Here is a 121,137-nt window from a genome sequence, read left to right as displayed (position 1 = left end):
AAATCGGCTGAGAGGCAGCGCTGTGTGCTCCAGGTCCTAACTGGCCTCCAGCTCAGTCTCTGCAGTGCCCCTGAGAGGAGCCCTGCTCATTGTGTTGTGCTCCGCTGAGAAGGGCCCTGCAGAGCCTCTGAGTTGTCCAGAAAGGAGGTTCTCAGTGCTGCATCGCCAGGGCCTGTGCCCCAGAGCCGCAGATTTCTATGCCAGCTCTACCGCCTGAGGCTGGGCTACATCTTCCAGAAGAGCAAGGCATCCAGAGATCCTCAGAGATCCACTGCTGGGTGGGCACGTGCTCAGGAAGCAGAAGGAGCGCTGAGCACTCAGAGGACCTCCAGAGAGGCCACCCCATGCTGCTGAGTGTGGGGGACATGAAAGGAGAAAGGGTTGGAGAGACACAGGAAGCAGGTGCAGATCTCCCCGGTTCCCCTCAACCTGCCTCTGGGAAGGGACTCTGCAGCATCCCTGGACCCCTCCCTGTGGCTCGGAGGTCAGACATCACTCTGTGTCCCATGAGAAGCTCACTCCATCTCCTCGTGCCACGTCCAGAGGATGAGATCCCTGGGTCCCTAGGGCCTGATCTCCTGCCGGAGACCTTCAGGCACTGGCTCCCCACCTGCCCCGGCCCTGTTGGAGGGAGGTCTCCTTCATCGTCATCTGCTCTGACCTTACACAGAGGAAAAGGAAAGGGTCTCCCCGGGCCAGAGGCCAGCTGTGCATCTGCTGCAGGGTGGATCAGGCCCGGGAAGGCCTGGTGCTCTCCTGGAAGAGGCGGGAGGCCTCTGCTTTGCTGTTCCAGGAATCCACTGCAGGAAAGAGCCATCCTCTGCCAGCGCAAGCTCATTAAATGGCTTCTGCCGTATTAATATTTTGTTTCTGCTTAATGGAGGTTACGGTGCATGGGAGAAGGTAAGTGTGGAGGGCAAGGGCTCAGTGCAGAATCTCCATGGGAATGGCAGCTGGGTCTCCAATTGGTGACTAGCTCCCTGGCACCCACCCCCGCACCCTCTTTATGAGACTCGGGTGGGCAGCACCCCACTCAGCAGCCCGCAGGTCGCAGCCTGGGAGGTCGCCGGCTGCGGAGCCCGGCCCACCAGCCTGCCCAGGGCCTTCCCTCCACATCTCCAGGGGTTTCACCAAGTCAGCAGGAAAGCACTGAGTAGAGAGATTTCCTGTGAGCAGAGAGCATGTCTGCTCAGCGACTTTTTCAAAGAGGGGAAAGAGGACTTCTGCCAGGTAGCAGCAGGCTCTGCAGGGCCCACCAGGCCAGGGCAGGACTCCGTGAGGAGCAGGAGCATCCCTGGGAGCTCCCGGGAGGCTGACCACGGCCTGGGAATCAGGACTTTCCGCGGTGCTGCTGGGGTCCAACAACCCCCAGATGAAGGGGCTCCAGGCCACCGGGTCCTGAGTGGCCTTCCCAGAGGAAGCCAGCGAGCAGGACCCAGAGCAGACCAGGAGGCCAGGGAAGGCCAGAGGCTGAGAGGAAAATCTGGTGTTTCTGGCCAGGGGGACACATCTTCCCCCCAGAATATTTCAGCTTCATAGCCTCTATAAATGTTCTCTTTTCACATTCTGGGGTGCTGGGGCTGCTGCTTCAACATATGATCTGGGGGAGACACAACTCAGCCCAGTATTGTCAGGCTCCTTTGTGAGACTTGCTTCCCTGCCTGGTGGCACTCTGGGTCCCATCCCGGCTCTCCTCTCTGCCCACTCGTGCCCTCTCCAGACCTCTCAGCCACCTACTCAAGCATGTGGTCAGGGTTGTCGGGAGACTTCTCAAGCTCCACGCCTTCAACACCAAAGTGAACCCTGGTCCTGAAAGCTGTGCGTCGGCTCCTGAGTCTGTGTTCTGCCTCTCCGTGGATTTAGTTAAGAGTTCACCCACCCTCCATGTACCCACCCCAGCAGTATTTACCAAGCTCTGGGTCTGGACTGCCTTTACACACAGAGCTCCCAGCAGAAGGGGAATGTCAGGTTTGAATTAAATAATCTCATGGACCAAGGGGAAATGTCACCAGCAGCACCACCAAGAGACAGAGAACAGACCCACAGGGCACAAGTCTGGGGAGCCTGGCTAGGACACTTTCCAAGGGACTGGGGATAGTGTGGGAAGGACTGGGGAGCCACAGGAGCACGAGGGAGGGTGTCTGCTGAGGACGTGGCTGGCTTTGTCTGCTAAGGACTAGGGTTCTCCACTGTGGTGAGTACCCAAGAGCCGTCCTTCAGCTTGGAAGAGTGGTGACTGGGTCAGGGGGACAGAGACCAGCCTGGAACAAACCCAGGGAAGTGGGAAGAGCTCTCCCAGGAGGCACACCTTCGTGGGGCGGGGCGGAGGGGCAGCCAGGTGGAGCTGAGGTCAGGATGGTCCTGAACTGCACTCACCTGTCCTTAACAGGTGAAGAGAGGCCGTGTCTGGGAGCCGCCCACCCCTCCACCCAGCCACCTGTTGCTGCAGCCTGAGTCCCTCCTGGGCAGTGCCCTGGTTGCAGAGAGCTCTTTCCCGCCTCACTGCCCTTCATGGGACATCCTCAGCAACAGCTGGCCACTGCAGGGCTATTAGGGCCCAGCTCCCTTGCCTCCAGAGCAATCCAGGACATCTGCTGTCCGGTCTGGAGCTTTGTTGGCCACTGACTGCACTCCTCACAGTGCTGACCCTGATACCACTGCTCCCAGGCCACCCTCCCCATGTCACTAGGCCAGGGCTCCTCTGCAAGGGACACTCTGGTCCTCTGTTCTCTTTGGTACACAGGGCCTTCCTTGCCTTGAGGAACAACAGGAAGGCTGGACTCAGTGCTCCCTGGACCCCCTTCCCCTCCTCATAGCGACTCCCTGTGCAGCTCATGGGCAGCTTGCCGAGGGACCACAGCACTGCAGATCTCTGAACCTGCACACGGTGGCTAGAGGTGCCAACAGCGCTCGGCCTGCCTTCTGACCCTTGGGCCTGCTGTAGTCGAGTGCATCCTGCAGCCACAGCCCTCCTCCACTTCTGCCATTCCCTCTGCCTATGACAGGCAGTTTTGATGCATGAGGGCTGAAAAAAATGATTCTCTTGAATGTGCCAAAATGAAATGAAGAAAGATTATTAACCTGCATGAGAAAATTCAAGCTTCACAAGTTGAGGTGGCTTCAAGGAAACAACCTAAGAGTGAAGGATAGGGCAATCAGTCAGCAATTAGGATTTGGAGCAAGCCTTCAATAATGAGAAGTATATCATCCACACCTCTCATCCTGGGAGAACTGAACAGCCATCACATGCCCCAGACCACCTAGGTAAGAACGTGGCTCAGAAACGTTGGTTTTATTGGGAATTCAAAACTTATTGCTGCTGGGCATGGTGGCACACGCCTGTAATCCCAGCAACTCAGGAGGCTGAGGCAGGAGGATCACAAGTTCAAATCAGCCTCAGCAACTTAATGAGATCCTGTCTAAAATTAAAAAAAAATTTAAAAGGGATTGGGGATGTGATTCAGTGGTTAAACACTCCTGGTTTCAATCCTTGGTACACACACAAAATAGTTATTGTTATCCTGAGGGTAGATTGTCAGACCCACTCTTTGTAGGTACTTATTTCCTTGTTGACAGATTCTATGTGTGCTTGATTGTTGTAATTGTTTTTTGACATCTGCCTATTTGATTACAAGGGGAATTGTACAGGGTCATGACTGTTCATGCCTAATATCTACCTTGGCATAGGTAGGTGCTTAATAAACATTGGGCTGGGTGAATTGGTTGGATGAGTGTATACATGGATAGAAGGGTACATGAATGAGAGGGTATACTGATGGATTAGTGGATGAATGTAAGATGGATAGAAGAATGATGGAAAAATGGTTGGTGGGATAGATGGATGGATGGATAGATGGATGGATGGATGGATGATATGTAGATGGGTAAATGAAAACATAGCTGGGTGGATGGATAGAAGAATACATGTATGTAGATGCCCTCTTAACTTTTGAAAAGTGACTAGTGAGACAAACTGTCAGCATGCGCACACACGAATTATCCACACTCTGGGGATTAGGGGCACTAAGCTTCTATATACCGGATATGATCACTGCTATAATCTAACACCTAACTAAAGACAGTCTTACTTTTGGATGGTCTCCTATCCAAAATAAACCCATTTGCCATAACTATGGATTATTTCTTTCTCATTCCTTCAGGGGACCAACATGATATATGTTTGATGAGTTTGACAACCTGGGCTTTGCTCTGATGACTTTGGCCATGGTTGGAAGATGGTCTTACATATCAGTCCCCCCATCACTGGATTCCTTTTCTGTTTAGACATGGTTACTCTCCTTCAGGTGCCAACTGTGAGCTCTACCAAGCTGACCTCCTGAACACTCAGGCTGGGAAGCACTTACTTTATACTAGTATTTTGTCTGTCCTTACCAAGAACTGACTTTGCCAGACACCTTACTAGATGTTTCATCCCGAAGGAGTCCTTGTCTCCAAGTCACAATGGCCTGTGCATGTCAGTTGTGAAAACTGTGGCCTGCATAGATCAAACCTTCTTGAATAGATGTAGACAGATAAATGGAGAGTTGGAATCCTCATCAGTCTGATGCCAAGCCAGTTCACTAGGCTTAATTAATCTACCACCAGCCAAGGGAAATGGATGCTAATTCACTGGGCAGTTGCTTTGTTAAGTCTAAGCACTAGAAAGAAAAGAAAGACTCGCTTTGTGAAACTAGTTTCGGGACACAGTGGTGTACGTGACCTGTGCAAGCTATACAAGACACAACTAGTGATTCTGCTCCAACACACAGAGGAGAGGTCACACTCCTATCCACCAGGCTGTGGGTCTACTGCAGGGTCTGACCAAGGGCTTGCTCCTGCCCCACTTCACATTGCTCTTGGAACACACTTAGCTCTGCTGACAATGCCAGGTGCTAGCTCCCCAGGTCCCTCTCCAGTCAGACAGCCTCAGGGACAGGAGAGTGGCATGTTCACTTCATTTCTACCACCTGTGGACTCCCCAAGGGCACACCCTGGCTCCTGGGGAGACCAGGGGGAGAGAACACCCAGAATCTGTCATTTCAGTTCATCCACCATCAGCAGTTTGGGGAAACTGAGTCATCTCCTATTATGTCAGTTCCACTTGAAAGAAGACGGAATACCAACCTGGAGAGGTCACTGCCACCGTGACATGAAATACCATATTAGAAATCACAGTATAAGCCAGATGTGAGGGCACCCCCTGTAAGCCCAGCAACTCAGGATGCTGAGGCCCAGGGCTGCAAGTTGAAGGCCAGCCTCAGCAACTTAGCAAGACCCTGCTTCAAAATAAAAAATTAAAAGGGTGGTGATGTGGCTCAGTGGTCCAGCACTCCTGGATTCAATTCTCAGTACCAAAAAACATACTGCATTATGAGTTCTGGAGTAAAAAGTGGTGCATTATTGTGAACTTGGCTTAGCAGTGTGTCACATCACAACTTCTACTCTCCCTCACCAGGAGCACAACCTGTTAACTCTAGGGGTTACAGAGAGAAGAAGCAGAGACGTGCCGCCTGTCCAGAGCTCCACAGATTTGCAGGCCCAGTGTCTACGTACACTCCCTTTAAACCAGGTGGTCCTGGCACCGGAGAGCAGCCTGCTGCCCAGCGTCAGGTTCAGTCCCTGCTCCATGGGCCTCCTCCTTTGAAACTGGTGCTGGGGGCTCTGCTGAGGTCCACAACCCAGATCCCACAGTCAGCATATAGATAAGGACTCTGGACATTGTTACTCACAATTCAGGTTCAAGCACAGCACAGTGAGCAGCACTTCCACCCAGCAGGATTGCTAGACCTGAAGGGCTGGATGAACTGTCGGTTCCTGGAAGGTCAGGAACCTCATGTGCGGGAGGGAGTGCACAAGTTACAGCTGCTTTGGAACACACCTGTGCATTTCCTCACCTATGAACACGGAGTTAGCTACTGTGTGACCCAGCAGTTCTCCCAGACACGTTCCATGAGGTGTGAAAACACATGCACACACACTGCCACACGGATGTTTATAGCACCATTATTCCAAAAGGTGGAAACGACCAAAAGTTTGTTATTTGACAGGTGAATAAAGAATGTGTCAGACCAGGCAGTGGGATCTCATTTGGCCACAAAATGAAATGAAGAACTGACATCTGCCTCGATGTGGATGAGCTCTGAGAACACGTTAAGCAGGAGAAGCCGGTTATAAGAGCCTGTAGCACAGTATGCTGTGGTTCAGAGAAACCCCTGGAGCAGGTGTTATAGAGACATGAAGCACTGTGGTGGCTGCCGGAGCAGGGTGCAGGCACTCTGCCCCACTGGAAGTGATGACAAAGTGGATGGGATTTCTTCCTGAGGAAATTAGATTCTAAAACTGGCAGTGCTGTGGGTTGTGCATCACCATGGAATGCCAAAGCCCACTGAACTGCACTCTATATGGGTCAACGACATGTTGTTTTGGGACTTGAATCTCGACTACGCTGCTTTTGCAAAACCCCACTCACCCAAAGCCGCACACACCAGAGTTCTTGTCTCAAGCCTCATGAGGGTTTTCAACCCCCACCCCAGCTTGTCAGAAGTAATGGTTGAGAGGAGAGCCATTAAGATGATGATAATTAAGTTAAGCTGTCTATAATTGCTGTGACTGGATGATGCTAGATTGAAACAGGCTGTGTATTCAATTGTATATAGACCCCTGCTGTCCGCCTGGGCGCCAGGCGGGTCTGGGTCTTCTGTGAGCCTGATAAAGGTCTGTAGGACAGACATGTCCTGGCCAGGTCAGTCACTGTGTGACCCTCCCCAAACTCAGGCTCTGGATTAGAGGGGAGCTGAGCCTTTAGAGTGCACTTACTGTAGAACCCTCACCCCCAAGCCAGGGTGGGCATGTGGGGCCACCAACAGCCACCAGGACCCTCTGTCCCACATGCTGTTATCAAGAGCAGCAGCATCCAAGGGAGGATTAAGCTAGGTCCAAAGTCCTGGGGAAACCAGTCAGCACACTCCAGGCTGACCGCTTCCCTTCTGTGTGATGGATTGTGTTCACTGACGCAGGGAGCCCCCAAGGAGGGAGCAGATAAACGGAGTCCTAAGGAGCCCTGGAAAACACCACAGTACTGAAGACACACGGCACGACCACAGGCCACCGATTCCTTTGAGGACAGGAATGGAGTCAAAGCTGAAGTCTCTGGGAACACCTGGCTGAGCAGGGCTGGCCTTGGCCAGACATCAAAGCCAGCATCCGATGAAGGGTGCTCAGGACCACCCTCAGATGAGGCCCCACGCTCCTGTAAAAGGGTGCTCTGGGTGGTCCTGCGCTCCTGTGGAAAGGTGCTCAGGACCACCCTCGGGCACCGCCCCACACTCCTGTGGAAGGGTGCTCTGGATGGTCCTGCACTCCTTTGGAAGGGTGCTTAGTACCAACCTAGGACGCCACTCCACGCTCCTGTGGAAGGGTGCTCCGGGACCTCCCTTGGATGCCGCCCCACACGTGCCTTTTGCAGGAGGGCAAGGAGAAAGACTGGGAGTTGAGGACAGGGTTAGCGCTGTCAGCAGCTCGACTGCACTGGGGAGGGCGCAGGTGGCATCGGAGGCAGACAGGCATCCTGGGTGTCGCTGGAGCACCCTTTCCTTACGGAGGAGCACACTTTCTGATAATTATTTCCTTTCTATCCAGGATGCAGTGATGGCCTGTGGTGAGCTAGGGTCTGTACACCGTGAAGCTCTGGGTTCTACTCTCCTGGGAGGAGCTGGCTCCACGCAGGAGTCTCCCTGTCTGATGTGCTTCGCCCTTGCCTACCTGGGTGGGGGCTGCAGTCTTCTTGGAGGGACTCGGGACTTGTATTTCTGAACCTTCACTAGTTTCTTTCTCTTTTTCCAACTCATCTTTCCTTAAATTAGCGTTTCTCTGTTGGTTTGAACAATCACAGCAGATGTTCATTGAACGCTGATAAACACTCAGGTCTGGTGCCGTCTTTCAGGGTTCTTGGTCAGGTTCCTCCTGAAGCCCGTCCTGTTCTCGCCCCCTCCGGCTCATGTGCTAATCACTTTTCTGTCTCCTCTGTGCCTCTTCGAAGGTAGGTAGGTTGGGAGCCTGGGAATCCTGCTGCACAGGACAGCTGCTGACCTGAGGTTTCCATCCTGTTCTGCAGGGATTACAAGCTAAGGCACCAGAGTATCTGACGGATTTAATTCTGGCATGAAAACAGTTCATGGTAGAAAACTGACATTTCAGATCTGCAAGTGATTTTGAGACTCATTTAAGACAGGTGTGTCATTTTTAAAGGGAAAGCATGACTTTGGACAGTTAGGAACAGGATGTGGCCCAGTTCCTGCTCTTGGAATAAAGGCCAGGGAGTGGGTGGGGGGCTTGAAGGGCCCCTCCCACCCCAGCCCCTCCTCCTCAGGATGTGACCCTGTTGGGAAAAGAGGCAGCGCAGCTGGAGTCATTTTGAACCGAGGCCATCCTGGAATAGGGGCCTCTGGTGCACACTCCTGAGGGCCAGTCCTGGGGAACAGTGAGGACCGTGCCCTCCCCCTGAATACTGAGCCCAGTCTGTCTCCCTCTTCCTGCCCTCCAGAGCTACTAGGAAGAGCTTTCTCCCTTCCCTCACTAGGACGAGACCTTTGGCCTCTATTTTTCCGCAGAAGAACTACTTTCTCTCTGCAGTCCTCCAACACTGAATCTCCCCCTCCCCCTCCCACCACACTGCAGCTCAGGGTGTCTGTCTGACCTAAATCGCCCTCTTCCCATGTCTCCGCGGTGACAGTTGCTACAGCCTTGACACGGGATAGGTTAAGATGACTCACACAGTTTTTCATTTAACCAGAAAATATCGACGAAATAAATCACATAAAATGGGTCCGGAGTGGCTGTCCCAGGCTGCTCCCACTCTGGACTGGCTGCGGCCACAGTGGAATGCCAGCGACTGTGAACCTTTTATGATTAACACTTAATATTTGTATTTTTCTTTCTATTTTATTTCTCTTTTTATTAGTGTCTCTATTTTCCAGCTGACTCAGTTATTAGTCTTAATTACTTAGCATATAGCATATTTTGGAATGATAAACATGAGTCCTTAAAGTTTGTTTTTATTTGTTTATTCATTTTTTTTTTTTACAGAGGATTGAACCAGGGGTGCTTAACCACTGAACCACATTCCCAACCATTTTTACTTTTTGAGACAGAGTCTCACTATGTTTCTTAAGGTCTTCCTGGCCTCAAAGTAGCAATCCTCCTGCCTCAGGATTATAGGCATGTGCCAATGCATCTGGCTTGTTTTGTTTTTCTTTAAAGGCTGCTTTAAATATTTTGTATTCCTTGAATTTTCATGCAAATTTTAGAATCATTTTGGCAATTTCTGCAAAAAATGGGATCTGGGATATTAATAGGTATTGTGTTGACTATGCGGGTCCATTTTGGACATATTGTCATCTTAACGATGCTGAGTCTTCTGATCTATGATCAAATGACATTTTCATTCATAAAGGCTTCCTCAAATTAATTCAACAGTTATAATCTTCAGAGTATAAGTTTTATAATTATTTTGTTAAGTTTATTTTTAATGATTTTGTTCTTTTCAATAGTAGTGTGAATAGAATTGTTTTCTTAATTTCTTGATTTTTGTTGATGTGTGTAGAAATATAATTGATTTTGTATGTTGATTTCATCAAACATCTTTATTCTGATGAATTTTTAGCTGTTTTCTTGGGATTACATACATATAATTAAGCAAGGTAAAAATAGATAGACTGCTACTGTACCCCCTTCTCGTCCAGATTTTCCTGTACTGTCAGGTGACCTTGGCCAGACCTCCAGTACAAGGTGATAGGAGCTGGGAAGCCCAGATGCACTGAAGTCATTCCTGATGTAGGTAGAAAGCACACACGATTTTATATTTAAGCATGACGCTAATTGTCTACCTTTACAGATGCCCATTACAAAGTTGACCTGCACATGAGGTACATAATGAAGTACAATGCTAGTTGTGAGCTCTTACCCAGGACAGTTAACAAATGGCTTTGTTCCTGGCGTAGGTAGCAAGTACTCAGTATATCATAATTATGTGTGATGCTAGTCGTGAGCTGTTACAGATGCCCTTTACCCAGTTGAGTTGCTCCTGATTTCCGCAGAACCTACTCAGCTTTTCATAATTAAGTATTATGTTAGTTGTGAGTTTGGACAGATACCCTTTACCAAGTTGAGTGATTCCTGATGTTAGTAGGAAGGACTCGATCCTTCATACTTAAGAAGGTGCTAGTGATAAGCTTCACAGATGTTCTTCACCAAGTCAGCTGCTCCTGAGGTTTCAAGAAAATACTCAGTCTCACGATTATGCCAGGTTCCTGAGAACCTTTACAGATGCCCTTTACCACCATGAGTTGTATCTGATGTTAGCAGAAAGTACTGTTCCGTAATTAGCTAAGATGGGTGTTGTCACCTTTTAGAAATGCCCATGACCAGGCTAAGCTGTTCCTGAAGTTACCAGACAGTGCTCAGTCTCTCTGACCTGTGTACAGTGCTAGTCTGAGATATCGCAGGGTTGCTTCTCCAAGGTGTGTGGCTGCTGGTGTGAGAAGGAGCACTTGTCCTGCATCATTAGGAGTGAGGCTGCCAGGGGGCTCTTGGTATTCCCTATTTCACTGGCTCCTGGTATCCGTGGAAGGAACTCAGGCTTTCATAATGACGTGGGAGGCTAGTCGTGAGTCAGCAGAGGCTCAGTCTTCATAACTAAGGATCTGGCCCTTGGCGCCCTCAGAAACTCTTTCCCCTTGCCCCCTTGAGACCCTCCTGATGTTGGAAGAAAGCAGTCTGCCTTACATCACGCCGTCCCTGTGACCTTGACAGCTGCCATGTAGGAACTCGAGTGACTCCTGATTTACTAAAAAGCAGTTGTTTGTTACCACGAATGATGCTAGTTGAGCGCTTTCACACATGCCTTCACCAAGTTTGAGCAAGTCCCTGCCAAGCCCCTGGGTAAGTCCTCTGTCACGGAGGGGGAGCATTTTGTTATACTTCCCATCTGTTTTGTAAGCACGTCTCACGTGTCCTTTGCTCTATTGATAGGATGCATTAGAGCGTTATGTGTACGCGTGTTGAGACTGTCTTGTGTCCCAGGATCCCACATGGTGGTTGGGCACGAGCCTTTAGCGTGTTCTGCCTTGGTTGGCTGTGAAGGATTTTCACTCCATAGTGCAGACAGCGTTTGTTTTCACCTTACAAATCGGCACAAGTGGGACGAGAGGAGGTCATCCCAGCCCGGTGTGTCACAGGTGGGAACGGCGGCCTGACTGGAGCCCATGTTCCACATGACCACTCTCTGGAACATGCCAAGTTCAGGGGACACATTTGCTTGATGCCACTGCAGATTCTAAATCAGGATCAGCATGTTGTGTATCCCATGGTCTCCCAAGGGTTCTGTTTTCTCCTATGGCAGATCATTTTCTCAACTGATGTCTTTGGGAAAAAAAATGTAAAATTGTTTACTAAAAATCTAATATGCTAGTCTAATGGAGTTTCTGCCCAGCTGCCACAGGTGATCATTTCACACAGTACGCATGTGGGAAAATTCCACGTGAACATCCTAAATGTGTCTAATTTTTGCTTGACAGTGACACCTCAGGCAAGTGGGAGACTGGGAATCATGCTGCGAAGCTACACATAAAACCAGGCGCCCCTGGCCCCCGTGCGCCAGCCAGGGCGCCTGTGGAGAGAGGCTGGAGTAGGCCCTGACACTGCCGGTGCTTGACTCTGAGTAAAACTTTTCAATAAAACTCGTGTTTGGCTTTATTTCAAATAGGCCAATTTCGTATTTTTCTTAAATTCCCTTAGCATCTGGCACAGTGCTGTGTATAAATTAATCTGATTAAAATTTTCAAATTGATATGAAATTAATCTATAATTTCTAAAACAGCGTACAAATGTGAGCCACAAGTGATGAAGATGCTATTAACACCTAGTACACGTGTGTCAAGTTTCAGGACTGACCATTTGTTTTTCCAGCTCTTCCCATCTAAGGGTCACATTGATGAGGATGTTGGAACGCACGTTGGGTTGGGTGTGATCCTTGATGGAGGATTGTGATGAAGTGTGACAGGGACGGCTTGTCACTCATTGACCCAAAAGGCCAGGCTGCGGGTAAAGCTCCGTGCAGGACGAGTACTGAATCCCAGCTCACAGCAGTGCAAGCCTGTTCTCAGATGAGCTCCCCACACTAGGGTGAACACTTGGCTTGGGGCCCCAGTGCTTCCAGTTCAGGGAGGCCCTCCCCCACTGCTGTGTGTCCACTCACTGGCCACATCATGGCTCATGATGACAGTCACTCCAGACACTGCATCTGGGCAGGAAGGAGGGCCCAGGCGTGCTGACCCCTAAGCCAGAAGGAGGCCAGAGCCTGTGCAACCACATCCATCGGCCTCCTCTTGGATCTGCTTGCCCAGGACCGCCCAGATGCCCAGCCTGGGCCCTTCAGTAGAGGGGACTGAGAAGACCAGGGATGGCTTAAATCAGGGTGGACAGACACAGCTAGCAAAACCAGGAAGACGAGGGCAGGACGCTGGGTAGATAGCCCAGAGTGACACCTCAGAAACAAGGATGAGCCCAGCCTTGGGGGACAACCTGTGAGTGGCATGGAGCTGGCCTTGACTGAGTCCTGTGTCCAGGGGCCAAGCCAGTTACCAGTGTGGCTGCCACCTAGACTCCTCCCTTCGCCTGTTCCTGCCCTGACCTTTCTGACTGCTGGAGTTGTTCAGAAGCTGCCAGAGTTGAGCCTGCCTTCTTCTGACAAGAGTGCAATAGCTCAGCTTCAGCCATCAGGAACAGCATCCACACTACCATGGAACAGAAACAGCTAGACCTGTGAGTGGGCACCGCTGTCCTGCCCTCTCTCCCTGGCTGCCACCCAGTGACTCTCTCCTGGTGGGAAATGAAACCCTGAGGCTGCCCAGGAGCAGGCTCTTCCTGAAAGCTGGCTGCTGCCACGTCTCACCCTTGGTGCACTCTCCAGCTGGGAGCTCTCTGCCTTGGGCTGCAGGCTTTTGTCCCCGAATCCTCGGGCCATTCTGAGTACCTGCTCTGCAGAGGTCCCTGATGGCCATGTGGCACTCGATGCCTCTTCTGATGCTCCCAGAAACCCCATGACGTGGTGCCCCCACCCCAGGTGGATGAGGAAACTGAGGCCATGAACCTCGTGCAGGAGGCGATGTGGGGTGAGGACTCAGTCCCGCCTCTGCCTCCATCTTCAACCGCAACGGCCATCTCCAGGGCCTTCTCCCAGCGCCTGTTTCTGCCCTGCGCGAGCTCTCCTCTGGGTGCCTGGGAAGGTAGTGCTCGCCGTCCATTCTCAAGCTGCAGCTTAGTGTACATGTATAAACCCCAAGAGTCTTTGCACAAAGTTCAAGGAATAATGCTCGATTATTCCACCCAGGAAGCCGGCAGCACCAGGGTCAAGAAAGAGAATCCAAGCAGCCCCCAGCCACCCACTCGCCCTGCACATTTCCTGTGGCTTCTTTTGGTTTGAAGGCAGCCGCCAGGCCCATTTCTGAAAGAACAGAGCCCTTAATACACATCTGTGAACAGGAAGTCCTGGGTCGGCGCCGCTGCCCCTCTCGCTGCTTCACTGTGAACATCTCATTGTGACATTCCTCCTAGTCCCTGTGTGTCCCCCTCCGCGGCAGTTAGCTGTAGAGTGACCCCAGCCAGGTCTACCTCTTCTACTTTGGAAGGAGGGTGGTGGAGTGCAATTTTGTTCTAATAAGTTCAGTTCTCTTATGACTACTCTCCTCCTTCCTGTGGGAGCCGGTGCCTGGTTCTGAGAATTTGCTGAGTTCGTAGGTGCATAGTTCCCTGTGCATACTGCAGGCTTTCCAACGTGTGTTCTGATTGTCCCAGCAGGGTTGTAGCACTTACTCCATCTGCTGTGTAGTGTGGCATGTTATGAAGGCCCCTGCTTATCTGTCCACTGTGCTTTCTGAGTCTGGTGCCCCTGCGTGCCCACTTCTCGTGCACACATGAAAGTAATCGGCAATGCCCGTGGTTTCCTGCAGCAGCCACACAACCTTCGACTCGTGAGAGCCTCCACCGACCCAGAGCCATACCACCTGCTTTGAAGGAGATGTACGTCCCATTTGTTGCACACGCTCACCAAGGACCCGGGAGGCAAGCTGCTGTGGGGTCACCAGCAGGGACACTGGCCCCGAGTGTGCAAGCTGTCACTTAGTTTTTAACACTTCTTAGTTTCTTAACATGAAGAATGCTTCATAAGTTACTAAATCAATGCATGAGTTAGCATGTCTCCACATAAATATGGTACATATACTTTGTGGATGCTCCATAAGGGCTCTTTAATATGATTAGACTGCTAATTCTTAGTTTATTAAATTTGGTCATTGCAAATTTATGTTGTTCTTGATAAACAAGTAGAGGTTTTATATTGCTGTCCCCGGTCTCCCTACTAACCCAGCTACAACAATGATTCTTTAAATTAATAAATAGTGACTACATTATGTGTTGGTGTCCCAGGGCTGTTGTGACAAAGTGCCGCAGACTACGTGGCATCTGTTAACTCAGTCTGCATGCCGGAGGCCCAAAGTTGGGGTCTGCAGGGCCGTGCTCCCTCCAAGTGCACAGGATTTTAAGATCTTTGCCTCTCACAAGGTTCTGGTGGTCTGGTGTTTCACAACACTGGTCCCTATGTGTGTCATTACAGGTTGTTTTCTTTCTGTGTCTTTGTTTTCTCTGATTTTGTAAAGACACCACTCATACTGGATCAGGTTTTTTTTTGAACTTTTTCATCTGTCTCTTAGGAAGTCTTTAGTAAGTCCTTAGTAGACACAGATAGGGAATATATTTTTAATTTTCATTTTTATTTTCCTAGTTTTAGTGGCATTTTACAGTCATATGAATGGTCCTGTGCAGAGCATCCTGCTCTTATTTTATAGGTATGATATAAGTTTTAGAATTCTGATTTTCTTTCCCTTTTTGCAGTATCTCCCTTTCCTCCATACTCAATTCTTTTATTTGTCTCAATTACATTTTTCCTTTCCGATGTTAAGTGACCCCTATTTATATGTGTGAACGATGTGGGAGCACACAGACTGGGAGCTCACAGTGTGTGGGTGAGCTGGGTAGATGGCTGGACGTTATTACAGATTGGTCAGGCTGAGCAGCCATTTCATCTCAGGACCTTGAATGCCCAAGGGTGAAATTGGGATGATGTAGTTTCACAGAGATTAACACTCCAGCTTCTGCTCGGTACAGGGATCCTAGGAACTGAATAGTTAATCGTCTTATGAGCTGTCATAATATCATATTCAAAGACAACCTTGTTCTCAGCCTCTCATCTCGCCTCCTTGTAATATCATGACATAAACCCATGTCTATGCTCTAGATTGTGGACAGGCCTCTGGGAATGTGATTATGGCAGTTATGCGCCTTCTGCATGAGGCAATGCACCTGTTTTTCTCATTACCCAGCATTATTAATGATTCCAATGATTTCTTCAAGCTTCACCGGAGCTGTTTGGCAGACTCTCTTTCATATCACCCTATGCAGATATTTTCCTTATATTGCCTTCTCTGTTAATAAATCATGACTTCTTCATACACAGGTCCCATTTATCATTCGTTGTTATGGATTTATAGACTTTTAAATCTCCCACTATTTTAGGAAGCATAAAGTGCAAAGGTATGTTGTCAGTCCCCAGCGTCAACCAGAAGACAATCGCATTATTATTCTGTTTCATTTTTCAATGTGAAGTATCTGTTTCCTTTCTATTGGTTCACTGTGATAATATGTGTTGGAGGGGTTCCTTGTTATAGATTCGTACATGCCCACAACATGACTCAGTTCATTTTATTCCCCATCACTTCCATTCATTCCCCTCCTCCTGCTCTGCATTTGGCCTTTTCCACTTAACATAAAAAGTTCCATCTGTTTTCCTGCCTGCGACATACTTTGTTTTTCTTTAAGGCTGAATAAAACTCCATTGTGTATACAAATACCACATTCTCTTTAGCTGTTTATAGGTGCCAGGCCTGGCTTCATACTGTGACCCTTGTGCACTGTGCTGCTATAGCCAGGGGTGGACATTCGTGGCTGCAGTTTGGCAACTTTAAGTCTCTCGGGGAAATCCTGAGGAATGGTAGAGCTGGGTCATGTGGTGGCTGCATTCCTGGATGTGCGAGGAACCCCCACCGTCTTTTCCACTGTGATCATATAAATGACAGCCCCACCAATCGTGTATCAGTGTAACTTTCCCCCACGTCCTCATCAGCAATTACTGTTATTTGTATTTTTGATGATTTCCATTCTCAATGCAGGGAGATGACATCAAAATGTAGTTTGATTTGCATTTTTCTGACAACTAACGATGTTGGATGTTTTAAAATTTATTGGTTGGCCGTTTTTAATTCTCCTTTTCAGAAATGTCTGTTAGTTCACTTGCTCACTTGTTTTTTTTTTTCTTTAGTGTTGTTGTGGACTTCTTTATATATACTGGATGTTAATCCTCAGTTGGAAGAGAAGCTAGCAAAGCTTTCTTCCATTCTGATCTTAAATTTTTTATCTTTTGTATAAAAATTAAACTTTTTCATCTGTCTCTAAGGAAGTCTTTAGTAAGTCCTTTGAAGACACAGATAGGGAATAGATTGTACTTTTCTTGGCTGGGCTGAAGTTTTTAAATTTGATGATATCTCTTTTATTAGTTCATAATAAATTAACCCCAACAATTCATTAATCCCAATAATTTATTGATTATTTCCTGAGTTCTAGGAGTGTTATCCAGGAGGTCATTGCCCACCCCTACGTGTTGGAGGGTCGACCTCTGGTTTCGTGCAAAGCTTCTGTTGTGGTTCTGAGATCATTGACCCACTTGAGTTGATCTGTGTGGAGGCTGAGAGAGAGTGTTCTAGTTATTCTTCAGTGTGGATATACAGTTTTCTGGTGTGGGCATTTGAGCTCAGGCTTTATCACTGAGCTATGCCCTCAGTCAGGGATTTTAAACTGTTTTTCTTTAGGTGTTTTGTTTGTTTGTTTGTTTTGTGGCCTCAACATGTGGTGTGAGGGAGGAGCTGCATCTTATTCATTTGTTTTATTTCAAATAATTCCAATTTCAACAGGAGAAATTATTGAACAATGAATTTTTACCCAATTATACGTGAAACGATTTTTTAAAAAAATATATGTTGCATTCTGTTTCAGATTTCTGTCTCTTAAAAATGTCATTGTTATCATTTTTGATATTAAACTTACACATATTTTCACAAATTTGCAAAATATAACAAAGTACCTAAGAAAACCAGAAACTGGCATCTGTTCATGATGCCTGGTGTCTGTAATGCGTGTGTGCTCCACTTCAGCTGGACACTGGCATTGCTGTGAGTGCTGAAGAGCCCCACTTAGCCACTTCAGGTCACATGGTGAACCTTGCTCTTGGGCTAGATTTTCTTTTACAGTGTGCCTGGTCACTGCTTATGAGGATTTGATCTTACAAATATGCCAGAATTCATTTCTGCAAGTGGTTTCCAACACTGGGCATCACGTCAATTTTAAGTTGTCTCTTTCCAGTTTCTGACCTGCTCCTGCGTTCACTCTGGGATCCTCGGTGTCTGTGGATTAGCCCTTCTCTTCTGTCACTGAGCATGCTCTGTCATCGCTGCTTCCTTCCACGCTCTGGAATCTGGCCAGTTCCTGGCCAGTGGGCTCCGTGTTCCACCCATCTCATGGCAGCTCTGGACGATGCCCCACAGCCCCAGGCTGGCCCTGCACTCTTCAGGCCCCTGACCAGGGTCTCCGCCCTCAGCCTTTGGAGTGGACATGGCCTCCTCCAGGCATCTCTGCCAGGTAGCTCCTCCTCCTGTACCACATCGTCACTTGGGCTCCCAGATCCTCAGATGTCACCTTCTAGACGAGGGTTGCCCTGACCACTCAGACGCTCGAATCCTTTCTCAATGTTCCTAATCCACTTTTGCCCAACTTTTTTTTTCCGGTAGCAGTTTCAGCGTCAAACAGACCATGTAACTCATTTCTGTCTCCACCTGCCTTTTCCCTGTCCTCTATCCCCTCAGAACGGGACCTCCAGGAGGACAGAGTCACCCTGTGCCTGGGCCTACTTTCACAGCGTGTGACACACAACAGGCCTCAACACCGTTGTGAATGAGTGAGGCCCATTCGTTCTTTTTCTAAAACGCCCTGTTTTATCCTTGTGTTCCTTTGTCCCTTGCTGATGACCTTCCATGGGTCCTTGGCAGGGGATGAGTGCAGGCTCCTGGACCCTGCAGGGGGCAGGGAAGGATCTGGCTCAGGGAGCCCAGGTGGCAGGAGGGGCTGGTCACTGAGACAGCGGCAGGAGCAGGGCAGGGGTCATGCCGGGGACTGTCCTGGAGCCTCCATGCGCAGTCCTCGCGTTCTCCTGGAAGGTGTAGAGGAAGGTGCAGGATGGAGCTCTGTAGTCAGGTGGGAGCGTCCTGAGTTTCCTTCGCTGCTCTGTGGAGGGCCACTGGGGGGGAGAGGGAGCAGGGGTGGGGACCCCTCTAAGGAGCCCCTGTGCAGGGGGGTGCTCAGGTCCAGGAAGGGGCCTCAGCAGCAAGACCCCAAGGCAAAGAAGTGTGCCCCTTGGCAGCGTGGCCCCCAGGACTGAAGGATCAAGGCTCTGTGCATCATTGCACAGGAGGAAGGCAGAGGCTGAGGCCTGGCTCCTGGTCTCTGATCTGAGGGTGCGTTCAGCAGCGTGTTCCTGTGTGCATGCAGGAGGTCAGAGTCAGGAGTGCAGTGACTTCCAACCCACGTGTCTGAAGGCTTGGGCTGCTCAGGTGGAGCTCCTTGAGGATGCTCAGAGGGTCTGGAACTGTGACAGCCTCTGGAACAGAGATGGACGCTGAGGTGTGCAGCCTGTGAGTGGGGCTTGAAGTGCTGGGCAAACCTGAGAACCTAGGGAAGGGAGAGGGGATGGGGAGAAGACCCCCCAGAGGAGAGTCTGGAATGGAATGGAGACAGCCAGCAAAGAGGGAGCCAGCAGAGGCAGCCCTGGGAGCAGGGGCAGCCCACCGGCTCCTCCCAGGATGTGAGGCCCGTGGCCTGGAGGGTAGCTCTGGAAGTGATGGCCAGGAGCCATGACTTGACATTCCTTAAGGACAAGGTCGGCAAGCGGGATGGAGAGTTAGAAGGGGTCTGCGGTCCTGCTCTGGGCTCTGAAGAGGAGCGTGCATCCCAGAAGTGGAGCTCCATGAGGGCCCGGCAGCTCCTCTGGACAGCACCTGGAGAGATGCCCAGGAAGCCACAGGGGGCTGTCCCTGCTCTCTGAAGCTCCTTCCACACTCATGCCCTTAGACTGTGGCCCTTCACAGACCTCATCAAGGTGGACGAGTCACCTGTCACGTGAGAGGTTCTTTTGGTACAGATGCCCTCCAGAGGGTCAGCCTAGGCCGTGGTGCCTCAGCTTGCTGCAGGTGGCACTGGTACAGGGACACTCTCTGTGCAGTCTTGGTCTGGAGGGGCTGTTGAAGACAGCACATGGGGGCCATGGGAGTGCAGCTGTTTTGCCATGGGGACAAGAGTCCAAGGAGCTGCTCTCTGACGTTCTTGATAAGCTCGAGGAGCACGGAGCACTCTCTCCTGGCAGGTCAGCCAGGGTGGTGTGGCTTGGAGGTGGTGGCGGCTGCCCTGTCACCCCCTGCTGCCTGAATCCCATCATGGCCAGGGGGTGACGAGGAGGTGCTGCGCTCCCTGTTCTGCTGTTCCCCGTGCTGCTGTCACTGCACTCAGTGCTGGCTCCCTACTCTATCACTGCACTCAATGCTGGCTCCCTACTCTGCCACTGCACTCAGTGCTGGCTCCCTACACTGCCACTGCACTCAGTGCTGGCTCTCTACTCTGTCACTGCGCTCTGTGCTGGCTCCCTCCACTGCCACTGTACTTGGTGCTGGCTCCCTCCACTGCCACTGTGCTTGGTGCTGGCTCCCTACTCTGCCACTGCACTTGGTGCTGGCTCCCTATCTGTCACTGCACTCAGTGCTGGCTCTGTGCGCTGTCACTGTGCTTGGTGCTGGCTCTCTTCTCTGTGGACCTGGAATGCAATGGTGTCACCCATGTCAGAGTTGGGCCGACAGAGCCCTGAAGGGAGAGCCTGGGCCTCCTGAGCTGGGAGAGTGCAGCTGGACAAGGGACTAATGGGCACTGAACACACCCAGGAACCCTTTGCGCTACCTGGAGAGAGCCCAGCTGACCTCACACACAAGTGGATGACCCTGTGCGAGAGGACAGCACTGTAGGGAGAGGTGGCCGAGTCCCCAGATTCCTGCTGGTGGTGGGACGGGCACTCAAGTGGGGCAGTCTGGCCAGGTCTACCCGGTTTGCCCCTTTGTGTTGAAGAGCGTGCCAGTGTGCACACTGTAACCCACTTTGCCTGCACACCTGTCACAGCCACCTGCCTCTAGCAGACCCGCACTCCTACTCATTCTGGAAACTGTCGCTCTTTGCAACATGACTGGTCAGCTCCCGTCCAGACTCCCCAGCTGATTTTAGCAAGACGGTCTCCCCTCAGCATGTCCGCCTGATGAGTGGCGCTCATGGCCGCCTGTCATTAGCAGGAGCTTCCTGACTCTGGTGTCCCTGGCATGATGCAGAGGGAGTGGGCACTTCAGATCCACATGACAGACGACCTGCTCGCTCAGGTGCGCCTGTGTTTCCTCCGCTGACAGCAATGTCACAATTCCTGCTTCTTGTCTGAATATTAATTAGTATTTAAGACTCATTAAGCTGGTTTTAGTGATTTATTTCATCCTGTAATTAGATATTATAATTAGATTATATCTATCATATTTTCAACTTTCCTTTAATAAGAAATTGTTCAATATGTAAAGATAAAAATTTATCAAATTATAACACATCATTTGAGCTAGATAAAAATCCAGTTTTGCAATAGTTGAATAATAGCATAATGACAGTTTGGAGTTTTGTTTTTATGGGAATGTGTATTTTCTAGGTGGTGAGTTGTCCCAGGCATTGTGGAACCTTTCCAAGTGACAACTGTCCCTGGAACTAAGCCTGACCTTCAGAAGTGGGAGGACTCTGGTGCCATACCCAGCAGCACCTCTTAACTCTCCCGTCCTGAGACTCCCCGTGGGAACTGGCCTAAAGGGTATGTGTGGCAAGTGGGAATGAGGACCAACGGCAGTCCCAGGTCCTGTGTTGCAGTGCAGTGGCATCCACACCCGGGTGAACCAGTTCCAAAGGCAGATGCAAAGAGCAGTTACTCTCTCTTACTAGGTACTTTAAAGTTTTAAATAATTTTTACAAGGAAACCACCCATGTGTAATCAACAAAACTGTAATCCTTGGCATAAATATGGAATATCATTAGTTTTAATTCAAGCATGGCAGATTTGAAAAACAAATAGAAGTGTAAAATGGAAGGATAAGCCAAGAGAAAATACTTAAAACGGGAAAAATTTTAATAACTCCACAAAAGATTATCCAAATGGCCAGTGAACATATATTCAAGCTCATTATTACTACTCAAGGAAATACAAATTAAAACCACAAGATACCATTACATACACACATATGACAGAACTTAATAATTGAAAATATGTATAAAGAGCAACATGATCTTTTATGTATTCTAGTAGCAGTGAAATCTGTACTAGTTTGGAAAACTGCTTAGTATTATTTCTTAAACTTGAAGATATACATACTTGATGACAAAACATTTTTATCCCTGAATATGTACTACAGAGTAATTAACTGCATAAGTGTACCAAGAGACATGCACAAGAATAAAATTATGTCATTTGCAAGTGTAATGTTGGAACTAGAAAATATCATGCTAAATGATATAAACCAATTCCAAGAAACCAAAGGCTGAATGTATTCTCTGATAAATGGATGCTGATCCACAGTGGGAGTGGGGGTAGGGAAGAATGAAGGGCCTTTGGATAGTGCAAAGGAGAGTGAGGGGAGGGTGAGGCATTGAGGATGGGAAGGACATTACAATTAAACAGATACTATTAGCTTATATACATGTATAATTACAGTACTGGTGTGACTCAGCACCATGTACAACCAGAGGAATGAGAATGTATGCTCCATTTGTGTACATTGTGTCAAAATGAATTCTGCTTTACTGTCATGTAAAACCAGTTAGGACAAAAAAAAAACCCACAGTACCTGGCACATAGTAGGTGTTCAATAAATATTGTTAAAATAATTTACACAAAAGAATGTTCATAATAGCAAGTTTTATCAGTAATAGAAAAACATTGTTGGGCTGGGGTTGTGGCTCACTTGTAGAGTTCTCACCTAGCAAGTGTGAGGCTCTGGGTTTGATCCTCAGCACCACATAAAAATAAAATATAATAAAAGCAAAAAAAAAATTCAACCATAAAAAAATAAATTACGTCTTATGCAGAAAACTGGAAGAAAATTTAGTACAACAAACACCATTATCAGTGATGCTTACATACATAACTTTGAGAGATGACAATATTCTTTTTTATATATGTACCACATTTTGTTTATCTGCTCATCTATTGACGAATTCTTGGGATTCCTTCCACCTTTTGGCTACCTTGCACATCTCATTCCCTAAGGATTAGTGGTGTTAAGTACCTTTTTGGCCCTTTTTTTGAAAAAATATCTATGTAAGTCCTGTGCCCATTCTCTAACCAGAATTTTTAAATAATTTATAAATAGAAATTCTTTATACATTCAGGACATGTATTGGAGACATGATTTCCATGATACTATTTAGTATTTTAATACTAATTAGTACTCATTCAAAATAAGTTCAGTTTCCTGATACTTTGGAATGAGAATCATAAGAAATAAGGCTGGACTAGTGTGACTTAAGGTTATCACTTTCTTTAGGAATATAAAACACAATATCAGAGTAGATTTAAGCCGCTGTTTTAATTTAAAGTGGCTATCTACTTCAGTGACAAGAAAAATCTATTTGTGAACTTAGTATTTAAATAGTTTTTGAATTTTGTTTCCCCAAAGCACATACATTATATGGTCAGATGGAAAAACATTTATATAATGAGAAATTGTTAGATATCATACATACACAGTTGCCTAAAATTTATTTTCAAATATATTGCTGAATTGCTGTTAGTGATAGCAGTATTTTAAAGTTCTTTTTGTAGAAAACATTTTTCTTTTTTGCACTTTACAAATCGGTCCCCTCACATGGTTGATTATAAATCTTGTTTTTCATTTTTTCCTCATATTAATTCATATGAACTACTCTTTATAAAGATGAATTTTAGTTTTTAAAACATTCTTCAATCATTAATAGGAAGAAGAAAATAATCTCATTTCCCAATTCACAAATTCTTTATGATATAATTTTACATTCACATGAAAATATCATTCTGTCCTTCATTGCTAAAGACATATGTACTCTCTGACTTCAGCAAATTTAGAGAAAGTATTGTTTCCTTTTTTTAGGAGGTCTCTAGTTTAAAGCTTCAGGGGAAGGTGTATTGTTACACCTCCTAAACCTTTTAGGCACATTCTTCACTTCTCTGTGCTTTACTTCCTTTATTTGTGCCATGTTTATGATAAAAAGGCTTATCTTACAGGGATGTAATAAAGATTAATAAGATAATACATGAGAGAACATGGACAGAGAAATACAAAATAGTAATCTTTCTTTGGTTTAATATCTAATTTTTAAGTGTTTATAAAATATGTCATTTATTTTAGTAAATTCTGCCAGGTTTTTTTTGGGGGGGGTACTTCCCATGTGTAGGAACTCTAGTAAAAATCAATAGAAAAACTATATTTTAAGGTGTTTACATTTTAATGAAGAACACTGAATTACAATATAAGTGGTTAATACAAGTAATATTATGAGACCACCATGGTAGATCTCACTAAATCTGCATAGAGCAATCAGATAAAAATTCATGTGAATTTGTTGGATGAATAATGATTTACCTAGTTAAGTGTGTTTGACCTTAGTTATTTGAATAAGTCATGAAAGATAAATACTGAAGAACTATTTATATTGCAAATTGAAATGGGAGAATGTAGTAAAATTCTGACTAGATCTTATAATGGGGAAAAATATCCTAAAAATGTTACTGGGAATACTGACAGAACTGGAATATGAAATGTAGATTAGGTAATAGATTTTATCAATATCTAATTTCCTGAAATGTATCACTGTACTGAGCTTCTGCAAAAAAAAAGATAAAAGAAAGTAAGGAAGGAAGAAAAGAAAGAAAGAAAATACTTATTCTAAAATATACCACTGAAATATTAAAGGAGTCAATATCAAATATCAAATATTTGAAAATTTGTGATACATTTGATTTTTTCATGTATTCCAAAAATGATCTCAAAAGCAATCAGAAATATTTCCTGTTCTTCTCCAAGGAACTGGAAAGTGTCAAAAACTACTCTTAAAAGGAGTAAAATGGTGCACAAGAATGATGAAGTTTGTGGCAAAATGTTAAAAACAAATTACTGACCAAATATATAGGAGTTTATGTGTTATTTATGCAACTTTTCTGTGAATGTGCTGTCGCTTCAAAAGAAAAAAAATAGAGAAAAGGCTTACTTGGAATACAAGTTCATTAAGAGCCATTGTAAATATCCTAAAGGCTAAGTTCATTGGGTATTTAGCAAAGCCAACACTTAGAAAGCATCTGGAGCCCATGAAAGAGTATGATTAATTTGTAAGTGGAGGCTCGGCCTCGCTCAGTGGCGCCATGAGAGGAAAAGTTTGCAGGAGCGCTGCGGGGCCTCGCGCGACCTGACGCCCGCTCCCTCTGCGGCGCCTGGTCATGCCCAGGCCAGAGCGCCCGGCGGCGTCCTGGCCCCGAGCCTCCTCCTCCGACCCCAAGGGTCGCCTGGGGGAAACACCTTGGGGTTCCTCAGGCGGGTGGAGGAGCAAGGGTCCCAGGAAGACCCACGGTTAGTGCGGAGGGTCGGGGCGCGGTTAGTGCGGAGGGTCGGGGCGCGTGGCGGGGCGCTCCGGAGGGCAGGCCCCGCGTGGCCCTGGCCCCCGCCCCCCGCGCCCTCACCCCCCCCCCGCGCCCTCACCCCCCCCCGCGCCCTCACCCCCCCTCCGCGCGGCCCTCGCCCCTCCCCCGCCCCCCCCGCCCCCCCCCCGCGCGGCCCTCGGCCCCCCCCCCGCGGCCCTCGCCCCCCCCCGCTCCCCCCGCCCCTCCCCCGCGGCCCCCGCCCCCCCCCCCCCCGCGGGCGCCCCGCTACCCCCATTGCGCAGGCCCGGCCGCCCCAGCGCGCATGCCCTGGGCTCGGGAGCGCTGCTGGCCCCCAGCCGCCCCTGTGATCCTGTTGGCTGCTGTCAGGTCCCAGCCGCCACTGGCTGCACCGCTTGGACCTCTTGCGGCCGGGCGGTGAGTTTCCTGCGTGAGCAGCGGCGGGGGCGTTCTCCCGCGCAGGGGCGGGCGACGTTCCGCGCCCCCACTTTGCTGCGACCTTTGCGGGCTCGCCGGCGGGTGCGGGCGGTAAGCGTCTGCGCGGGGCGGAGGGACGCCGTGCTGCGGGAGGGAGAGCTCCGTGTCAATTTTTTTCTGGCACCAACCGCGGCCGGAGTCTGTGGCGCGTGGGCGGTGAGCGCGGGGACCCCAGCGTGGCAGAGCCATGGATGGACCGGATCGGGGCCTTGGACTCTGCAAAAAGCTGCGGTCACAGTCGCAGCGAGACCGGGAGATGCGCTCCCGGGTCCGTCTGGGGGTTGGCTCGTCGGGCGGTGGGGCCGGCTGGACTCCGGCGCCCTCGCTGGCTTTGTCGTCGGGCTCCTAGGAGGAAGACAATGGGAAGCCCCTGTCCTCCGCCTGGTCCTGCCCAGACCCCCGCGGAGGAAGCGGAGCGAGTCCACCTTGGCCAAAGAGGACATCATCAATGGGTTTGCCAGGACCAGCTTTGTCCCTTTTGAAGGGCTGGAGGTAAGCGCCCCCTCCCCCACGTCTGCCTTTACGCACAAAAATTGGAAAAAAATGGTTTCTGTGTTCCTTCCAGAAACAGCACTGTTACTTGCACTTGGCTTCTGCTCCTAACTTTGCTACTCTGTATGTATTTAACCCTAAGCAAACTTCATAATCTTTTGTACCTCATTTTATTTTATTTTTTTTTAAAGAGAGAGTGAGAGAGGGGGACAGAGAGAGAGAGAGAATTTTAACATTTATTTATTTTTTTCTTAGTTCTTGGCGGACACAACATCTTTGTTGGTATGTGGTGCTGCTGAGGATCGAACCCCGGGCCGCACGCATGCTAGGCGAGCGCGCTACCGCTTGAGCCACATCCCCAGCCCCTGTACCTCATTTTAAAGGTGTTGAATGTATAGATTGCTACTACACCTTCCAGCAGTGGAAGTATGTGATTTTACAGATGACTGAATGCTCTGAATAAGATTAAGAAAGCTTTTTTTTTTTTTTTTTTACAGTGTCTACAGGTCAATCCAAAGTGCTGTAAGTGTCCTCAGCTCTTAGGTTGTTTGGTATCATTGAAAACTATAGTATGGAGTTGTTTTTTAAAATAGGCTCAAATTTTCACTTGTCTTAGTGTTTCACTTTGACTTGTAGTGATACCTACTTAGAACTTTAGGGAAGATGGGTTAACTAGTGCAGAGGATGACAAGATGTCTGGAAAAATCATTATTTGAAATACTCTCCAGATAAATAAATAAATATTCTCCCAGTATTAGGGATTGAACTTAAGGGTGCTCTTCACTGAGCTACATCCCCAGCCCTTGTAAGAATTGCTTTATTTTGAGGCATGGTCTTGCTACATTGCCCAAGTTGGCCTTGAATTTGTGATCCTCCTGCCTCAGCCTCCTCCATAGCTAGGATTGCAGGCATGTGCCACCATGCTTGGCACTCTGGTTATATTATTTATTGTGCTGCCATATGAATTTTCCACCTGTTCTTCTAACTAAACTTAATTGTGTGTATGTTTATATATTTATCTATTAGGGGATTCTATCTTAAAATGAAATAGCGGCATAAAAAGGAAAAACCACAAGTATTACAGAAAGTCTTTAAATAGATATTGGTTTTAGTTTTACCATGTATAACCTGTGTATCTTTGTGCAATTTATTCAAATCTCTGATCACCTGGCTCCTTGGATGTGAATTCGAGTGATAACATTGCTTATATTTCTTTATATCTATAGAGTAAATTCTGGCATTACTCAAATAAGAAGGGCTTAGAATTATAACTGTTGATAACTCCTTCAAAAAGATGTTCCAAGAAGTAAAATGGGCCTATGAAAAATTCTTTAAACATAAAGTTCTATCCACCTGTTCATCATTATTAATTGTTACTATTGTTAGGCTTTTCATGTAGAATGCATGCTACTTAATTAATATTTGGATTATCAGATATGAGTTTTAATTTGTGGAATATAGTTTTTCTTTAATGCTATCAAGACATATTGCATTAATATTTATTGGTACTATCTTTCCCTTCCTAGAGAAGTCCCTACATTATCATGATTTATTTAATTTATTGAACATTTATTTTAAATAAACATTTAAGAATGTATATTTGCTATGCTCTGCTTTAGCTATATCAAATTTTGACACACAGTGCTTTGTTTTCAATGTCATTGAAATTACATTGTGATTTGCTATAAAACCCTTGTTTTTTGTAAAAGAATGCTTTTGAAATTTATTCCTGTCCTAATTTTTTTTAATTTGCAATTGGTTTGTTGACAAAACCAGGTCATTTGTTTTATAGTTTGTCTTACTCAAAATTTTGGTAATGTATCCTTGTCACATGTTTCTTTGTCCCCTCTATTTCCTGAAATTTGACTATTAAATCTAGAGCCTTAATCAGGTTTTAGTGACACATCTCTGGCAAGAATATAGTAGCCAGGCATGGTGTAACTTGCCTGTAGTTTCAGCTATGCTGGACGCTGAGGTACGAGGATTGGTTGAGCCCAGGAGTCAGCCTGTACAACACAGGGAGACTCTGCCTCCAAAAAAATAGAGAAAAAAGAAAGAAAACTTCATAGGTATTATTTTTGTGTTACCATTAACTGACAGTAACATGTTATCATCTTTTCTAATGTTAGCCATCAACAATTATTGTCTGCATCTTAAACAGTAATTGATAAAGGACAAGAGTGTATGTAAACATTACTTTTAACTGTTTGTTGAGATATTTCTATAAAACAAACGCACTCATATCAGCAATTTGACTCCCCAGATCAAATTCAGTCAGAAGAGGTCATATGAAAATGGGATAATTTCTTTCTCTTTACTGGATGTTTTTTTTTTTAAATAATGGACTTGTTCTCTAGCATGAACATGATGAAGCGTTCTTTTCTTAGTATCATTATGAAAGCACAGAATGAAACTTATGTGATTGTTTCAATTATGGAATCATGACACCAAATTTGTTCAGATTTTTGCATTAGAAACCATCCTGAGTCCTTCTAACATAAACTCCAATATATTTTCATAGTTTTCTTAATTGTTTCAAGATCATCTTGTGCATTTTTATTACTATTATTATTATCAATATATATTATAAAAGTATTGGGTTTTACTCTGACATTTCCATATATACATGTATGATATTTTGATCATGTCTACCCTCCATTCTACTTTCTCTTGCTCTTTGCCCACCCCCCAGTATCCTTCCCCCTTCCCAATAATTTTTTTTCTACTTCAATTCATCTCCTTCCCACTTTTTACCCTTTGAAAAAACACTAAGGAATGGTCTATTTGGATTTTTTTTTTTTGTGGTGGTGGTGGGGAGGGGGGAACTAGGGATTGAAGCCAGGGGTACTTAGCCATTGACATCCCCTATTTATTTTTACTTTGAGACAGGGTCTCACTCAGTTGATAGGGCCTTGCTTAGTTGCTGAGGCTGGCCTTGAACTTTTGGTGCTCCTACTTCAGCCTCCCAAACTGCTGGGATTACAGGTATGCACCACTATGCCCAGCTCTAGTTGGATTTTATGGTAAATCTATTTTTAGTTTTTTGAAGAATCTGTAAACGGTTTTCCATACCAGCTATACTAATTTACATTTTCATCAACAGTTTATACAGATTCATATTTTTTCCACATTTCAACTAGCATTTGTTATTTTATTTTTTGCTTTTGCTTTGGTTTGTTTATTTATATGACAAGAGCCATTCTGAATAGGGTGACAGGAATCTCCATGTAGTTTTTTGTGATTTATTAAGGCTAAAGATATTATTTTTACATATATTTGTTGTCTTGTATTTGTATTCTTTTGAGAAATGTCTGTTCAGATCATTGGTCCAGTTACTGATTGGAATATTTGTTCTTTCTGAAGATTAATTCTCTGTCAGATGAATAGCTGGCAAAGATTTTTCCCCATTCTATAGATTTTCTCTTCACTCTCTTGGTGGTTTCCTTTGCTGTGCAGCAGAGTTTTGATTTATTGTAATCCTATTTGTCAATTGTTGCTTTTGTTTCCTGAGATATCAAAGTACTATTCAGGAAATCATTGCATGTTCCAGTATTTTGAAGTGTTTCCTATATGTTTTCTTCCAGTAGTTTCAAAGTCTTAAATTAAGATTTTGATCCATTTTGAGTTGATTTTTCTTCAGGGTGATTGAAATCTAGTTTCAGTCATCTGCATGTGGATATCCAGTTGTCTTAGTACCATTTGTTGAAAAGGCTTTTCTCCAGTATATGACTTTTGGAACTTTATTGAGGTCAGCTGTCTGAAGATACATGGGTTTATTTCTGGGTCCTCAATTCATTTATATATATATATATATATATATATATATATATATATAGAGAGAGAGAGAGAGAGAGAGAGAGAGAGAGAGAGATTGTAATGAAAATTGTATTATCTGTAAATAGGGAGATATATCTTATTTATGTTTATATTCTTTTTTAATATTTATTTTTTTAGTTGTAGTTTTACATAATACCTTTATTTTAATGTGGTAGTGAGGATCAAACCCAGGGCCTCACATTTGTGCTAGGCAAGTACTTTGCTGCTAAGCCATAACTCCAGCCCCTTTATATTCTTTTTTTTTGTATCCATGGATATCTGTTTTTATGTCTATACCAGGTTTTTTTTAATTAAATAGCTCTGTAGTATACTTTATTTATTTGCTTGTTTAGTCATTTGTTTATTTAATTTTAGCATTACAATTCTTAATACACCTTTATACCATAATTTATCATATTTTTGATTGTATATAAGGTATGTTGACACCAAATTCACATCTCATATTTTGTATACTGATGAGGGTCTCTATAGTATATTTTAAAATAAAGGATTACAATGCCTACATCCTTAGTCCTTTTGCTCAGAATGATTTTGATTATTTGTGGTCTTTGTTCATTCCAGATGAATTTTAGGATTTTTTTTCTATTTCTGTGAAGAACTGTGAAAGATGTCATTGGTATTTTGATTGTGATTGCATTGAATCCATAGATCACTTTCAGTACTATGGCTGTCTTAACAATATTAATTCTTCCAATCCATGAACATGGAGGATCTTTACATCTTCTACTCTCTAATCTCTTTCTTCACTACTTTCCAATTTTCACTGTAGTAATCTTTCGACTCCTTGTTCAAGAAACACTGATTTCTTTCTCAGTCCATTCATTACTGATATATAGAAAAGCTATTGATTTTTGTATATTGATATTGTATCCCTACTACTTTGCTGAATTTATTTATCAGTTTTGAGTCCTTTGGTGGAATCTTCAGGATTTTCTCAGAATATAATTGTATTATCTGCAAATAGAGATAATTCAACTTCCTCCTCTCATATTTATGTCACTTTAAATATTTTTCTTACCTAATTGCTCTGGCTAAAATTTCAAGCAATGTACTGAATGAAAAGGTTGAGAATAGATACTCTATTTCCTGATTTTAGAGGAAATGCTTTCAGTTTTTCCCCATTCAGAATGATGATGGATATAGTTTTATCATATATAGCTTTTATCATAATAAGGTATCTTCTTTCTATATCTAATTATTCAGAACTTAATCATGAAGGACTGTTGAATTTTACCAAGGACTTTTTCTGCATCTATTGAGATGATCATGTGATGTTTATTCTTGATTCTATTTATGTGCTGTATGCTGTATTACATTTATTGATTCATATATATTGAGCCATCATTGCATCCTAGGAATGAAACCAACTTGATCATGATATATGCTCTTTTTAATGGGCTGTTGAATTCCATTTGAAAGTATTTTATTGAGGATATATATTATCTATGTTCATCAGGGACATTGGTCTATAGTTTTTTGTTGTTGTTGTTGTATCCTCATCAAGTTTTGGTAACTGGGTGATATATTGCAGAATGAGTTTGAAAGGGTTTCTTTCCATTTTAATTCATGGAATAGTTTGAGGAGCATTGGTGGTCGTTCTTTAAAAATCTGGTAAAAATTCATCAATGAATCTGTCTGGTTCTTAAACTTTTTTGTTGGGAAACTATTTATTACTGCTTCAATCTCATTGCTTATTATTGATCTATTTAGATTTTTTAATGTCCTATTGGTTCGATTATGGTAGGTCATCTGGGCCCAGAAATTTGTTAATTTTTTCTAGAATTTCCAGTGTATTGGTATATAGTTTTACTCAATATTGCTAATGATCCTATGAATTTCAGTGATATGTGTCATATTATCCTTTTTTCATCTCTTTATTTGTTTGGTTTTTTTTTTTTGGTTTTTTAGTAGCTAAGTATTTCTCAATTTTGTTTATCTTTTCAAAGAACCACCTTTTAGTTTAATTGATCCTTTCTATTCTTGTATAAAATAAGTGGTTTTTATTTTGAAATTGCATATAGACACTGTCTTTTTCTTATAAGACTGCAAGTGCTCCTGCAACCCCTCTAATAAATAAGCACCACCCAACTTTTTTGAGGTCCAATGCTATTTCCAAACCACATGTTTCAAACATCCTGCCATCGGATGCACCCAAGAGGAGGTGTGCTCCACTGCCTCCAATGGCAGCATCTCAGAGTGCCCCTCAGGATCTTACAAACATACAGGAGAGGCCAGCTTCTTGTGTGCTGAAATCCACAAGTGTGGAGGAGACTGATAAGGTGGGTAGATTTGTTTTGTTTTACAGGATGAGACAAGGTTACGTAACTTAGACCCCCAAGAAAGTTAGTAACAGTTATTAATAAGTACTTAACTAAAATTGGTACTGGGAAAAGATTATATGTAGTTTGATGCAATGAAGAATAAGTTGCTATTTTAAGGAGCTTTTTTTTTTCAAGCAAATAGCTGGTCTATAAACATTAAGTCTTACTTAATGCATATATTACAGATGAAAATGCTTATTTTCAAATGAAAATGTTTTTAAACAACAGTCTTTGTGCTAATTCATGGGCTTCTAATTTGTATGTCTTCTTTACCTAATTTTGAGATTCTGCAGAGGAAATACTGGTGTGTACCTAAAATCAATACTCTATTTTTTAAAATGAGCCTTTTAATAGAACATATTGTGATTACCTTTATGTGTTCTTATGTTCAAAGCATTGTTCTATGTGTACCTTTTCCTTTAAATTTTATTTTTATTCTTTTTCTTTATTGTCTTATTTTTACTCCCCCAATTATTATTGGTTCCCTTTAATCCTAAATTTGGGAATCTATTAGCAAACAGCTTTTTATGACTAAGCAATCTGAACATTCTTGCTTTATTCATGTGGAAGGTAGATGATTTTTCAAGTAAATGTGATTGAACATAAGATGATGTATTATGTTGCTTGTAATCACACAATGATTTTAATGACTTTGAGAGCAATTTTTATTTTGAAGTATTCAATACAACAGGTGGTCTTCTCATATATGGTTGAAGGATTTTATTTCCTCCTCAGAAATTTAGTAAATTCTAGCCTCAAGAAATGAACTCTTCCCATCACCTAATATGCATTTGGGTACTTTCTTAATTTAAAAAAAAAACCCAGCAACTTGATTATAGTTTTTTTTTTGTAAACTATCATGTGTGTCTTTAGAACATAGCAATTTGAATAGAAACACATCTTTAAAGAAATGCTTAATGAAGTTGTTACTTAGAAAATCAACTCTCTTATTTCTATTAAGACGTCTAATTTAATGTTTGTGGTGTAAAATCTCATAAATCAAGAATTTTTTTCTGTGATGGAGTCATTTTTCTGACAAACTTTTCCAGAGTTACTGCTTGGTAGTTGAGTGAAGCTTTGCAAAAAAGGTGATCATTGAGTTCAGTCTTGAAATGAGTGTGGGAGTCCATCGGTCAGGTGGAGGACCCTGTCCAGAGATTCAGTTCCTGAATACAATAGCTTGCCTGGGTGTGTGCAAGGATCAGATTGAACCAGCAAGGAAATCTAGAACCAAGTTAGGGTCAGAGACTTCATTTTGTGCTTGTAGCTTCTTTGCATTTCTTCATAGCAAAAGCATTTTCAGGGTTTTTTTATACTTGTATTTACCCTAAAATTACATCCTAAGTGTGTAAGTTATTATACTCTCAAGTAGTTACCAAAGCATCTTTTTCTGTATATAGAAATCATCATAGCCCCTGCTTATAAATCTTTCTTCTGGATTTCCTCATTTAATCCATTCCAGTGAAGTTCCTTTGTACTTGGATCCCCAGGAGGTCTAGGTTGTCTCTTAAAATTCTGGACTGTGCTACCAGTGACCTTACTGAAAGCTATTTCTTTTGATTCTCGCCCTCTGCTCTATGACCACTTGGTGCCCTCTGTTAAGTAATCTTTTTTTAGTATGTTGCCTTTGGCAAACTACACATCTTTATACAATTTTTGATTATTTTTTCTTTTGATCTGGACATCTGGATAGTTCTTTGGTGTATTGTTCAGCAGAACCCAGAATTTTATTTGTTTTTCCCTAGAGAAGCTGAAGAACCATTTTTTATTTATTCATTACAAAAGTGCATGTATGCACACACGTGAATTCTTGGTTTGCCTAGGCATCTTAGTGCCTTTTCCTTACATTCCTGGCCATATTTGATGTGAATAGTCACCCTTTGGTCCTGATTTTTTATCTTCTGCTGCATCTCACTGTGTACCTCCGTACCTTGCACAGATCCAGGAGGAGTCAGTTTTTGTTGTTGTTGTTTTTTTTTAGATGGGGATTGAACCAGTGATGCTTTATCACTGAGCAACATCAAAAGGTCTTTTATTTTTAATTTTGAGACAGAGTCTCGCTAAGTTGTTGAGGCTGGCTTTGGACTTGCAGTCTTCCTGCCTGAGTCCCTGGGATTACAGGTGTATACCATGGTACCCTGCTAGGAACCAACTTCTTATACTTTAACCACATCCCATTTTTATTTTCCTTGTTGTCACTCTTTTACCCATTGTCTGAATTGGAGATACCTGAATTCATGATTCACTATGTTCACTCTACTCTTTAAGAGGCAGCACATCTGTTCTTTTGTTAAATCCATGGGCTGATAATTTTCACTATGTGATTTTAATAGTGTCCCCCTAGGTCCAGGTCTTAAATAAATGAAGTCATATTTAAACTAGTGTTTTGTGGATGTACTTATGGGTGTAGAGATGAGAGCATCTTAATTTTAAGTTAGACCCAAATCCACAGGTGAGTATGCCAATGATGAGTCCACAGAGAGGGCACATAAGGTGAAGACAAAGCAAAGGTGATGTCATGCTGCTGCATGCAGCTAAGGAGCACCAGCAGCCAGCAGAAGCCATGGGATCATGGCCTTTCCAACTCCTTGATTTCCTTGATTTCAGATTTCTGGCCTTAGAAACCATGAAAGAAGAACTTTGGGTTGATCTAAGCTACTCAGTCATGGTAATTTGTTATAGCAGTTATAGGAAACCAATATATCAGTAACTCCAATTGTAACTCCAATCCTGGTATTCTTCTGGTTGTACCTTGACCTCACTGTTACTTAGTGACTCATTACACGAATAAATCAACATATTTAAAACCAAAATCATTTTTTCCCTCCTAGACTGAAAAGCTAAAGATCATTTTTTAGTTTTTTCCTTATTCTTTCACATCTACTTAGAAACCAATTCTTCACATAGTCACCCTTCATAATGTCCTCCATTTCCTTTGCTGAAGTAATTCCTAGGAAAATACAGGCAGAGTAAGGTGAGAAATAGTATTGAACTTATCCTCAGGATGCTCTAAATGGAGCAAGCTGCCACATTTCTATTTGTTAATTATCATTTCCCAGTTCAGAAACCTCAGTTTGCTGTGATTGATTTTCTGGGTCTCAAGTTTCTTTACAGACTGATCATAACTTTTAAACTTTTAATCCTCATCATTTTCAGGATGCTTTTAACTCTGACCACAAGATTTGACTTACTATCTCTCATGTGAAATCCTGCTTCCTTTCCTTTCATAATTGAATGGCCCGATTGCAGGTACAAAAGTGCATGTATGCACACACATGAATTCTTGGTTGCCTAGGCATCTCAGTGTCTTTTCCTTACATTCATTCCTACTATCCCATTCAGTGGATCCTGTTTTTTTTTTTTTTTAACTTAATGAAGAATTTTTTTTTCAGATTTTATCATAGAATACTTTTTACTTTCTCTTAACATGTCTCCCTGTGCCTTTTTATTTTTTTATGTATATGTTTAGGTAGCATGTTCATATATTACATAATGCTAAAGATAAAAAGGGGAATACAGTGAGAATCATCATTTTCTGCTTTGTCCTCAACTAAATTCTTCTGCCCAAGGCAACCAATATTGACAGTTCAAGTCCCTTTCAAGAGCTAATGAATGTATGCAAATTCAAGTCAATACTCATACTACCTATTGTTCTTTTCCCTTGGTCATGTGCTACCTATACCATGTTATTCCTCACTTTTGGTACTTAATGATTCATTTTGGATATCCTTATTAGAACATAGAGGGCTTCCCTTGTTTAAAGATTGAATAATATTACATTGATGGATATAACAGGATTTACTTACCCTGTCATCTAAAGATAAATATTAGGGTTAAATTGTTATTGTTTAAAGCGTAAAGCTCTGTTAAATTTTCCTTTTGTCCTCTTCCAGCTATAGGGCAGGAATTGTATTCTCCAGCAAAATCCTAAAACACTGTAGGTATTCAAGAGAATTGGTGGTATAGTACAGAGAATTGACAAACATTAATAAGTAGAGCTTCCACATATCCAAGTATATTATATACAATGAGAATTTGTCATATCACAAAATTTTAGTATTTATTTCAGTTTTGTATTTGTTGAATTTTCTGAAACACTTGGGTAACATAGGTTGCTTATATTTAGTTTTATGGTAACTGGACCACGTGGCTTTTAGAAATTTATAGAAAATCCAGAATTTTGACAACCTTATATTTTAAAATCAAGGATGAACACCTAAAACATTATATTATATATTACACTGTGCATATAAATATAATTAACCATTGGATTGACATTACTTATATACAGACATTCAGAAAATTCAGCAAAGCATATCAATTACTTAGTTTACTGATTACTTGCTGAGGCTGGTCTTGAACTTGCAATTCTCCTGCCTCAGCCCCCTGAGTTACTAGGATTACAGATGCCACCACTCCTGGCTGAACTTTGAATTTTAACAAGTCACTATTTTATGTGATTGAAAGTACAGGCATGTTGGGGAAAATGTAACTGGAAGAAAAAATATTTGTACAAATCTGTTCTTAAGTATGCAGAGAATTTTAGATACACTTATGTCCTATGATTTTCATTGTCTGTGATGCAAAATAAGCTACAAGGGTGCACTGTTTAACAGAAGTACAGTGTTGCAATCTTTTCCATTTTTTTTCTTCCAAACTATACTAAAGCAGAAAGCAAATATTGGAAATATTTATGTGATATTAGAAATACAAATGCTTACTTTGTATGAGTAAAGTGACAGAAAATAAGTAAGAGAGATAAATACCAGTAATGTCTGACAGTGATTTATAATTAGCAGTTTTATCCATTTTGAGCTTTGAGTTCATTTTAGTGTTCTTTTAAAGTCACTAATACTATGTTTCCCACAATCAAGGCTTACCAATAAGTTAGTTCAACTGTATCTTGAAAAAAATTGTCAAACATATCTCTTATATATTTTTTTGGCTGCCCGTATTTAATAATTTGCCTAATTCCTCTAAGACATTTCTCAATATCGACAAATTAAGATATTTGGATTGTGTTTTTAGAAATTATACTGAAATTATTCACATTACAGGCTGTTGATTTTCTGAGCTGATTTTGGAAACTGATTGTGCAGTTTCCAAAAAGAATTCATAAAAGTTTAAAATTAGTAAAATAGTCTAAATTTTTCTTGGAATAGGTCTGTACCTAAAATTTTCCCCATTTAAGACTGTATTTTATAGAATATATATTTCACTGTCAATTTCATGTCCTTAAATTTTTCTGTACTTTTTTCCCATTATTTCAGGCTTCATGTCATTTTCCCTATAAAGGTGGAGATATTCCTATCTACAAAAATGTTCATTTGAAAAGAAAAACTTTCCAATTAGAATTTTTCTGGCAGTTTTTAATGGAACTTTTGGGGCATTTTGTGCTTCTAATGATTCAAAATGTCAATTCTGTGACAAAATATAAAATATTTGACTCATTCTCTTATTTATGCAAACCATATCCCATGCATTAGTATAGAAAATATATACAGTTGTATATAGTAAGACCAACATGTGTGAAACAGGAAGTCAGAAATGCAGTGACTTGACTTAAATTGAAAGTGACTTATAATTCTGGAACTAAAACTAAGTTCAGAAATCTAGTTTCTGCACTGTATGTGCAGAAACTAGATTTATTACATTAGAAGAAGAGGTAAAAAAGTTGAATTTGTGGATAATCTTGACTCAGAATTCATAGAACCTTTGGGAGAATTTTTCATTTGACATATTTGGTGTGTCTTTGCGGCTTAGAGCTATGTGTACACAACACCCACCAGCTTTTCCACTGACCACTAACATGATATGCCATTTTCTTGGGATATTGAGTTGTGACTGAAAACACAGTCAGAATAATCTCTAGTGGATATTTCATTTTGTCTCCTTTTGCATTCTGCTACAAACACTCAAAGATTGAGCAATTGAGACTTTTGACATCTAGTATTATGCAAGTGAAATTTAATACCTAGAGTATTCATTTTTAATAAGTAACTTAATTTTTTCAAAATATGTGCTGTCTTCATCTTTTACTCACTTTTATATCAATGGCTTACAAGCAGATGATGTATCTGCTTGTATGAGTAGGTATATATTTGTTTTCATTTTACTTAATTGATTTTAATCCTACTTTTCAACAGAGTAATTAAGGTTGTACTCTTCTATATATAAAGTTTGTATTTGTAGTCTTTAAGAAATATACTGTTTTTTAATCCAGATCATCGGGTAACATTTTATTTTCCCCTCCACTCTCCTCTTATCATATGGAAAGTGGACCACACACATCATTCTACAATTGCCTAGGAACAGTGGTTACCATGGCATTTGCAGTTTGATACATCAAATACAGCTGTCTGTACTTCCAAAAATATGACTGGTTTCAGTAGAGAAATGCACTGGCACAATATATTTAATCTTTCCCAGATATAAAGCATATTTTGTTATTGTGGTTTTCATAAGGTTCATTTCAAGGGTCAGAATAACAAAAGCAATGGTGAATGCTTATATTATTGACTATTAATATTACATATCAAGTTTAAAGAATATTACCCAGTTAATGTCCACAATAACCCTCTGTATCACTACTTTTTAGTTTTCTGCCCAGTTTACTTCTGACCGAAATGTAAAAAAAAAAACTATGCTTATTATAAATTTAAATTTTAGATAAAAATATTATTCAAAGAACAATGGGTTGTGGGATTAATGTGGATTTCTCTTCCTTATCTATTAATATGCAAAAAAGTTGTTTCTCTCTAAAATTGCACAAGATATTCATAAAACCATATTGAAAACCATCAGTGTTAGGAGGCTTTCTTGACCAATCCTTATGGTTCAAAGTTCGCTTAGCCTGTCTGCCATGGGAGAGATTCACCTTTCAGTGGTAATTGGTTTGTGATAACAGAGGCCAGGGCAGAGAGAAGTGGGCATCTTTCCTAGAATGATGGTGATAAGCTTATAGAGGTGGGGCACTGTCTGGAATGAAGCCAGCTATACATCTTTGGTGCATTTTTTGGAATCAACTGAATTGGCCCCAGTTTGTTTACCTGTTGGTGTTGCATATTCCCCTACCCTGTCCCTAGAAAGACTTCTGCTAAAATGATAACAGAAGACTAGAGTTAACACCATTCCCTATCTTTAAGCTTGATCATGGGTTCTGCGCTCTTCTGGTTCATCCTGTCTTTTCCCCACAAGATATACTATTGAGAGAGGCCCTCATCTTTGGTCTTTAACAAAATGTAATAAGCAAAGGTTTCTCAATAACAAGAATTGGTTGTATGCTATCACACAAAATTGTAGGGCTTATGAAATGAAAGTGCATGTTGTTCAAGAGAAGTGTAAAAACATTTTCAGGTCATAACACAAGTTGAAAAATTTGTAATTTATTTCTTCTTTGCATAGAGAAGGGCTGGAAAAAAGAAGTATATTGTGGCAGAACAGGAATTGTCGTGGTTTGGAGTATGGTTACATTCTATTCTTGGGCCTATGATTTTTTTTTTTGTCCTTGTCATTTTCTTTTCCATCATCATCTTCATTGAATTTCTCTGTGGCTTGGTTTTCTTCTCTGTAGAATAAGGTTTTGTAACTGTGTTCATCAAAGTGTCTTCCAGCTCTAGTATTGTAAAATTATTTTGATCCTTTTATTGTCTTTTAAAATTGGATGAAAGGGCTTTGTTGTGGGAAGCTTTGATCAGTGGTAATGAGATGGTGATGCCTACTTCAACTCTGTGAGGATTTATGAAACCTAAACTACAGAAACAACTTAAGACATTGAATAATGGACATCTTTCTCCCTGGACTCCTGAAGGACCACGTGGGTATCACTAAAAAGTGCTCAAAGACTTAGTTTCATGAAGATGTGTTCAAGTTAATGAAGTTGCTTAGATATTCAAGTTAATGAACTTTAATATTTCATACTATCTCATAGTATTTACAAGGAATATATAGCTGGCAAAGAATAATGTTGATCTGTACCTTAAAATATATATATATATAATTTATAATAATTTTACAGGATTTCTTAGGTTCTCTCTATTTACCCCGATCCTCCCCACATGTGAAAATAATATTGTAAACAGATAATAAAAAAACTCCTAATAGATACATTAAATAACATTATTAAAATTAGGCTACTGTTTATATGCCTTAATTGATTTTTTTCTTTTTGTGTTCTTTTCTAGAATGCATTGATTCCAGTGACCCACATCTTATGATTCACCTAATGATTAATAAGTGACCTAGTAACTAGTGCAAAGCTAGTCCTCAGCTAGTCATCAGTCTTTTGAACATTATTTAATTCTGTTTTCAACTTTTATTTAGTTTCATTTGAACCAGTGAATTTTGATTTGGATGAGAATTGTGGGACATTAACGATCTGGCCTGGTTTTCAACCTGACGTTGCCCTTTTTGCTAGAGGATTCTGTTTTTTCCTTGTAGTGTTTCCCTTTTCACAGAGCACACGGTTTGGTGATGTGTGTTTCTATTACAGGTGCAGTGGTCACTAATGGCAGACAGACTTATCAGTAGCTTTAACTAAATTAAATAATTGAATATCTCTAATGATTAACCATAACAGTTTCTCCTGGTAAATAGAAACCTATTTTCTCATATTGTAAACCCTTTAGACTTAAAATAATTAAATTTTAACCACTGTTAAATATATATGTATGTATGTATGTGTGTATATATATATATATATATATATATATATATATATATATATATATATATACACACACACATATATAATTTGACCAAAGGAAATGTATCCTGGTTATAAAAGGTAAACATTTATAAATTATTCTTTAATTAATTCTTCATGTAAACTTCACCTGTTAGATTGTTCAGATTTATATACTCTAATGCATATTCACGTACTCATCCCCAGCATTTAACAAACTAGTGTTAATTATTTAACTTTTATTAAAGTCCTTCATGGTATGATGAAATAACTTGAGGTGATTAAAGGTGGAGAATTTTAGAACAGCGAATTCGGCTTATGCAGCAGACTAAGCACAGGTTCCTGAATATTGAACACTGTTGGGTTTTAAAGTTGATCATAACTGAGATTGATTCCAATAGGACCCCCAATTTCACTTTCACCAAAGAGAAAGGCAGTCATAAATATTTCCTTTTTTAAATATCCATACTTTTCACTTTAACCTTAATAACTATCATGTTTTTATTTTGTTTACGGAATACATTCACATGTCATGTAATAACAGCTGATAAATATGGAACATGTACTGTGTACTAGGCACCATTTTATATATGCTGAGATCATTTAAGGATCACAGCACCTTTTAACATAGATATGGTTACTTTTTATAGATGAGGAGACTGAAGGTCACAGAGACAGTAAATGACACATTTCTTGGTTCTCCCCCTAGTGTTGACCCCATAGTCCATTTTGGGGATCACCATTATGGTGAGCTATCTTCCAACATAAAAAAAAAAAAAAACTTCTATGAACCTCCCTCTGGTTCACACTAGGTGATTGAATTCTGATCAGTGCAAAAGTACAGTTACTTGGAGACTATTGGAAGCACATCCTGAAGGACACAGGAGAATATATTCTAAATGGAAACTTGTGTATTACTTAAAGAACTGTCGTAATTTAGGAAGTCTACTTTCTTGGCTACAATCTAACCAAGAAGTACTAAAGGGTTTTAATGTAAATACTCCATTTTTCCTGCAGACTTTCACCCAAGAAGAGGATATGTTCAGTAGATACAGACCATCTTTTCCTCAAGACCAAGTACTCCTCCAGGTTTTCTTAGTAGTGATATTTTAGTCAACCTCAAAAAACTTCAAATTTGACTTTTAGTAACTTTGTTTGGCTGTTACCTTGGCTGACTGAAGCTCTTTTCTGAGAGTCTCTTTTTATAAAAACAACTAACCTCTTCTGTATCCCATAGGACGACTGAAAATATAAAGCTATTTTTAAATGCTATTACTGGTGTTACATCTCAAAATTTACATTTCTATTATTAATCTTGTGTTGATTAACTAATCTCACAATTCTTATTAATTCAGAACTCCTGCTTTTGGATCATCTTATACTAATTGTTACATTTATATTTTGTCTCTTTATTTAGCAAGTTTTCACTATTAATTATAAGATGGAATCTAGTTATGACAGGCACAAGTTCTACCTCATATCAATTAGTAAGAATCATGTCTCTCCTAATGTCCTTGTTCTGAGGGTCTGTGGTTCAAACTGCAACTCTAGAAATGTACGCCAATTTATACCAGTGTTTTGTAGAATGACTATAACATATATGCTTCCCAAGGTATCCATAGCTTTGCATTCCCTCAATTGTCTTCATAAATGCTATTTATTTATTCTGACAAGTTTTAAATTCCTTGTTCATAGAAATATACATATTCTGTACAAAAATGCTAGCTTATTTTAGGATCTCTAGACTGATAAATATATGAATATGTGGGTATTCTGTATTTGAGTTATGGATATGTTTACATGAATTTGTGAGTATAAAAATTCCTCTATTTTTAAAATTTCTATGCTGTCTGCTTTACTGTATTATGAAAGTCTTTAGCTCTTAAACACTATTGTCTGTGAAGTTCATATCATGACTGCTTTTAGCATGTAATAGGTGAGATTCATAAGTGACAGTGATTGAGAATATGGCCTAAGGTGGAAGTATTTTTATTATATACCTCATGAAAGCAATCAGTCAAAACATGAGAAAGATGAAACTAAGGAGGAAGATCAAAGATGTCATTCCTTGGTGTGCTTTTACTGCATTGTTACTAATAAACCAGGTCTGCAGTGATAGTGATGCTTGAATAAGGCTAAACTGAAGTCAGTTTCTCAAGAAATAACATCTTTAGATTTTTAGAGAAATATTTTAAAATGTTCTTTTAGCATTTAACCACTCCTTGAGTTTCTCTGAATTTGCTAATACTATGAGAGATCAAGTGAAAGTTTCAGACCACAGAGGCATTATAATCTACTCAAATCAGTATTTACTGCTAATTCCTCACTATGTTCTATATCATCTCTTTATTACTGAGGATCCTTCTCTTGAATTATTTTAGAGGTCTGTTGGGGATCCATCCCATGACCTCCCAGTGGGGGATGATCACGATAGTTAATTAGAATTGACTTTAGTGGTTCAGAATCAAAATATGAGTTTGAGTGGCAGGTTTTCTTTTCTTGCTAGATTATTAGAGGTTTGAGTTCTGAAAGAAGGAACAGCGTAATATGATGGCAAGGGCTAGCTATAACTATATATCAACTGATATGGTAGAAGTTTAATATTTGGGGGGATGATGAGATCACCAGCCACCTTATCTCTCCTTCCTTAAGAGGAATTATGAATGAGGGGTTTGTATAGTATAGAATCTGCCATGTAGGCTTGTGTTTCTGTCTCTGTAGTGATCCATCGTTGTCTTTAGTATCTCACACAGTTGGCAATGATGATAGTTTTTAAATCATTTTTTTTCTTTTGGGGCAGGTTTTTTTCCTCTGGCAGAAGTATTAGAAAGTTATGAAATAGTAAATTCGTCACTTTTTTCTGGATGTGTAGCAAAGCACAAAGACAGGGAACTTCTTATGTATTGGACTATTTTGCTTGGATGTACATACATGGTCCTGTAAGAGTGGAATGACCCAAATTTACACAAACATCTAGTCCACGTTTATCAAGACTTCTTACCCATGAAGAAGAAAATACAGAATTCATTTTCCACTCACTTAAATATTTATTGAGAAACTTCTGTATGCCAAACAATTGTTCCAGAATTACAGCAATGAGCAAAATAGAAAAACAAGTTCCTGCCCTTATAGCCAATTTCAGTGGAAGCAGATAATAAACCAGTAAATAAGCCAAAAGCTGTTAAAGGCTTATAGTAAAAAAGTAAAGCTTGGAAATGGGATAGAAAATTTTGGAGTCAGGGAGGAAGGCATTGAAAGGTGACATGTGAGAAATAACCAGAAGGAAATGAGGGAGAGAAACATTAAGCTATCAGAAGGAAGAATGTTCTAGGTATAGGAACAGCCAGGGTAGCCATCCCAGGAACTCTCCAGGCACCATGAGAGGCAGCAAAAAAGCCATTGTGACTGGAGTGAGCTATTCTGTCCTTGCAGATGGTCAGAGACATATAGGAACCAGGACATCAATTAAAAGGACTTAGATTTTCTGTGCCAATTGGGAAAATACTAGAAGGTTTTGAACAAAACATCCTAAAGTAACTTACACACTTTAACAGGATCTTTTCTTCCTGCTATGTTGAGGAAAGACAGTAGACATTCAGTGTACAAGCAGAGCCCTGTTAGAGTGTTGTCAATGATTCAGACTCTATGGTAGAAGTCAAGCTGATGCTCAGTGTCTTTTAAGGGAGGAGCCAACAGGGTAGATTTGTTATGGATGATGAGAGAGGAAATGACAGCAAATAGAAAAATGACTTGCTCTTTGCTGAGATAAAGACCATGAGAAGTACAGGGTTTGGGTAGAAGGAAGAAAAGGAATGACTGCTAAGATTTCAGGTTTAGACGTGCTAAGTTGAAGTGGCCTTGCCGTGGAGACCAAAACAGGTCATCAGATGGAGTAGACATGAGTTTACAATCATCAGCATGTATATAAAACTTACAGGTAACAAATCATCAAGAAAGTGTGAGTATAGATATTAACAAGAATATGGCCAGAGTTCTGGTGACACCAATGTTGGTCAGAAGATGAAAACTAATGCACCAAAAAAGCAGAGCAACCAGAGTATGGATCTGTTGAGAGTGAGAAATGTGGTGTTCTGGGTAAGAAAAAGCACTGCAGAAGGGAGGTCATGTGTGTTTATTGCTGCTAACAGGTCCAAAAAAAAAGAGTTCTGAGAGAAATGACCACTGATTTATTTGTGGTCAAGGTCATTGGTGATTTTGATAGGAAAAGTGTTAATGGGTCAAGGGTTGGTAAAAATTTAATTGGGAAACTCAAGTGGGAAAAGAGAAATTGCAGAAATAAAGTATGAACAATTCTAAGTTTTGTTATAAGTCAAAGAGCAAAGATGGTGTGGCAGTTGGCCAGGAGGCATCAATCTGCCTGAGGAGGCAGGATAGTCCTAGGTTCTGCAGACATTCACCTGCCAGGAATGTGAGCAGTAGCCACTTGTAGTCTGTGACCTCAAGGACCTTATCTTGGGCAAATATAAATTCTTGAAACATTTTCCACTGATACACTGGTGCTAAAAAGAGATAGATTAACTAAGACAGCTATTAGTGTACCAGTACTCTTCTCCTTTTAAAACCTTACTTTACATTCAATAATTTCTCTGATTCTTCTGTAAAAGTTAGTTTTTAACTGTATTTCTCAAAAGCCTTTTAAATTTCAATTTGTTATTTTCATATTTGTCCCCTGTCCTAGTCTAAGTTAATTGGGGAGGGATATATTTTATTTTTCCTTATATTTTACCTTACTTCTGCACAGATTTTCTTTGTTCCAAAACTATTTTTTTTAATAAATTACTATTGTGCTTCATTTTGGTAGATGATGGATTTGTTTTAAAGATCAGTGTCTTCATAAGGTTTGCAATTAATTTCTATTCATAGGATTGTGTTTGGTGGTTTTGTTTTTTACAGAGGCCCTGTGAAGCAAGCATAGTGAGAACAGGCTCACTGCGGCTCAGTAGCTCCTCCATTGGGGAACTTCATCTTTGAGGAGAACAAAGTGAAAAGCACCTTCCCCACCCTCCAAAGCAGCTCAGCATTCAAGTGATGGAAATGGCCAAGTGACTGGTAATGTTACTTTTCCACATTAACACTTTCATTTGTATTATGTTCTGCTTAATACAAACAGAAATGATATGTTTGTCTTTTTATTAAATAATGATATTTAGGATTTATAAATAGTCCCTGATTATTCTCACTTGACTACTTTCTATGAATCTGCAACACAAAATAAAATGACAAAATTATATGGCTTCATTATCCGAAAATGAGCAGATTGTAATTTGTAAACTTATTTAGAAAACATTGCCACTCCAGGATTGACTTATATAGTGAGAGAAATGAATCTAAGTGGAATTTTGTCATTTCACAGTTGGGTAGTAAAATGACTTTTAGCAAGGTCAAGGCTCAATTCTTTCTGGATTATATATAAAAAAGCTACAGTGAAGCTGTAAAGGTGCTTTATGTATGAGGCTTGTTTATAAATTGTGTTGTTCCTTTCAGCCCTGCAGTTAGTAGATGGGATTCCTCCAGACAGTGCTTTGGAAACAAGCTCTCCTGAGGGGCCATCCAGCCCAGGTATGACACCTTGACTCCACTCTGTGTCAGTACTGAAAAAGAATTTCCATGACAGTTGAGGAATAGATTTAATTAGAATGCTCTATGAAAGAGATCAGATTCTTTGACCTCATTTCCCAAATTTATTTCATGAAATGAATTCTCCTTCCCTTACTCCCCCCAGGAGTAGGGATTAGAGTCTAAAACTGGCACAAAATCAACATTTCAGTTCTGGAATTATACCTGGAGGACTTTCCCTGTTTGGTCTCTTGTTTTTCCTTATTCAATGTCAGGTTGACATTTGTTAACCTCCTTCCCAAGAGTACTGACACATCATAGTTAGAAACGTTTAGTATGTTTTGGGAAAAAAATTTACATTAAAATATAAGCATAGTTTTTTAAGCAATGCTTCTAGGTATAGATTCAATGACCAGGTATCCTACTGTCATGGTAAAAATTTGTTACCCTGAAAATACTTTCTATTATATAACTTGCATTATCAGTTCTCCTCAAATAAGTAACTGAACTAAATTTTATTAAAAGCATGTGCACTATGATAAAATTTTATGTGCATTTTGACTTATATGTTCAATTATCAATATTAAATTTGCATATATACTGGTATATATTGTTTATAGGATATATTCTTCATCCCCATGTTTACCAAATTTGTAATCACATGACTCACATTTTACTTATGCCTGTATCAACATGTGGTTTTATATATGCTTTCATACATAATTTCACAGTATATTCTTATGAATATTGATATTTCCCAATTCACATATTCATTCTTACACTAAAACCCTAACACAATCCAAAATTTTATATTGACCTTTATGTTACTTCTATAAGAAAGGCAAATTTTACTTCAATCCTTGTACACCAATAAGAATTTTAAAGTGTATTTTGACTTTTATTTTCAATGATCAATATTAAATTCACATACATATCACTGTATATAATTTATAGGGTATATCCTTGAAACTCCCTATTTACAAAATGTCTCATCATATGATTCATATAACAGTCTCCCTAATGTCATACCATGCATGTTTTTTATGTATTTTTAACATATTTTCACACATTCATCTTATGAATACAGATATTTCCCAGTATACATGTCCATTCTTTAACCCTAATCCTAACTCAAACCAAATTTTTTATTATCTTTACATTACCTTTCTATCTAAATCCAGTTTGACTTGAATCCATGTTTTCCAATAAATTTTAAATTGTATTTTGACTTCTATTTTAATTGTTTAATGATAAATATGCATCTATACTAATATATGTAATTTATAGGTTATATCCTCACCTCCACTTATATACAACATGTATAATCACATTACTCATATTGTATTCTTCTCTGTGTTATAACATGTATATTTATATATGTTTCAGTACATTTTTAATGTAAATACTTAGGACTGTTCATATTTTCACATACACATGTTAATCTTTAACCCTACCACTAACTCAAACCAAAATTTCATATTAACCCTAACCTTACCTCTACATATTAACCAATTTTACATAAATCCATGTGATCAGGTGTATATGTACCTGTGAGTGCTAGCTGTGCTTACTGGTTCAGATATGTACGTGTGTGTATGTATATATACATATATATATCTGACAGGAGACCTCAGCAGTCTTGTGCAGCCAAGCAATTGCATCATCACTACCAGGTCCCTGGATTGGCACCGGCAGGTTTCCATGTTTGGCCAGAGTTATTTAGTGCTGAGCACCGCATTGGCCAGAACTCCAGTCCTCCCAGAAGTTGAAGCCAGGAGGGCTGTGAGAACTACCTTGGCTCCAAACAGCAAAAGTTGTGCATGGACCCCAACCTCAAGCGCTACTGCAGGGGAGCGGGGGTACGACACAACATTCCTGCACTGCCTCCTATACTGTGGCCCAGACAAGGAACCGGCACCCTACGCCACCTCCTGGGCAAGTTCTGCAGCGCCCCCTCCTGCAACACAAGCCATCCTCCCCATCTTCCCGGGAACTCTACTTCCCGCTCGCCCTCCCTGCACATCATGTGGCCCCACCCCTATATTGTTGGGCACAGCCCTGCCCTCAACTCATAAGTGAATGCATGATGCGCACACGAACGAATGCAAGACGCGGTCATGCTCCACGCGCACATGCATGCACACACACACGCACGCACGCATGCACAGACGCACTGCTAACTACTTCTGTGCAGTGGGTTTCCTGCGGCCTAGAAGTTTCAGGCAGATGGTGGAGAAGCGCGTGTCTTCAAGTAGCTGAGGACCTACCTTTGCAAGGCTGCCTGGCCTGCTCTGCTCCTGGCCAAGAAGCTTTGTCGCCCTCTGGGATGAAGTCCCTTCTAGCTTTCAACTTTGCGGTTCCTGGTGAGGATGTGAGGCTTCCCACAAAGGCAGCCTGGCACTCACCACTGTGCTCCTGTTGGACATTGTGCATCCCAGTGGAGAGCCTCAGGTAGAGAGGGCACCAGTGTGTCCAGCAGTTTGTGGGGTGCAGCACTGGCTGGAGCGGCGTCATGGGACCAGAGCTGGGTAAGTAATGCATGAGGAGGAGGCAGAGTGTGTCTCTCTCCCTGTAAGGTGGTTCATGGATGCGCGGACCCTGCTGAGTCCTATATGGGATAGGAACCTTGCTGGATAGTTCTTAGGGAACCAGAAGCAGGGTGGGGTACGAGGTGGGAGGGGTAGAGGTGGGTGAGGTAGGAGCTCCGTGGGGTAGGAGCTGGGTGGGATAGTGCAGGGGAGGGTGTGCTCTGTGCTATCCATGGGAGGCAGTGACTGAAGGGGTGACCATGCTGAGGCTTGTGGGGGAAGGGTCCTGGCTGGAGATCTTAGGGGACCCGAGCTGGGTGGGGTAGTGTCTGGGGAGAAGGCGCACTGTGCCTGTTGTTGCTAGACATTACCTTGTAACATTCCTGGGCAAAGTCCCACCCTCAACACACAGGCGAGTGCGTGAGGCACACAAGCTTGGGCGGGCATATTGCAAGCTGTTTCTGTGCTCTGAGTTTCCAGGCATCCAGAAGTGGCCAGTAGACAGTGGAGAAGCATGTTCCTCAAGTACCTGAGATCCTTCCTGCTGAAACTGGGAGCAGAGCCAAGGTAGGGAGACCTCCAGTGTCCTCAGCAATGTGTTGTGTATGGCCCTGGCTGGAGAGGTGTTGGGGGACCAGACTGGATGGGGTAGGTGCTAGGTGTGGTAGTGTGTGACGAGGGGGCACACTGTTTCTGTAAAGTGTTGCCTGGAGAGGAAGCTCATGCTGAGGCCTTTGGGGGCACCGCCCTGGCTGAAGAGGCTTCAGGGGAACGGAGCTGGGTGAGGTAGTTGGTGGGGAGGGGCACACTGTGTTTGTATCTGTGAGGAGATGCCTGGAGGGGGCGCTCTTGCTGAGGCCTGTGGGTACAAGGCCCTCACTGGGGAGGTGTTAGGGCACCAGGAACTGGATGGGGTAGTACATGGGGAGGGTACTTGCTGAGCCTGTCACTGCAATGCAATGCCTACAGTGGGTGCTTGTGCTGAGGCTTGTGGGGGTGCAGTCCTGGCTGGAGAGTTATTGGGAGACCAGAGTGAATGGGGTGGAGCTTGGTGGGGTAGGAACTTTTGTGGGGAGAGGTGCACTGTGCCTGTTCTTGCTAGGGGTTAGCTGGAGGGGGCAGTTTTCCTGAGGTTTGTAGGGGCACAACCCTGGCTGGAGAGGTCTTAGGGGACCAGAGCTGGGTGAGGTAGTACCTTGGGAGGGCTGAACTGTTTTTATAACTGTGAGGTAGGGCCTGGGAACATCCCAGCACATATTCCCGCCATTGACACACATGTGCATGCAGTTTGCACACATTCACTGATTCATGCAGGAACTTATTCCAAACTGCATCTGCACAGTGGATTTCTGGGCAGCCTAAAAGTATACTGCAGATTGTGGAGAAGCTAGGGCCTTCAAATCACAGAGATCCTTTCTACTGATGGCTGCCTGGGCTGCTCCAGTCTTGCCCCTAGACTATGTCACCCTCTGGGAAGGTGTCCTTGCCGTCCTTTCTCATTTATGGTTCCTGGTGAGGATGTTGGGCCTCCCACAGGGGCAGCATGGCCCTCACCACCACCTCCTGTTGGTCCTTGTGGACTTATGAGGACAGTCTCAGGTAGTGAGGACTCCAGTGTCCCCAGTGGTATGTGGCATATGGCCCTGGGTGGAGAGGTTTTAGGGGACCGGAGCTGGGTGGTGAAGGAGTTTGGTGGGTAATGTGTGGTGATGGGGCACACTGTGCCTGTCTCTGCGAGGCAGTTACTTGAGGGGGCGCTCATGCTGAGGTCTGGAGGGGGCGCACAGCCCTGGCTGGAGAGGCATTGGGGATTGGAGCTAGATGAGTTAGAGCTGGGTGGGGTAGTGTGTGTGGAGGGGGCATGCTGTGCTGGCCCCTTGAGAGGGGCCTCTTTCTGAGGCCTGTGGGGGTTGGACCCTTGCAGGAGAGGTGTCCTGGGACCAGAGGCTAGGTGGGTTAGTGTGTGGGGAGGGGGCACTCAGTGCCTGTGGCTGCAAGGTGATGACTGGAGCAGACACAGGTGGTGAGGCCTCTGGGGGCGCCACCCTGGCTGGAGAGGTGCAGAGGGACTGGCAGCTATGTGGGGTAGTGGCTGCCTGCTCTGAGTGAGTGCCTGGAGGGGGCATTAGTGCTAAGGCCTGTTGAGGTGGGGAAGTGTGGCATAGGAGTTAGTGTGCTGTTCCTGGGTGCTCTTGACATGAGCTGAGTGGGTGTGGCAGAGGTTGCAGGGCAGTGGGGCAGAGGCACTTGGGTGCTGTTCCTGGGTGCTCCTGGAGGCAGCTGAGTTTGTGTGGTAGAGGTTTTAGGGCTGGTACCTGGCTTCAATAGTGGGGCCTTGTTGGGGGAGTAAGTGTGAAGGGAAACTTTGGTTGGGGGCTAACCTGAATGGGGGGATGTTGAAGGGAGAAAGAGGAACACCTGGTTTAAATGGGAGTATGCATGTATCATTTTTAAAGTTGTGCATATGGTGTATCATTTTAAAAGCTGTGTTCTAAACTTTATCTGCCAGTGTTTTCTTTTGTTTGTCCCCCCAAAAGAGTAAATTACAAGTTTTCAGTGTAAGTCTATTCTCTACATTCTGTACATATAATTTATGTGTTTTTCTTGTACCTTTTATTTTATTACAATTAGGTGATTTGTAATGATTCATTGTTTATATATCAATGACTTTCATATTTTAAATCAATCATTTTTATGGAAACCATTTTTGTAAGTCCTCATTTACTTTGCTTTTTAGTTCACTATTTCCCAGTAAGTACAATTACTCATCCATTGGCATTTCCCTTTTTGCTGTGCAAAGTATTTCATTCTGAAATACTTTGATGTGTATTTTGTCCAGTGTGTCTTACTCAAGCTTCATGGAAATTTAATTATCAGTTGTTTTTGTCTGATATTCTTAACTTCCACTCATTTACTGGCATATGTCATCACTTTGTTCTTCTTTAAAACTGAGTAATATTCCATTGTGCATATTGACCACATTTTCTTTATCTGTTCGTCTGTTGAAGGACACCTAGGTTGGTTCCATAGTAAAACTCTTTTGTGAGTTGAGCTACTTTATAGCATTGATGTGGCTGCATCACTGTAGTTTGCTGATTTTAAGTCTATTGGAAATAGACTGAGAAGTGGGATAGCTGGGTCAACTGATGGTTTCATTCCAAGTTTTCTGAGGAATCTCCATACTGCTTTCCATGATGATTACATCAATTTGCAGTCCAACCAGCAATCTATGAGTGTGTCTTTTCCCCCACATCCTCACCAACATTTATTTTTGCATATGCAGTAAGTTAGGAGAAACCAGAATGACAACACTTTACCTTCTCAATCAAACAGCATCATGCTGAATGATCAAAGTTCAACATTAACTGTACTTGACAACAGATGTTAAGTTTCCCACCCCCTACTCCATGAAATAAGTATCATCTGTCCAATTCTTGTAGAAATGTTTTGCCTAAAACAGATCATGAGGAGGCAATCAGAAACATTCAAATTCTGCAGAACAACTGTTCAGGACACTTCCACAATGTCAGTGCTGTATAAAAAATGTCAGAAAACCATTATAGATTACAGGATTCTAAAGAAAAATGACAACAAAATGCAACATGTGATCCTTGATCATATCCTGTATATTTAAAAAATCCAGCTATAATGGATTTAGGAAAATTTGAATATGGAATATATACCTTGATAGTAGTTTCATATCAATATCAAATTTCCTCAAAGTGATATTAGTATGGTGGTACAAGAAAATTTTCCTATACATACCAAAATATTAAAATTGATGAATTTAGCTGAATACATATTGGTGTCATGCTAATCTTCATTTTTGCTTAACCTCATTTACATATAGAAAAGTATACAGATTATGGTGCACATTATTTTACTGTTCTTGAAACTTTCCTATAGGATTAAACATTTTAAAATAGCATTTTAATGGGAAAAAAAAACAGTGTTAGACAAAGTTCTACATAGTCTGAGTTAGTTGCACCTACCTAAGCACACATTCTAAAACTAACTTTGCTTCTACCAGATGGCTCTTCTACTTGGGGCAGTGCTCTGAGGTCAAGGTAAATTGCTTTGCCTCTTACTAGCCCTTGCCTCAAGCCTCAAAAATCTTTGGGAAGTAAAACAGTGAAACATCACAGGTCCACTATGTCTTGTGGAAGCTTTGTACCACAGACAGAATTCTCCATAGCCAAGGAGAAGAGTTACACCTAGGATTGTTTACCACATGGAGATTTTCTTAGCCAGGTGTGTGTCCCTCCTGCACCCCACTGCCCTACCTGAGGGACAGGGCTGGCAAATTTGCAGAAGTCAGGGAGGTCAAAAGCAATCCTGATTTCTTCCTTTTGAAAATTCACATGTTGGAAGTTCTCTGGTGGGCTGAGATGACCAAGTGTGGGGTCAGCTGGCAGGAAAGCACTCCAAGTAGCTCCTTCCACCTCCCTACAAGCTCCCATGGAGAGGCCAGGAGAAGCAGCATATGCAGTCAGAAAACAAAAGGACCCCATTCTTCCCCAAGTGTGGGCTCCCTGCACTGGTTGGTGTGAAAGACTGAGGGGAAGCAGGGAGTCTCCTCAGGCAGGACCCTATGGGTTTCTTCCTTCCCCTCTTTTGCCAGCACCAAGCTCCTAAAGGCAAAGAGAGCTGGAGAGAATTCTTGGGCAAACCCAGTGGGAAGTCCTGAAGGAAACAACATTTCCTGTGAACTTGCTTGTGGGGTGGCACAGTGATTAGTTAGAACTTTACAAACAGATGCGGGCATATTTGTCTTCCAAGCTGGTAAAGCAAGTTTTAGTGTAGCAGGGCTCAAAGTCATTTTCAAAGTCAAATGTTATCAGTCTATTCCCCATTTGCCAATCATACACCCATGCACTCCACTCAGAGCAAGCACATATGTTCAAATGCTCAGTTGCCTGTCTCCCCCCTCTGCCATCTCTCCATGCTTTGCCTTCCTCCCAGGTGCACAGGCTGTGGAAGTACTGACTGTGCCCAGTGAAAGACAGGAAGACGAGTCTCAAAGAACCTGGAGCTTGCTCTAATAACTTGGCTTCTCCTTCAAAGAGCCTTCTAAACTCCCTCCACTCCTTTCCTCCCACTCAATGAAGAATAGTAAAGCTCAGATTTTGCATAAAATTCTTGTTCTATTAAAAAAATCTGTCCTCTCTTATTCGTAAAGCAATCCAAGAGAAGGATTATGCATTTGATTGAATTGGTTGGTTTTGTATCAGGTCTCTGAGACAGGACAAACATTTTAAGTGAAATCACACATTCAAATTTTGTTTGTATAGTCCAGTTTCACCTGGAAAAGTCAGTATGTTACTAAGAATATTTTCTTCCATCTTCAAAGTGGTGAAGTATTTGGAGGCCAGTACCCAGGGTTGTGAATTCTTCCCTCAATTTTATTATTTCATTGTTTTCATTTGAGCTTCTTTATAGCAATGTAAATATATATATTTCAACAGTCCATCCCAGACAACATCAAATTGTATAATTTTACTCTTGACAACATCTCTGTGGCACTGACTAGAAAGGGTTTATTTACCCTGGGAAGAATATCAATTAAAAATCAAATGTTCTCAAAACTCTTTACACTTATGTTGGAGCTAAATAGCACAAGAGCTACCAGAGTTCTTCCTGCTACTAATATCATGGTTTCATGGTAAGACCAGGCACAGTATGAAGAAATAAATTTCAGTAGCAAAGGTAGGTCCCTCTCTAACAATATATATATATATATATATATATATATATATATATATATATATATATATATATTATTCAACATAGAAGATAATCCTAGAAGAAGATAATGCCTGCATTCCAGCTATGGTGCTGCCCTGAGCGGCAGAGTGATAGAAGGGGATCTTGTCATTGCCCAAAACTTTTCCCATGCCAGGCTCCATCAAACAGAACCCTGAGGGCATCATATGTGGCCTGGATGTATCGAAGGACCTTTCAAATGCCCTGGCGCCCACATTGCTCCTCCCACTGCCTACCCAAGACCTTCCACTGTCCCTGTTGTAACATCTTTGTGGACATAGTGTTCCACCTCCCTGTCCGCTCACCAACCCATCCCTGGACACCTGGTCAGGACCAGGAAACTCACAGCATAAGTGGGCCACAGGTGGGTATGAGACCATCTTCCCAGTCTGCTAAAAGTGGCTCCCTGCTACTCTTGCTCACTTCCATCTGTTATTGCCTCCAGTTCTGCACCTGTCCTGGGAGGCTGGCCTTGCTTGCACAGGTGCTGACATGCAAAGGGCATCCCCTCTGTGCTGAGCCTGGTGGAGTCAGGGGGAGGAAAGGCAGTGACTGTGCCCTCCCCTGGCTTGCTGATACTAGATTCCCAGCCTTTTTTGCTGACTGCTGCCTGGTCCTGGGGATCATTGCATGCCTTGGTCTGGGTGTCCTAGTTGTAGGGTTTCCTGGTTCTGAGTGTGTTTGTCTGATGTGCCCACCCTACTCTGGTTCACAAGTGCAGACGGCTGGTTGGGCAAGGGTGTTTTTTCATCCTCATCCAGTATCTGAGAAAACAGAGGCCCAGAGTTTTTATGTCCTGCTCCAAGTGACACCAGGCGGATCTTGTCTCTAAAAATCTCGCTCAGAACAGGTGACCTGATGTGCTATGGGGCTAACTGTGCCCTAACCATGGAAATGCCAGGTTGTCCTTGAGATGAAAACCTGTGTGTAGGGCCAAGAGCAGGAAGCCTAGGGGGCTGAGTTGGGGAAGACCTGAGCATTTGGGGGTGATGGAAGTCAGGTCAGATAGACCCTTGAGGTCTGCCTCCTCTCCCCTAGGAGTTGGACCACCACTGTGGGCAGGTGAGCAACAGCTTGAGGTATCTGAACATCTGGCATTTCCTGCTGCTACTTGTGTCCCTTTGCCTGTACCTGGGTGCCCTTCTGGTGATGTGCATCGTCTTCCTTGTGGCCACCACAGTGATGTCATTATCCTTGGACAAAGCCATTGCTAGCCACACAGTCCCAAGGGCCCACACTGGGAATAGCATTCCTATAGAGTATTTATACATTCACCAATTGAAGGATTGTTCATTGTATCTAGTTTTTCCACAGTGTTTTAGTTTTCTTTTGTTTGTACCAGGGATTGAACCCAGGGGTGCTTAACCACTGAGCTGCATCTCTGATCCATCTGCCCCCTTTATTTTTCTTAAAGTTTTTTTTTTCTTTTGAGTCAGGGTCTCATTGAATTGCTTAGAACCTTGCTAATTTGCTGAGGCTGGCTTTGAACTTGCAATCCTTCAGTCTTAGCCTCCCAAGTGGCTAGAACTTAGGCACACGCCACTGTGCCTAGCTAGTTTTTCACAGCTATAAAGAAAGCTGCTACAAACATTGGTGTACAGGCATGCGAACCTAAGTTTTCATTTCTGTTGGGTCAATTCTTAAGGGTGGTATTGCTGAGTCATAAGGTAACTGTAGGTGGAACTCTGTAGAAAATGGCCATTTTTCTTTCAAAATCACTGTACCATTCCTAATTTCTACCAGCAAAGTATGAAAATTCCAGTTGCTCCACATCCTTACCAACATTTCACACTGTCATTTGTTCTTGTTTTGTTTTCTCTTTTTATTGAAGCCTTTCTAATAAATGAGTAGTGGCATCTCATTTAAGCTCCAGGTTATGTTTTCCTAATGAGCAATGATGTTGAGCTTATTTTTATGTCTTCTTGTCCATTGGTAGGTCTTTGGCAAAGTGTTGGCTCCAATCTACTTCTCTTTTAAAAAATATTGTTTTCTTTCCTTACTAAGTTATAAGGGTTGTGTACACTGGGTTGAGATCTATGTTTTCCAAATTTTTCTTGCAATCTGTGGCTTTTCATTCAGTTTTCTTCATAGCATCTTTCGAAGAACAGAAGTTCTTAGTGGTGTTGTTTTTCCAGTTCTGGAGTTTGAATCGAGGTGCTCTGCCACTGAGTGTTGTTATTTATTCTACTTGGAAAATCATGTCCTCTGTGAGGAACAGTTTTATTTTCTTCTTTCCAACATGTGTGTTTTTATTTTTTTTTCTTCTTAGTGTTGACTAGGAATGATAGGAGTGGGCATCTCTGCCATGAGATTCCTTTAGTATGGCAATCGCTTGATTAAAGGCTCTTTCAGGAAGACTGGTGGGTAGCATCAGTGGGGGGAGGTGAAGCTGCAGACTCTGAGACAACTGAAAAGACAGAGGATCCTGTCTGCTCATCACCTCCCATCCTTTTATTCAGCACCCCACCACTGCCATATGTGGTTCCCTCCCACCTGTGACTCTTGAGCTTGGCCCTTTTTCCTCAGCCCTGTGGTCTGCCTGTCTTCTCCTCTGTCCAGCTTCACTCCATCATTGAGTTTGCCTGGCAGCCTTTTCCCTTCCTCCATCCTGTGGTTCTTCCAGCCCCAGGTCAGGCCATAGGCCCTTCCTCCTCTGCTCAGAATGAGGCCCTCCATGTCCAGGATCACTATTCTCAAGGGACCTAAATGTGGTCTGCCCTCTGGGATTCCCCAGTCAGGGTTCCTTTCTATTATTGGAAGCACCCATCTCAGGCATTGATCCCATGCTCCAACTTCACTCCCTTTCTACTCTGCCCCCTGACTGCAACTCCTCCTGGAGTCCCTTGCTTGGTGGTTGGTGGCAAGGTCTCTCGAGCCAGACCTCATAAGTCCAAATCACAGCTCTAGAACTAACCAGCAGGGAGACCTTAGGTAACTACTTAGCCCCTGGTCAGTCAACTTCCCTATCTGTAAAACAGAGATTGTGGTATAATTCATGTAAACCACATAGAACAGTGGCTGTACCAGAAAGTGCCCTGTGTGTTGAATACAGACCACAATAAATGTTGGTGGATGAGGATGTGGGGGGAAAGGTACACTCATACACTGCTGGTGGGACTGCAAATTGGTGTAACCAATCTGGAAAGCAGTATGGAGATTCCTTAGAAAACTTTAAATGGAACCACCATTTGACCCAACTATCTCTCTCCTAGGTCTATTTCCAAATGACTTAAAATCAGCATATTACAGAGACACAGCCACATCCATGTTTATAGAAGCTCAGTACACAATAACTAAACTGTGGAAACAGCCTGGATGCCTGTGAATAGATGAATGGATAGAGAAACTGTGGTATATATATACCTAATGGAATATTACTACTCAGCATTAAAAGAAAATAAAATTATGTGCAGGTAAATGAATGGAGTTAGAGAATATCATGCTAATTGAAGTAAGCCAATCCTCAAAAACCAAAGGCTGAATGTTCTCTCTGATAAGAAAAAAATGGAGGAAGTTTGATGAGGCAAAGGGGAGGCAGAGGTGAGGATGGGGCATGGGGATAGGAAAGTTGGTGGAATGAGATGGACATCATTACCCTAAGTACATGTATGAATGCACATATGGTGTGATGCTACATCAGGTACAAGCATAGAAATGTAAAGTTGCGCTACAGTTGTGTACAATGAAATAAAATGCATTGTGCTGTTATATATAACTAATTTAAAAAACCAAAAAACAAACAAAAAAAGAAAACCTAAGGCTAGCATGGTCTGCTACAAAGCTCAATAGACCTGGTATTTATGATTCTAGAACCACTCCTGACCTTTTTCCATGACCCAATGCATGTCATCCCTTCTTGTGCTAAAACAGAAATCGACATAAAATTTGAAGGTAGACTGTGACTCAAACATCATTGCATTCTCAGTAGAAACACAATTGACCAAGAGAAAGCTGAAAAAAATGTTCAACATTACTAATCCTTAGAGAAATGCAAGTTAGAATCATAATGAGATACCCTCCCACACCTATTAGAATGACTATTATCAAAAAGACCAAAGAACCAGCGGCACATGCCTTAATACCAGTAACTCAAGAGGCTGAGGTGGGAGGATTATAAATTCAAGGTAAACCTCAGCAACTTAGTGAGACCTGATCTCAGAATAAAACTTAAAAAGGTCTGCAGTTGTGTATCTGGGTAATGTACCCCTGGGTTCAACTTGAGTATAAATAAAAGAAAAAGAAAGACAAAAGATATTAAGTACTGGTCTGGATAGGGAGAAACTAGAATTCTTGTAGAATGTTTGGTGGAATTTAAATTAGTCTAGTCATTAGGAAAATCAATATGGGAAGTTTCTTTAAAAATCGAAAATAGAGCTCAGTTGGTAGAGTGCTTGCCATGCATGGACAAGGCCCTGGGTTCAATCCCCAGCACCAAAAAAAAAAAAAAAAAAAAAAAAATTACCCTACAGTCCAGACATCCAACTACTTGGTATATATCCAAAGGAAATGGCATCAGTGTATTAATAGATATCTGCACCCCATGTTCATTGCAGTAATATTCTCAGAACCTAGAAATGGGAAAAGCTGTGTCTATCAGTGGGTGAGTTGATATAAAAAATGTGGTTTAGTAATATAAGGGGACACTATTTAGTCTTTAAATAAAATTAGGAAGTCCTGTCACTTGTGGCATTGAATGAGGGAGGCCAAAGGACATTTTACTGGGGGAAATAAGCCAGGCATAGGACAACTATCACATGATCTCACCTACATGTGGAATCTATAAAAGTTGAACTCATAGAAACAGAGAGCAGAATGGTGACTGCCAGGGGCCCAGGAGTGGCTGGGCTGTGGATGGGGGAGATGCTGGTCCCAGGAAGCCAAATTGCACTTAGATGAGGGGGATGAGTTTAAGGGATCTATTGTACAATAAGATGACTACAGTTAATAATAACATATAACAGAATGAGTACAGTTGATAATGTTATATATACTGGAAAATGACTCAGAGAATAGATTTCAAGGGTTCTCAACACAAAAAAGAATATGAAATAATGTATATGTATACATGTTTCAAAATATGTTTTATGCCATAAATATGTACAAATTATTATCATTATGTTATCATCATCATCATCATCAGGGATTGTACGGAGGGTTGCTTAACCATTGAGTCACGTCCCCAGCCCATTTTATGTTTTATGTTGAGACAGAAGTATGTCATAAAACCCACCCTGGAAGTGAAGGAAACTGGGAAGATATTTAGTTGGTAGCTTGCTACCTCCTCCCCAAAATGGAGCTTTGTTACAACAGAAAGGAAGAAGTGGCACTAGGATAAGCGAGGAGCACTTATGCCTACTTCCATTAGCACTGGGCCTGAAAGGGGGATAACTAACCATCACCAAACTTCTCCCCATAAACCATATGACATGGTCTCTGTATTAGATGCTTTCTGTTGCTCTAACAAAATACCCAAGAATGGGTACTTTATAAAGAGATGAGGTTTATTTAGCACAGAATGCAACATTTGGTAGCCCCTGAGACTGATCTTTGGTGAGAGTGATTACAACATGGTGAATGGCATCATGGTGGGAAGACATGCAAGGGGTCGAGACTGAATGGCCAGAAACTGGGGAGGATGAGTCTTGTTCATTTTATAACACCCCCTCTCACAGGAACTAACAGGGACCCATGAGAAGTTCATTACTCCCTTCCAAGGGCCTCATCCCCAGTGGCCAAATTACCTCCCACTAGGCCTTACCTCTTGCAGGTTCTACCCCCTCAACACTGCCACACCGAGGACCTAGCCTCCAGCCTAAGAACCTTTGGGGGATAAACTACATCCATCCTCACAAGCTCCAACAAAGCCACATTGTAAGAGCAGGATGTCCCCGTCCAGAAGTGTGTATCTGAGGCCAGGGGAAGGTTGATATCAGTGGGCACAGGAAGCAGCCAGAGCCCCCATTCCGGAACCTCTCTGATGTCACATTTGTAGTCATGGTACTCTGGGTGCCAAGCCAGGAGAAGGAGCAGTTGGCTCTCATTTGTTTGAGAGCAGGCATCGCAGCATGACTGTATCAAACGATTTATTGTCCCCACCCCGACCCCCAGCCAGATCCTGGCTATTCTCAAGCCTCTGGGCTTGTTTCACTGTGGCAGCCCTGGTGTATCTAAGTGCTGTGTTCTTTATATTTCCGTGAGTCTCCGGGCCAGCTGTGGGTTCTCAAAAAGAGACAGAAGGGAAATAGACAGTGAGAGTGCAGAGGCAGGGAGGTGGAGGGAGGCCAAGAGGGGAAGGAGGATATTTAGTGGGAAGCACAGAGATGTGGGGAGCCTGAGGATTTGGGGGGACTGTTGGAGGCTGGTAATGCTGGTGACATTTGGTGGAGGGAATGGGGTCTGTCTCTAGCCTGGATATTCAGATCTGTCCTTAAGGTGTGTGGGTCTGACCTCAGGTGAGCCGGGCCTCATGGGGGCTCTGGGTTGCCCCCGACTAGAACGGAGTCTGGCTCTGATTTCAGAGGCCGAGCACTGGCGCAAAATGGAGAGTGGGCCTACCCAGTGGTCTCCGGACTTTTCTGCCTCCTGAGTTTGTATAGCCTCATTGGCATGAATTTTTCAGACCCAGGAATCTTGAACAGAGGTAAGGCCTCGGACTCCTGGGAGAGGGAGGTGGCACCCCAAGGCTGGTGCCTACAGGGGTCATTTGTAAAGGGCTGACCCCACCTGTGGCCTCAGGATCCCTTCTTACCCTGTCACTATTACTTGGGCCCTGGCACTTCATTTCCCAAGCCACTGAAGTGTGAAAAACAGAATCCTGGAGGTTTTCCAGTTGCTTTAGAAGGGAGGACGGGCCAAGAGAGGCAGCAGGCTCTTCCAACCACGCAGTTCCCCCTTCCTCCTTCCCATTTCACATCCAACTCCAAGCACTGATCACTATTCCACAGGGGGAGCTCCATGTAGAGCTCCTGTGCTGGACAGCCCTTCTCTCTGACTGCCACCCATCTGAGTGGTCAGCTTGCTCAACAGGCACTGGGGTTCCCCTGCCCTCCTCCTCCCCACCTTCTTGATGCCCAGTGATGCTATGGGGCTGCCCTGAGCATCAGAGTAATACAAGGGCCTCCTCCATTCCCACACCTCTCTCCCTGCCAGGCGCCTTCAAGCAGGACCCTGAGACTGTATACATGGCACGAGTGAATGGCAGGTTGTACCACATGCCGTGGTGTCCCACGTGTTATTTTCACCGCCTGCCCCGAACCTTCCACTGCAAAAGGTGTGACATCTGTGTGGAGGTGAGTGCTCCTCCTCCCTGTCCACTCACCAACCTATCTCCTTGCACCTGGCCAGGACCAGGAACCTCACATCATGAGTGGGCCAGGTGGGGGTATCAGACCATATTCCCAGAGTGCTTCATGTGGCACTCTGGGAACATGGTTCACAAGAGCAGACAGCCGGTAGTGGAAGGGCATTTTTTTCATCCTTTTCCAGTACTTGAGGAAATGGAGGCCCAGAGTTTTCATGTCCTGGTCCACGTGACACCAGGCAGGTCTTGTCTCTAAAGACCTCACTCAGGACAGGTGACTTGATGAGCCATGGGGTCCTAACTGTGCTCTCACTGAGATGGGAACCCTTATGTAAGGTCAACAGCAGGCGGCCTAGAGGGCTGCGTTAGGGGAGGCCCCAGGATTAGGGAGTGATGGAAGCCATTCCAGAAGGACCCTCAGACCTGTCTCCTCTCCCCTAGGAGTTCGACCACCATTGCAGGTGGGTGAATAACTGCGTGGGGCGCCGAAACATCCGGCTCTACCTGCTACTCCTCGTGTCCCTGTGCCTCTATCTGGGTACCGTGCTGGCCACCTGCGTGGTTTTCATCATATGCAGGAGGAACGTGGCGTTTTTGGACAAAATCATGACGTATCCACACACTCCCAAGGGCGCACACTGGGAAGTGCTGATGTGGTGGGGAGGGAGGGGCAAACAGCCCAGTAGGGTCAGGGTGACAGGGGAGGGGCTGATGTGGGCGGGGCTAGAGGGAGAAGTCACTTGGCAGGACCTGTGAAGGACATTTGGAAGGCCAGTGGAGTCAGGAACATGGACGAGATAGGATGCCTGTGGAGATAAGAATCTAGGGGCCCTCAGAGTAGGGTAATGAAAGTTGAAAAGGGACAGGTGGGAGGACAGTGTGGTGGAGGGAGGTTTCCCTTGGTTGTACTGGACTAACTGTCCAGTCCATGGAGGGAGAGCCATGGGCAGTGCTACCTGGAGTGGGAGGTAAGGAGGGAGCAGTGGGGTCGAAAGCGGACCAGGGAGGAGCTCTTCCATGGCTTCCATTCTTAGCCTGTGCACAGCATCCTAGTGGCTGTACCCACTGGGGCCCTCCTGGTCCCGCTCATCCTGCAATTGTTCATCAAGGCAGTGGCGGTGGGCACCGCAAGGCGACCCTATGAGGAGAAGGTAAGTGGTGAGTGTGTGTGCCCTTGGCTGTGTGAGGCATCTTGCACCTCTTCAATTAGACACTTTGTGCACTTTCTCCACTGCCCTTGGCCTTGATGATGCCTCATGAGTCCTTCCAGACCCACCTCTGAAGATGCAGCTCAGATATTTCTATACCCTGGAGCTTGGGGCCATTTTGCCTCCTGGGTGCATTGCATTGAAAGCCTACTGTGTGGGCTGGGGATGTGGCTTAAGTGGTAGTGCGCTCGCCTAGCATGCGTGCGGCCAGGGTTCAATCCTCAGCACCACATACAAACAAAGATGTTGTGTCTGCCAAGAACTAAAAAGTAAATATTAAAAAATTCTTAAAAAAAAGAAAGCCTACTGTGTGCTGGGTGTTCTAGGTGGTAGTTATTTGAGGGATGGGTGTAGGGGTGAGTAAGTACATCATGCCCTTGTGTTGATAAGCAACCTGCCATCAGAATAACACTGGGAGACACCAGGAACACTCTGAGCAAGGGGTCAGTCCTGAGTGGTGTAGCCAACTGGAAGAGACTGGGAGTTTGGCGAAGCCCAGGCTGTAGAGGAGAACATGCCACTCTTTGTGTCCTAGGTGTGCTTTTGGAGAGGCAGACAGGAGGGCATTGACTGTGAGAGGTACAATTTTGTAGAAAGGCACAGAAATCTGAAAGTAGGGTGTTAACAGAATGATGAAGAAATGGATCCTAGTTCAAGGACAAGGTGACATGGGCAATGAGGTTGACCCTATGGGGGTCAAGATTAGAAAGGCCCAGAAAGCCAAGCTTGGAATTTTGTTTGGAAGAACTGGAAACCTGGGAGCCATGAAAAATTTTGTGAAAATGTCATTCATTGAGGGGTAATTAGAAACAGTAAATTCACCCTTTTTCATCTATAGTTAGGGATTTTGACAAATGACATTGTGTACTCTCCATCAAGATCAAGGTTAACCAGTTTCACTACCCCAGAAAATCCTTTCATCTCTTGTTGTCATTTTCTCTCCCTGAGTCCTTGTGGTTTTTCTCTTTCCAGAATCATGCATCAATGGTGTTTTGGGCTTTCTAGTCTGGCTTCATTCACTGAGCACGATGCATTTGAGATTCATCTATGTAGTTGCTCATATCAGTAGTTTATTTTCTTTTGTTTCTTGTAGTATGTATTTCCCTACAGACTATTTGTACATTCACCAATTGAAGTATTTTTTCTTTGCATCTAGGTTTTGGCAGAATTTTTGTTTTGTTTTTGTACCAGGGATTGAACCCAGAGGTGCTTAACCACTGAGCAACAATCCCAGCCTCACCCACCCCACAACCAGCACCCTTATGTTTTCTTTTTGAAAAATTTTTAAAATTTTGAGAAAGGGTCTTACTAAGTTGCTTAAAGCCTTCCTAAGTTACTGAGGCTTTGAACTTGTCACCCACTTGCCTTAGCCTCCCAAGCCATTAAAGTCATGGGGAACTGTGCCCAGCCAGTTTCAGGCAGTTATAAATAAAGCTGATACAACAACCATTGATGCATAGACATGTGGACATAAGTTTTCATTTCTGTTGGGTAAATTGTTAAGGGTGGCATTGCTGAGTCATGAGATAAACTTATGGGACATTTTAGAAAACAACTCTAATGTTTCTATTTTGTACCAGCAATGAATGAGAATTCCAGTTGCTCCACATCCTCACTAGCATTTGATACTGTCATTGGTCACTATTCTTTTTTGTTTTCAAATTGTAGCCTGTCTAATAAATGAGTAGTGGTATATCACTAGGGCTCCACTCTGTATTTTCCTAATGACTAATGGTGTTGAGCATATTTTTGTGTCTTATAAGCCATGGGTATATTGATGGTGAAGTGTTTGCTCCAAACTTTGCCCATTTTTAAAAAAACTGTGTTGTTTTCTTATTGAGTTTCAGGAGTTCTCTATACTGGATTCAGATGTATGTGTTGCAAATCTTTTCTTGCAATTCATGGCTTGACATTTTATTTTCTTCATCGCATCTTCCAAAGAGCAGGAGTCCTTAGTGTTGATGTTTTTCCAGCACTGAGGATCTTACCAGGGGTGCTCGATCACTGAGCTTCTTCCCCAGCATTCGTTGTTGTTCACTCTAAAAGGAACCTCATGTCCTGTGGAGCAGTTTCTTTGCTTTCTTCCCCATCTGTGTCTTTATTGCTTTTTCTTTGAGCATCCACTAGGAATGATATAGTGGGCATCTTTGCCCTGGGATTCCTTTAGTATGGCAATCTCTTAACTAAAGGCTCTTTCAGGAAGACTGGTGGGCGGCATCAGTGGGGGAGGGGAAGCTTCAGACCCTGAGATAGCTGAACAGACAGAGGAGCCTGTCTGCTCATCACCTCCCATCCACCACTGCCATATGTGGTTCCCTCCCAGCTGTGACTCCTGTGCTTGGCCCTTATTCCTCAGCCCTGTGGTCTGCCTGTCTTCTCCTCTCTCCAGCTTCTAGTATCATCATTGACTTTTCCTGGCAGCCTGTTCCATTCCTCCATCCTGTGGTTTTTCCTGCCCTAGGTCAGGCCTTAGTCCATTGCTCTTCCTCCTCTGCTCAGAGTGAGGCCTTCCATGTCCAGGATCCCCAAGTCTCAAGGGACCTAAATGTGGTCTGCCCTCTAAGATTCACTAGACAGGGCTCCTTTCTATTAATGGCAGCACTAATTTCAGGCACTGATTTCATGCTCCAGCTTTCACTCCCAGCATACTCCATTCCCTGACTGCAACTCCTCCTAGACTCACTTGCTTGGTGGTTGGTGGCAAAGACTCTGGTGAAGACCACATAAGTTCAAATCGGAGCTCTAGAACTGAGCAGCAGGGAGACCTGGGGTATGCTACTCAGCTCCTGGTCACTCAATTTCCCTATCTGTAAAACAGGGAATTGTGGGTTAATTCATGTAAACCTCATAGAAGAGTGGATGGCACCAGAGAGTGCCCTGTGTGCTGCTGTTACATCACTACCATTCCTTCCCATGGTCATCTACACATGTTTGTGCTCATCTTAAAAGTCATACAAGTCCCAGCCTTAACATCCCAGGCCTCCACTCCACCTGTTGTACCTTCTGGGCCTTATTTCCTGAAAGAGTTGATCTTGTTCACTAGCTCCCCCTTCACTTTCTGGCCCAGCTCAGCCCAGCCCTTGCTGTCAGGATGATGCTCTCATTAATGGCCAAATTCAGCAGACATCTTCAGACTACTCTTTCTGGTCTAGACACAGCCTCTGAAACCAGAAGTCGCTGTCTCAGCACTTAACTCTCTGGGCTTCTCCTCTGCATGTACCTGGGTGGTGTGAGCTGGGTTGCCTACATGGTTCCCATGATACTCTCTCTATGCTCTACCCTTTCCACTCCCCTTGGTGCACAGGGCCTCAGGTTGCAGCTGCCCTCACCCACTGAAAGTAGCCTGGCCATGCTGTTTGCGGTGTGCTTTCCATCCCCAGTGCAGTGACGGGGCTTTGTTTTTTTGCTACTCGGTATTAAACCCAGGGGCACTTTACCACTGAGCTACATTCCCAGTCCCTGCTACTTTTTATTATGAATCAGGGTCTCACTAAGTTGCTGAGGCTGGTCTCAAACCTGCCTTAGTTTCCCAAATCACTGGGATTACAGGTGTGTGCCACCCTTCCTGGTTGGACCCAAGCATTTTTGATGCCCTGAAATATTTCTGATGGGGGTGCATCTCCGTGGTAGAGTGTGTGCTTAGCATGTGCAAGGCCCTGAATTCTTCAGTCCCCAGCACACAGAGAAAAGACATCTGAATCAATGAGTGAACCATCAAACAGAAGAACCAACATTTGGGGATAGAAGGAAAGAGGAAAGGAACAGAGAGAAGAATTGTGTCCTGACCCCCCAGGATAAGGAGAAGAAGGAGAGACAACAGGAAGTTGGGCAGAAGATGGGGCAAGAAGAAGATGCTGCTGAATTTTGGTCCTGTGGAGTGTGAGGGTGTTTGAGACACAGAATTGGAACAGGAGCCCCAAGAGTGGAGCCAGTGAGAGAGGCTTGTCTGGGTGCCTCAGAGCTGTTGGATTCCAGTTGTGTGTGATAGGGTCCCATGTGGGGGGAGGACGGTATTCACATTTACTACTCAGTTCTTACAAATTTACTATCATTCCTTAAACATTTTCTATACTTTATGTACAATCAATATTTTCTACACATGATATATATCTAATCAAATATTCTTTCTCAAAGTTTAAAGATTCTGTAATTTTTTAATGCTCTGCTATTAGTTTATTTCTTCTGGTACTAGGGATTGAACCCACAGGTGCTTTACCACCAAAGCTGCATCCCTAATCCTTGCTCTATTTTGTTTTGAGATAGGGTGTCACTAAATTGTTGAGGGCCTTGCTAAGTTGTTGAGGCTGGCCTTGAACTTGTGATCCTCCAGCCTCAAAATCCCAATTCCCTGGGGTTACAGGTGTGTGCCACTGTACCTGGTGGTATACTCATTTCTTATGTGCTGTGAACACCTTAAAGGAAGCAGAACCTCATAGAGGACATTGATTCGAGTTGCTTTTTTGGACATATTCCAGAGCTGTTCTGATGTGGAATCATCTTTCCTTTGGCAGAGGAGAGTGTTGAAGATGAAAGTCTTCATGTGTAGGCCATTGGAGACTTGGGGTGGATAGAGGTGCTGCTGGACCACTTTCTACTATAACAGAGTATTTTCTACCTAAAGCTCATGAAGTTGGGGTGAAACTCAACCTGTTCTGAAAGGAGGAGTGGTCGAGGCTGATGGATGGACTCAGGGGAAAGAGAAAGTAGAATAAGGGAGAGGAGAAGCCAGTCAGAGTCCTGGGAAGGACATGATCTTTGAGCTTGGCCTTTCCTGCTTTGTGTACTGAAGGTCTTCAGCTCAGATTTTCTTGGAAAATCTGATTTTTGACTAGGGAAATATGTCTGGGCATCCCCTGCTGCCACTGGTCTCCCAGATAGTGAAACTCAATGAAGGTAGATTTTTAGAAAAATCGAGTGGTAAGACAGTCAAGTGGGAGTGGGGTGGTGACATGATCTTTGGATCAGTTGAGCAGAACACCAGGAGACAGACCTTAAAAGGTACCTGGAAGGATGAGGTGAGAGGACAGGTGAGGCCAATGGAGACAGAGCAAGGATCCTGCAAAGGGAAGCACTAGGGGTTGAGAGCCCTGAGAAGGCAGGAGAGGTGGGTGCTCGGTCAGCACTGTCTGGGGACAGCTGCTCACAAGTGGGTCAAGGGAGGTCACGCTTCCTGGGAGCTTGGGAAGACAGGAGGCCCTGGGTCACTCTAGGGCACTCCTGTACCTAGAGCCTGGCCACAGGCCCAGGTTGAGCCCTGGATTGACTGACCAACTTAGCAAGTGTCCCTGGGAGATGGCCGTACCCAGTCCTGCTGATTCTGAGCTCCTCTTCCCTTCCTCATCTCCCTCCAGTATGACAAGGCATTCAATGTGGGCTGCCCAACAAACTGTTACATCGCACTCTGTGCACCCTTGGGACCTAAGTTGGTAAACCAAGGGCTCAAGTGGTGGACCCTGGGGCTGGTGGGGGGAGTGAAGCTTGGTCTAGTTCCCTGGTCCCTGTCCTCAGCTCCCAGCCTTAACACTCCTGTTCCTTTCCTTTGGGGTTTTCTCCAGGGCACTCTGGGAGTTTCTGGGAATTTCACTCTTCCTTGGTGTTGTAGGTTCTTGCCCCAAGAAATGTGCTTGAGGGGAATGGCAGCCTGGATAAGGCTCCTGGGCTCTGTGCTTTCCCAGCTGAGGGTGAGAGTGGTCAGGGAGTCCAGGCCAAGGTGGGTAGTGACTCCTTGCATTTGGCCTGTTGCTTCCCAGGTACATGTCCGAGGCGGTCTGCATTCAGGTGGACCAGGGGACCAACTGGGGGCCAAAAGAACACCTTAAAGACCTCCTTTGGCCCAGGTGCACCACTCAGGCCCCCCCAAGGAGTGACAAGGCTGCACCTGTACAGAAGGAAAGGAGTATCGGGTGTGCTTTGAATCATGAGGATCTGTGGTTGCACATGTGTTGGGGGAAGCCCCGGATGTAGGGCTGGCCCTGAAGCTGAAGCACTTGGAGCATAAGGAGTGGGATTATGGACCTGGAGGGTGCAGGGTCCAGGTCACAGGGCTTCAGAGCACACCCAGGTGTCCCTGGATAGAGAAAGAGAAAAGACTGAAACACACTTTATGGTTGGCTTGGTGCCAGTCCTTACTTTTTTGGTCCCCAGTTTCCTCATCTATTAATGAGGACTGAGACTAATCTAGTAGTTTATGTTTTAAAGAAAATTCTGTTTCTTTTATATGTGTTTGTGTATGTGTGGTGTATGTGTGCATGTGTGTATGTATGTACATGTATAAATATCAGTTGTAGATGGACACATATATTTATTTTATTTGTTTATTTTTATGTGATGCCATGGATTGAACCTAGTTCCTCATGCATGCGAGGCAAGCACTCTACCCCAGAGCCACAACCCCAGCACTCCAGATTCTTTATTTATGGAAATTTTTGACATACAATGTGAAACATTTGTGTGGAGCATTAGGTGTACAGTGGGGTGGGTAACCCACAGTGTCCCCCATGGTCTCTTGCAGTAATGTGGTGCCAGCCCTCTCCCTTGTCTTGACTCTTGGCACCAAGGGACTTGACTGTGAGTTGTGGGGTGGAGGGTAGGGAGATCCCCCATGTACTGACTCTGTGTTTACCTTCTGATCAGCCCAGTGGTGCATTGGGAGGCTTCCAAGGGAGGCTTGGCCTCCTATTCTCCCTTCACACCCAGCAATGCCAGGACAAGCACCAGAAGTTCATCTCCTGAGCCCCATGTGGGGGTCTCTTGTTCCTGAGCCCTCACTCCCCTGTTGAGAGTGCCAAGAACCCCATGTCTGTTATATACACATGTTTGGTGCTGCTTCCTATGGCAGCTGTGCCTATGTGTCCTAGGTTCAGGGAAGTGTGGGTGGAGGCTCTGAGGGGCTGGGACAGAGCCCTCCTGGAAGGGAAGATCCTTGCTCTCTGGAGACTCAAGCTCATGAACCAACACTGCCTGACTCTTGGCCGGAAAGGATTCCATATAATAGGAAGGGAACTTGTTTATTATGAGTCCTAATAGGCTATTAGATTAGTCAGAAATTACAAAGTTTCAGTTAAACATGAGTAAGTTTTGGAGATATAATGGTCAATAAGGTTGTTCCAGTTAATTTACTGCACACTTGAAAAGTGATAATACAGTTGGGCACAGGAGTGCCCATCTATAAGCTCAGCTACTCAAGAAACTGAGGCAGGAGGATCACAAGTCAAGGATCAGTAACTTAAAGAGAATTGTGTTCTTTATCAAAAAAAAAGTTTTGGGGATGTAGGTCAATGGTAACACACCCCTGAATTCAATCCTCAGATGTGGAAAAGGAAAGAAAAATTGACCATCAGTTTTGTGGGTTTTCTGTTTGTTTGAGGTGAAGTTCCCAGTATGTTGGCCAGGCCAGTCTTGAACTTCTGAGTTCAAGCAAACCTCCTATGTAAGTGTGCTGAGTCCTGGAAGGCAGGTGTGTACCACTGGACTGGCTAGAAAAGGGATTGTAAACTGGGTTTGGTGGCACATGACTAATTCCAGCAACTCAGGAACTCAGGCAGCTTTAGGCCAGCCTCTGCAATTAGCAAGACTGTATCTCAAAATAAGAACAGCTAGGGATAAAGCCAAGTGGTAGGATGTCCTTAGGCTCAACCCCCCAGTGCTGGGGGAAAGTGTACAAACACATACACACGCGCGCGCGCGCGCGCGCACACACACACACACATATATATATATATATATATATATATATATATATATATATATATATATATATTTCATTATATAGGAGGATTAGGAGATTTTAGATTTCTGCTTTGGGGCTAGTATGAATAAGCATGAAAACTCATGTCCTTGAGCATGCTAGGCAAGAGCTCTACCATTGAGCCACACCAGAGACCTTACATTTAAATTTGGGTTATTTTCTCACTGTTAGTTATTAGAGTACCCCACTTTTATCTCTTTTTTTTTTTTCCATTTTTTTGTGGTATGAGGTGGGGCTTCCTCTGATGCTCAGACTGGTCTCAAATTTGTAGGATGCAGTGACTCTCCTGCTCCTGATTTCTGAGCAGGGGGGATTACAGGTGCATGCCACCACACTTGGCTGTACAATCTCATATTGATAAGACATTTTACATGGGATAGGAATCCCAGAATAAAAAAGAGCAATTTAAGATGACTGGGCATAGTGATGTCTGCCCATCATCCCAGTAGCTCAGGAGGCTTAGGGAGAAGGATCATAAGTTAGAGACCAGCCTGGGCAGTTTTAGCAAGACCCTATCTCAAAGTAAAAAGGGCTGGGAATGTAGCTCAGTGGTATAATGCTCCTGGCTTCAATACCTAGTACTTCCAAAAGCAAATTAAAGAATAAAAACATTATGGCTGGGGATGTGGCTCACTGTTACAGTGCTTGCCCAGCAGGCATGAAGCCCTGGGTTAGAGCATTAGTACTACATAAAAATAAATAAAATAAAGGTATTGTGTCCATCTACAACTAATATTTTTATTAAAAATAAACATGAAAGCTTGGCTTTTTGGCACATGCCTGTATTTCCAGCTACTCTGCAGACTGATACAAAAAGATAACTTGAGTCCATGAGTTTGAGATAAGCCTGGGGAAAATGGTGAGACCGTAAATCCCGAATAATAATAGTAATAATAATCATCATAATAATAACTTGTGTAGCCAAGCACGTTGGTTGGTTCACCCTTGTAATCCCAGAGGCTCCAGGTAGTGGTAGGATGATCACAGGTTTGATGCAGGTGTCTTAACAAGACTCTTGTCCCAAATTTGCAAAAGGGTAGAGGGACTGGGGATGAAGCTCAGTGTTAAAACACCCCTGGATGCAGTCCCCAGTCCAGCAGATGGGGGAGGAAAAAAGCCAATTTGACTCCATAACATTAAGAACTTGGGACTACAGGTAATTTGTGGTAATGTTTAGCAGGTGCTTACCAGCTTGATGCCCTGGGTTTAATCCCAAATACCAAACAGCAAAAAAAAAAAAAAAAAAAATTAAAAATCCTTTATGTGTATATCCCAAATCACAAATGAATATCGTACTTTTTCACATACATACATTTTGACTCAGAAATGGAATGTTTAGCATGTGTGTCTCTGGGGAACCAGAGAACAGCACATATTATGGTTTTGTCCCATTATTTAGCTAGCAAAATGTATTCAAAATCAACTCAAATATCATTAGTAGTAAATTGGTTAAAAATATGGCATGACCATGTAATGTACTACAAGATTATTTGAAATGAATTTAGGGGAAAAATTTTGTAATGTTTTCCTGGGTTCAGTAGGGCATGATTGTAATCCCAGCAGCTTGTGAGACTGATTTAGGAGGTTTGCAAGTTCAAAGCCAGACTCAGCAACTAAGCGAGGAACTAAGCAATTTACTGAGACCCTGTCTCAAAAAATAAAAAGGCTGAAGGTATGGCTGAGTGGTTGAGTGCCCCTGAATTCAATCCCTGGTACTCCTCCTCCTCCCCACCAAAAAAGATCTGAAACAGTAATCACTGTATAAAGTGGGTTCTTGGTTTCAAATCCCTACATTTGTATTCCCTGAATTGCTGAGGTTGGAATGGACATGCCGTCCTAGGTTCTCTGTTTAAGCCTAGGGAAGAACCAGATATAAGAAAGGATCCTTCTTTCTGTCTGCTGTCTCCTGACTTTTGCTCATGGCTTAAGCCTTTTCAATTAGGAGCTACTCTGGTGCGTGATGAACAAGGGGAAATACAGGTTTGACAGTTCTGTCCCTCTCCCCAAACAAACCCAGCACTCCATTCCCATTCCTCTGTTTGGACCTTTCCTGTTGATTTGCAAAATAAGTATGGAAAAGTAGAGTTTTAGAAAAGGAGACCATTTAGAATTTAGTCAAATCTAAAATTATGTGTATGGGTTTGTTTTATGTATGTTGATATTTGTGTCTGAAAATTGATGGTATTAGAGCAATTCAAACCACAACTCATGTCTGAATTTCCCTTTGTTAGGGCATGCCAGAGCAGGGGGCTCAGTTGCCACAAACCTTCAGGGTCCTCAAAGGAAAGCCAACGGAGCATCCTCTAGCTGTGCGGGGTGTCAACAAGTATTATAACGCCAGCACCTTGAAGAAGAAAAATCTCAGATTTCCGTCTACTGGTGAGACCTCAGACAGTGGTAAAAGACTGAATCCCATGGAAACTTGTGAAGCACTGATAGATAAAAAGATCATTTCTGGAAAAATAAAAGGTAAACTGTATTGTTCCTACTTTCTCCTACATAGATACTGCTTTTTGTCAACTCTCGGGAAGGCTCTTGAACATCATCTGGAGATTGAGGATTTCATTGATCTCATAATTTTGTTACAAATGGAATTGGATCTGTTACATTTTTCTCCATATTTCTTATACATTATAATTCAACATGATAGTGGGATTCACAATTGTTCCATGTTGTTACATTTACTTGGGGTTTTCTTTTCCTCCTCATGGGTTTAAATGATTTTTAGTTGAGAAAGAAAAATTGTGGATTTCTAGACATGTTTATGGTTTATGCTAGAGATATGTTTTTTGTCATTGGCCTAGAAGGAATTCTTGTTTATAAATGCATAGACCTTGAAATAAAATCATTTTCTATTCAAAAATTACATTCAAATACATAAAAATAAATACCTTACCTCAAAGAAGTATTTATTCCTCAGAAATAGAATCTAAGTGGGTAAGAGTTGAAGTATACTGGATTTTTAAAAACAGTTTGTGTAAGGCAGCATTGGAATGAAGTCCACATGGTGCAGTTGGTTGACTGATCCCTGGTATGTCTTTGGAGATTTATTTAGACTCTCCTTCCCCATGCTGGTTCTCCTGCTTTCACTTCTTTGCACTATACATTAAAAGATGCAAAATCATTTCTCCAATTTCTCTCTGGGTAGATTTTGCCCATAACAACCCCAAGATTCATAATTTTTATTTAATATGTTTTCCATCTCTAAAGTCATATATATATTTTTAAAAAATAATCTAAGTATGCAAAAATCATATGTGGTTGGATTAATTATGTTTAATGTGTTTACATCATCACAGAGATAAAGGCTATGTTTAAAAAAGAAGTAGACTTCTTTTCAAGTAATACTGATCTTGACTTTTTCTATAAAAAACTTACCTGGTATCCTTAGGAAAACATCTTACTTTTACCTGGAACTTCTGTGTCAACTAGTAAGTTGCATTTTACAAAGAAACAAACCATGTCAAATATAATTCTTTTCCCAGTTGCCATGTTTGGTGGCTTTATATCCCCTTGCTCCTTCGTACTCAAGAATATTTATCATATCACGTTTACTGCTTAAGAAAGTATCTTAAACAAGAAATGTTTTATTTTAATACAACTTGGGTGGGTATGGTTTTCATTACACTTTGGTGGGGGCAGGGTACCGGGGATTGAACCCAGGGGCACTCAATCCCTGAACCACATCCCCAGCTCTATTTTGTATCTTATGTAGAGGCAGGGTCACATTGAGTTTCTAAGCACCTAGCTAAATTGCTGAGGCTGGCTTGGAACACAAGATCCTCCTGTCTCTGCCTCTTGAGCCCCTTGGATTATAGACTTGGAATTACCAGGCCAGGACTCATTACATTTTAATAACTTGATTGAAGTATAATTTACATACCATGAAATCCAGTTATTTGAATGATCAACTCAGGTTTTTCAAAATGTGTTTTTAAGGTTTCATTAAGATTAAAGAGTTAGTAGCTGAGTCTTATATAAATTTTATTTTTAAGTTACTATTACTATCATATTTCTAGATAAGTAATTCTGCTTAAAATGAAATTGGTTTTAACACATTTCACATGCTCCTTTTTTATATTATTTTTCTTTTTGTCATAGAAATGGTTTCTGTGGTAAATTGTTAACATTCCTTTCTCTTTCATTTTCAGAGAAGGATTGCTTCCCTTCTGGAACACCTGCAGTAAGTTGATGATGTATTTCTTATAGTTCTTGCTCTGATTAAGGTTACCAAAAGAAATCTGTTTTTCATTTTTTTAAATTTCTAAAATAAAAGGTAGGGCTGGGGTTGTGGCTTAGTAGTGTGCTTGCCTGGCATGCATGAGGCACTGGGTTCGATTCTCAGCACCACATACAAATAAATAAAATAAAGGTTCATCAACAACTTTATAAAAATGTTTAAAAAAATAAAATGAAGTAAAGAAATATTTAATGTTTCTAAATAGCACTCAAGAATATTTATCATATATGCTTATTTACTTTTCCATATTTCAGAAAATCATCTTTATTTTTTAATTGAAAATATTGTAACCAGTGAGGTTTAGTCATTTAAAAATTAGCTATGGAAAAAATAACTTCTTAAAGTTTGTTTAATAAAAGGAGACCTGGTCACATGTTAATCTTTGTCTTTTCCTGGCTTGTCTTCCTTTGCTCCTGAACACAGCTGAACACCAAGGTGCCAGATACATTAACAATAATAATGGAGGAAAATGATGGTGATGGAGAGGTGCGGCCTTTCACTGCCCCAGGACATGGCCACACAAGACCAGTGAGTGACTAATGACCTAGTGTGCACATCTGTGTTCGAAAAACAGCTGTTTGCATTTGACTTTCAGGGATAATTTCAAAAAGCTTCAAGTTTAAAATATTTTACTCTGAGAAGATTAATTTAATATTAAAGTTTTTGCCTAAAGAATAATCATCAAAAACCATTTTTTTGAAAAATAAAAATCGATGGCTTCTTTAAAAGTTAGAATACTTAACTCACTGCTTTTTTCTTTCCATGTTTTGTCCCGTTTTCCAGAGAGATCATCTGTTGCTCTGTTTTTTCTGTGTTTCATATTGTGGGTAACTCTTCTACCTAAAACGTAGATCTTTCGTCTTCCCCAGATTATGTACTCTATTTCTCATTTTGACATTTCTCTCAAAGCCTTGATGGCATTTTAAAGACAGTTGAGAGTTAAATTCCTCACCTGATGAGGGAGAATTTCAGTAATAATGAGCTCAGATGGAGCCAGGGAGAGAAATAGTAAGAGGGCTGGACTGTGATGTGGTGGCTCTGAGGACTGCCATTGGATTCCCATCTCATGACAGAAGGCTGTGTTTTCTATATTCCTTACAACTGGCTCTTTGAAGTGAAAGGGAAGGTAGGCAATATATTTGTATAAAATGTTTTGAGACTGGATTAATGATAGATTATTGTAGTGGAAACTACCACAGTGAAACATAAAGATACAATTGAAAACAACTTTTAAATGCAATAGCATCAGTGAGCTGTGAGACAGTTTCAAGGGTTTTCATGATGTGTAATGAAGTTCTGATAGAAAAAAACAACCCAAAAGTCTATCTCCCAAAAGCTATTAACAGCTTCGTCAAATAAAGTAAAGTCAAAAGCACCTCTACCAACCTGAATAAGTAAATGTCTTGTCTCTTATAAAAGTATCTTTAAAAGATAAAACCATTTAACTAAAAATAATAACAGTGAAGGCAGGAGATATGCTTGTAAAATGACAATTAGAGCTTCCAGGCCAAGAACAACAACCCTAAGATTATTGTCCTGTGTGACATGGGGTGTCACATGATGGTGGAGTGTGATCATTCAAAGATGCAAACATTCAAAAATAAGAGGGAGCGTTACCTAATCACTAAGCACCTTAAGGCCTTGGTTTAATCCCAACCACCAAACAACAAAAAAGAAAAAATAAAAAAAATGTGTTTAAAAATCCTTTCATGTGGGGGCTGGGGATGTGGCTCAAGCAGTAGCGTGCTCGCCTGGCATGCGTGAGGCCCGGGTTCGATCCTCAGCACCACATACCAACAAAGATGTTGTGTCCGCCGAGAACTAAAAAATAAATATTTAAAATTCTCTCTCTCTCTCTCTCTCTCTCTCTCTCTCTCTCTCTCTTTCTCTCTCTTTCTCTCTCTCTCTCTCCTCTCTCTCTCTCCTCTCTCACTCTCACTTTAAAAAAAAATCCCTTCATGTATCTATTGCAAATCACAAATGAATATGTTACTTTCACCTACATACCTTTTGACCTAGAAATGTAATTTTTAGCATGTGTGTCCTAGGGAAACCATGGAACAGCATAGACTATGGTTTGTGTCCCATTATTTTGATAGCAAAATGTAGCAAAAAGTCAACTCAAATATCATTAGTAGTAAATTAATTAAAAATATGGCATGACCATTTAATGTACTACTAGATTATTTCAAATGAATTTAAGGGAAACAAAAAAGATGTAATGTATTGCTGGGTTCAGTGGAGCATGACTGTAATCGCAGAAGCTAGTGAGGCTGATTTAGGAGGTTTGCAAGTTCAAAGCCAGACTCAGCAACTAAGCCAGGAACTAAGCAATTTAGTGGGACCCTGTCTCAAAAAATAAAAAGGCTGAGGGTATGGCTGAGTGGTTGAGTGCCCCTGAATTCAATCCCTGGTACTCCTCCTCCTCCCACCTAAAAAGATCTGAAACACTAAAAACTGTATAAAGTGGGTTCTTGGTTTCAAATCCCTACATTTGTATTCCCTGAATTGCTGAAGTTGGAATGGGCTGCCTCCCTGTGTTCTCTATCTGTGTAAAGCTAGAGCAGAACCAGACATAACCAAGCATCCTTCTTCCTGTTTTCTGTCCCCTGACTTGTACTCTTGGCTTAAGGCTTTTCAATTAGGAGCTACTCTGGTGGGTGATGAACAGGGGAAATACAGGTTTGACAGTTCTGTCCCTCTCCCCAAACAAACCCAGCACTCCATTCCCATTCCTCTGTTTGGACCTTTCCTGTTGATTTGCAAAATAAATATGGAAAAGTAGAGTTTTAGAAAAGGAAACCATTTAGAATTTAGTCAAATCTAAAATTATGTGTATGGGTTTGTTTTATGTATGTTGATATTTATGTCTGAAAATTGATGGTATTAGAGCAATTCAAACCACAACTCATGTCTCAATTTCTCTTTGTTAGGGCATGCCAGAGCAGGGGGCTCAGTTGCCACAAACCTTCAGGGTCCTCAAAGGAAAGCCAACGGAGCATCCTCTAGCTGTGCGGGGTGTCAACAAGTATTATAACGCCAGCACCTTGAAGAAGAAAAATCTCAGATTTCCGTCTACTGGTGAGACCTCAGACAGTGGTAAAAGACTGAATCCCATGGAAACTTGTGAAGCACTGATAGATAAAAAGATCATTTCTGGAAAAATAAAAGGTAAACTGTATTGTTCCTACTTTCTCCTACATAGATACTGCTTTTTGTCAACTCTCGGAAAGGCTCTTGAACATCATCTGGAAATTGAGGATTTCATTGATCTCATAATTTTGTTACAAATGGAATTGGATCTGTTACATTTTTCTCCATATTTCTTATACATTATAATTCAACATGATAGTGGGATTCACAATTGTTCCATGTTGTTACATTTACTTGGGGTTTTCTTTTCCTCCTCATGGGTTTAAATGATTTTTAGTTGAGAAAGAAAAATTGTGGATTTCTAGACATGTTTATGGTTTATGCTAGAGATATGTTTTTTGTCATTGGCCTAGAAGGAATTCTTGTTTATAAATGCATAGACCTTGAAATAAAATCATTTTCTATTCAAAAATTACATTCAAATACATAAAATAAATACCTTACCTCAAAGAAATACTTATTCCTCAGAAATAGAATCTAAGTGGGTAAGAGTTGAAGTATACTGGATTTTTAAAAACAGTTTGTGTAAGGCCGCATCAGAATGAAGTCTACGTGGTGCAGTTGGTTGACTGATCCCTGGAATATCTTTGGAGATTTATTTAGACTCTCCTTCTCCACGCTGGTTCTCCTGCTTTCACTTCTTTGTACTATACATTAAAAGATGCAAAATCATTTCTCCAATTTCTCTCTGGGTAGATTTTGCCCATAACAACCCCAAGATTCATAATTTTTATTTAATATGTTTTCCGCCTCTAAAGTCATATATATATAGTTTTAAAAAATAATCTTAAGTATGCAAAAATCAAATGTGGTTGGATTAATTGTATTTAATATGTTTACATCATCACAGAGATAAAGGCTATGTTTAAAAAAGAAGTAGACTTCTTTTCAAGTAATACTGATCTTGACTTTTTCTATTAAAAACTTACCTGGTATCCTTAGGAAAACATCTTACTTTTACCTGGAACTTCTGTGTCAACTAGTAAGTTGCATTTTACAAAGAAACAAACCATGTCAAATATAATTCTTTTCCCAGTTGCCATGTTTGGTGGCTTTATATCCCTTGCTCCTTCGTACTCAAGAATATTTATCAAATCACGTTTACTGCTTAAGAAAGTATCTTAAACAAGAAATGTTTTATTTTAATACAACTTGGGTGGGTATGGTTTTCATTACACTTTGGTGGGGGCAGGGTACCAGGGATTGAACCCAGGGGCACTCAATCCCTGAACCACATCCCCAGCTCTATTTTGTATCTTATGTAGAGTCAGGGTCGCATTGAGTTTCTAAGCACCTAGCTAAATTGCTGAGGCTGGCTTGGAACACAAGATCCTCCTGTCTCTGCCTCTTGAGCCCCTTGGATTATAGGCATGGAATTACCAGGCCAGGACTCCATTACATTTTAATAACTTGATTGAAGTATAATTTACATTCCATGAAATCCAGTCATTTGAATGATCAATTCAGGTTTTTCAAAATGTGTTTTTAAGGTTTCATTAAGATTAAAGAGTTAGTAGCTGAGTCTTATATAAATTTTATTTTTAAGTTACTATTACTATCATATTTCTAGAGAAGTAATTCTGCTTAAAATGAAATCGGTTTTAACACATTTCACTTGCTCCTCTTTTATATTATTTTTCTTTTTGTCATAGAAACGTTTTCTGTGGTAAGTTGTTAACATTCCTTTCTCTTTCATTTTCAGAGAAGGATTGCTTCCCTTCTGGAACACCTGCAGTAAGTTGATGATGTATTTCTTATAGTTCTTGCTTTAATTAAGGTTACCAAAAGAAACCTGTTTTTAATTTTTTTAAAATTTCTAAAATAAGAGGTTGGACTGAGGTTGTGGCTTAGTCGTAGTGTGCTTGCCTGGCATGCATGAGGCACTGGGTTCGATTCTCAGCACCACATACAAATAAATAAAATAAAGGTTCATCAACAACTTTAAAAAAATATTTAAAAAAATAAAATGAAGTAAAGAAATATTTAATGTTTCTAAATAGCACTCAAGAATATTTATCATATATGCTTATTTACTTTTCCATATTTCAGAAAATCATCTTTATTTTTTAATTGAATATATTGTAACCAGTGAGGTTTAGTCATTTAAAAATTAGCTATGGAAAAATAACTTCTTAAAGTTTGTTTAATAAAAGGAGACCTGGTCACATGTTAATCTTTGTCTTTTCCTGGCTTGTCTTCCTTTGCTCCTGAACACAGCTGAACACCAAGGTGCCGGAAACATTAGCAATAGTAATGGAGGAAGATGATGGTGATGGAGAGGTGCAGCCTTTCACTGTCCCATGACATGGCCATACAAGACAAGTGAGTGACTAATGACCCTGGTGTGCACATCTGTGCATGTGTGTTGAAAAAACTGCTGTTTGCATTTGACTTTCAGAGATAATTTCAAAAAGCTTCAAGTTTGAAATATTTTACTCTGAGAAGATTAATTTAAGATTAAATTAAAGTTTTCACCTAAAGAGTACTCATCAAAAACCACTTTTTTGAAAAATAAAAATCGATGGCTTCTTTAAAAGTTAGAATACTTAATCACTGCTTTTTTCTTTTTATGTTTTGTCCTCTTTTCCAGAGAGGTCATCTATTGCTCTGTTTTTTCTCTGTTTCATAATGTGGGTAACTCTTCTACCTAAAACGTAGATCTTTCCTCTTCCCCAGATTATGTACTCTATTTCTCATTTTGACATTTCTCTCAAAGCCTTGATGGCATTTGAAAGACATTTGAGAGTGAAATTCCTCCCCAGCTGAGGAGAATTTCAACAGTAATGAGCTCAGGTGGAGCCAGGGAGAGAAGTAGTAAGGGGGCTGGACTGTGATGTGGTGGCTCTGAGGACTGCCATTGGATTCCCATCTCATGACAGAAGGCTGTGTTTTCTATATTCCTTACAACTGGCTTTTTGAAGTGAAAGGGAGGGGTAGGCATTATATTTGTTAAAATATTTTGAGACTTGATTAATGATAGATTATTTTAGTGGAAACTACCACAGTGAAACATAAAGATAGAAATGAAAACTTTTAAATGCAATAGCATCAGTAAGCTGTGAGACAGTTTCAAGGGTTTTCATCATGTGTATTGAATTTCTGATAGAAAAAACTAGCCCAGAAATGTATGTCCCAAAAGCTAAATAATAGCTTCCTCAAATAAAGTAAAGTCAAAAGTACTTCTACCTACCTGAACAAATAATTGTCTGTCTGTTATAAAAGTATCTTTAAAAGATAAAACCATTTAAATAAAAATAGTAACAGTGGAGGCAGGAGGTATGCATAAGTAAAATGACAATAAGAGCATCTGGGCCAAGAACAACCACCCTAAGATTCTTGTTCTGTGTGACATGGTGTGTCATGTGATAGTCGAGTGTGATCATTGAAAGATGCAAACATTCAATAATAAGATGGAGTCTTAGCTAATCACTAAGGAAAGAAAGAATAAAAAAGTGAAAAATGAGAGATGGAGCAACAGGAATGCTCCTGCATTGCTAATGGGAGGCTCCACTCCAGAAGAGGGTTTTTTCAGTTTCCCACAAAATGAAACATGACCTTACCACATAACCCAGCAATGTATTTCTAGGTATTTACCCCCATGCATTGAGATGTGTCCACACATAAACCTGTGAAAAATTTTTATAGCATCTTTATTCATATTTGCTAAATCTGGAACAAGATGTGTTTCAAAAAGTGAATGTGAGGAGTGTGTGCAGTTCAGTGGTAGAGCACATGGCTAGCCTGCTGAGGCCCTGGATTCCATCCTCAGCACCACAATATAAACAAAAGAAATCCAATGTATGTGCTACATCCATACAGTAGAATAGTATTCATGGATTAAAACTGAGATATCATAACACCAAAAGGCATGAAAGAATTTTATCTTATCTCTTTATTTATAACAGGGAAATAACTTGGATAATTGACTACATGCCTATGGTGTGGGCATATTATTCTCTGAAAGATCTTTAAGAGCATAGTGCTTAGTGTTGCCCTTCCATCTAAAGGGGCTAGATGCTCTCCAATTCCAAGTGTAGCGTGTGGGCTAGAAGTGTTCAATCCATGGTAGGGTACTTGCCTAGCATGTAATTTAGGACATCTCAAGTATGAGGAGTTTTAAAAAATCATTGATTGCAGGGATTCAGGGGTGTGAAGAGGATGAGTAGTAGGTTTTTAGGGCAGTGAATTTATTTAGTATGATGTTATAATGGTAGATACACAGGACGATATTCATTTTTCAAATCCCATTGAATTATATAACCCAATAGAAAGAGTGAACTCTAATGTCAAGTGTTAGCTTTGGATTAATAGACGTAAGTTCGTATTTGTTCATTTGTGGTAGAGTGCTTGCCCGACATATACGAGTCCCCATGGTTCAAGCCCCAGCACCTCCAAAAATCAACAAAATTGTATTAATATATAGATATGTATCCACAATAGGTATCATTGTAGTAAGTATACTGCACTGTAATGCAAGATATCAATAAGAAAATGAGGGGCCAACATGGGAAAATTTCAGGATCCACATTTTAAGACCCAGTATGCATTTGGAAAAAGCATTTGCAAGGCTATCTAGTTGTCTTTTCAGTTTTGGAGAAGGTCAGCGGGATCCCTTAAGTGTCCTTCCTGTGTCAGAGGCAACTTAGCGAGGGTCCCTATTGTCTGCTCACTTTTAAACCTAAAATTTATACTAAGAAATCCATTAATTAGAAATAATTTCACTTCTAGAAACTTAAAGGTAATAATCAAAAATTAAAGAATACAAAGATTTTATAAAGGGGATTGGTTATTAACACCCATATTAAGGCACTATTCAATTTAGCCATTAGAATCATTTTATGGTCAGTTCTTAGGAATGATGTAACTGGCATATAGCTTTTGAAGGAAGAGAGTGTCAGTATATCCAAATCATTTTGAAATGTGACTTTTAAAAAGCTTGTGAAGTTTTAACAGGATAGTCCATGTTGATAGAAGGATTGTCATCATTTTTCTTAATACTTTTATGCATCCCAGGTTGATTTTGTTTTCTTTAAGCAAATGTATTGTATTTATACTTAACCCAGAAAAGATGAAGCTGCCAGGCCTTGGGGGCACACACCTGTAATCTCATCTTCTGGAGAGGCTCAGGCAGGAGGATCTCAAATTGGAGCCTGCCTGGGCCACTTAGAGATACCCTGTCTCCAAATAAAGTGAAAAGAGGGCTGGTGTATAGCTCAGTGGGAGAGCACTTATTTGCCTAGCATATTCCTGGGTTCAGTTCCTGCACCACCTCCTACAAAGAAAGGGCAGTGGTGGGGGGAGTTGGTGAAGAAAGAATTGAGGGAGGAAAGGAGGGAAGTTGAAGAAGGAGGAGAAGGAGGAGGAAGAAGAGGAGGAGGAGGAGAAGGAAGAGGAGGAGGAGAAACAATAAAGGAAGGGGAAGGCGGGAGGATACAAAATTCAAGCAGGAAGAGAGAATGATAATCTCATTTTACTCACTGTAGTATTTATAGTGATTTTCTTTGTAGAATGCAGAGGGGCTAGAGATGTTGTTCAGTGGTAGAGTGCTTTGCCAGCATGCACAAGGCCCTGAGTTTGGTTCTAACACCACACACACACACACACACATACACACACACACACACACACTCAAAATAGTTCCAGTAACTTGATAAATTATATTATAACTTGTTTAGCTACCTTATAAATGTCATAAATGCTATACTCAATGGTTGTACACCTGTGATCCCAGTGACTGGGGAGCCTAAAGAAGGAGGATCACAAGTTTAAGTCCAGCCTTAAGAAGTGGGGTAGACCCTATCTGAAAAATTTAAAAGAAGGTTTAGGGATGTAGTTCACTGGTAAAGCCACCATGGGTTCGATCAAATATCGTGTCCTTTTGATACTGACATAAGTGTATTAATGGTCTGTTTAACTGTTGACTTTCAGAATTTAGAACAATTAAAAACAACTGTTTTCCAAACAGCTTATAAAAGTTATGGTTGTGACTAAGAGAGGTTTGGGGCAGGTATTAAAATATGGGTTGTTTAAGTCAACTGTATTCATAAGTAGTCTTCAGGCCTTAGTTGAAAGTACATAAAATGTTTTGCTTCTAAATTATGCACTTTTTATTTTCTCTTTGCAGTACCCACTCCTGAACATGGTGAAATGGCTCACAAGTTAATGCCTCACATCTTGGGAGCCAAGGAGGTTCTCAAGAAAAAAACTATGAATGGCATCCTACTCTTTTAATTTTCTGGAAAGGAAAATGTTAAAAATTTTAATAATTAAAGGGTTCATTGTTTTAAAGGACTGGTAGCATTAAATTTGCCATTTTAGCCCTATTAAGTGGACAACTCAGAGGCATTAATTACACTCACAATATTGTACAACCTTCTGTTTCCAGCACACTTTTGTCCCTCCAAACAGAAGTTCTACCACCATGTAAGTAAGAACTCCCATTCCTCCTCCTCCACCCCTGGCTGCCATTATTCTTTTTTCTTTTCTTTTATTTGTTCTAATTAGTTATACATGGCAGTAGAAGGCACTTTCACACATCATACACAAATGGAGTATAGTTTCTCATGTTTCTGGTTGTACGTGATGTAGAATCACATCAGTCATGTGGTCACACATGCACCTAGGGCAATAATGTCTACTCTTCTTCCCACCCCATACCTGGCTCCCCTCCTTTCCCTCTCCTCTGCCTAATCCAAAGTAACTTCATTCTTCCATAGCCACACTCCTTATTGTGAATTAGTGTCAAATATCAGAGAAAACATTTAAACTGTGGTTTTTGGAATTGGCCTATTTTGCTTACTATGATATTCTTAACTTCCACTCATTTACTGGCAGATGCCATCACTTTGTTCTTCTTTAAAACTGAATAATATTCCATTGTGCATATTGACCACATTTTCTTTATCTGTTCCTGTGTTGAAGGACACTCAGGTTGGTTCCATAGTAAAACTCTTGTGAGTTGAGCTACTTTATAGCATTGATGTGGCTGCATCACTGTAGTATGCTGATTTTAAGTCTATTGGAAATAGACTGAGAAGTGGGATAACTGGGTCAATTGGTGGTTTCATTCCAAGTTTTCTGAGGAATCTCCATACTGCTTTCCATGATGATTACATCAATTTGCAGTTCTACCAGCAATCTATGAGTGGGTCTTTTCCCCTACATCCTCACCAACATTTATTTTTGCTTGTCTTCTTGATAATTGCCATTCTGACTGAAGTGAAATGAAATCTGAGAGTAGTTTTGATTTGTATTTCTTGAATTGCTAGAGATGTTGAAAATTTTTTCACATATTTGTTGATCAACATACATCTTCTGAGAATTGTCTGCTCAGTTCCTTAGACCATTTATTGATTGGGTTATTTGGTTCGGGGATGTTAAGATTTTTGAAATCTTTATATATCCTGGAAGTTAGTGCTCTATCTGATATGTGTGTAGTAAAGATGTTCTGCTACTCTGTGGGCTCTCTCTTCACATTGTTGATCATTCCCTTTGCTGAGAAGAAGCTTCTGAGTTTGAATCCATCCCATTCATTGGTAAGGAATATCATTTTATGGCCCAGAATATGATCTGTTTCAATTAATTTATGAAGTGCCCTTAAAGGGAACGGGAGTTCTGTAGTTGTTGGGTGTTGTATTATATAACATCAGTTAGGCTGAGGTAGTTGATACTGTTCCTCCATCCTTCTATTTACCCATTTAATGTATTTACTGAGAGGCACGTATCAAAATCTCCCTCAATGGTTGGTAACTGTTTCTCTCTTTCATTCTGTTGATTTTTGTTTTATATATTTTGAAGCTCTGTTACTTAGTGCAAGAGCATTAATTTTTGTCATATCTTTCTTCAGGATTTCTATTTATGCTAATACTTTTGCAGTTTATTTTATCTTATATTAATACAGCAGTTCCAACTTTTCGTTCTTTATTTTTGCATTATTATTTTCCTGACTTTTTAACTTTCAGTCTATCTGTATCTTTAGATTTTAAGCACATCTCTTGTAGCCATGATTAAGTCTTGATTTTTTAACCCATTCTGATAATCTCTGCCTTTTAACTAGGTGTTTAATTCATTCTGTCCAATGTACTACTGATATATTTGGACTTAGGCCTCATATTTTGCTCTTTGTTTCCTGTTTGTACCATCTGACCTCTGCTCTTCTGTTCTTACTTTTCTGCAGTCTTAAATTTTAACCATCAACTTAGAATTAATGTCTTTATTTAAAATGTAAAAACCTTCTAAGTCCATACACTATTACTTTATATTATTTTTTTGGTACCAGGGGCGTACCTAGGGGCACTTAATCACTGAGCCACATCTCCAGCCCCCTTTTTTTAAATTTTTAGAGACTGGGTCTCAGTACAGTTTTTATGGCCTTGCTAAGTTGCTGAAGCTAGCTTTGATACTCCTGCCTCAGCCTGAGTCATTGGGATTGCAGACATGTGCCACCACACTCGCCCAGTCCATACTAATTTTAACCTCCTATTATATGCCACAGTTCTGAGAAAAATTCCAGTTCCATACCTGATAAATCCCACCATACAATGCTGTCATTTTTCTTTAAACTGTAGGATATTTTTTAAATGAATTAAGAGAAAATGTGATAGTTTGAAACTATACTCCTGCATAATTTACATAGTTACCATTTCTGGCACTCATATCTTTCTGAGGATCTGATCATCTACTGGTACCACTTTACTTTCATCCAGAGACCTTCATTTAGTGTTTCTTGGAGTACAGGTCTGCTGGTGATGGGTTCTGCCAGCTTTTCTTTATCAGAATTGTCTCCATTTTCTCTTAATACTTTATATATTGATTTCAATATACAAAGTGTATACATATATAAAGTATATACATATATACACACATTATGTGTATTCATGTTTATGAAGTTATTTGGTTTTTTTGGCTTGATATAGAATTTTAGTTTGACAATTTTTCCTTTCAGCTCTTGTTTAAAAAATTAAACTATTCCTAGAATAGTTTTTTATTTAAAGAAAAATTGCATGGAAATAAAGACATAGTTCTCCTATGCTCTACACCCAGCTGTCCTTATTATTATACCTTTTGTTAATATGGCACACTTATTAGAATTGATGAACCAGTATATTCTGGAGAGATGATGGAGAAATAGTACACCACTGAGGTCATTTAGTTTTTCAAATTTTTCATAGAATTCACCAGCAAAGCCAAAGAAACCTGATGTTTTCTCTTTTAGAAGGTTGTGGGCTTTTTATTTATTTTCCTTAATAGAAACAGACCTATTCAGATTGTCTATTTCTCCCTGTGTGAGTGTGAGTAGTTTAGTTTGTCAAGGAACCCATCTATTTTAGCTGAGATATCAAATTTGTGGACATAAAGTGGTTTGTAGTAACTTTCTATAGTTTTTAATTTTATTGATTTTTCTTTTTGCTTGCTTTAGGCTTAAATTGCTCTTTTGGCTTTGGCTTTTAAAAGCTAGATTACTGAGTTTAGCCCACTCTTCTTCTCTCATCTGTGTCTTCAGTGCTATAAATTCCACTAAGTGTACTAAATGCTTACAGAGTTCATTGGATAAATTGTTAATTTTGATAAATTGTAATTTCTTTTGTTGAATTCAAAAATATTTAAAAATTTCCCTTGGGACTATTTTTACTCATTTGTTATTTACAAATGTATTATTGAATTCCCAAATATTTGTGGATTTTTCAGTTCTTTTTCTATTGGTGATTTTCAGCTTAATTTCGTTGTGATATAAGAATATATTTGATTTTCAATCTCTTCAATTTATTGACGACTATTTTATGATACAGGACACAGTGTGCCTTTCTGAATTTTATGTAAACTTGAAAAGAATGTGTACTCTATTCTTTTGGGGGAGAGTATTTCAGAATTCCAATAAGATCAGGTTGATTGACAGTGCCATTCTGGTCAACTATATCCTTATTGATTTTCTGCCTGCTTCATCTATCAAGCCCTGACAGAAGTTTTTGGAAGTTTCCAACTATATAGTAGTAAATTTTGTCAATTTCTTTTTTAGTTATATCAGTTTTGGTGTCACATATTTAGATTTCTGTTGCTAAATTCTTACATATTTAGAATTGCTATGTCTTCTTGGAGTTTGTCCTTCTTTATTGCTGATAATTTTCCATATTCTGAAATGTACTTTATTTAAAATCAATATAGCTATTGCAGATGCCCACTGATTAGTTGGTATAGTGCATCTCTGTCCATCATTTGGCTCTAATTGTAACTGGGTCTTCCTAATCAAAGTGGCTTTTTTTACAGACAATATATGGTAGAGTCTTGTTTCTTATTCCGTTTGACACTTTGTTCTTTTAATTGGCATATTTAGAGTAGTCACATTTAGAGTGATTATTGGTAGAGTTGGAGTAGTATTTATTGTATTTATAACTTCTTTCTCTATATTGCCTTTGTTCTTTACGCATTTTCCCATTTCTCTGGTTATATGAGCATTTTATATGATTTCATTTATTCCCTCTCTTAGAATATCAACTATCCTCCTTTATCAGATGTTTAGTAGTTGCCCCAGAGCAATGTACATCATAAGAATATAAGAACATCCTCAAATAATACTCCACCCTTTCACGTGTAGGGCAGGTACTCTATGATATTGCTCTCATTAATTTCACTTTTTCCTATGCTATAATCACCCAATATATGGTTACTGTTACCGCTCTAAACACATGGTTATATTTTATATCAGGAATAAGACAAAGAAAGATGGCATTTCACATTTATTTCTTCGCCAGTGCTCTCATTTTCTTTATGTAGATCCAGGTTACATCATTTTTCTTCTCCTTGAAGAACTTGTTTGAACGTTGGCTCAGAGCAGGTTGCTGGTGATAAATACCCTTTGTTTTTGTTTATGTGAGAAACTCTATTTCTGCTTCACTTTTGAAGAATAATTTCACTGTTTTAGTCAGCTTTTGCATCACTGTGACCAAAATACCCAACAAGAAACAATTTAGAGGAGGAAAAATTTATTTTAGCTCACATTTATAGAGGTTCAGTCCATGGTCAGCTGATTCCATAGTGCTGGGCTCAAGCTGAGTCAGAACATGAGGGCAGAAGGTGGCAGAAGAAAGAAGCTCAGAACATGACAGCCAGGAAAAGAGAGAGAGAGAGAGAGAGAGAGAGAGAGAGAGAGAGAGAGAGAGAGAGAGAGAGAGAGAGAAGCACTTCAGTTCACCAGGAACAAAAATACAAGCCCCAAGGCATGCCCCTAGTTGACCCATCTCTCTACAGATATCACTGGGTTAATTCATATCAGTGGATTCATCTACTTGAGTAGGCTACAACTCTCACAATCCAACTTTCCACATGGAGGCCTCTGGGTCCTGAGTCCTCACCCACTCCCTCATGATGTTTTCACCTTCATAAATAATATATATTATTTAACCCTGGCCTGCCTGTCTATTCTACATTCAGAGAAACCTGTTTCCTGAGGGTATGGGGAGGCTCTGAGGGGCTGGGACAGAGCCCTCCTGGAAGGGGAGATCCTAGCTCTCTGGAGACCCAAGCTCAGGAACCAACACTGTCTGGCTCTTTGACCTTGGGCAAGACACTTAACATTTCTCTCATCCTTAAAATATGGCGACAGTAATAATCACAGTGACTGACATGGCTTGCTTCCTGGCAAGGGCTGGAGATGAGAGGAGAGAAAACAAATCATCCAGGATAATACCAAATGTACCTCAAACACAGAAATAAAACTTATTATTAGTTTTAATTGTGTGTATTCTTTAGGAGTGTGTGTGTGTGTGTGTGTGTGTGTGTGTGTGTGTGAGAGAGAGAGAGAGAGAGAGAGAAGAGTCATTATGTGTGGTACTGGAGATCAAATCCAACCCAGGGTCTTTTGCATGGTAGGCATGCACTGTACCACTGAGCTACAGCAGTCCCAGCTCTTTTTTATTTTCAGACATGGTCTCACTAAATTGACCAGGCTGGCCTTCAACTTGTGGTCCTCTTTTCTTAGCCTCCCACACAGCCTCCCAAGACTTTGCAGGAATTCAGTGTCATAACTGGCTTAGGATTTGCTATATGTAAGATCTTGCTATCTGCCAATAGATAATTTTTCTCCTTTTTTTTCCAATCAGGTATTTAATTTTTTTCTTGCCTAATTTCTTTGGCTGTAACTTTTAATAAATATGTTAGTTTTTCATAAATGCCCTTCATCATGTTGAAGAAGTTTTCTTTTGTTTTTGTTTTGTGTGTGTATTTGAAGTATGGAAAGATATTAGATTTTTTCAAATGTTTTTCTGCATCAAATGATTATGTTGAGTTTTTCCTTCACTATTAATGTATAGTGTACTAGATAATTGGCTTTATTCCAAGTTAGTGTTTAATAATAATTAAGACCAGGGTCAAGACTTTAAGATACTATATTCAAGAAACTGGGGGGAAAATCACTCCATAAACTCACTACATGGTATGTCATAAGAATGCACCTTATAATATAAAATCTTTCTACACATAGTAGTTAGCTGCAAGAAACCATTCTTAGTTTAGGAAAATAGTGTTCCAAATTTCAGGGTAAACTACTAGCAACCTTCAACTCTTCTGTGTGGCAATATCCGATTTTTGTTTCCAAACTCTTCCACCCTAGCCTAAATTATGGAGTCTGGAGTGCTTTTCTCCAACCGTGTGATTACCAATATTGTCAATTTTTGCAATGATCTGATGAGATGTAGTCTGACGTGTATCTTGCATTCATTTCCTGAGCATGTGCTCAATAAGGTGAGATCCTGCATGATGTTGGGGTCAGTCTTGGTCATCTCCCCAAATAATGCATCAGACTATCACCTATATGACATTTTTTGGGGAGGAGGTTGTGTGCTAGGGGTTTAACCTAGGGATGCTTTACCACTGAGTTTCATCCCCAGGTCTTTTTACTTTTTATTAGAGACAGGGTCTCATTAAGTTGCAGAGGACCTAAGTTACTGAGGTTGGCTTTGAACTTGTGATTCTCCTTTCTCAGCCTCCAGAGTCACTGGATTTATAGGCATGCCCCACCATGGCCAGCTACACTCCAATCTTCTTTGTACCAGGGTATTTTTGGTAAAGGAGACTGAACCCAGGGGTGCTTATCACTGAGGTACTCCTAAAGCCCTTTTTATTTTTTATTATGAGAGTTGCTGAGGCTGACTTTGAAATTTCCATCCTTCTGTCTCAGTCTCTCAGTCACTGGGATTACAGTTTGTGCCAGCATGTCCCAGGTGATAAGATTATGTTTTAAATGCTAAATTTTAAAGCTTTTGATATTTTCATTTTTCATAATTATTATTGTCCTTTAATCATTTTATAGGCCCATCTTTGTCTCTTTTAATAGATTTTTACTTTTAAAAGTCTGTTTATCTAATATAAGTATAGCTATTTCTACCCCCTAAATTTCTGTTTGCATGAAATAGCTTCCTTCATCCCTCAATTCACAAGTTTTTACTGCACAGTTAAAAACACATGAACTGTAGCAGCATAACAGTACATTTTGTTTTATTATTCATTCTGCCAGTCTTAATCTTCTAATTGGGTAGTTTTATTTACATTCAACTTTTGTATAGTTAAGAACATATTGCTATTAAATCATTAATTTTTTCCTGGTTGCTTTCATTTTATTTCATTTGTTTCTTACTTTCTTATTTATCCTTGATTTGGTGATTTCTGTATGGATAAGGTGATTCTTTTTCTCTTTTGTATATCTGCTGTCCTAGTGAGTTTTGTAGTTTTACATGTTTTAATGACAAAGCCTTTACATCTGGAAATAGGACTCTGATAAGAATTTATTTATTTATTATAATTAGGTACATATGACAGCAGAATGCATTTTGATTCATTGTACACAATTTCAGCACAACTTTTCATTTATCTTGTTGTACACAATGTAGCATTGTACCATATGTGTAATCATACATGTACCTAGGGTAATGATGTCTATCTCATTTCACTGTCTTTCTTGATCCCATGTCCCCTCCCCACCACTTCCTCCCTTTTGCCTAAATTTCTTTCATTTTCCCCATGCCCACCCCTCTCCCATTATGGATCAGCATTCACTTATCAGAAATAATAGTTGGCCTTTGGTATTTTGGGATTGGCTGACTTCGCTTAGCAAGATATTCTTTAACTTCATCCATTTACCTGCAAATGCCATAATTTTACTCTCTTTTAATGCTGAGTAATCAATATTCCATTGTGTATATATGCCACAGTTTCTTTATCTATTCATCTATTAAAGGGCATCTAGACTGCTTCCACAATTTAGCTATTGTGAGTTGAGCTGCTATAAATAAACATTGCTGTGGCTGTGTCACTAAAGTATGCTGATTTTAAGTCCTTTGGGTATAGACCAAGGAGTGGAATAGCTGAGTCAAATGGTGGTTTCATTCCAAGTTTTCAAAGGAATCTCCACATTGTGGTAAGCATTTCTTTTAAGGCTGGTCTGGTGGCAAGTTTTCTCAATTTTTGCTTATCTTGGAAAAGATTTTTCTTTTAATTCTAAATGTTAGTATGCCTGCCTGCCTGCCTTCTTCCCTTCCTTATGTTTTGACTTTAAATACCTTATCCCAATCTTTCCTTATCTTTACAGTTTCTTCTGAGAAATCACCTTTTCATTTATATATGTCCTGATGCTTTTCTCTTTCTGCTTTTAAAATTCTCTCTTAGACTTCTAACACTTTGACTATATTATGCCTCAAAGAAGACTTTTATTTTGGAAAATCTGTTTGGGTTTTTTTGGACTCCATGGGCTTAGATTTTCACATTTTTCTTAACATTTTGATGATTTCAGTTATTATTATGTTAAGTAGGCTTTCTATAACTATTTCTTCTCCTCTTTGTCTGGAACATAATAATGCAGGTATTTGCTTAGTATTATCCCATAAGTGTCATAGTCTTTCCTTATTCCTTTTTACTTTTTTTTAACTTGTTCATCTGAATAAAAAAGATATTTCAAAAGATATTTGAAGACATTTCAAAGAAGTGTCTTGAAGCTGAGAATTTTTTTGTTGTTATTCTGCTTGATCTAGTCTATTGTTGAGGCATTCGACTACATTTTTTAATGCAATTTGTTGACTGCTTTAGTTCTGAGATTTCTGTTTGGATCTGATCTCTGCTGAATTTTCTTACTGAAAGCATGAGCTGATTTTCTAGTTAAGATGTCTAGGGCTGGGGATGTGGCTCAAGTGGTAGCGCACTCGTCTGGCATGCGTGTGGCCCGGGTTCGAGCCTCAGCACCACATACAAAGAAAGATGTTGTGTCAGCCAAAAACTAAAAAATAAATTTTAAAAATTTAAAAAAAGAGATGTCTAGTTTGTGTTGATTCTCATTGAGTTTCCTTTAAATCACCATTTCAAATTATTTTTCAGGTAATTTATTAATTTCCCTTTCCCTGAGATCTGTCATTAGAATTATTTTGTCCTTTAGAAGCATAACATTGTGTTGGTTTTTCATATTTTTTTGTCACTTTAATTCTAGGTGGGCACAGCAGTTTGGTCTCTATGTAGTGTTTCCAGCTAGAATCAGGCTAGTGATGCTTGTGGATGTCTGGGTGGTTTACAGAATTGCTTTGTGATCTGGGATTCAGCTTTCTTATGAAGGGCAGGTTTTCTGGTGGCTCTGGACACAGTATCTGCAGCCGTAGGTGAAAGGTACTTGGAGTTTCTGTAGGTCATGTAGGAATGGGGCAACTCTGGTAGGCCTAGGCATGTGCCATGTGGCTGGTGTGACAACAGAAGCAAGAAATTGTCGATTACTAATAAACCCATGGGTTGAGGGGCTGTTCTGGAAGGCCCAGGTGGGTTTGGCACTGTGTGTATGGTAGTAGGGGATGGGTACCCACTGATGTCTGAGGACTGAATGGAGCCAGATCACTCTCATGGCCCTGGGTAGCATGAAACAGTGCCCCCAACAGTGGGGATGGTGTATTTGTCTTTGTCAGAGGACAGCGTAGGGACCCAACCTCACCAGTGTGCTCAGAAGGAGCCTGTCAGTGTCAGAGGACTGTGTTGATTGCCTTTGTTTGTGCTGATTGCCTTTGGTTATGCCACTCACAGGTCTCTTGGTTATTCCTTCAGTTGTGAGTAGGTAATTCAGGCTGTTTTCTAGTTTTTCAGGGCCTCTGTGGGCTGTGATACTCAAAGAAAGCCCCCTCAGTACATTTTAGGTCCATGTATAGGGGGGCAGGTTGGCCTGCTTCTTGGGACCATGGGTTGGTAGAATTCCAAAATGGTTCATGTAGCAGGAACTTAGTGGGAGAGGATACAGCATAGGTTGACCCCTTTCTCTTGGGTAATGTAGCAGCTTGAATTCCTTAGAAGCACCCCAACTTTTAACGCAGGAGCTGTGAGGACTTTAGGTCTCTCTAGCGGCAAATATGTCAGTTGCTCATTATGTTAGTGAAGGCTGCTGAGGACCTCCTGATTACGGATTCCTGTATTAAATCTCTTGTATTTGGGGGTTTATCTCAACTAGGCAGTTAAGATGGTAGATGTTCTGGGTTTATTCCCTTCTTTACAAGGCTGTCCTGGGACTCTGTTCTCCATAGCATTTCTGTCACATTCCTAGTGTACTCTGGCACTCTCCTTCAAATGCTTCAGTGGAATATGTGTTATTTTTATTTGTGTGTTTTTCTTCTGCTTTGGAGGGAAGTGCACCAGACATCTCTAATCAGTAGTCTTGCTGATGTCACCCCTCCATATGGTTGCTCTTTTTAGTTTTGAGGAAAAGCACACCAAACCAGATTCTAGGGCTACCTTCTTTTTGTACAGTCCCCAGGGTTTCCTTCTGGATAATTTGTCCTTACATTCTCAAAGATCTTAGGCTTCCAAAGAACTTGTGCATCTTGAGAATATCTTTAGAGCAGTTTCAACCTTCAGCTTGCAGATAGGAAACACAAAATGGCTATTAATCATTCTCATGGGGAAAACAGCTTATAACTAGAGAATTCCAAGGCCTATTTAGTCTCTATTCATGGGAACCAAAGACTGAAAAAAAATATGATTGTCATTTTTCCTTGTTCAGACATAAGACAGACAGTTAGATAGATAGATAGATAAATGGAGTTCTTACATCATGTAACATTATGTTGCTAACATGAATTAAAGCCTTACAAAATTTTACAAATAGAACTAAAAAATTAAGTTTTTGTCATTGTAGATAAAATAGCATGGTCAGAGGTTTTCTGAGTATGAAATAATACATAGACTTGAAATTTTTATAGAAACAATTGACAGAAATGTTAAGCATGACTTAGGAGGGACAAAATGAAGACGGTTATTTTTCAAAAAGGGTTTGTGAATGAAAATGCAGAGAGCAGAGTTAGGGATAATTGGAACTATTTTTCTGAGTGACTGAAAGAATATTTGTGCTATTAACTGCACTAAGAAAAATGTTGTACACACTGGGCCTATTCAGAAAGTGGAGTCTGGCCTTTGGGCTGTCAATCCTGTATGTTTCTACCACTCTAAATTTGGCATGCAGATGGTACTCATCATTACAATTGTTGTTTAACATTTATTGAATATTGACAGTGTGCTAAGCCTGGTGTGGAATATTGGAAAGGCATTCATTTCTGCACATTCCCCCTCCCACCTCCATCTGGTTCCTTCATTTTAGTATTGTCATGTTTCTTGGCACTTTGAAGTTGGTCATTGGCTTGTTATTCACTTAATAATTACCAACGACATGACACATGATGAAAAGATTTGAAGCATTTTAAAAGCTCATTCATTTATCAAGCAACCATTTGTGGGAGATGGGTGCATGACATTAGTTTAAACTTTGATCGAATAAGGGTTGTAATGTTTTTAGTATGCATGCAATTTTATGAAGAGTTTTACCTTTATTAGGTTACCTTGATCTTAACAAAAATGGAAAATATTGTTTTAGTTCAAAATCTTTAAAATCACAGGGAAATGCACAGGATTATATAAGATTCTAATTTATAATGCAAACATAAATTTATAATATAAATATAATTATAATTATAATCTATAATTGTACAATTTATAAAATTATCATCAGTGCTCCCCACATATGCATAATATGGATTTTTAAAGTAAAATTAAAGATTATGGAAAAGTCAGAATCCTTTCTGTTTTTACCACAGCACAATTTACCTCTTCCCTACTCTTCCAGAAGTAAACATCATCATAACTTGGCAAATTTTTCATCCTTTTAGCCAGATATACATGTTTCTTTTTAGAATATATAATATAGTTTACTCTGTTTTAAATTTTAATTATTTTGCTCTATGCATTTCCTTTTAAAAAAGGAAATTTCTATGTTCAACATTATATTTACGGAATCTATAATTAAGCTTAACTATTGTTTAGCACTCTATCTCTAATTTTGGAAATAAATTATATTTTTTTCATACAGTCTTTTAAATAGACATTTTGCTTCCAATCTTTGCTATTACTTTTTAAAAATTTTATTCTTTGCATTTATTAGTGCATTGTAGTTGTGCATAATAGTTGGGTTCATTTTGATATGATCATACATGCATGAAATTGACTTTACTCCATTTCTGTCCCCTATGCTTGCTTCTCCTTTCTCTCCCCTTCTCCCTCCCCTTCCTCTATTCTACTGATCTACCTTCCACTCACTTATTTATTTTTAATGAGGCTTCATAGATATACATATAGCTGGAATTCATTGTGGTGTATTTCTGCATGCACATAGAGTTATTTTGTAAAGTACACAGAAGAAAGGATATTATAAAGATAAAAGTATAAATTGATACAATCAAATTATTTGCTATCATTTAGACAGAATATTTCAGAGAAGCAAAATAGAGGAAAATGTTTGGCTTACTTTATAAGTCTAGTATAACTTGATATTAAAAAGAAATAAGGACAATGTAAGAAAATTATAGAATAACTTTGTTTTGTCTACATAAATGTAACTATATTGAATAAGTTAAGCAAACATAATCTAGCAGTGTATGTTAATGAGTGTGTAATGTATTATCAACAAATGAGCTATCATTATGCATTTATTAAAATAGCTAAAAGTAAAATGACTGATAATATCAAGTACCTGTGAGAGTGTAGAGCAACTAGAATATGTATATGTTATTAATGGAATGCAAATTGATAGACATTTAAGAAATCAGTTTGGTTATTTGCAATTTTGTTGATAATTTGATATAAGTGGAGAAATGAAGTATGTATTTATTTTAAAAAAACTTGGGTGGCAAAGTTTATTGCAGCTTTATTTATAATGGCTAAAATCTCGAAACAACTCAAATGCCAAAAAACTGTTGACTAGATAAACTATGGAATACATGCATTGAAATGCTGTTTAGCAGTAACACAAGTAATTACTAATTCATGCAGTTTCATGGACGAACTGCACATTCATCATGCTAAGTAAAATAAGACTGATTCAAAAGGCTACAAATTGTATTATTCCATTCATGTTATGTCCTGGAAAAGTTACAACTATAAGAAAACAGTTTAGCCAAAGGACTAAATGTGAAGGAAGTAGATTGACTACAAAAGACCATGTGGTAATTTGTGGGGTGATATGAATATTCATTCTCTGTTTTCTCTCATATGCGGAAGCTAACCCACAATAAAAGTAGAGGGATAAAAAAGAATAGAATTCAGTTGAGTAGGCAAAGGGGAATGAGAGAAGGGAGGGGAGATGGGAAAAGGAAAGAGTGGAATGAATCTGACATAACATTCCCATGTACATAAGTGAAAAATACCATGGTGAATCTCACTATGTATACATCCACAAGAAATTAATTTTAAAAAAATCACTATGGGTAAGTGGCAGAAAGATCAGAAGAGGGAAGGGAACAGGGGTGGGAGGAGGGATGGGGAAGGAGAGACACTGGGGACTGAATTAGAACAAGATATATTCCATGCTTTCATAATTATGCCAAAATGGATTCATGTATAACTAAAAATATAAATTTTAAAGTTTTATTCTCTTAATTTTGACAGTTCTTGTATGGCTGTGTGCATGTCTTAAAAATTATAGAACTGAACTCAGAAAAAAAATAATTCTATCATATTTGAATTATAACCAATAAACCTGACTTTGTCGGTAGGTTTTATACACACTAATGGGAGTTTTATTCCTACATGCTTGATATCAATAATGTTATTTTAGATGAAATGCTTTCCAAAATCCAGTCTTGAACTCTTGCTAAAGCATAAAGTTTTGTTTAATTTTATTGTCTTGGATAAATCCCAATAACTTGCGGAACTTTTACATAAATTCTAATTTGTAAAAATATGTTTGGATTTTTATTTGTGCACAATTATCTCAACAGTAGCTCATAAAATTTTTGCTCATTCTTAAAAAATAATTTTAAAAACGCAGAAAATAAAGTTCACAGATATTGTCATTCACTGAAGTCTATAGGGCTTAAACATGGCAGAACTGTAACACCTATACTGATTTTTTAAATACAACCCCAGTGTTTTCTAATTAATTTTAAAATAATTTGTTTTAATTATTTCATTTAACATATTTGTATTGAAAGTGTTATGTTTGCAAGGTTGCAGTGGATACCTCTTTTCTGGGCCAGCCTAACACTTTTTTATTTTTAAATAATACATTCTCTATTTCCCTTGCCCTAATATCACACTCCATCTAGGAATTTAGGTGGGGGTAATACATGTATATCTTATCAGGGTCCCACATACTCTGTTTATAGTAAATGGATTAGGGATCATTAAATGGCACCATTATTAATATTCAATCCTAGAAATTTTACTGGATTAATTTGATAAGAGGAGCAATCTCTCTGTCAGGCCTGCAGAGCTATAGAATATAAACTCAGTGTTGCCAGAGGCTGAGGTGTGGTGAAACTTTCCTAGGGTAGAGAACCAGCACAGAAGACAACAGAGCTGCGATGAACTTCTGTTGGCATCATTCATTCAATATTCCCTGAAGCCATAGAGATCCCTGGAATTAACACTTATGTGAAATAATGAACTTCCTTTTCTTTTTGGAATGGGCTTGAATATGAAATCATCTCCTGATTTACTGAGTCACAAAATGAGACATTAGCTCAAATGTAATTTATGCCCTCAAGAACTCAGGGACTTGGAAAAATAATACACATAAATTTATTATAGTAATAACGTTGCTATGTTACTTTAATTGATTACCTCACTTAACTGATTATCTCACATTCCAGAACATTAGTAAGAATAAATTGAGTTAAGTAAATAGGAACCATTTTCTCATGCAAGCCAAAAAGTTAGTAGTATTTTAAATTTAAATAGAGGGAAATTTTAAAGACGATAGTCATCCAGTAAAGAGATATAATCCAAATAAACTAAATTCAGATTTCATCTTTTACTGTTGGCAGCTTTTTGGACATATTTTATTTCAAAGACCTAGATTTCTTAATATAAATGTTGAAGGTCAGATGAAGACTAGGTCATTCCAAACATTTAAAGATAAATGCTTTTTCCATTTGTTGGAAAAAAATCACAAGGCAATAAACTCCAGATCTACTATCAGGAGAGAAGAATGAGACAAGGACCCTTCCCAACTTACCTAGCCAAAGACCTCTCATTCATTGATCACTGCTTTCTGCCATTTGTTTGTCATATATTGTTAAATAAAAGCTGAAGAAATAAATATCAGAATCTACAACATGAAAAGTATTGTTAAATAACATTTTTAGAAATTCAATAAGTTGGAAATCAATCAAAAATGAAAAAAAAAACACTTTAACTCAAATGATGATTTATATTAAAACCTTGAATTTAAGAAAAAGTAAATTTTTTAGACATAACTTGTGTGAGATGTATAAAGAAGTTTACTAAATGGTAATAAGGCTAAACCATGAAAACTTAGGTAAGTACTTATCACTCTCTATAATGCAAGTACAGCATATAAGCTGGTCTGTTTTATTCAGCTTTTTCATCTGTGACCAAAACACCTGATAAGAACAACTTAGAGGAGGAAAAGTTTATTTGGGACTCAGGGTTTCAGAGATCTAGTCCATTGGTAGCTGACCATTGCTCTGGACCCAAGATGAGGCAGTACATCATGGGGGAAGACGCCCAGCAGAGAAATGCTGCTCAACACAAGGCAAGGTCAGGAAAGAGAGGTAGAGGGGTGGGGGAGGGAGAGGGGGAGAGAAAACTGGAGAGAGGGGAAGCTTGCACATGGGAAAGATGCATCATTCTAGGGCACACCCTCAGTGACTCACCTCCTCCAGCGACACCCCACTTGCCTTCAGTTATCACCCAGTCAGTCCATTCAAACTAAGATAAACTGATTAGGTTACAGCTCCCCCAATCCAATCATTTCACCTCCAAGCACTCCTGTATTAACACAGGAGCTTTGGGGGGAACACTTTATATATAAACCTTAACACTGCCTAAATGTCAAGTATATCTTCAATGCACATTTTGTTTTAAAGAGATGCATTAAACCTAGAGAAAAATTCAGAGAAAATTGACATCTTTATTGAGTTCTATACCCCATAAACATTCTATGCCTCTTCCTCTATATAGGTTCTCTATTTCTTCCAATCTCATTTTGTAATTTGTAGGATGCAAATCCTCTGTTATATTAGACTTTTGCTTAATAATGTTTCCTTTTATGTTTTTAAGCTATTGTCAATTGTGTCTCAAATTTTATTTCTAGTACATAAAAGTGTAGTTGATTTTTGTAATTTATTTGTATACCCTGAAATTTTGTTGAACTCACTTAACAGTTTTATGATTTTTAAAAATACAATAGTAATCATGAGAGATTGGGAAGGTTGTAGGGGTAGCATAGATAAAGAAAAGTAGATTTGATCAGTTTTTCTGGTATACAGGTGTTAAAATATGACACTGAACCCCATTAAAGCATACAATTAATGCATAAACATTTTTTAAATGTGATATGTGTGTGTACAATGAAAACTACATAGCCTTTAAAAAGAAGGAAATTCTGTCTTTGTGAAAATAGAATCCTTAAGATTTTTCATATAGACAATTATATATGTAAATGAGGATAATTTTATTTTTACTTTCCAATTGATAATGCCTTGCATTTCTTTCCCTACTTTTACTGCAAGGACTAGAACTTCTAGGTGAACAGAGTAGTGCAAACAATACTTGAAGGGAACGTATACAATCTCTCAGCTTTAGATAGGGTATTAGCTGGGATACTAAGTATAATTGTAGGTATGCTTTAATTAATGAACTAGCCCAATTTGTTTACATGTATGAAGAGTTTTAGTCGTGAATTATTGTTGGATTTTATCAAATTCTCCTTCTGTTTCACTTTATGTAATCACTTGATATTCATATTTAGCTTGCTTATGTGATTAAATTGATTGATTTTAAATGTCAAACTTGCCTTCCATCATAGAAAAGATTCCACTTCCCCCCTGGAGGTGGGAGTGTCCTCTACCCTGTGTGAGGTAGTGGTTTGGGGAGCTCCTCCCCGACACCCAGGTTAGAGGGGCCTCTCCCCTTTAGTGGGGAGTGGTCTCTACCCTGGGTGTGGTATTGGTTCAGGGAACTCCCACTTCACAATCAGGTTAGGGGGGGCCTCCCCTGGAGGAGGGAGTGCCCTCTACCCTGGGTGCATTAGTGGTGTGGGAGGCTTCCCCTGGACACCCAGGTTAGAGGGGCTCTCTACTGGCTGGAAGACTACCCTCTACACTGGTTGTGGTAGTGATGTTGGGAGCTCCTCCCCGCCCCGAGACCCAGGTTAGAGGGGTCATCTCCCTGGAGGGGGGAGTGGTGTGTACCTTGGGTGTCTTAGTGGTGTGGGGAGCTCTCTCTGGACACCCAGGTTAGAGGGGCCTACCCCTGGAGCGGGGAGTGGCCTCAACCCTGGGTGCAGTAGTGGTTGCGGGAATTCATCCTGACACTCAGGTTATAGGGGCCTCTACCCTTGGTGCAGTAGTGGTGTGGGGAGCTCCCCCACAACACCAAGGTTAGAGGGGCCTCCCACCTGGAGGGGAGAGTGGCCTCTATCCTGGGTGTGGTAGTTCTGTGGGGAGCTCCCCCCGACATCCAGGTTCAAGGGGCCTCCCCTCTGGAGGTTGGAGTGGCCTCTAACCTAGGTGTGGTAGTGGTGTGGGGAGCGCCCCCTGGACAGCCAAGTTAGAGGGGCCTCCCCCCTGGAGGGGGGAGAGGTCTCTATCATGGGTGAGGTAGTGATGTGGGGAGCTTCCACTCCACATCTAGGTTAGAGGGTCCTCTCTCCTTGAGGGGGAGTGGCCAAAAGCATGAGTGCTTTAGGGGTTTGGGGATCTCCCCACCAACATCCATGTTAGAGGGGCCTCAACCCTGGAGAGGAGAGTGTCCTCTACCCTGGGTGCAGTATTGGTGTGGGGAACTCCCCCATGACACCCAGTTTAGAGGGGCCTCACCCCTGGAGGGGGGAGTGGCCTCTTCCCTGGTTGTGATAGTGGTGTGGGGAGCTCCCTGGACACCAAGGTTAGATGAGCCTCCCCCCAGGAGGGGGGACTCCCCCTCTGTCCTGGGTGAGGTGGGGAGCTCCCCACCAGTGCCCAGATTAGAGGGGCCTCCCCCTGTAGCGGGTTGTGGCCTCTACCCTGGGAGCAGTAGCAGTATGTGAAGCTCCCGCTGACACACAGGTTAGAGGGGCCTCCCTCCTGGAGCGGGGAGTGTTCTCTACCCTGGGTGCAGTAGTGTTGTGGGGAGCTCCCCTACAGCACCCAGGTTAGAGGGGCCTGCGCTGTGGAAGGGGAGTGGCCTCTACCCTGGGTGCAGTAGTCGTTAGAGGGGTGGCCCCCCCTGGAGGGGGGAATGTCCTCTACCCTGGGTGCAGTAGTGGGGTGGGGAGCTCCCCGAACACACAAGTTAGAGGAGCTTCCCCCTGGAGGGGGGAGTGGCCTCTATCCTGTGTGCACTAGTTTTGTAGGGAGCTCTCCTCCATACACCCAGGTTAGAGGGGCCTCCCCCTAATTGGGGAGTGGCCTCTAACCTCTGTGTCATAGTGGGATGGGGAGCTCCCAGCCACACCCAGGTTAGAGAGGCCTCTCCCTGGAGGAAGGAGTAGTCTCTACCATGGGTGCAGTATTAGTGTGGGTAATTCCCCACACACACACACTAGTTAGAGGGGCCTCCCCACTAGACTGGCGAGTGGCCTCTACACTTGGTGCAGTATTGGTGTGTGGAGATTCCCCCAACACCAAGGTTAGAGAGACCTACCCCCTCGAGGGGGAGGGGGGGAGTGTCCTCAACCCTGGGTGGGATAGTGGTGTGGGAATCTCCCCACCACACCCAGGTTAGAGGGGCCTCCCCCCCGGAGGAAAGAGTAGTCTCTACCATGGGTGAGCTATTGGTGTGGGTAACTCCCCATCCACACACAGGTTAGAGGGGCCTCCCCACTAGATGGGGTAGTGGCCTCTACCCGGGGTGCCATAGTAGGGTAGGGAGCTCTCCCCTGACACCCAGGTTAGAGGAGATTCCCCCCCCAGCAGGGTGTGGTCTCTAGCCTGGGTGCAGTACTTGTGTGGGGAGCTCCCTCTGGACACCCAGGTTACAGGGGCCTCTGTACTGGCAAGGGACTACCCTCTACCTTCCTTGTGGTAGTGATGTGGGGAGCTCCCCCCAACACATCCATGTCAGAGGGGACCTGCCCCTGGAGGGGGGAGTGGCCTCTACCCTGGTTGCTGTAGTGGTGTGGGGAGCTCCTCCGGACACCCAGGTTAGATGAGCCTCCCCCAAGGAGGGGGGACTGCCCCTCTGCCCTGGGTGCTGTGGGGAGCTCTCCCTGACACCCAGGTTCGAGGTGCCTCCCACTTCAAGGGGGGAGTGCCTCTCTACCCTGGGTACAGTGGTGGTGTGGGGATCTCCCCCCAACACCCAGGTTTGATGGGTCTTCCCCCTCGAGGGGGAAGCAGGGCAGAGGGGCACTCCCGCCTCCAGCGGGGAGAAGCCTCCAACCAAGGTGTCCAGAGGAGCTCCAAAAGGCACCCAAGGCAGAAGGGCACTCCCCCCTCCAGGGGGGATGCCCCTCCAATCTGGGTATAGGATGGAGCTCCCCAATGCACCCAGGGTAGAGGGGCACTCCAACCTACAGGGGTGAGGCCCCTCAAACCTGGGTGTTAGGTGAAGCTCTCCACTGCACCCAGGGTACAGTGGCACTCCCACCTCGAGGGGGATGCCCTTTGAACCTGGTTTTCAGGTGTAGCTCCCCACAGGACCATAGCACTTAAAGTAGAGGGGCACTCCCCTCAGAGGAGGGAGGCCCCTCAAACCTGGGTGTTGGGTAGAGCTCCCCACCGGACCCAGGGCAGAGGGACAGTCCCCCATCCAGAGGGGAGGCCCTTTCGAACCTGGGTGTCTGGTAGAGCTCACCACAGCATCCAAGGCAGAGGGGCACTCGCCCCTAGGCCCCTCGTACCTGGGTGGCATGGGGAGATTCCCACCACACCCATGGTGGAGGGGCACTCTCCCCTCAAGTGGGGAGGCCCCTTTAACCTTAACCGGGTGTCCGGGGAAGCTCCCCACACCACCACTGTACCCAGGTAAGCAGCACTCTCCCTCCAGAGGGATGCCCCTCGAACCTGTGTGTGTGTGTGGGGGGGAGCTCCCTGCACCACCACAGCACCCAGGGAAGAGGGGCACTCCCCCCTCTAGGGGGGAGGCCCCTCTCACCTGGGTGTCAAGGGGGAGCTCCCCACATCGCCATCTCACGCAGGGTAGAGGGCACTCCCTGCTGTATGAGGGAGGCCCCTCTAACCTGGATGTTGGGGGGAGCTCCCCACCTCACTTCCTCACCCAGGGTAGAGTGCACTCCCCCCTCTAGGGGGGAAGGTCCTCTAACCTGGGTGTCAGGGTGGAGCTCCCCACACCACTACCCCACCAAGGGTAGAGGGGCTCTCCCCCCTTGAGGGGTGAGGCCCCTCTATCCTGGGTGTCTGGGGGTAGCTCCCCACACCACCATCTCACCCAGGGTAGAGGGGCACTTCCTCCTCCAGGGGGAGGCCACTCTCACCTGAGCATGGCGGGGGGCTCTCCATACCACCAGTACACCCAGGATCGAGGGGGATTCCCCCCTCCAGAGAGAGGCCCCTCTCACCTGGTTGTCAGGGGGGAGCTCCCCACACCGACGCCACACCCAGGGTGTGGGGAAGAGCTCCCCACAGAACTACTGCACCCAGGGTAGAGGGCACTCCCTGGTTGAGGGGGTAGGCCTCTCAAACCTGGGTGTGTGTGGGAGGCGCTCCCCACACCACCACCACACCCAGCGTAAAAGGGCACTCCCCCTTCGAGGGGGGAGGCCCCTCTAACCTGGGTGTGGAGGGGTGGAGCTCCCCACACCTCCATTGCACCCAGGGTAGAAGGGCAATCCCCCCTCCAGGGAGGAGGCCCCTCTATCTTGGGAGATGGGGGGAGCTTCCCACACTGCCACACCACCACTGCACCCCTGGTATAGGGGCACTCCCCCCTCCAGGGTGGAAGCCCCTCTCACCTGAATGTGTGTGGGGGGAGCTCCCCACACCGCCACCACACCCAGGGAAGAGGGACTTTCCCCCCCTCTAGGGGGAGGCCCCTCTAACCAAGGTTTGAGGGGAGGAGCTCCCCACACCGCCACAGCACCCAGGTTAAAGGAGCACTCCCCCAACTAGGGGAGAGACCTCTCTATCCTGGGTGTTGGAGGAGCTCCCCACAGCACTCAGGGTAGGGGGCACTCCCCCCTCTAAGTGGCAGGCCCCTCTACCCTGGGTGTCTGGGGGGGGACAACTCACTGTACCCAGGGTAGGAGGGTACTCCCCTCTCTAGGGCTCAGGCCCCTCTACCCTGGGTGTCAGGGAGGACCTCCCCACCGCGATCCGGGTACAGGAGCACTCCCTCCCACTATGAGTCCAGGCACCTCTACCCTGAGTGTTTGGGGGATCTGCCCTCTGCATCCAGTGTAGGAGGCCTCTTCTCCCTCTAGGGTGGGTCCCCTCTACCCTGGGTGTGTGTGGGGAGTTCCCCACTGCACTACTGCACCCAGGATAGAGGGCACTCCCCCATCTAGCGGGGAGGCCCCTCTAACCTGGGTGTGGTGGGGTAGAGCTCCCCACACCGCCACCGCACCAGTGCAGAGGAGCACTACCCCCTCCAGGGAAAGGTCCCTCTAACCTAGGGGTGAGGAGGAGCTCCCCACACTGCCACCACATCCAGGGTAGAGGGGCACTCCCCCCTCCAGGGGGGGCCTCTCTCACCTGGTTGTAGGTGGGGAGCTACCAACACTGCCACCACACCCAGGGTCGAGGGGCACTTCCCCCTCACAGGGGGAGGCCCTTCTCACCTGGGTTTTGGTGGTAGCTTCCCACACCACCAGCTTACCCAGGGTAGAGGGGCACTCCCCCCTCGAGTGGGGAGGTCCCTCTCCCCTGGGTGTCTGGGGAGTTCCCCACATGGCCAAAGCACCCAGGGTAGAGAGGCACTCCCCCCTCTAGTGGGCAGGCCTCTCAAACCTGTGTGTTGCGGGGAAGCTCCCCACACAGCCACAGCACCCAGGGTATCATAAGCATAAGCAAGAAGAATTTTTAGTTCCAAATGCCATTAGAGAAACACAGATTCTATCAAAAAATCCTTACTTTGCTAAATATTTTTTAACTTAGCAAAGGACTTTAGAGATTAAGTAGAATGAATCCAAGCATAAGTGCCATTTACATCCAAAGTGTGATTTTCATGTACAAGCTGACTTCAGATGAAACCTCTCAAAATCATATTCATCTTCCAAAGGAGATGAGAGAGCTGTTCATATTTTCCAAAATCTCAATCTCTGGGTTCAAACTATTATGTTTATATTACTGGAAGATTTCTTTTTTATAAAAGATTGCAGTGTTTCAGCCAATGGTTAGGAAATAAATTGTTCACTGTTTGGAAAACAATTGACTTTCTCAGGTAGCTAGAGGGTTTGGCATGCTTTGGGACTTCGCAGAAAAAATAGAACTACATTAACATAACCCAATTTCAAACAGACATGCTTGGAACATTGGAGAGCTGAAGGGGCCTCTGAGAGTATTTAGTCAAGAGGCATGATTTTAAAGATAGGAAAACCAAGGTCTAAAAATAAAAGAAAGATATCCAGATTTATGCTGTAAGTTGAGTTGATCTCATTCTTCTGAGTTTCAGTTCTTCAGGCATTGCATTCCATTAATATATCATTTTCCATTCTTTATCAGTTAGTTTTTTAGGACATACAATGTGCCAAGCCTACTGGAGATACAAAGAGAGATATATAAGAGAACCTTTGAACTCAAGGAGTTTAATAACATGGTGAAGAAAAAACAATAACTGCAAACCCAACAGAACATTTAAAAAGTTGCTATATTTAAGCAAGTGGGATTATATCTGACAATGGTTGACATCTGCAATGTGTAAGGAATTACAAAAACTCGATGCCAAAAAAAGAAAAATTTTAAGTGAGCAATAAACCTAAATAGACATTTCTCAAAAGAAGATATAAAAAAGGCCATGTATATATTTTAAAAAAAAACTAATCATCAGGGAACTACAAATAAAAACCACAATAAGATATTACCTTACTCTGGTAAAAATGGCTTTCATCAAAAACACTAAAGATAGCAAGTAGTGATGAGAACTGGTGGAGAAAAGGGAACTCTTGTACATTGTTGGTGAAAATGTAAATTAGTACAAACCTTATCAAAGACATCTTAGGGTGTCTCAAAAAATTGTAAGTAGAGCTACAATCCCACCACTGGGTACTTATATCAAATGAAATGAAATCTGTATGTTAAAGAGACACCTGTGCTCCCATGATTATTACAGCACTGTTTGCAATAGCCAAGAAATGGAAAAAATCTAAACATCATCTGATGAATAGATAAAGAAAAGGTGGTGTATCTATACAGTGGAATAGTATTCATAAAAAGAATGAAATCCTTTTATTTGAAGCAATACAAGTGGAACTGAAGGTGATCATGTTAAGAGAAATAAGCCATGCACAGAAAGCCAAGTACCACACAATCTCACTCATATGCAGACTTTTAAAAAGTTGATCTCATAGAAGTTGAGAGTAGAATGGTGGTTGTAAGAGGCTGGAGAAAGCAGAAGTTTGGGAAAGGTTGATCAATGGGTACCAAGTTGAAGTTACTTAAGGGTAAGAAATTCTAGTATGCTGTTTTTGCACAGTAGTGCAACTATAGATAACAAAAATGTACTGTATATTTCAAAAACTAGAAGAAAGACTTGAATTTTTTACCATAAAGAAATGATAAATGAGGTGATAATATATTTAACCTGATTTGAACATTATGCAATGTTTACATGAATTGAAAGGAGATGAAGTGTAGATAGCAGTAAGATAACAAGTTTATGTATATTGTGTGATGGGTTTGAGCTTGAACCATAGATTGTAAAAAATATTCTGAAAAGTTTAAGTTGAGAGAGTGATATGATATTATTTTCAATTTAGAATTACAAGTATATCAATGTGGAGATTTTACTGTAGTATAAAAAGACCAGCAGCAAAGAGAACAAATTGGAGGAAACTGCAGAAAGGAAGCAAGAAAGACAGATGTTATAAATAAAGAGTAGCAATGAGGATTCAGACAAGAGAAATGGAGGTATACATTTCATAGGTGTTCATAATTGATTAGATACAGAGAGTAAGGAAAGGAAAGCTGGAGATAACTCTAAGATTTCTGTGTCAGACTTCTGTTGGATTAACATTTATCCCAATGGGGAATCCAAAAAGATAAGCATGATTGGGAAGGGAATTTAGGGCATGCTGATTTCAAGATGCTACAGTGCATTTCACATACAGTGGATATATATGTCAAAAATCCAGGAATTTTCTCTGGGATAGATCTACTTAAGTACATCTAGTTGCTACTTAAGGATATTATTTCCAATAATATTTTGACCTAATTGGTAAGTATGATCCCAGATTCATTATTGTGTAATTCTCCTGGACCTCTCCAGTCTAATTTAATTCTTCTCTTCCTTCTTCTTCTATTTTCCTCATTTAAGAAAACACATTAGGTTGGGTCTAGAGTTATAAATTTGAATTTTGAGTAACTTTTCATTTATATTCCAGTCTCATAATTTTGGTCAAGTTGTACATTGTGAAAATTGGATTCTCATATCAATAAGATATCAGTGATCTACAGCTCATTTTAGATACAACTGTAAAATGAAGTAATAAATATGAAAGAAATTTGGAACAAAATGTAGATTGAAAGGGAGTGTATTATTGTGATAGTGGTGATGCAAAATCACACTCCAGTAATATACCATGGCCCAAGACTATAAAAATAAGTGCATGCACTTGCACACATATATGCATAAACACACTCTGCTCATTTTGGCACCCACTGTCTTTATTGGATCTTTAATATATTCTATTTGGATTATTATGTTCTCTTTTCCTTTTTCTATTTATTATTCTCTCCTAATGACCTATGTGCTACATTAACTCAAAACTGTTTTTCTTTAAACATTTTCATGTCATGGCTTACTAGCTTCCTAGGTCTTGTGCAAATCACTTCAACCAGTTCACTCTTCTATCAAATGTGGTTACTACCACTTAACATCACATGGAAGTTGTAAGAACAGAAAAAGATAATGCATAGGAAAGACCTTACAAATTAATTTATTATATAAACATATATTTTCTTAACTTTATTTTTATTGTTGTTAAACCGGTTATCATGTCATCCTTCTCAAATATATTTTTTTTAAAAAAAAAACTTCTTTTAGGGGCTGTAGCTGTGGCTCATGAGTAGAAAGCTTGCCTTGCATGTGTGAGGCACTGGGTTCAATCCTCAGAACCACATAAAAATAAATAAATAATATAAAGATATTGTGTTCATATGCATATATATATATACTTGTTTTCATGTCAAGACTTGATTTATCTTCTTAGATTTCAAAGACTAGATTCTCCCTATTGCAGAATACATTCCCAACATTATGTTCATAATCCTCTTTGACTCAGCTCATATGCTCATCATCCTCTGATCATTGACCCTGTTAAGACCATATGTTATTGCTAGGACAATTTTCATCTTAAAAACATACTCCTACCTGATACTCTGTTATTTTCCCTATTTCCTTTCACTTATAGCTCCACTCCCCCAAAATTCCTATTAGCTGTCTAAACTTCCCCATCCTATATTCTTTCCACAGCATTTGACAGAATTGCTCCCAGCATTGTGATAAATCATCTTTATTTGGAATTTAGATCACCATCTTCTCTTGGTTCTTTTCACAGATTAATCACAGTTTACTCTCCATGTCTTTTGCTAGGTCCTCCTGATTTTCTTGATGTCCGAATGAGGAAGTTTCTGAACTATGTCATTGAACACATTCCCTGTCTCCAGTGCTTCCTAAGTGAGCTCATTCTGTACTATGACATTAATTACTACTTATACACTGCTAATGACTCTTTTTTTGATGTTGTTAATAACTCTAATCTCCACCTCCAGCCCTGAATCGTCCTTTCAATTCCAGACTCACAGTCTTCTGATTTGCTACCTTTAAATGCTGATAATAATCTTAAACATAACATGTCTAAACTATAATTTTATTTTTCTCCTCTAACGTTGTTACTGTCCCAAAGGTCTCCATCTCAGGAATTGGAAACACCATGTCTTCACTTAAACAAAATTGCCTCCAGTTTTCTCTGGCTCTTCTTTTCCTTTCACATGTGACATCAAGCCTTTGTTAGTTTTGTGAGCCTGCTGTTACCAGGTATCTCAAAAGATTACTGCCTTAAAATTTATTCTCTAACAGTTCTGGAGTCTAGAAGTCCAAAATTAGTTTAACAGACCAATTAAGGTGCCAGATGATCTGGAGGAGAATCTGTTCCTTGTCTCTTCGGGTGAGTCCTTGCATTCCTTGACTTCTGACTTAGAATCAACCTCTACTTCGGTGGTGGCATTGCCTTCACTTTTTCTGTTTTCATGTTGAGGCTCCCTGTACCTTTCTTATCACACTGTGATGGCATTTAGGGCCCACACCAATAAAGCAAGATTATCTTTTTTTCCTCAAAATTTTCAACCAGATCTGCAAAAGATCCTTTTTTTCAAATAATATAGCAGGTTTCAAGGATTAAGAGCTGATATTTTGGATAAATGTTATTCAGCCTCCTACAGTATCTATAAACACATCCTAAATTATATCCAGCACTTTCCCATGGCTTCTTCAGTGGCTTCTAAATCTGTCATCTCTTTCCTAGATTATAGCAGCACTTCTAGCTTGATCTTCCTGCTAAAGAACTTTTCCTTTTGAGGCTATTTTTTAAGACAGCAATTAGGGCAGTCATTTAAAAGGAATATTATTCCACCATAAAATAGATGAAATCTTGTCATCATGGAAACATGGATGGAACTGGAGGGTCTTTTATTAGATACAATTAGCAAGGCAAAGAAAAATATTGCAAGTTCTCATTCTTTCACAAAAGATGAAAAGTCGAATCTCATAGAAGAAGAGTGGAGTGATCACTAGAGGCTAAGAAGAAGAGGAGAGAGGGGATCAAGAGAGATTTGATAATGAGTACTACAGTACAACCACATAAGAGGAGCTAGTTTTGTATTCTATAGCACAGAAGAATTTCTGCAGTCTATAACAATTTATTATATATTTCAAAACAACCAGAGGAATCTGAATTTTCCCAATTCACAGAAATTATAAATGTTTAAGTATCTGGAAGTGCTAATTGCCCTGATTTTATTATTACATATCATATGCATGGGTCAACTATGCATACAATATATGTATGTACAAATATTGTGACAATTTAAAAACCTGAGATCATGCCACTGTTCCTGCTCATAGCATTCTAAGGCCTTGTCTTCCTCAGAGCCAGATTTACAGGCTCTGCTTCACCTGTTCTCCCACCTTTGCTCTAAATCATCTTTTATTACAACTTCTTTTCTAGGCTACTCAGTGAGACATCTGGTTTCCCTGATGCTTCTTGGACACACCAGATCTGCTATTAGCTCATGCATTTTGTTCTTCTAGGAAGGCATCAAGTTATCATCAGATTTCCCCCCTCACTTTACTAAAGATTTCTGTTCAAATATATTTTCAAAGTGGCTTTGACGAACCACTCAATTTAAAGAGCAAGCTCTCTCCCTATATTGTTCTTTAATCAATAGTTAGGGTTCTTTTATTTTCTTTTAATTTTGGAACACTTATCACCATATATTTATTTGTTTATGCACTGTCAATCACATGCAATGCAATGTAAGCCTCCTGTCAGTTTTGTTCCTGAACATTAACATCATTTTCTTATTACCAGAGAATAAGCCTTATATATTCAACAGAATGGTATAATGACACTCTTTGTTCTAGTGTTGGTTTACACTCTAAAGACTTTTGATAAAGCCAGAAGTTCTAAGCACCCCTACATCACAGAGATAACCAACTCTACTGGTGTATCTGATTAGAAGAAAGAGAAATTATTGTATAAATAGTACATCATGGTCAAGAGAATGCCTCCATCATTTAAAAATAATTGAAATATGTTTATATTATCAAATTCAGGAATAAAACTTAACTATAAATAATGTAAGAGCATTGTGACAATCCTAAACACACAGGTAATGAATTGTTGGAGTCTGTAAAAAAGTCAGGATGGTGCCTGGCATTTTGCCAGGGAGAGTGGTTTATGAGGTGGCGCCAGCGAGCCATTAAGTGTGGAGATTTATTATTGGTTGACTGCTGTATCTAGTTTATGTTAATTAAGATAAGCTGTGTGGAATGTATAAATACCTCTGTTGTCCTACAATAAAGGGCTCCCACTCCTGCTGTATCAATCTACACAAGTTATTCGTTACCACCCAGTTATTTTGCTGCAGCCGGACTGCAGCAATGAATAATTGCTTGACTAAGCAAGTAGACATAGGAAAGAGGGACAAGAAGAAAAAGGTGAATATTAGTTGGTTAATTGATGTAATGGGAGGGATCATGGGTCTAATTTATTTTGGTAATGTGAGAGTCTAGACCGCGGTATATGCTGATGCAAAACATTTATTAGTTGAATGAACAAATGATAAGTGTGGGATATATCTTCTTGGGCAGATTAGTGATATTATAAGCTAACAGCATTTTAAATAAAAAAAATACTAACTAAAACCTATGATTACTCAATGGAAGACACTTCTATTGGCCACCCTTTCCTTGAGTCTTCATTCTCAGAATTAAACATCTATGGAATTGATACAAAAATGCATTGGAATAGCAATTTTACATTCCCATGCTGGGTAGAGTTGCAATACTTCATTTTTTTTTATATCCCAATGCTGGCATACTACACCCATACAATTTTCAAAACAGGCAAGAGAGAAAAGGCTCTCAGAGTTATATAGATTAGAATACAATTCTGAGCAGAGATTCTTTTCTAGTTGGGTGCCCTTGCCCAAGTCAGTTAACTTATTTGAGCCTCAATTTGATAATAATCATCCTAAGAATGATAAGGTGATAAATAAAAAATATATTCATTATTTTTGGTCACTTTATGTGAAGCACTGTGCTAAGCACTTCATAAATTACATTGCATGAAATTTGCTAAACGTCTGTAAAATGGATATACTAGTAATATTTTAATGTTGACCTCATATTCTGTAATAATTGCAGTCAACTGAATGAAGAGATCTTAGGGAAATCTACAATTGGACTGAAGTTCCCTTTAATTTCTTCTCTGCATAACTCGTCCTTCAGCTGAGTTTCCCATCATATACATCCCTTATCGAGCCAACGGATCTCGGGTGGATACTCTCCAGTTATGACTCAGTCCTGAATCTCTAACCAATTACTTTCTACCTTCATTCTGTCTTTTTTTAACTCACCTGGAATACATTCTTCTGTTTTATTTCAACTTTCCAACTTGGTTTGCCTATGATTTCTGTGTCCTCTTGCCCTCCTTGCCACAGCATTCTATTTATTTTAAACCTAAAATTAAAAACTTATTTCTTTTTACAGAAAAGCATGACACAGTCAAGGGAAAAGGTTTCTGTTAGAATTTGTGCATTTCAAAAATATTATTGTGTTTCCTATCACTATTTTTTTCTTCGTAATGATATTTTTAAAAACTAGATTTTAGTTTTTGAAACGGATTTAAATTCACAGAAAAAAATAAGCAGAGATTACAAAGACGGCACACCTTCCCCCTGTATTTCTCATGCTTAGCCTCCCCTATTAGAAATATGCCCCATTAGAATGGTGTAGTTGTTATAATCACTGAATCCATATTAACACACAGTGATCACCTAAAGTTCAAGGTTTACCTTAGTGTTTTCTATTGCTCTGTATGTGCCTTGGGTCCAGGCAAATGTGCATGACCTACACCACCACTGCAGTATCATGTAGAGAAGAATCCCTGCCCTAAAAATCCCTCTGTGCTGGTCTTTTCATATAAAAATCCTTCTGTGCTGGGCTATTCATGTAATGTCATTTACAAATGATTGCATACTATTCCACTAATGGAACAATTATAATTTATTTTATCTGTCTCACATTAGAATCTATTTAGAAACTGTTTACAATGTTTGTTCTTACTATTAGTCCTGCTCCATTGTGGCTAAAACTTTGTGTCTGTTGAGAGTTAAAAGCCTTAGAATAAATCACTGAAATGATCGAAACTTGGATACATTACTAAAAATATTGAGATGATTAGATTTTATGTTTACACTTTCTCATATCCTAAGATTATACTAAATGTTTTGAAGAAATCTTTGCCAACTTCTTAGATGAAAAAAGCTTTAAATTATGTAATTTGCGTTTTTTGATTAAGACAACATTTTAATATATCTTTATCCATTTATGGTTGTTTTTTTGTGTGTGTGTGATTTCTATTGGTATCACTCAATCCTTTCTTAATTAGAGCATTATTTTTATAAGGACTTGAAGGAGATCTTCAAAAATTAAGGATATTGATCTTTCATGAGTCATAACTTAAAAATAACTTTCCACCTTGTTATCTTTCTTTTTTCCAGTTTTATTTGAAAATTACTTTGGATTTATAGAAGATGGAAAAACAATCTAGAAAACTCCTGTCTACTGTATATCCATCTTCTCATTGTGTTAACATCTTATATAACCCACAAAATAATGATGAAAACTAAAATATTAAATTTGTTGGAATTCTATTAAATAAATAGCAGTGCTTGAATTTTATTCATTTTCCATAAATGTCTTTTTTTTTGTTTTAATACCAAATCCAGTTCAGGATAACACATGGCACTTAGACCTCATGGCTCCTTGGTCTATTAAAATCTGTGTGGTTCTCAGTCACTCCCTCTCACAGAGGTGACTTCTGACACCTTTGAAGATCATGCCTTTAACTTTTAAATGTTAGTTTTAGAGATATTTACATCGTATGCATTTTTATGCTAAACACATTAGTAATCTCCTTCATGGTTTCTGCCTTTGGTACCAGATATGCAACTCTTAAAAAGTATTGTCTTGCCACAGATCACACAAATATTTAATATTATATTATGGTAGGTTTGCTGTTTCATTTATTTATAATGAATTTTAATTTCTCTGGAATTTATTTTGGAATAAGCCATGAAATAGAAATATAAGTTACTCTTTTGTCCCCAGGTGATCAAACATTTGTTCCATTTTTTTGAATAAACTGACTTATAAAAGAACTTTCACATCCTTTGTGATTCTTATTATTCTTTTTAATCACCAATCCTATTCTGTTTTATTTATAAAACATGTTTTATTTGTAAATGTCTTATATTTATAATATGTTTTATTTATAAAATGTATTTATAGTAACATGTTTTAATATTGCTACTTTATTATTATTATTATTATTGTAATTTCAAAGTTTTCTTCCCTTGAGGCACACAACACAGGTGAGGGGAGGACTCACACATTCACCCTAACAAGACACAGACCTGAGCACCACCTCTTGGATGGCAGCATCCATTCACAGCACACACAGCCATAGCCGTGGGCACCAGGAGGGGCCAGCAAGCAGGGCATGGCCCAAGTCTGTGGCGGCTCTGGGTGCCCGTCAGCATAAAGCAATAAATACTAACACAGGACATGCAGAAGGGAAGCCTAGGCTATGAGGGAGACAGGGGTGGGGGTTTTCTCATACGTCCAAGCACAGTGGTGACATTTCAAATATTGCAAGGAAAACCACACGTTTCGGTGCATGTGTGAAGTTTGTTTTATACTGCTCTACCATGAAAGTTACTAGCCAACAAACAGAGCTTTCAGTCACTGTTTTATGAACTCATTTTGAAATACGAATCTGTGGCCAAAAGTCAACACATCTGATGAGAATCTCTAACAGAGAAGTAAGGGAGCACAGCAAATCAAAAGAAAAAAAAAGACACAATGAATGGGGAAAAAGATAACTTCAGAAAACCACAAATAATCTCCTGAAAGAGTTGGCAGGGTCAACATCAAAATATTATAAAAATAAAATGTAACATTTAGAAATAAGAAAGTATGAAAAAAGTGTTTTCCTTAACTTTTAAAGATATAATTACTGAAACAAAAATGTTACTTCAAAATGCAAACAATAAATTAAGGATATTATCCAGAAAGTAGGAGAAAAAGACAAAAAAAGTTGAAAGAGAATAAATGATAAAAAATAGATCAATTTAAGAAGCTCAACATCTGATTCATATGATTTCAAATTACAGAAGAAAAAATTGAAAGTAGGAACATACCACAGAAATAATATAAGAAAAAGAAAAATCAGGATTTGTCTCCAGATTAAAAGGTTTACATTACACAGTGCCCTGCAAAATGAATTTTTTCAAGTTCCACCCAAGACAAATGAAACTTCAGAACATCAGTAATAAAGAGATGACCCTAGAAACTTTCAGAGAGAAAACAAACAAAAATATATCTCAAAAGGGAATTCTTTAAAAACAACAGTATGTAAATAAATAACAATAAAGAAACGCCTTCAAAAGAGTGAAAATAACTAAAACTATATTCAATAAGACTACTACTGAGCTGTTAGCTTTATATCAAAGCATTTTCAGGCTGGTGAATACTCAAAAATATTTCTCATGATTCCCTAGCAAAGTACACCATCAAGAGAGAAAGAAATCATAATACCCAGGAAGCAGGGTATTCAATACATTTTTTCCAGAAAAAAGCAAAGAATTTCAAGGTGAGAACAGCAGGGTGTGGTAATCCTGAAGAGAAACCCCTCCAGACAATTTCAAGAGCAATGCCAAGAGAGGGGAGGCACCCCCAGACTCCCCACAGAGCTGCCACCTGGAAAGCTATATTAAGAATGTTTAGCCAGTTTCTTGGGAGGGTTGTAAAGATTTGATCAAAGGATTGAAGAAAATGCAGCAAATAAAACAGGGCAAATATTAACCACATGAAAAAAATAAATCAATGTTTTTGTAGCCAAAGGGACATTAATAATATTTAGTTTGGAAAACCTACTCATTCTTTCATTCAATAAACATATTAAAATCCTAGCATACCCCGGGCTCTGTGACAAGGATGAGTGAGATGCAACCCTCATTCTCAGCAGTAGGGTTTTTGACCTTCAACCCTGCCACATATATACCAAGGAGTTACAATCCATAACACCAGCCTACAACCTCACCTTTCATGATATGCACATGCTCCTATCCAAAACCCTCCTCACAGAGGAACAAAGATGAGTCTGGAAACAAGCCCTCAACTATGCTGATTAATTCCACCAAACTACACCTGCCCATGAGCACTGAGTAGATCCCTAACCAAAATACCAATTGGGATTATAATTCTCCAGAGGGTCAGACAAGAAGGGACCAATTAATCACCTGCCTACTGACAGGGAACTCATAAAGCAATCAGTTATGATCATCTCTAAGAGGTAATTCAAGATAAAAATGAAAACACTTCCTCCTATTTAAACCACCTGACTGAAGCCTTACTCCAATATACCAACTTAGATCCCAAGTCACCTGATGGTCCAAACTTACTCATGAAGTACTTCTCCTATAGCTTCCCTGACATTAAAACCAAACTTAAAAGCTGGAGCAAGATCCCCTCACCCCACAGGCTCAAGTACTTGAGGAAGCCTTCAATGGCAGAGATGGAAAGTCCCACAAAGTTGAATATCAAATGCTAACCAAAGCATTTCTGCAATCTCCTGCTGCTGATACTGCCCCTTCAACCCACAGAAAACACTCCAGAACATTCTATAGGTATGGTCAGCTGGGCAACTGGGCAAAATTTTGCTCTAATTCTCGCTAACTTCCCACTCCCTGTCCTAAATATCCCAGGTGGACCATTGTTGATTGCCCTCTTGCCCAGAGAGATAGGAGGTCACACAGCCCCACCTCACCACAGGCAGACCTTCTGAGACTGGCTACAGACAACTAACAGGGTCCAGGATCCCAGCACCCAAAGACTACCATCACAGGCACCCAGGGTAACCATTGTGGTAGCAGGTAGGCTCATCTCTTTCCTCTTGGACACCTGGGCTATATTCTCAGTACTTGTCCAATTTGGGGGACCCACTTCTACCTCCATAACCTCCACTGTTGGGGTAGAAGGCAAACCATATCAACTATTATTAACCCCACCTCTCACATGCTCCATTCACGAGATCCCTTTCTCCCACTCTTTCCTCATTATTCCCCAAGCCCCATTCCCTTTCTAGGTTGACATCTCCTAAGTAAATTGGGATCTTCCACTTTTCCCAGGAGGGGCTCTCTCCCAGACTCTCCTCCACTCCCACTCCTCCTCCTTCTAGCACCTACCACCACCCCCTCATAGATATCCTGGCCCCCATCCTTGATCAATCCCAGTTATGAGACATACACAACCCCTCTGTAGCCACACACCAAGATCCCTTCCTCATCACACCCCAAAACCCTTCTCTTTTCTCATCCCAATCCCAATACCCCCTACCTCTAAAGAGCCTCAGGAGACTCAGACCCATCATTTATGACCTCCTAGCCAAAGGCCTATTGCTTTCGCTTTGTACAGATGCCCCTTATAACACATCCATTCTCCATGTCAAGTAACCCTCAGGCACCTTCTGTTCGGACCAAGACCTCTGCCTCACCAACTCAGCAGTGGTCAGGTAAACCCCATTGCTCCAAGTCCATGTACTCTCTTGTTCTCCATCACCACCTGCACAGCACACTATTTAATTCTAGACCTTAAGGATGCCTCCTTCTCCATTCTCTTGCACAAAGATTCTCAAGACCCCTTTGTTCTTACCTGGCCTGACCCAGACATCCAGGTGTCCACTAAACTTGCATGGACAGTCCTTCCTCAGGGATTTAGAGATAATCCCACCTGCCTATACTTGTTACCATCATTCCTCCTCCAATATGTGGATGACCTTCTTCTCTGCAGTCTCTCCCTATATCAAAGTAAAACCCACACAGCCAAATTACTGAACTTCTTGGCCTTGCAAGGATATTGTGTCTCCCTCTCTAAGGTTCAGCTCTCTCTTACTGCAGTCATTTATTTGGGCTTCCAACTAATCCTGTCCCACAAGGCCATTACTATGGATTGAAAAAAAACTCATTTCTCACCTTCCTGTTCCCACTACCAAGGCTGAAGAGCTCTCATTCCTGGAATTAACAGAAGACTTTCAGGCATGGATACCCAATGACTCTTTGATGGCTCAACCCCTTTATGTCAGCACAAAGGGCCCCCTCGTGGAGCCTCTCATCACACCCATCAACACTCCCCTTAGCCTCCAGCAAGCCTTCCTGCAGGCCTCAGGCCTTCACTTGCCTGATCCGTCTCACCCCTTTTTCTGTATGTAACAGAAAACAAGGATTCACCCAGGAGCTCGAGGCCACCAGGTGGGACCATCCTGTGCAGCAGTGGCATTTCTCTCGGAGCATCTTGACCCAGCAATATGGGGACGGGCACCTTACCTCCGGGTACTGGCCTCCTCAGACATCCTGATCCAGGAGTCAAATAAACTAACATTTGGGTCACCTCTAACTGTCCTCTTCCCCACCCCTTAACTGGATTACTCTCCTGTAAGGGTCTTGAGACCCTGCCCCCTTCCCACATTCTTTCCCTTCAGATCTCAATGATTGAAGACCCTGCTCCAACCTTCAAAACTTGCCCATCCCTCAACTCTGATTCCTCCTCCTAGTGACTCCAATCCACATCAACCTCTCCATTCCTGTACAGAGACCTTAGAACAATTGCTCCCCATCCCTCCCATACTCAGGAAGGACTCTTGCCAACTCCCTCATATACCTGGTTCATGGATGGGAGTCCCTTTTTATATAAAGGCCTTAGAATAACAGGCCTTTATGTAAAAAAAAATAGAAGTTATAGAGGCTAACCCCCTACCCCCTAACACCACCAATCAACAAGCAGAACTAATAGCTCCAACCTAAGCCTTTATCCTAGCAAATAGTATGTCTCTAACATTTATACAGATGCTAAATATGCCTTTCATATATTATTAGCTCACACAGCAATATGGAAAGAACGGGGACCCATGACTACCAAAGACTCCTCTATCTCCAATGTTTCATACATCAGTGTCATCCTAAAGGCTCCCTCCTTCCTCTCCTATTGGCAGAGTACACTGCAAAGCATATCAGACAGATAATTCTATTATGACAGCCGGCAACAGCCTGCCAGACCAAATGGTCCAGCAGGCAGCTCTATTCTACCTCCCCAACAAAGAATCCAACACCATTTTTCTTTCTACACCCCCAGACACTGTCCAAATGACATCTAAATCCCCAAAACTACCCAAGGTACCCATTACATCCTCACTATCTACACCACTTACTTCCCCCTAACCTGTCTTTTCTAAGGGACTTTCCCATACAATCTCTAACCCTCACCCACTAACCATACCAAATTCCTCCAGGACCTCTCCCCTTCTTGTTACTATCAATTTCTTTTCATCCTATGGACAGATCTGGCCTCTGACCCAGGACTTCAAGTCCTCTCACTTCCAGATCCTTCAGGACTTATATTTTCAGGGATCCTTCATTGACTTTATCCCAACTGAAACTAACCTCTT

General features: G+C 41.4%; 1 protein-coding gene across 6 annotated transcripts; it reads left to right on the top strand.

Annotated features, from left to right (window-relative positions):
* The first annotated feature begins 25,198 nt into the window (after nucleotides 1-25,198).
* Nucleotides 25,199-84,521, top strand: LOC144373094 (uncharacterized). Of its 6 annotated transcripts, XM_078036199.1 has the most exons (17): nucleotides 25,199-25,324; nucleotides 25,734-25,876; nucleotides 45,632-45,787; nucleotides 46,223-46,297; nucleotides 47,919-48,822; nucleotides 49,296-49,389; nucleotides 61,104-61,225; nucleotides 61,735-61,874; nucleotides 62,327-62,496; nucleotides 62,931-63,036; nucleotides 73,072-73,309; nucleotides 74,992-75,023; nucleotides 75,504-75,608; nucleotides 78,014-78,251; nucleotides 79,936-79,967; nucleotides 80,451-80,555; nucleotides 84,358-84,521. In XM_078036199.1, the coding sequence occupies exons 5-16, from the start codon at nucleotides 48,807-48,809 to the stop codon at nucleotides 80,535-80,537; spliced, it is 1,380 nt and encodes a 459-aa protein (XP_077892325.1). In that variant the 5' UTR covers nucleotides 25,199-25,324; nucleotides 25,734-25,876; nucleotides 45,632-45,787; nucleotides 46,223-46,297; nucleotides 47,919-48,806; the 3' UTR covers nucleotides 80,538-80,555; nucleotides 84,358-84,521. The 6 variants fall into 6 exon arrangements, with proteins under 6 accessions (XP_077892325.1, XP_077892327.1, XP_077892326.1 ...); XM_078036201.1 differs by having other exon boundaries at nucleotides 25,223-25,876; nucleotides 48,489-48,822; XM_078036200.1 differs by having other exon boundaries at nucleotides 25,223-25,876; nucleotides 47,968-48,822.
* The last annotated feature ends 36,616 nt before the right edge of the window (nucleotides 84,522-121,137 follow it).

Source organism: Ictidomys tridecemlineatus, unplaced genomic scaffold, assembly GCF_052094955.1.
Source record: "Ictidomys tridecemlineatus isolate mIctTri1 unplaced genomic scaffold, mIctTri1.hap1 Scaffold_231, whole genome shotgun sequence".
NCBI classification, from domain to species: Eukaryota; Metazoa; Chordata; class Mammalia; order Rodentia; family Sciuridae; genus Ictidomys; species Ictidomys tridecemlineatus.
The sequence above is the reverse complement of the archived record's forward strand: the minus strand, read 5'-3'. Positions and strand labels throughout refer to the sequence as shown.

Coding starts and splice junctions, on each gene's coding strand:
- LOC144373094 (XM_078036199.1), top strand. Junction 63,037..73,071: donor GGCGACCCTATGAGGAGAAG/GTAAGTGGTGAG, acceptor TCCCTTTGTTAG/GGCATGCCAGAGCAGGGGGC. Junction 75,024..75,503: donor TCCCTTCTGGAACACCTGCA/GTAAGTTGATGA, acceptor TCCTGAACACAG/CTGAACACCAAGGTGCCAGA.